Consider the following 144,179-nt stretch of genomic DNA (forward strand, 5'->3'; position numbering starts at 1 on the left):
GTCAAACGCTTTGGAATACTACCCCCCCCCCCGCCAATTCTGGCGGCGGGGGTAGCATTCCACCCTTCTAGAGGGAAAAGACATGTATGTTACTGCTTTACCCGGTTAAAGTTAAACAGAGCCCCAGCATCACAAAATGGATGCTGCTGCCACAGACACAAGCCTGACCTCCTGCTGCTGGATGAAACTCTGGCAGGGGAGCCCTGGACAATAGGTTTCCTGTCCAGGGAGGTACCAGCACCTCCCCAGATAGGCTGATGTGTATTGGGACAGGGAGGGCTGCATCAGCAGATGCTTTTTGAGACACTGCCTGGGGCACACAAGGTGCTCCATGCATAGCCCGGTTCAAACCAGTTGCTGAGGCACTTCAGCCCCACTCTGGCGCGAAACTGGACAAAGGGAAAGGGGTGTAACCACCCCCTTCTCAGGTCTACCCATAGGAGGGACCTAGGCAGGTAATCCAGCCCCTTAGTTTAGAATAAGTATAGGAGCTGTGTCCCCAGGACTTTAGATTATCCTGGAAAGAAACTTTGATACAGAACTCTTGGACCTTCGACGTTCTATTCTGACTAGAAGACGGAAGACATCTCCCTTGTGGTCAAGGAGTGACCACCCTGTGCAAACAGGCACCACCAGTAACTTGCTGATCTGCTTTGTCGACGCTCCCGCCGGAACCCGAAGACTCAGTGACACAGGAACTGGACTCTCAGACTTCTCTAACTCCGACCCCCATTCACAGCAAAGCTGAGACCCGTGGCGGACACGAGAGACGTGGGACTGGACACCCTGGACAATCTGCAGTTTGCTAACTGCTCAACTACCAAGGTACCCTCGCAGTTGTGCATCAGGGTACAAGAAGCCCCAGACCAGAGCACCATTTGCACCAAAGCTCAGCCCTCCACACTCCACGAGTGCCACGTGGGGCCTGCTCTTGCATTTCAGCTTGACGCGTCTTCCCGGTTCCTTGCCCGTTAGCTAGTGAGCCCCCTGAATACTTTTCTTTTGAACTAAACTGCTTTCCTGGTTGCTCCAGGCTTGCTCCACCTTCCCTTCAAAGGAGAAGCGCCACAGACCTTGCTGGTCTGCAACAGAGCCAATCCCGACATCCTGCTTGGGTTGCGGTTGCCAAGGCTTGTTGGGTGAAATCCTGATACCGACACCGTAGTCAACTAGATCCTTTGTGGGCAGCTCGAATCCAGCGCCTAGTCATCGTCGATGCCTCCTGGACCTCGTGGCTGAAGAGACAAACTCACCTTCACCTTCAAGCACGCGAACTCGCCTGGTTCCTTCCTGGTTCCTTCCTGGTCACTGGCTAGTGACCCAGACTCTGTCCCCTCTGCTTTCAGGTTCTTCAGATCTTCGATCCACCCGGACACTTTTCCTCTGGTCGCCTGTAGCACTTCTTTGCAGATCTCCATAAAAAACGACGACGAAACCCGACACGAAAAGCCACCTATGCACCCGGCTTCCCTGGGTGAGGTAACACGAGTACTCCGGTGCTCCCGTGGGTCTTGACTCTCGAAGTGTCCTAGTTTAAAAGGGTTCCATCCTAGTCCATCTGGAAGGGTCCTTAAACAGTAACTTTGTAACTTCTTCGTTTCCCATTATAAGTCAATGGTAACTCACGACTGTGTTTAGACACAGCACGCGTCTCCCGTGGGCCTCCTACTTCTTAACCTGTGGTTGTTTAGTGTAGTCCCAGTGATTCTACAGGCCCTAGGCCTGCTGTCTAACTCCCCTGTGGTTCTTATACTTCTTCCTTAGTATATGGTTTGTGAGGCCCCTAGGGCATAACTGTATTTGTGCAACTTATCGTATGCTAATTGAGTAACTTGTGATGTACTTTGACCTCTGACCTCATAAAGAGTGCAGAGGCTTTGTGTTAGAAATAAATACATATATATTTGATATATACCTTGTGTGGTGTCCTTTCATTTGGTATTCAATGGATTATAATTGGTAAAACAGCTTGCTTCACATGCTCTCTGAAGTCTTAGCCTATGACTGCTGGTCCATGCTACCACTAGAATAGCTTGTCTATAAGGTTGACTTTACAACCACCATCAATAAGGGTCGATAAGACTGATGCAAGGTGCCCACTAGAATAGTGGACATCATATGCCAGGCTAACTTCTCACAATTATTGTCCCCAAAAGAAGTTGCGCTCACATCTTCCCGTGAAACATTCGTCCTTCACGTGGCCAAAACCCACACAGAGGTGCAAGCTCTTCTTAATACTGACCTCCCACTTCAATTCAGTGCCTTGATCCATACCATTTTCAATGCCTCTATTACTACAGGCTTGGCCCACTTTGTTAAACTTGTGGGCTCTGGCCTTGTGACTTCATTCCAAACTAAGGGCCCTATTAGGATGGCGGACGGACCTGCGTCCGTCCGCCACCCCAGAGGTGGAGGGACCGTCTGCTGGGGTATCGGCGGTCCCTCCGTGCAAATTAGAATGTGACCGCCACCCTGGCGGTCACATCCTGTATGTTTAACATTGCGGCGGGTGCTGCTTGAAGCAGCACCCGCCGCAATGTTAAAAATGTAAGCAGTGCATTTTGCATGCACAAAGCGGCAGGCACCGCGCAGTGCCTGCTTCGTGCATGCAAATGCAGGGAGGTACCATAGGTACCCCCCATGTGCACCCCTACCCCCCCTTCACCCTGGGGACCCGCAACGGGCCCCCAAAGAAAAGACCGTATGCCTTTTCGTGGCGGCATTGCTGCCGCGGAAAGGCATATCAAAATGCAAATCCTAATATGGCTGGCGGTGTCTGATAGACACCGCCACCATATTAGAGGTTTTCCGCCGCGGTCTCGCGGCGGAAAAGCGGTGGACAGTCTTGCCGTCCGCAGATGACCCCCCTGCCATCCTAATTCGGCGGGGGGGTCATTTCTCTGCACGCAGCGGTGAATCCGCATCCTCCGGGCCGGCGGTGGCATCTGCCGGCCCGCAGGATGCGGATTCGCCGCAATCGTAATCGGGCCCTAAATTTGGTGTGATACCGTCATTTTTTCATTCTATTTTTTCCAGCATCTTCTGCGGCTTTCCACTAATACTTGCCTTGGCTGCGGGGGTGCTGCTTGTGATTTGCCTGCTTAGGAACGGCTGCTCTCACTGTGGCTCAAAACAGCCGAGACCGGCTGCTGCAGCTCTGTAGGTGTATGCTTGAATGCTACGGTACTCTGCCCCTGGCCACTCTAAGTGTGGCTTATGGATTATCCTTTCGTTTGCATACTTCTCTTGCGTGCGACCTGTCTTACAATGCCTGGAATGCTCCTTTGAATGGGCATTGGATCTTTGCCTCTCCAACACGGTGTCTCCTGCCCCGGATTATGAACTGCTAATGAGTCCTCTTGTGGCGCATGAGCTGGAATGTTCCAGTGTTGGAATCATGGCCTGCGCAACTGCGCTTGGAGTTTTGGCAGAATGGGATGTCTGTGCAGATGCACATGATTTCCTACAACAAAGTTTTCTTGTGGAGCACGCAAGTTGTCCTCAGATGGTGCTAGAGGCTCCCATTGTTGATGAACATTAATGTTCATTCTCTGTGCTAAAATGGATGGCAACTCTCTTTTCTGACAATAACAATGACTTCCTCATGGAGGCCATTGCAACTTATTGCTCGTACACATTGATGGATTGACTTGGCTGACTTCCATCGGTCGGAAACTTTTGCTGAATTATTTTGCTGGCTTTTTGCCCCCTTTTTTTTCTCTTCCTTCCAATCTTCCTATCGATAAGGATGAACTTAATTCTTGCTCACTCTGACTTGAACTCTGTATTCTATTGAGTCAATTGTCCATTGGCCCGACCAAGGGGAGGGTGTAGTGAGGATATGGGGTTAACTGCAGACATTGCTAAGTTAGTAGAAGTGAAATATATGCTTAGATACCATTTTGCCACTTTTGCACACAACACTACATGGCTCTGTTCTCGTAAATACACTGCTTGGGCATCTTCATATAAGAACAGTCTGCTTTTCACATATCTAGCCATACACTGTGCTCTCTGTCTGCACAGCATGTTCAAGGCTGAATAACAATGTATGCTGTTGATTCATGTTGGTCAGTCCCACGCACATAAACATAACAGGAGGCACAGCTGCCCAACTGAAACTCAGGTGCTTTTTAATATGGCAGTACATGCATGAGAAGGCACTTGGAGAAAACTTTTCCAACTAAGAAGAGCTGTGATTGTCCTGGTATGTGATTCATTGCATCTGATCTTGGAGGTATGGGGTCCCCCTGACAAAGCCTAGAGGTTTTCTATTATTATAATAAACTAGCTCTCAGCACGGGGAGGGTGGTAAAGGCGCTATAGTCCTATTTCTACTGTCATTATAATCTTATTTCCCATTTTGTGCTTTATGGAATTGTAACAATGATGATTGTATTATTCATATGCATTTTTCTGCTATTGTTGGTGCGTATACGGCATTATAGAGCACTTAAGTTAAAATAAACATTTTAAACTATATTGTGTCTCTGTAGAGCGAAAGAGTGTTCTTGTTTCCCACTATTCCTGAGAGTTTAGTAAGTCGCATGTTCTAGGTTGTCTAATCATTGGTAGCTTCGCTGTAGTACGGAGAATGAATGAGACACTATTTCTAGTCGGATTGGGGTTCTGGACACCGAGGTGGGTTTTTGGTACACTACTACACACCAAGGTCTTGGATTCCTGCACATAGTTATGTGCATGAGCACAATCCCTGCAACAGTCTAAACATCCAGTCACTATCTGTTCACTCAACCAAAAAGAAATGGGCAGCAGCATCCAATCGCTGAAACACTATTCATCCACTCATCCAACAGGCTGGGAGCTATGCATTGGCCTAAACAATTATGTATGCACTATCCATGCACTGCATAAATCACCTATATACTATGTATGTACTCCTGAAATCAACCAGGCACTAGAATTGCACTTATTTAATCACCCCAACAGTATCTATGCAAGCATTAAATTATTGAAGCATTAGTCAATCATTTGTCTAATCATTCAAGCTCTACTCATGCACTCATCCAAACACCCAGATACTAGTGGTATACTCATGTAAACACACAGGCAATAAGTATGCAGATATAGAATGACCCATGGAGTTATGTCATTGTCAGGGAATCATCTAGGCACTACTTGTATCCTCACTGAATCACCCAGGCACCACCTATGCACTCATTCAATCATCCAGGGAGTATTGATGTATTCAACCACAAACTTATGTATTTACACATTTTACTGAGGAATATTAGTATTTAAACAATATGGGTGATAGGTTTACCGCAATGGTACTCTCTATGTAATTAGATGAGTGCATGAGTAGAGCCTGAGTGTTTCATTACTGCATGTGTGCTTCAGTATTTTAATGACTGCATGAGTTGTAAGTGGGTGTTTAGATGGCTGCATAGGTTCTTCGCAAATGTCATAATGATTGTATAGTTACAGCCTTGTAAATTTTGTGATAGATTTAAAAAAGTGTAGAAGAAGGAGAGAAACTGAAAGAACAAGTTGAGAGATAGTTGATTCAGCCTTTGCTATGAAGAGGAAGTTTTTCATTTTGATTCTAAATACAATGAAGACTCTTGACAAAATAGGGGTGTGCACGAGGAGACAAAACCTGAAGAAAAGATTAGTGAATTGATGTAATTGTTGTACAGTTTTTGTGGAGAATTAATACATACTTCTTGTACAGAGGCTTTCTTTAATGAAGAAAGGTATCTCTAGGATAATAGATTAGTTCATGCTATTGAGTAAAGAGGATGATGTTATGAAAAGCAGAATGGTAGTCCTATAGCAAAAGAGCTGATAGTACCTAGAAATGTAGATGAAGTTATTTCAGAAGAGGTACAAGGAAGGCGTAGTCAGGATACTGTATACGAATGGAATTGTAGTAGTATTTTTAGTATTAGAGAGCAATGCTTTGATATATTAAGAAAATGTCTGAGTATCTTTCCGAAGCAAAGTTTAGAACACAAAATAAGTTATACCAATCAACAATGCAAACTTTAGGTAGGAGGCTGTATTATGTAAAAACTCTTGCTTTATGTTTATATGAAATGAATCAAGCACTTTTGCCTGGTAGAGTGGCAGACGTTGAAAAGGTTTGTGATGATGTGCAGTTTGTTTCTTTCGTCCTGAGCAGGATTCTAGTGAAAATGAAGAGTTGTTGAGAGGAGGAGTTGCAGAACAAGACACATATATTACAGATGATAGTTTTAAAGAAGAGATTACAAAATTTAACGCAGTGATGCCTAAAAAAAAGAGTATGTTTGTAAATGTTGTCGATGCTCTTACTATAAGATTAAAACACAGACTGGTGACATATATTTAAAAAGTGAAAAAGTAGATAATGATAACTGGCAAAAGTTACCTGTGTATGTATTTGTAGAGGGACGGTTTAACTTGTCCATATAACAAGTTATGGTTAAGGAGTGTTACAATAAATTAGAAGATAATAAAATGAACAACACCTAGATACCCATTTTGTAAGATAATAAAATGCCTGCTAATGTAGAAAAACTATGAAGGTCCAAAAATAAAAAATAAACAGCAACATATATTATTCTTTGCAGCATGGCAAAGGGCCGTTATGGACTGCTCTCCAGCACTCACTGCAACTCCACAATCCATGCAGTATGATGCAATTGGGGAAAACTGTGAAGCCAAATCTTGAAGTTGAGATTGGACTTTTGAATGGACTCTCTGCTTCAGTGTTGTTGTGCTGCTATTAAAGTTGAGTGTCCTTCAGCTTTACATTGCCTTCTTGCTGCTCACTACGAACTAGTCATCTGAAATGTGCAAAAATTATAAAAGGGGGAAAAAATTACCATGCATGGTTTTTGGCAGCATTGTGAATAGCTGTAACACACTGCTCACCAGCTCTTATAACAATACTATAGCCCATGCAATACTTGGCCATTCTTGAAAACTCTGGAGCCATATCTTTGGTAGTAGTCTGTACCTCTGAAAGGACTTTCTGGCCAGGAATTATTGCTGCGGCCACTGATGTAGGTGATCCTCCAGCTTCCTTCTACTTCATCAGCAGTTGGTAACGTTTTTTATGATAAGTTTTAAGATGGTATAACATGTTAATCGTCTCACATAAGTCCCAAAAAAGTCTTAAGCCAAAATCTACCACCTGCTCACAATAAACTTCGGTAAGTATTGGTGAGTGTTGGAGTATATCAGTTACTGTGTGAGTGAGGGATTGAGATAGTGGCTGTATGGGTTAGTGAGTGCGTGTGTGAGGGTCTGTTGGGTGAGTGATTATATGTTTGTATCTGTATGAATAAGTGAGTGGGTATGTGTATAACTTTATAGGTGAGTAAATGGCTGTCACATTGACTCTATAGGTGAGTGAGTAGGTGTGTAGGTAGCTCTATGAGTGACTGACAGTGTGTGAGTAGCTGTATGGCTGTATGAGTGGATATATCAGTGGCTGTATTAGTTTGTGAGTTGGTGTATGAGTGTCTGTGTGGGTGACTGAGTGGATGTGTGTGTAGACCTATAAATCAGTGAGTGTGTATGTAATTCCTGGTATGGGTGTGTCAATGGCTTGGAGAATGGTTGTTTGGAAGTTACAGTGGGTGTATGAAAGGTTACATGGGGGTGTGAGTGGCAGCATCAGAGATTCTGTGGATGGTATCATCAGTGATGTAATTTGAGATTTCATCCATGATGTGACTGACCATGTCATGAGTGATGTAATATGTGAGGTCATAAGCAGTGCATTATGGGGGTGTGAGTTATAGTTAACTCAGCTAACTACAACTGCTGAATTTCTCTGGTTTTGTACGAGTGAAATATCACCCTAATTATAACGTCCCTATAACCTTTGGGTTTTTTTAGTGACTATCTACAGTTTTTTTTAATTATATTTCCTAACTATAACAGCCCTATAACCTTTGTTTTTTTCAGTGAATATATATATATATATATATATATATATATATATTCAAAAAAAAGTTGCTCTCGCATTGAAGCGCCCACACAGCGTTATATTATTCACCTTTATTTTCGTCAATTTGGCAGCAAGGAGTCCAGCACACAGGTAAGAGCAAGTATTTCAAAAGCCCAATTGCCGACGCGTTTCTGGAGACAGTGCTCCCTTCCTCATGGCAGGCTCAGGAGGCAGAAACCAGCTGCTTCGTATTTCGTTTTTTAAGGTGTTGCTCAGTTACGCCTACTAGGGCGTGTACACAAGTAGCATTGTGGTTCTTACAGTTCCTTGACAGTAAAATCCATTGTGATTCATGCAGCAGTTTGTACACCTTCCCAAAATTATTTCTCTTCGGATTGCTTTTCACCACATCGTGCCATACGCACTTGCTTTCTTCCACCAAAGAGACAGGTAGCGCTGTTCCTGTACGATATTCTTCAAGTAGAACATCAGGACCTGTTCCATAGTGGGGGGGCTACTTCGTGACCTGAGCAGGCCGCTTAATATTTAAAAAAAAGTTGCTCTCGCATTGAAGCGCCCACACAGCGTTATATTATTCACCTTTATTTTCGTCAATTTGGCAGCAAGGAGTCCGGCACACAGGTAAGAGCAAGTATTTCAAAAGCCCAATTGCCGACGCGTTTCTGGAGACAGTGCTCCCTTCCTCATGGCAGGCTCAGGAGGCAGAAACCAGCTGCTTCGTATTTCGTTTTTTAAGGTGTTGCTCAGTTACGCCTACTAGGGCGTGTACACAAGTAGCATTGTGGTTCTTGCAGTTCCTTGACAGTAAAATCCATCGTGATTCATGCAGCAGTTTGTACACCTTCCCAAAATTATTTCTCTTCGGATTGCTTTTCACCACATCATGCCATACGCACTTGCTTTCTTCCACCAAAGAGACAGGTAGCGCTGTTCCTTTACGATATTCTTCAAGTAGAACATCAGGACCTGTTCCATAGCGGGGGGGCTACTTCGTGACCTGAGCAGGCCACTTAATATTCAAAAAAAAGTTGCTCTCGCATTGAAGCGCCCACACAGCGTTATATTATTCACCTTTATTTTCGTCAATTTGGCAGCAAGGAGTCCAGCACACAGGTAAGAGCAAGTATTTCAAAAGCCCAATTGCCGACGCGTTTCTGGAGACAGTGCTCCCTTCCTCATGGCAGGCTCAGGAGGCAGAAACCAGCTGCTTCGTATTTTGTTTTTTAAGGTGTTGCTCAGTTACGCCTACTAGGGCGTGTACACAAGTAGCATTGTGGTTCTTGCAGTTCCTTGACAGTTTGCTTACCGTGAGGTGCCACAGAAGTCTCTAGGGTTCAGCCCCTTTGAGCTTTTGTATGGACACCCGGTAAGAGGACCTTTGAGTCTGGTCAAAGAAGGCTGGGAGCAATCTCCCAGGAAACCTCCCCAGGATGTATACAGTTACATGCTGGCCTTTAGGAACCAGACTAGGCGCTTCAGAGATCTTGCTCAGGCAAATCTGGAGGCCAGCCAGGACGAGATGAAGCAGTGGTACGACTAGAAGGCCACTCTGGTAGAGCTTCAGCCTGGACAGAAAGTTTGGGTCATGTCCCCCGTGGAACCTTGTGCGCTCAAGGACAGGTGGACTGGACCATTTGAGGTTGTGGAGAAAAAGAGCGATGTAACCTACATGGTGGACTTAAAGTCTCCCAGGAACCCCTTGCGGGTCCTGCATGTCAACCGTTTGAAGCCCCACTTAGAAAGGTCCGAAGTGGGCATGCTCCTAGCTACAGATGCTGGAATGGAGGAGGAGAGTGAGCCTCTTCCTGACCTCCTGTATGCAAAAGAGCAAGATGGGTCAGTGGATGGTGTGGTCCTCTCTGACACACTGACCCCTGAACAGCAGCAGGATTGTCGCCAATTGTTGGGACAATTCCCTGATCTGTTTTCCTTGATTCCTGGTGTTACTCAGTGGTGTGTCCATGATGTGGACACCGGGGACAGCACTCCTGTGAAGCACAAGGCTTACAGAGTGACTGACAAGGTCAGAGCATACATCAAGGAGGAGGTCTCCAAAATGTTTGCCTTAGGGGTGGTTGAGTCCTCTAGCAGTCCTTGGGCCAGCCCAGTGATCTTGGTCCCAAAGGCTGCAGCGCCTGGTGCTTCACCAGAACTTCGGTTCTGTGTGGATTACCGAGGACTCAATTCAGTCACCAAGACTGGCGCGCACCCCATCCCCAGAGCTGATGAGCTCATAGATCGGTTGGGGGCTGCCCGGTACCTTAGTACGTTTGATCTGACGTCTGGGTACTGGCAGATCGCCTTGACTGATGGGGCAAAAGAGAGGTCAGCATTCTCCACACCAGATGGGCACTACCAGTTCCGGGTTATGCGCTTTGGGATGAAGAATGCCCCTGCCACCTTCCAGAGGTTGGTCAACCAGGTCTTGGCTGGACTGGAGGATTTCAGTGCTGCCTACCTGGACGACATCGCAGTGCTCAGCGCCAGCTGGGAGGAACACTTGCGCCACCTCCAGGAAGTGTTGTTGGCCCTGCGCAGAGCAGGCCTCACAATCAAAGCCAGTAAGTGCCAGATTGGGCAGGGTTCAGTGGTGTACTTGGGGCACCAAGTAGGGAGCGGCAAGGTGGCCCCCTGCAACCCAAGATTGATACCATCCTGGCATGGGCACCGCCCAAAACCCAGACTCAGGTGAGAGCCTTCTTGGGTCTCACGGGTTATTACAGGAGGTTCGTCAAGGATTATGGCAACATTGTGCACCCCTTGACTTCGCTGACTTCCAGGAAGCAGCCACGACTTGTGATCTGGACTGACGCCTGTCAGACGGCCTTTGACACCCTGAAAACTGCAATGTGCACAGCACCCATACTCCAGGCACCCGACTTTTCTAAATAATTTGTTGTCCAGACGGACGCTTCAGAGCATCGCGTGGGGGCTGTTCTAGCTCAGGTGAATGAAGAGGGCCGACACTTACCTGTAGCCTTCATCAGTAGGAGGTTACTTCCCAGGGAACAGAGGTGGAGTGCGATAGAGAGAGAAGCATTTGCTGTGGTCTGGGCGCTGAAGAAGCTAAGACCCTACCTGTTTAGGACTCACTTCCGGGTTCAGACAGACCACAGGCCCCTCAGATGGTTGATGCAGATGAGGGGTGAGAATCCAAAGCTGTTGAGGTGGTCCATTTCCCTACAGGGGATGGACTTCACGGTGGAAAACCGCCCTGGCACAGATCACGCCAATGCTGATGGTCTGTCAAGATTTTTCCGCCTTAGTGATGAGGACTCCCTAGGGTAAGGGTAGTTCTCCCCACATTTCAGCTGGAGGGGACACGTGTTAGACCTGACATCATTGGCATGAGTCTCTCCTCCATTTTTTCTGTTTGCCTCCTCTGTTTACGATGTTTTTGCTGGTATATTGCTTTGGGCACTGTGCCACTGCTGATCAGTGCCACAGTGCTCCCTATGTGAAATTGCTGTATTGATTGAAATTCCATGTTTGGCTTATTTGGTTTACTGTCAGTCCCTAGTAGAGTGCACCAGGAGTGCCAGGGCTTGTAAATACAAATGCTGCTAGTGGGCTTGCAGCACATGTTGTGCCACCCACAGAAGCGGCCTAGTAAAAGTATGTCTGAAGGTCTGCCATTGCTAGACCACGTGCAGTCTGGTACTGTCACGCAGACTGCGCAAGTACACCTACTTGCCAGTCCCTAAACCTTCCCTTAACTTCATGTTAGTCACCCCTATGGTAGGCCCAAGGGCAGGGTGCATTGTAAGCATAAGGTAGGACAAGCCTGACAAGGTTGGCATGTCCTAATAGTGAATTACAGCCATATTAGTTTTTCACTATTGTAAGGTAACCTGCTCTCCATAAGTTAGAATGGGCTGCCAGGATTATTAATGCTATATTCCTAGCGGGCTCGGGGAGCATGGTGCAATGTCGAGTTTGGTATCCCTGAACTCAGGGTTTAATAACGCATCCGTTTGGGTGGATGGTTTTTGGACTCTGTGTTTGAAAATAGCACTTTTAGAAAGTAGCTATTTTCTTGTCTAACTGTCTACCGGTCTCTGCTGGTTCTGGTGTGCGTGTGACAGGATCTGGGTGGCTCCAGAGGTCTGAATGAGTCAGTGTGGGGTGAGTGGGGCATTTGCATTGAGAGTAGGGGAAGAGTAGCTCCTGATAGCCTGCCCTGCCTGATACAATGCTGGCTCAGCCCCCCTGCCAAGCGACTGATGACTCTGAGCCTGCGAGGGACTTTCCTGGCCCCACCTCCTGCTGGGCAACTGATGGCCCTGCCCCTGCCAGTGACAATGCTGGCTCCGCTCCTGCTGGGCGGCTGAAGACTCTGCCCTGCACAGTGAATAGGCCAGGTGCCTCGGCCTGGCAACACCCACAACAAACCCGAGATGGGGGGAAATTCCCCTGCATGGACAAAGGGATCAAAGCCAAAAAGGGGTATAAGAGAAGGACCCCTGAACCAAGAATTTAGATCACTTCTGACAAGGATACCTGAACCAAGGACAAGAAGCCTGCTGATCCAAGGACTGCCTACCCCTTCTGCCAGAGTGCTGTTTGTTGGGGGAATCCTGCAGTTGCTTCTTTATTTTTGCCAAGGAACCAGGAGAGAGGAACTGAGTGTGTACTCTCAAACTTGCTATAGAAAATCTCCAAGGGTTGGAAGAGTGCCAGCCTCCTGTTGAAGTCACAGGGCCAAAGGACTTCATTTATTTGCTAAAAAGTGCTTGTTGCTGGAACCTGAAATCCAGCACCTCTGAAGAATCCAGCAATCTCGACGCCGACGGACGCCGCCGAATCCAGCTCGACATCGTGAGTAACGGCTCCAGTGTCCCGCACCTTCGACACCGGCCGCCGGGCCCGATCGACGCCAGTAGCGACGCCAGTGAGTAGCGAGTTCGGCTCCAGCTCCAAGTGACCCTGTGTCGACGCCGCCGCTGATCGCATCGACCCCGAGCCCTCTCGACGCCGTGAGCTCTGCTCACTCTTGCAACATCGACGACGACGCCGTATCCTGCTTCGCCTCGTGAGCGCTGCTCCTGCCTGACATCTGTCGACGCCGCTGCAGATCGCCCCGACTCCGAGGCCCGATCGACGCCGAAGACGCGACGCCGGACATCTCGACGCCGCTGATCATCAAGTGCTTCACTTTTCCAAGGTACTGTGTTGTGGGGGTCTGTGCGACTCCAGGCTCGACGTAGCACTCCTCGCGGTCGACGCCGAACCTTTGGATTAACTTTGCCTCGACGTCGTGTGACTCCCGTGTGGGTTACATTGTTGCCAAGAACTGTGTTTTAAAGAAGAAGAAGAGTTGCTTTTGTTACTAAAGACTTTGTGCTAAGAAGAAACCGTGCTTGAACTATTATTTTTCCTTCCAAGAGTATTTATTAAGATTGTGGTATATTTTTGTCGGTATTTGGTCTTGTGCTAAGCCTTATATAAACATTCTCATTTTTATAATACTACTGTGTCGTGTCCATTTGTAGTGTATTCACTTTATTACTGTATGTGGTCATAAATGCTTAACGCACTGCCTCTGAGATAAGCCTGTCTGCTTTGCCAAGCTACCAAGGGGGTGAGCAGGGGTTATCTAAGTGTGTGATCCCCTTGCCCTGACTAGAAAAGGTGTGTCCCTATTTGTCAGAAGTGTATACCTCTGCCAACTAGAGACAGCCGCTTCTAACACATACATATACATATATATATATATGTATATACACACACGCACATATATATATATATACACACACACACACACATACATATGCGCCCTGAGTGTACCCTATGTGCTTTTTGGAATTCCGTAGTGGTATAAAAGTTAGACATAATAAATGAAAAAGAAATGTTCCCAAGAAGGGCATCATGTTATCTTGTTCTTTGTTCTCAGATAGTCCTAAAATACCCTATCTTCCAATTCCACAACTTTTTTTATGTAGAAACCAAAAACACTGGCCCTGATCTGGTTTTCAAGATATATGTATTTCTGTCGGACGTTGGCTGCAACAAGGCTACGTCTGTGCTTTCAAGGCAAGCCTAGAAAGATGTGACATCTGTGGTTATAGATCTAATCTCCGTATTTGTCTCTGGGAGCTATTTTTGCACCGTTACAATGGAATGATTCCAACTTGATTTGTACAATTTCGTTATTTGTTTAATTTTGTTATTCGTTTCAGGATTCTGGGTTTACTTTGTGTTCCCTAAAGGAGCTTCTGTGAAGACTAGTTGTCTCTGCAGTTTTGACCAGGACATTAAAGTTTGGTACTGTGATTAGCAGCTCACTCAGCATGGTGGCCATGATAGGATCATACGGATATTGCATGTACTCAAACTATAAGTAAATGCAGCCTTTCACCTATTTAGTCACAGAAAAAAAATGGATTTTGCACGGCACACCTCTCGTTATAGTAGTAATGTCCTATTGTACTCAATGTAGTTACATTTAGACTGAAACATATAAAGTAATTACAATCTAATTTTATATACAAGGATCCAAGACATGCGTTGATCTTGATATTCTTTTATTCACAATATTTCATTAAAAGTTCCCAGGTCGTCGACACGTGTTTCGTCTTACAAAGACTTTTTCAAGGCCGCTAAACTAAATATCGTGTGCGTCCAGATGTTTGATTCATTCTCCAATATCACTTAGTGCGTATAGTGGCAACATCCAGTCTCAGTTGGTAAATCAATCAATGTATTATCTTTAGATGTGTAGACCAGTCGGTAGTCTCACAATATTAATGAAGGATGTTTCACAAATGGTGCCCGGGTTCGATATCACCTTAAATATGTAGGTGTCCGTAAACTAATGAGATCTCCGTAGTCAAAGAGTGTATATAGTAGAAAAAAATCCCCGGTATATAGTGAGTTCCTATAGTATGCCTTTAATTAAGTCGCCTGTTATGAACAGCTACCCGACGTGAGTAATGTACCCCACATCTCAAATAGATCTTGACCATAATACGTCCCGATCTGATTAGTAATGATTGCAGAGACGTGATACCCTCCTTCTCACTCAGAACGCCGAATCATACGGATATTGTATTTACTCAAACTATAAGTAAATGCAGCCTTTCACCTATTTAGTATTCAGCGTGTCTGGTACTGTAAGTTGGCTCTTGCACTTGTTGGTTTAAGTGTCTCAAAGTATTATTGTCTCTGGATTTTGCAGACTCAAAGTGCATATTATGTTTACAGAATATTGGTTGGGGTCTATATTGTCAATCAATAAGTGTAATATATTTGGAACTGGAGGATGATGGGAGAATTTCAGCTAGCCAGTACGGGGTTATGATTTAGCTTCAAAAGAGAGGCGCTGGGCATCTCCCTTCTGATGTTTATAATAGTGAGAAAATTTGGTACAGTCTAATATTGCCTTCTTTATCGTCCGTGTATTACATAACTTGACCCAGTGGGGATGAGAGAGGGGAGTCATTGTGGCTCCTCAGAGGAAGTCTTCACCTTTTTTGTAGTGCTCCAACTAATTTGGGAAGTGTATTAAAATGGTCCAGAGCACACAGTAATAGTTAATTTACCACACACACCAGATATGAGGTTTAGTCTTTTTATTCCAATCTCAATATGAACAAAGCATTTCTAAAATCGTACAATGTCCACATGATATCCAACTGTGATAACACTAAAGAAAGTAAACAAACAATGGCAGAAATAGTGATACTGGTTGAGGGGGTGAAACCCTACTCAAGCAGCAACTACAATCCTTGTCGGGGTGAGGCACAGCAAACCCCAAATTAACTTGTGTTCAGCCCTCAGATAGCTTGACACAGAGTAGCCAGGCTTAACTTAGAGGCAATATGGAAAAATCTTACACCAATTTAGAAAAATAGAGCAAAATGTAATAAATAAATCAAGAACAAAATGTCAAAAATCAAATCACTAGAACCTGAGACATGCAATTTTAAAGATTTAAGTGAAAATAGAACTTAAAAGCCCAAAGCACCACTTGTGGCTATCATGTAATGCAAGACCGGGAGAAAGTCACAAGTTCAGACCAACCGCGATGGAGCGCGGGTCGGATACAGTGGCCAGGTTAGCCATGCTGAAAAGTTACCTACTCAGCCAAGCGCAAAGACTCACGTTTGTGATGGAGGGGGCTGGTGAGGAGCAATGAAGTGTTGCAGATGCTCATCGCTGTAGCGCAAAGTGCAGGTCTGTTATCGCAAATGGTTGTCACTGTAGTACAACGATCCTGTTGTCATCATGAGCGGGTGGGCTGGAGCTTAGTGGTGGCATTCTTTACAAGCGGTCAATGTTGTAGCGCTGTTGGAGGATTGACGGAACTTCACATTGGTGGACAGTGCGAGCGACACAGTTTTGGCCCTAACAGGCCCGCTCACTTTCACAAAGAGCACAAAAACTTCAATTTAGCCTCTCAGAGACGGCACCAAGGGTCAGGGACCTGAGGGGCACTACTTAAGGGTCAGGGTCTTGCTCCAGCTGGACCTGGGTGCCCGAGATCCGACTCCACTGTGAGATTTGACTTTTCTTTACAAATCAGGAGACACCAATCATAATCTCATTACCTGCTCCCATGTGGAAATTGTCACCTATTAAATGTGATAAGGTATCCCCAATGTTATCCTGTAGGAGAGGCAGGCCTTCCAGTAGTAAAAAAACAATTTTAAGAGAAAACCACGCAAAGGATGCCGGATCTAACACTTGCATATAAAATTACTGATCACTTGCTTAAGAATTTAATTGGGTACATCAAGGATAGTAAGAGTAAACAACATTATGAGTCTAATACTATCTTGGATCAATTTTAGGTACTTTATTATGAGCTTTATGGCCTTGACTCTGCTATACCACAGGCTCACATTGACGTTTATCTACATATTGCTAATATATCTTGCTTATCTCAGACTCAGACGTTAAAATTAGAGAATTACATCACATTAGCAATCAATCAATCAAGCTGTATTTATATAGCACAGCTTGTCACCCGAGAGGGTATCCAGACGCTGTGCGGCAGGTATCATTCAAAGAGCCTGGTCTGGAGTCCTTTCCTGAAGTGGGTCAGCAAGGGTGAAGTGCCGAGATGTAGGGGAGTTCCAGGACTTGGTGGCAAGGTGGGAGAAGGAGCATCCTCCTGAGTGGCAACAGTGGATGCGTGGTATCTGAGCGTGATGTGGGAGGGAAGGTTCCTGGGAGATCGGTGGAAAAGCAGGCGGTGGTTCATTAAAGTTGGTCCTTGGTCGTGGAGGGCTTTGTAGGCGTAGGTCAGAAGATTGAATTGGCATCGCTTCTGGATAGGGAGCCAGTGTAGGTCCTTCAGGTGCTGGGTGATGTGGGTCCTCTTGGGTAGGTTGAGGATCAGTCTGGCTGCTGTGTTCTGGAGTGTCTGGAGTCTTTTCACGAGTTTGGTGGTGGTGCCTGCATTGAGTGTGTTGCCGTAGTCCAGCCGACTGATTATGAGGGCCTGCGACACACTCCTCCTGGTGCTGATGGGTAACCACTTGAAGATTTTGCAGAGCACAAGGAGCATGTGAAAGCAGGCTGGGGAGATGGCGTTGACCTGACGTTTTATGGAGAGTTCTCTGTCCAGGATGATGCCAAGGTTGCTGGTGTGTTCTTTCGGTGTAGGTCTGAGTTCCGATGCCCACCAGTAGTTATTCCAGAGGACGGAATGTCTGCCCAAGATAAGGACTTCAGTTTTGTCCGTTTTGAGCTTGAGGCAGTTGTTCTTCATCCAGGCTGAGACATTCTTCATACCATTGTGAAAGTTGGTCTTCGTCGTGGTGGGGTCTGTTGAGAGCGAGAGGACGAGCATAGGAGATGAGGTTGATGTTGTGCGATCTGACAATGTCTGTGAGTGGTGTCATGGAGATGTTGAAGAGGGTAGGACTGAGGGATGAGCCTTGAGGGACACCACAGATGTGCCTGGGTTGTGAGGTGAAGGGAGGGAGGCGGACTCTTTGGGTGCAGCCTGTGAGAAAGGATGCCATCCATCTGAGCACCTTGTCTGCGATTCCGACCTGGTGCAGTCAATCAATGAGTGTGTGGTGGGAGAGGGTGTCGGAGGCTGCCAAGAGGTCGACCAGGATCACAGTGACTGATTCTCCTCTGTCGAGTAGGGTGCAGATGTCATCTGTTGTGGCGTTTAGAGCTGTTTTGGTGCTGTGGTTGACCCTGAAACCTGATGGCGATGGGTCCTGCAGGTTGTTTCTCTCCAGGTGTTCGGTGAGTTGGAGGTTGATGGCTTTCTTTAGGACTTTGGCAGGAAGCTAGAGCAGTGAGATGGGATGGAGGTGCTGGAGCTCGCTAGGGTCTGAGAGTGTTTCTTGAGGAGGGTCTGACCTCTGAGTGTTTCCAGGCATCAGGAAAGGTGGCTTCGGTGATGGAGGCATTGAGGATGGTGGTAAGCTGGTGGTTGATCTCATCTCTTTTGACGTTCAAAAGTCTGTGGGGCCATGAGTTGATGAGTGCTCCTGAGTGGATGGAGTTCATTAGAGTGGTTGTGTTCTGTGTGCTGAGTTTTTCCCATCCAGTGAGTGGGTTGTCGGTGGTAGTGGTCAATCGGATGCTGAGGAGGTTGGTGGGTTGGGGATCAAAATTTATTTTAAGGCGGCTATAATGGCCCTGTTCTCAGACAAAGCTGTTGGAGAAGACACCATAGCCCTTGACTTTTGTAAAGCATTTGCTGATCTACTCACACTGGTGATACTACAGGTTATTCTAGACATAGATCAAGGTGGAGATATTCCAAATTCAAGAAACATCACAAATATTGCTATTTTACTTAAGAATGGCAAACCTGCCAAAGAAAGAGGATCATTCCGCCCCATCTCATTAACTTAATGTTGATACTAAGATCTATGCAAAAATATTGACCCGCGGTTTGTCTCTTATATAAAAGAATTAGTGAGCCCACAACAATAATGGTTTATACCTTGGTAATAAGCTGTCATTTTATTTAATTTTATTAGGAAGGAGGTTGATTGGCAAACATTGGATTTACTCAACACTACGATAGAATAGCTTGATTCAGTCCATTATGTATATGAGATGGGGATAAACCGATCTGCATAAAAAAAATGACTAAGCTATGGTACCCTTTGACATGTTCGCTGGAAAGAAAGGGTGTTATTGACTGAGGACCGGATTAGGGTGATGCTATGAATTCTGCTGGAGTCCCATGATTGTGGCCACATGGGGTAATGACGTGGTAGTCAATAAATCCCCTTGCTATGACCAGAATGCTGTCATCTCCGTCTCTTCCAGACAGGGCAGGAGATCGTTCAAATGAGAAGGAAGTTCGGAGGTCTCAGTAGGAACAAAGAAGGCATAAGAGGATAAAAAAACGACAATAATGGTTTATACCTGTGAGAGAACCACTAACCACACAAACACTGCAATCTCACTCTTCCATGCCGCCACAATATTAAATCAGCCGGTATGATCGTCTTAGATGCTGAAAAGGCATAAGACAGGGTGTTCTGAGCATTCTTTTGGACAATAATGAGGAGTATGGGAGCTTCTGAAAATAGTGTGAGCAATTTACAAATTCTTTATAAAAACCTCTTTGCTAACTTGGTCTTAGCAGGCCAGATTTCCAGAATATTTAGCATTCGTCCAGGTCACCAGGCAGAGATGCCCCATCCCCTTTTCTCTGAGCTCTGTACATAATACCTTAATTACGACATATAATTAGTAAAACGAGGATACCATCTGTAAAATCAATGGAGTGACAGTAAATTATAGTGCGTATGTGGATGTGGTGGCAATATACTTGACTGAAATAATTGGGGCCATGCACTGTATTGCTCAGAAGACTGAACATTTCAGAAAAATGTCAGGATACAACTGAATTTACTTAAGACACAAATAATTCTTAAACTGACACATTAAAAATTGGTTTAAACAAATGATTTAGTTGGCTCAAAAATGTTAGAAGCTTTTCTAGTTCTTTAGTAATATCTGTTAATCTAAAGCTACAGCAGTTTAAAACAGTATGCATGGTGATACTCAAGAGAAAATAACAAAGTAATGTCCTACTAATTTGAATATTAAGAAAATATATCCAAGATGGGTTGTTTTCACTGATATATTGCATATGTTTGTGACTTGCCCACCTCTCTAAAGATATTGGTCTGATATTACCCGGTTTTTGTCTGGACATCTTCACAATGACCTAGAATTGACAACAACCAGGGATATAATGTTGGGCTTGAAATTAGATGTTGAAATGAATATGTCTGTGATAATGCCTCTTGCTCTTATTGCGGTATGATTGTGCATTGCACAAGAATGGATTAATAAGAAATCTCCGTCATTAATAAACTGGCGGAAACTCACTTGTCAAATTTACAAAACTGATCCGCAATCTTAAAAACAAAGGACGGAAGGGTCTCAAACGTTTAACCTAGACATGGTCGTTTTTGTTTTGAAACTAGTATTGGCAGAGGACATTATTACGATTATCTTCAAGGAACAATGACCTAGAATACCTGAGGAAGAAAAAATCAGCCCAATGTATAATAAACTCCTGGATAAATGATGCATGGTATCCATACCTAGAAACCTTACCAAACTATGGGCTTCGGTGCGAAATCCTAAAGATACGGATTGGCATTAACCCGTGTTTAATGGATGGGAAAATAAAGGCAGAAATGTTACATCCAGATGGAACATGCAAATGTGGCCTTGGGACCAAATCTGAAACCCAGCATATATTGCCAGATTGCCTTGCAGTTGTAGAATTAAGAAAATTATTTTTACGCCCAGTATTTTTAAAATACGGAATAAGGTCACGAGCCCAAGCCATTACTGACAGAAATGCTAAACCTTGACTTTGCAATTGCACTAGGAAGCTTCATGAAAGGCTTAAATCGGCTTGTATGGGACAAACTTAGGCAAGGATAGTAATGTTACCTAGTCCTAAAATCCCATACCCTGAGTATATAAATATTGAAGCTTATGGTACAGTCATAGATCCAATGGTTTTAATTAACTGCTGCTAAAAAGGAAGGATGTGGACAACGAATTCCCTTTTAACGAGAGTTGAACAATACCGCCGATTAAATATTTTAATGTTATTTTAATTATTTATCTGTATATAGAATACTTAAATGTTGATGTCACCAGGGGAGAAGGTGGTTACCGGTCTCTTTTTATAATGTATAAGCTAAATTAACTCTGATGAATTAGTGGTTTTAACTGTGTATGTGATATTTTTATGTATGGTTTTATTGTGTATATGAGATTTCCGTGTGTTTAAAGACAATGGTCTAAATAAACAGAAATAAACCAACCCAACCATTATCTTCGAGTATGTTCTTATTACTCATCTTTTTTCTCTTTTCATCGATCCAACTCAAATGCTGTTGAGCTTATGTAGTTTTATATATTTCTATATTGCTTGAATCTTAAATGGAAGGTAGTATTGTATAATTCAAGACCACTCTTATAAAAATACTAAATACAACAAAATGCTACATTACAATACAATACAACCCAGCCCATCATTGGCATTGAGTGGTGCACAGTGATGGTTCTTGAAATTATGAAAGCTGCAAGCATGTAGTCACTGTTGTGGGTGTTGTGCCTGTATCACCAGTGATTTATATGTGCAGTGATTGCAGTGGTGAAGGTGGAGAATTCAGTCCTGCTCACTAACCATCCAAATAGGTTAGGTTCTTCCATAAGCATCTTCTAACTACTTATGCAAGTGCTTCACCTTCTGTTGCCATCTACTGATATTCTCCTCTCTTCACTTTTTTTATGCAAGATCACAAAACCTTAACCACCTTCACTTTTGCTGGCACACTTATAAGTTTTGTTGTTCTATAATCCTATTTCTCAAACTATAATGCTCTCAATCAGACACACATGGAATTCCAAGCCATTTCATTCATCAAGCTGTGAGATGGCATGTATTTGTTTTCATGAGCAGGATTGCTTTCATCCTCTGTACGGTCAGGTAGACAGTACCGTTGTGTAATGTGATTAGGGCTGTATTATGCGTACCCTAGTAATTCCTATCGGGGTGGCCTAGGAATTTACTGCCTCTCAAGAATTACAAGTTCCAGGATAACTCAGCGGGTCTTGGTGTCTTTCACCAGGAGACCCCCCTGCTGGAAGTAGGAGGTGTCTCCAGGTGACATTTTCTGGGGAAATAAGGAAAAACAAGTGGGAACAGGAAGGGAATACCCAGTTCCTCTGGTCTAATTTATAATCACTGTGTATTCCACACCCCTACCCTGAGTCACCAGAATCTCCAATATCAGTCATTCTGGGAAGGGAAGGGATAATATGAATAGGACACTAGTAACGAGGCCCTTAGTGTAGGCAGACATAAAGGCAGACTGTAAACACTGCCATATTTATACAAATGTGCTTAGAGTAGGCAGAGATGGACAAAGGCTGTAAATATACCACAAGTATTTTGTGTTCAGTACTTTTTGATTGGCCTGATCCATCTCACTACCACTTTCTGGCTTCTCTTCCAATTCCAAACTCATCTCTCAGAATTTTATTCTGGAGAATGTACGAACAGATATTGTATTTAAGTGGGATACGGTTACAAGGAGCGAAAATAAATCGCCATAGGATAAACTGCCTCTGTTATTCAATGTCCCCTTTAATGTTGCAGGACACTCCCACACCTCTTCTTTGTCCTTTATAGTTATACCTCATTCCAGATAGCTCACCACGTCCCTGGTTACATAAATTCCATGACAGAGGATGTAGACTTCGCCCCAGAGCACCCGTTTATTTTGTCATTCAACCACATAAAGTCTACAAGAAACTCTGTACATAACAGAAAACAGTTCATAAGAACACAAACAGCTTGGGTGAGTATTGTGAATTGCGAGTGAAAGATGTACACAAGACCATACAAACCTTAAGATGGCACCTATCTTGCATGTAGTATATAGATATTGGTGTTAAAAACTATAGGCTGGCTGGAGAGGGTTGGTATGGGGAGGGTGGTGATGGTATGGGAGCGAGAAACTATTGAAAGTGTGACTCACCACTGAGGAGACGAGATCACCTTTAAAGGCTTGTGTAGAAGGAATGATACTGACGGGAAGCCGGAGAGCATTCTGAACGAGTGGGGCATTGAGTGGCGCTATAAGAAAATTGGGCACAGTGGGGTCTAGGAAAAGTGAGGAGTGGATGAGAACAATGGTTGGAAGGACAAGTGTCTGGAGAGAGCAAAGAGTGTCGCAAAAGACATGGAGGCACCCTCTGGAGAGCATCTCTTGTAACCAGGTCTGGGAGTTTGGACGCACTCATGTCTGATAACTTGGTGTGCTCGGCTTTGGGGAAGCTCTGTCCAAAAGGAAGATCAGAAAGAGTCTATACCATCGGCCAGGAGGCATGATTCACAAGACAAGATTCAAGTACTACTGTATAATGATATGCTCTTCAGTAAAATCACTTGCAGACAGGGGGCATATGATTTCAGAGCCAATGGTCAGTTCGATCACTGGTGCGCTATATATTTGTGAGATTTTGTGCATGCCCTTGGAAGGTGTTGAATTGTGCGGTCTGAGAATTGTTGGACTGTCTATCCAGGAGAGAAAGGGCTAACTTGATCCCCCCAACACCAGTCTTTTTCATCTTTTTTATTGAGAATCAAGGCAATTTATTTTCTGTATGTGCCACATTAATGGAATTGTTTATATTCTGATGCGAGGTTTGCATTAATATCCAGAAAGGGATAGTTCAACCACCAGGAGCCAAGTTGAGAATAGTAACTTCATATCATATTCATAGTTGGCCCCATGTAATGCGGTTTGCATTCATGCAGTTCTGTTTTTCGAACCATTGCCACCACGCATGTCGAGACTTGTAGGCCCATTCTTATAATGGCAAAGCACAAGCTACTAGATTTTGCATTTTTAAGTCTTCTAGTGGAAAATCCAGGACAAGTTAAAAGTCACCATCAAAGCACTGGCGTAACGAAAAGTGAGGGGGCCTCCCTGCACGGTACTTAGGGGGGCCCCCTCCGGGATCAATCAGGAGCTCTCCCGGCCAGAGTTCAGTGCCGAGGGGGCCCCTTTGACATAGGGCCCCCCCCCCGCACCACGTGGACTGCGGGGGGGCTGTGTTACGAGACGCTGGCCCAGTTAACAGCATGGTACAGTTTACTGTTCTCTTCAATAAAAGTATTGGTGGTTCTACTCTGCAATTTCAACTCCACAAAATATTTTTCAAGTAAAAAAAATATTGTCTGGTGTCTTGTCATGACTATTGTAAAGAGAGGGGCCCCTTTGAACACCCAGTGGGACTGGGGCACTATAACAGTGTAAAAAAGTAAAATCCTAATGGGTAGGTCCCTAGTCAATTGTCCACAGGCACTCAATGGATCTCAAAATTTCATTTATTCCATTCACTCACCAGAAATGTACTTTAACCTCTTACTAAATGTACCTCAAAGACCACTGAACTCGATGATTTGTGATTATGAATTGTGTATAATGTTTTTTTATTAAAATTGTACTATTACATTTTAGCTTTTAATGTGAGATTTTAAACGAATTTGTAACAAAATAAATTTCATAATCATCGAGTTCAGTGGTCTTTGAGGTACATTTAGTAAGAGGTTAAAGTACATTTCTGGTGAGTGAATGGAATAAATGAAATTTTGAGATCCATTGAGTGCCTGTGGACAATTGACTAGTGACCTACCCATTGGGATTTTACTTTTGACACTGTCTTGTCATGACTTCCAGTTGAAATCACATTTTATTGCTATATTTTCTGTATCAACCCCAATTATTGCACTCAAGGAAGAATAAAATATCCTTTCTGTAGATCATTGGGCAATTGCGCCCTTCTCTTTTGGACTAATCCATAAGCAACAATTTACAGATTTACTCTGCTTGAACTCTTAATGCATGGTGGTTCACCCACTTAATTGTGAGTTAAACGTATCCATACATAAATTTATTACAGGTACTGTGCTGCAGGAAGTATGCGCCAAGCACAATACCCTAACAAAAGTATATTTAAAATAATGAAATCTCTTTTTTAGGGTGAATTGAAGTAATCACTTTTGATAGTGCCTATCTGAGCAGTATGGTTCTACTTTTTTATTACAAGGTCGCCACGGACTGGGAAAAGTGTGAATGTTATCCACCCTCAGCACCCAACTCCTTGCGCCTAAATTCAGATTTGGTGCTCACATTTTGGGGTACTTTACTATAAATTGTTAATTCTTCTATTCCAATCTCTTCCGTTTGTCCCCACCAGTCTGAGCGAATAAGCTCGACAAATCTTGGGGTCGATTATGATGGCGGACGGACCTGGGTCCGTCCGCCACCCCGAGGTGGAGGAATCCGTCCGCAGGGGCAGCGGCGTTCCCTCCGTTGCAATTAGGATGTGACCGCCACCCTGGCAGTCACATCTCGTTTCTTTAACATTGCGGCGGGTGCTGCTTTAAGCAGCACCCGCCGCAAAGTTGAAAATGCATGCTGTGCATTTGCATGCACGAAGCGGCAGGCACCGTGCGGTGCCTGCCGCATTGTGCATGCAACTGCAGGGGGGTACCATAAGTACCCCCCATGTGCACCCCCACCCCCCCCTTTATCCTGGGGGCCCGCAACGGGCCCCCAAAGCAAAGAACGTATGCCTTTTCGTGGCGGCATTGCTGCCACGGAAATGCATAGCTCCCACCACGTCCTAATATGGCTGGCGGTGTCTGATAGACACTGCCACTATATTAGAGCTTTTCCGCCGCGGTCGCCTTGCGGCGGACGGTCTTCACGTCCGCCGTGGTCCCCCCTGCCATTGTAATATGGCGGGGTGGAAATAGGTGGCGGACGGGCAAGGATGGTGGACGGATCACCACCGCCTGTATGGCGGTGGTGATCCGTCCGCCATCCTAATTGACCCCCTTGTTTTTTAACCACGTCAACATATGTTGAGAACTCACAGAGTGGAGCTTGTATTATGTTGGTTTGGTACTACTCTCGTAGTTAAATTAATTCTGATGTAAAACATCAGCATGAATAAGGAGGAAACATCTTCTAAGTATTGCATTGGTTTTTAATATTTCCCTCAGAATTGTACACGCTAGTAGCACTTCCTCGGTTGATAAATATTATATATGGTTTAATGTTCATTATGTTAATCCTGCATTAATTTACTTGTGGTCCGCAGTAAGCTTCAAATTATAGATTTGTTATCTTCATGTTTTTTGGATTAATTAGGTTTTGTATGTTACCAAGTATGCTTTATTTGGATAAAAATGTAATGTGATTGTTTCTCAGTATTTTCTAGAGCACCGTGTATCTCAGTATTTTCTAGAGCACCGTGTAAGTGTTCATTTATTTCTTGGCTAAGCCCAGAAAAAACACAGCTATTAGCGAATGAGAAAATGAATACTCGAGAATGTTATCCCCGATAATGGGGAGAAATCCTAATGTCTCGGTGCTAATACTTCTAAATATTACTATTGTTTTCAAAAGATAGGGGTTGCAGGGGCGCTTTCCATCTTTTTTTTCCAGTTGATAATTTCTCCCTATTTATTCACTCACCAGAAAATTGCAATTATTTCAGGTTGACTACTCCTTCAGTTTCATTACTTCGGACGTGTGGCAACTACAGCGACCTAATGAGCCTCAAAAAGGTCAGCATGTTCTCCTACAGTTACACCGTCAATTCGTCCAGAATCTAATGCACCAATTGTAGATATATTTTTGAACTATGTATGCTTTGACCCGCAAAAAACCTAAATAGTTTCATCTGAGCAACAGTTGCGTAGTTCATAAAACAAATATTGAAAATGGAGAAATCTTCTAAACAAAGTTGAATTTTTTCATGCATGGGATTACACAGATATGTTAACAAAAATCAGCCCTTCTGCTGTTCCTGCCCAAGGGAAAACTAGTTTGCATGACTGCACTTTCAGATCCAATAACCATCCACGTATTGGTGTTTAGTTAATCCATTACAGTGTCAGATCATTTAATGTCAGGCGGGCTGGGAAAGAACTCAGCCTTGTTTTGTGACGTCCATGGGGATGAAAGCCAGAAGGATGGAACTGCTGTCTGTAGCGCAGCGCTGGGCTGACAGCCAAGTATGAGTGGTTTTGCAATCCATCGAAATTCATACCAGAACGCTCAGGTGAAAGCTGGGCGTTTCTCTCCTGTGCTCTGGGAGAACCTGGACGGAAGCAATTTGCCAGCAGGGAAACGTGAGGTGATGGAGAAGTTCTTTACGCCTCTTCGCCAGGAAAGACCCGCGAAGGAGGACAAGAAGAGTATCTCGCCCTCGCAGGAACGCCGCTGGGCCAGGTCTGAGCTCTTCACTACAGCATCCTCCTCACCTTCTTCTTCCTCTGCCTGGTCTTCCTCTCCTTGGTCTTCAGAAGCCAGCATCGAACGAGAGGCCTTCCTGGTGCCTCGCTCCCTTCTTCCAGCCCAGCACTCGAAGTCCTGTGTCGACCTTAGTGGCCAAGGGCTCGCCTTCCACAAGGATGGCCAAAGGTTTCAGGAGAGCCCTGGACTCAGCCGAAGGCACAGCAAAAGTGTGGATCGGCTGGCCCACAGAAGTCAAAGATTGAAAGATGAGCTGCTGTTGCACAAAGCAACTAGCAGGGAAAGTAGCTTAGCCAGCAACAAGCAAGCTGAGGTCTTGGTACCTCAGAGGCATCACAGGCACCTTACAGTGCGTTCAACAGGGAAAGGAATCCTGAAGAGTGGGCAAAGCCCAAGGACGGATATGATCCGGAAAGCAAAGTCAATGGAAGCCATCACAGCAAAGTCAGTGGGCAAAGTTGCACCTCTCACAAGAAAGACACAAGAAGAAGGCCAGGGAAGTCGTAAAGATGCCTGGAAGGAGGCGGTCAGAGGAAAGGAGGGGAAGCCCCCGGATCAAGCAGGAATGAAGAAGAGATACGTGGAACAGAAGCAGAGGTTTTCTATGTTCTTAAACGAGATCACCAGGCAAGTGCTGAGCCCATCAAGCCTTAGTTCTCTGGGTCCGAAACAGCAACAACTAAGTCCCAGCTCGCACAGGAAAAAGCACCAGAGCTCAAGCACTGACAGCTCTGGATCTAAAGACTCCAAGAGCAGAGGGAGCTCTACTGGTTCCATCCCTGACAACCTGCAGGCCATACAAAAGGAGGGTACAAGTCACTTCAGGCCATCAAGAAAAACGTGCACCTCTCCAGACAGCTGCTCTGTGTCCAGTGCACCTTCCCTGTCATGGTATAGCGGTGGTAGCCGTCAGCGCACCGCCAATTCTGGCTCCAGGTCGCCTCGGCAGCAGGCAAGCCCAGGGCCAGTTAGGCGCAGAGAGGAAAGCACCAGTCCTGTACGCGACTCACTGCCGACCTGGCAGCGTGGGCGTCCAGATCACGCCAAGACTGCTGAGCTGGGGCAAACACTGGACAAGAACAAAAGCAGGTATTACAACAGGGACATATCAGAGGCTGATATACTCAGTCACCATTCTCTGCGGCAGAACAGCCAGTTTGGCATACAGAGGAAGACTACCTCCTCTGAGGATGTTTCGGTTTGTAAGCTGCCACAGCGTGTAATCCAGCATGGCCGTCAAATGAAGACAGACTTTAGCAAAGATATGTCCACAGGTAATCAACAACCGCAGGAGACAGGTTGCAGGAGGATGGTAGCTCCAGTGGGACAAAGTAGATCAAGCCCCGCCATGGAACGGGAAGCACTGAACCCAGTTGATGGGCTGACCATGTCCAGGAAAACTGCTACTTCGCAAAAGGTAGGTTACAGATTTTTTATATGATGAATTCATAATGGCTCTGATTTGAGATAACGTATGTGAACTTTGAGGTAAAAATCTGAACAGGTATAAGAATGCAATATATAGCACAAAGCAGTGCACCACAGCTGATAGACCTTGCTTTTAAGCCACCTTTAAATCAGTGGTCACAAACCTGACCCACTCCCTGTTAGTCCAGTCTTTGGCTGCTGGACCGGATTTTCAGAGCACAAGTTTTGAGTTTTTAGCAGGTCAACTCACCATGGCGCTGGCGGTGTGGCAAAAGTGATAGAGAAGTGCTCATTCAACAGGGATGTCACTAGTTCTTTCCCACGGTAGAGAAGCTGCTAATTTCAGTTTCAAGTAGGCCTCAAAAGTTCCAAAAAGGTTCCAAACTGGAGTGACTGTGGGAAGGGGAACCTCAAGGTGAAGGTTGAAAAGGCCAGTCGCAGCCTTCTGTGAGACCACATGGATAGCTAGTGGGGAGTGATCATTTGAAGGACACATTGACACAGTTATTGCCATAATCACAGCCTAAAGCAGAGCCTCAAGTGAAGGAGGAGTTCATGCAGCACAGTGGAGCAGCCTCTGCTAGAGGTTCTACCTAGCTGGCTTGTTGAACCAGTTTCCTCCATGTCCTTCCCTGGTTCCTGTCTCTTTTCTGCCACAGTTCAGTCCCTTGAGGTCCTATTTCTGGAGCTTCCACGCACTTTCCTTCCCAAAAATAGCACACCCTGCCGAGTGTTAAAGATCTTGTAGAAATGTTTTGGCAGTCTGGCAGTAAAGCAAGAAACCGTGGCAAAGAAAATGTCAGCAGCAAGGGCCACTATGCGGTTCACCATTTCTCTGACTCCTTCTACTGCCCATCCCCACCAGTCATTAAACACAGCACCGGAGGACAATTAATCAGATGCTACCTAGGGGCCCAGCGAGCCGGTCACCTCAGATAGGGTCTCATGGGTCATATGGAAGGGGGAACATCCTTTACAACGCAACTTTTACCTCGCAGTACCTTTACGACACAACTATTACAACGCATGTCATTACAACGCATAGCGCTGGGGAGCGCTCTAGGATAGGGAATAGATTTAATTTACTATCCAACACCTTCCCTACTATCCACGGGGACTGGAGTTGGAATAGTAAATTAAACTATTCACTATCCAGCACCACTAAGCGCTATGCGTTGTAAAGGCATGCGTTGTAAAACCATGCGTTGTAATGTCATACATCCTATGGAAGTCCCCTGAAGTGTAAATCCCCAAACGGAAACTAACATTCCTCACAGGGAAAAGTTACTGTCAGTGAAAAACAAGAGCATATTTTCCAACTTTGAGTTCGTCCGTTATAACAACTTATGAATTCTCAAGGCACCCGTTGCACTGCTGCATGCGCTGTACTTGTTCTGTGTGTCTGTAGAAGAGTACATAGCTACACAAGGAAGGTATGCACTGATGCTGTCTGTGTATTACCCGTTCCTGTGAAAGAGAAATTTGGTGTGCTGCTTACCATGGGCTGTTTATGAAGCATGATGAAAACTTTTCACTCTACAAAATTGAAATGATTGCTGGCTGATTCAGTTACCATGGTCACACGTCTTACTCTTTTTTTTCTTTGCATCATCCCCTCTAGGAGTCGCTTGTGGACCGAGATACCAGGTAATGTTCTTTTCAGTGGCGTAGAGGTTTCGTTCTGTATTGTCCTAATATTAGTGCTGCAACATGCATGATTTAGACAGTTCAAAGGAATGTTTGCCTTCTACACAATAATGCCAGGTTTTCTGTCCTTTATTTAGAAGGTGTCCCTTGAAGTCTATTCATTTCCTTTTCTTCTCTGGGTACAAAGTGATTTTATGTTTGCAAGTGCAAAATCTCTTTGGAGATATATACGTGTAAAGGCCATGGGTATGGCCGACCGAAGAAAGGATTGCAAGGGTCATGCTTCAGGAAGTAGTAGCTTCTGCACTTTCTAATTTTGCATCGGCAGTTTTTACATTTGCGTATAGAAAGCTTCTAGCCAGCCTCATAAAATAAAACGAATCATAAATGAAACAATATAGACACATATACAAAGTTCTGGGTCAGTCATCTCATCTATTAGTTAGTTCACCCGGCATTCACATTGTGCTTCACCCCACCACAGCATACAACATTGGACTAAGGGTCACCCCACTTTAACCACTGCCTTTCCTACAATTTGAGTGATAACATTTAGCCAGCTCACACGTGCATATATGCCTAAAAATGCTTTATTTTCTTTCTACTCTTTTTCCTTTGAAAGAAACAATAAGTATCTATGTTTCTTTAAACTATGTCCTCATTTTACAGTATTTCAATGCCAATAGTACCATTCATTTGCACCAAAAAAGAATCATATTTTCCTGTAATGTGCATTAAAACTAAAATGTAAACTATTTGTAAGTCCACAAGTCTACAATAAGTACCTGTATTGTTTTATATGCATTCATTATTTTTTATGTCGAAATATAAAAAGATTCTTGTAAACATAAAGCCACCATGCATAAGCAGCTACAAGGCTTCTTTACATGTTTTATTCTTTTAGTTTTATAACTTATGCTTCCAATAAGAAATTAAAAAAATAAAGAAAACGTTGTAGCAGCTTCCCATAGCATTACCTACTTGCACGGGTAATGCTTGTGATTGGTGATGCTTGTTTTACAGACATACCTTCCGAATAAGAAAGCATTTACACAGGCAAAATGTAACACACAACGTTATGTTTGAGTTTCAGAATTCGCCTTCTGACTGGCTCTCCAAACCTCTTAAAATCCAAATGGACAGACTAATTGAAGGAACCGTTCTACTCTATGCTGACTGTAGGATAGCGTTTTGATGGCAAGACTCAGAAGAAAGAAAACGATTTAATTGTTTTGTACAAAAATACAAAGTGTCACGCTAGTGGAAACACTATTTGAAGGGAAACAAAATTGAAAATAGCTATTTTTTGTTTAGTGTACAGAGTTGGACTTTTGACAGTTATTTCATGTAAAGTCCATGATGCATCTATACATCACTCTACATATACGACAAGGTTGGTTTTCGTTAAGATTGCTATTAATTCATTTTAACCCACATGTCATGGCCACATTCTCTTCGGTGTTGGTTATGTGTACTAGTGCCCACAAGCTACGATGATAATTGCACTTAAGCAATACCTTTAACAAAACATAACAATATGTTTTCGTCCTAGGCTTTTTTTTCACAAATCAGTGCACTTTGAGAGTTGTACTGAGGGATACGAACTCTTTGGAGCATCCAGACGCCCCCTTCGTCTCCAAACACCAGCTAAGAAACTGGAAGCTTCTGTCGATTGAAAAAAACCTCCCTGATAAATATCATCCACTCAGAAGCCCCCTCACACCCATGCCCCCACTTCACATACAATTTTGGAAGAACCATCATCTCCCTCGTGCTCACCGCTATCATTAACACCTCCATAACCACTGCCACCTCCCCATCTTGCTGGAAAAATTCAGAAGTCAACGCTTTACTGAAGAAACCAACAGCGAACCCCAACACCCTCAGCAACTACTCAATGAAGTCGTTCCTGCCTTTTCCAGCTAAAAGTCATTGAGAAAGCCATCAATACCCAACTCGCATACCACCTAGAACTCCATCAACTCCTAGACTGCTCTCAATCAGGCTTTTGCACCAACCACAGCACAGAGACAGCCCTTACTGCGGACACCGATGACATCAGAAGGATGTTAGGCCGAGGACAAACAGCCGCAATCATCCTACTCAACCTTTCTGCAGACATTGAAATGGTCTCCCATAAGTCACTCATCAGAAAGCTTCAGCACTTGGTTATCTGCAGAGCTGCCCCTCAAGTGGATATCTTTCATCCTCACGGACAGAGCTCAATAAGTTAGACTTTCCCCCTACTCGTCAGAAATCAAGAAACTCACCTGTTGGCTCCCTCAAGGATCGTTGCACAGCCCAACACCCTTCAACGTCTTCATAACGCCTTTCATAGACATCGTCAGAGCCCACAGCATCAACATAGTATCCTCCGCCGACAACACACAGTCCATTCTCCCCCTTACCAACTCAGCCAGCACTGCCAAAGCAAACTACGCCGACTGAATAAGAAACATTGCTGCTTGGATGAAAAACAACTACCTCCAGATCAACACAGGAAAAACCGATGTCCTAATCTTTGGCAAAAACCACAACCTCTGCTACACCTCTAGGTGGCCCTCCAAACTCGGGACTGCTCACCCACCCCTGCAGACCATACCAAGAACCTCTGGATCATCCTGTATACCATACCTCTTCTTGAGCAGACAGATCTATGCAGTCTCCCCATCCTGCTTCCACATCCTGTAAATGCTATGCAAGATTTTCAAGTGAATCCCACTGGACACCAGATGATCGGTCACCCAGGCTCTTATCACAAGTAGACTTGATTAAGACAATGCCCTCTACATCGGAATCCCAGACAATGTCCCATGCCATCTCCAAACCACTCAGAACGCCACCGCCAGATTTATCCTGAACATCCTGAGAAATAACCACATCTCTCCATACCTCAACAAGCTCCAATGGCTCCCAGTCCAGGAAATATATGTTTAAGATACTCATCCATGCATTCAAAGCTCTCCACAATACTTGTCCAGTTTACCTCAACCACTGCCTTAGCTACTCCCAACCCACCAGGCAAGAGCACACCAAGCGTCCCACGCAAAAGCACTCCTCCCTCGCATCATGAAGACCAGAAGCGAAGGATGCTCCTTCTCATAGTTTGCATCCAAGGCATAAAACGACCTCCTGAAAAACCTCAGAACCTCTTCCTCCCTGATGGATTTCCAAAAGAACCTCAAGGCATGGCTGTTCCAGACTAAAAAGTCATGATCTACTCTTCACTTCTCATGCCTGCGCCACTCAGCACTTGAATACCCTCTAGGATGATTAGCCTCGCTCTGCAAATTCAAATAACAGAACACACTCAGGGTAGGTTTGCGGTCTGTGGTCGGCGTCCTATCTACAAGTGCCTTATTTTGGTTTTGGCGATGTCTGTGTTGTAGTTGGAGGTGCTGTAGACTTTACTGGGAGTGTCCATCGTACCCAGTAAATTCATATTTGTAATTGATAACTCATGTGGAGGCTTCGCTGACTGAGACCGCTTTACTCATGGACCACAGACCGCAAATAGAATCCAGTGCTTACACCGTAACCTTACATTTAGATGCGTAGACTACATTAATCTTAAAAATACTAGGAGCATTGCAGTGAAAAAGGTTAATGGGCAAAGCGAAACACTGAGTTGTCCTTAGCTCACATTAAAAAAATAGAAACCCCCCGTTTGAGGTCCAATTTGAATGCATTACCTTTAGTCATCTTCCGTTTGACTTTTGGAATTCAGAGAACGACCTGCCCTTCCTGTCTACACAGTCTGGGCACTGTATGCTTTGTTGGCTCTATTAGGCCTAATGGAAAAACACTCATGATATCAATAATTTGCCAACCAAAAAGCTAGGACTGGATACATGTGCACTGTGAATGGAGTAGTCTGGCAACTTAAACTATGACATATGTTTGTCCTAGAGAGAGACATACTGAATTACACTGCTGTATTTATATGACTATATACAAAGACCATAAGGATAGAGTGGAAGATGGCACTGCATTGTTACATACAGGTGTATATTGCAAAGAAGGCAAGGATTGGATGGGTATGGAAACGAAAGTCTTACATCTCCCTGTAGCAGTGATTTATCCAAGGGCAGATTACGGATTTAGTGTGTGTCGACTCTTCACTACATTCTCCATCTCAAATATGACTTATTTTGCAGATGGTTTAAATGTAGGTGAACATTGAGCATGAATCTCCTCAGTCCCAATTCAGCACTCATCCATCTGTTTGCTTGCCTCCGTTTCTCAGTCGGTTCGACACTTTTGTCTATGTCTGCCTGCTAGTGTATTTTGTAGCACTTTATTTACGTCGCTATGAGTGGTATTTGTGTTATCCTTTGCATGTTGGTCTGTGTGCTTTAGGTACTTGTAAATCTGTTCATCTGTGTACTGTGGTGGCTGAATTCTTCATAGTGTGTGTATATGAGTTCCTTTACATTGTTGTCTGTTCGCATGAACGACTGTATACCTTTTGTCTGTTTGTGGTGGCTGTATGGATGTTGGTATGTTTGCCTGGGTGCCGCGAATCTGGTGTTGTACCCGCAGATGAGTTAGACTTTACATGTGCATTGGTATTTGCAGGTGTTTTGCTCTGTCTCCGTATGTACATTTCTTTGTGATGTATGTAAATTGGTGCCTGAATGTTGTATGTCCAGCTGATTGGCGCTGTCAGTGTTTGTCTGTTTCCATCTCCATCAAGTCCCTACTTTGCAAGGATGAATGAATATGATAAAAAGTAATGAGGCAAGGAAAAACGACAGCTGTCTTAAACCAGAGAGATGTTCTATAGAGGATCTAGACCCAAACTGTGGTCCTGAATCACCCAGTTATCTCTGTAGGGCGGCACTTAGGATTTGCCCTCATTTAGAGACCTACAGGCTGGCATTACAGCATCTTCCATGGCTCGTTCGGCTTCCCAGTCCTGTTCGAGCCTTCCTTCCAAGGGTAGTGGCAGGAGCTACCGTGAACTCATTCTACAAATGCCTGTAGCAGACAGAAGGGTGTCATACTAGAGGGGGGAAGCTGTTGGCAAAATAACACCTCCATGATTAGATTTTCACTGAGTAAATCTGGTGACTCTTGCATGCCTTCAGCGTGTGATCCGCAGAAACCTTCTTTATAGCAGCAGAACATTAGAATGTTGGTAATGGAAGGCCATGAAATGATTGTTCTCTATTTGTGAAACATACATATCCTAGGTCAGCAAAAGATCCGGAGCAAACCAGAGACCAGCAGATGATCTTGCCGGAGACAACTCATGACCAGGTTTCATGTGCACTGGACGCATTGGAGGCAGCGGACTCAGGTTTCTCACCCAGCCATGGCCATTGTCCTCCTGGACAGGTAGAGCTACGGGGCGAGCTGGACTATCTCAAGGAGCGATTCAGCCGGTAAGCGATGGAAACCACGAGCATGGTTTGTTTGCCCTACATTGGGATCCAACTGTGAGTTAGAGCGATCCACTGTGAACAACAACATGCATATCTTACTGTGATCTACCTAGGATCTGAGGATACGGGGCAGGTTCCAGTTTGAGGCAACTATGCCATTTTCATTTTAGACAAATCTAGAAATTTCAATACTGGCCTATAAAATCAGCATGCTGACGCTACAGAATAAATATATATATATATATATATATATGTGTATATTTTGTAAAACAAAAGAGGCGGCACAACCGGATACTTTACTGAAGCCTTTTAATTAGCGCTTCACCCCACCAACGCGTTTCAGCCAAACAAGGCTTTGGTCACGGTCAGTAAGTCCTTCTACAGTTTCCATTTAAATACTAGCCCATATTAGCCCTAAAGTGGCATTATGGGATACGTAGTTTGGAACAAATTTATAAAAAATGAAATTAAGGAAAAGAAAGACTGGTGTGCTTTTTCTCCATTGTATAGTACATTGCGTCGCATGTTGGTTCGCATGGGCAAGGTTGTTGATTCATGATTAAGTAAAGGATTAGTTCCATTTTACATAATTTCTTTAGTGTCGGGTTTAGTACCCTATTATTCATCATATTTTTCAGATTACTGATGGTCTTTAGCACAGTCACTCAAGATGTATATGAAGGTCTTCTCCAAAGTTCATGCCTCTCGGGTTTTTAGTTCGAAGTCTGATGATGAGGCGGGACTCCATTTGATGTAGTTACCCCCCCTCTTTCCATTTTTGGCAGCATTTTCAATCCATAGAACTTCATCGCTCTCCAGTCTAAATTCTGACATGCACTTATATGTTTGGCAGTGGCGTATAGCATATTCGAGTTTTCACTGCTTGGATATGCTCCAGGATTCTTTTTTCAGCATGCAATTGTGCTGCCGATGTATCTCATACCACATCTGAATTCTATCACGTACACTACATTTTTAGAAGTGCAGGTGATGTGTTGATCAATTTGCATGACTTTACCATCAGGTTCTTCAATGCTTTTCATACTTTTTCCGATCTTACATGCTTTGCAGGATGTGCATGGTTGGAATCCCTTACGTTGGTCCATCCGTTTTTTGTTTAGTTTGAAAGTGACTTTTCACAAGGAGATCTTGGAGAGAGGTGTTCTTTCTATAAGTTATTGAGGGTTGTTTGCCAACGAGTTCTCCTATATCAGGATCACCTGATATCAGATGCCAATATTTTCTCATTTTTTTCGAGATATTTCCACTTTCTTTACTGTATGTGGTTATGAATCTTGGAGGGTCATTGTTCTGAGTTGTTTTAGGTTTTTCCATAAGGGTTTGAGCCCTTGTTTTCTGGTCCGCTTTCTATTTGCAATTATTTAGGACACGGTCTTTGTATCCTCTTGATGCAAATCTTGCTTTACTCTCCATAATTTTGATTTCAGCATCCTCTGTTTTTGAGCAGTTTCTCTTTAATCATATGAATTCTCCATGCGGTATGCTGTTCAGCAGGGCTTCCGGGTGAAAACTTGTGCCATGGAGCACACTGTTGGTAGATGTTTTCTTCCGGAACGTGGTCTGAGGATCTTTACAATGCCGACGCATCCTGAAACAAAGGAAGAGTTACTGGATGAATGGATAGAAAATAATACAGAATGCTCACTGAACATGATGCGCATCCTAATTAAACATGCCAGGATTGACATTGATGACATAACAGTACAAATTAAAGAATTGGAGGAAACATTATCAAAAGAGACAAATCAAGAGGAAATTGCTAAACTCCGGCTAGAAATGGAAGCCAGATTGGATCATTATGAGAAGGAGATAGAAGAACGAAAGGAGCGCAAATTTAAGCGCGATGAACAAGACTATTTACATGGTAGAATTTTAACATTTGCAAGATGTTATGATAATTTGAAGAAAAATTATTCAATGCATAAACCTGCATCAAGCGCCAGCGAATCAGATGTGAGCGAGAATGAATCAACACGGAATGTACACCAGACAAAAAAAGTTGTCTTTTTTAGAGGAAGTAAGACTGATGAATCTGGAGAAGAACATCACAAGGGGCGGAGGAAGGGGAAGAAGACCATATCAAAACAGAGGGAGGGGAAGAAAAAAACAAAGTAAACAAACTCCCTCGCCAGAACCCGAAAAACCCGCAGATCCAAACAGCGAAAGAAGGCAATATCCTCTCCGCAACAGGAAGTAACTAATCTTATCATCAACCTTTCTAACTATCAACTAACAGAAAAAGAACAGACTGTATTGAATAAGGGACTGTCATTCTGTCCAGACTCACATTTTGATTATACTCAAGTAAGAATAGACTTGTACAAATTTGTCAGGAAACTTAAACTGGCAAAAATACATGCCAACAAGGGAACCGATCTGAATGTCACAAACATTAGAGAGACAATTGAAGAGGAAGAGACATTCACCAGCATTGAACAACTACCTGATCTGAGACGGACCTTCGAAACTCTGTTTGATCAAGATGGCACAGCAATGTCAGATATACAAATATTGGAACAAATGAATATCCAAACAAACACAAGATCAGACACAGGACTAAAAAGAAAGTCCCGATACTATCCCATTTTGTCACCAGGAAATAAGATTGATTTATTCTCAGATGCAATGACTGAGGAGTTGGACAAACTGATGAAAGTAAGAAATAAAACAAGGGAAAACTTAACAACAGAGGAACGAAAAGCAATCAAAACTCTCATGGACAATGAAAAGATTACAATCAAACCCGCCGACAAAGGGGGAAATATTGTAATAATGGAAACAACTGACTATATTAATGAAGCCAGGAGACAATTGAGTATAGAACAAAACTACTCCAAGCTTAAAAACAACCTAATGGCCAAAATGACAAATGAATTAAAGGTGCACCTAAATAATTGGCACACAAAAGGACTACTCAATGATGATGAGAGGAAGTTCTTGATCACTGACTTTCCAACTACACCTTGTATATATTTTCTGCCAAAAATACATAAGACTCTAATTAACCCTCCAGGCAGACCAATTGTCTCCTCATGTAGCTCTATATGAAAATGTCTCTAGATATGTAGATACATTTCTTGCCCCGATTGCTCAAAGCATGCCCTCCTACCTGAAGGACACAGGTGATTTTTTGCGGATCCTCATGGATGTAACTTGGAACCCGGAATATCTCCTAGCAACGATAGATGTAGTATCGTTGTACACATCTATGAGACACGACATAGGTCTGGAGGCATGCCAATACTTTCTAAGACAACGGAGCATCACAAAATTGGAACATACGACGATGTTGTTGAAAATGATTGTGTAACCTTCCTAACGTGTCGGGGTTGTGTAAAGACACTATCAAGGTACGAAAATGGAGATACACAGGTAATCTGAGAATACTGTTTTATTAAGTCTGAGGATTGTAAACAACTGCAAAAAGAACACAATAGAAATCCGCTAAGTCACGGCAGTATCTCAGTCTTGAACACAAACAAAAGGAAAATACCCATAAGCAGCCAGCTACGCAAGTCTTGTGCGTTCCAACCGTCCTCCGCATGAATACCGGTCCCGGTATCCGCCAACGGAGGGCACCGTGCTGAGTAACGGCCGAAAATGCCGTTCGAAAGCTGTATCTGCTATGGTGCTTTGTATTGTTTAAGGTGTATCTCCTAACGCAAAAGCGGACTCTGGAATGCCCAGCCGGGCACTCTACAGGAGGTAAGGCTGTTTGCCTAGGGAGCAGCCGCTCTACCCAGGACAAAGGAACCTCAGGATACTGCTCCTCTTGCGTTTATATTGTGCCCAAGAAACAAAGGGTGTAGGGCAGAGACGATGCAGACACCCCCTTGGTGTGCGTCTAAACTTCTGACCAAATGCCCAAAGTGTCTCTACAGACGCGGAAACACCTCCTCGGTGTGCGTCGGTACTTCGCGGGAAACCGCTTCCGCGATACAGGACCAAGAAGCACAAAAAATCTCCTCCTGAAACCGCGAAGATTCCGGAAGGAAAAAACTTATAAACGATCCTTCTCCGGAATGGCATCCAGGATCTGGAATGCACTTCCTCCCGAAACAAGGCTTATCTCTTCCACTGCATTTTTTAAGAAAGAAGTAAAAGCCATCCTTATGGCTAAATTCACTTGAACTCTTTTTTTGGATATATCAAGTACATTGCACCAACTTTGTATTTTTTGTTTTATCTGACTGTCTAATTGTACTTTCGTTTTATCTGATTGCTATCCTACTTTTGCTACTCACATACTACCTACTACTATTTTGTACCCAATAGTTTGTTTAATCGCTCCCTTGTTTCCCTTACCCCTTGTTCTGTAAAGCGCTCTGATATCTGCAAAGATCTTGTTCGCGCTATATAAAACTTTGAAAATAAAATAAATGAAAATAAAGACGCTGCTTTCACCTCCGTGGTGGGCGTCGAAGCAATACAGGGTTTCAGCGTAGAGAGAGCAGCCGCTCTACTTCTACCAGGATCCGAACAAGGATTACAGGGAACACAAATCTCAACGGCCGGCGTGGAGTCAAAATATCCGACGCCTTTCCTCCATCGGCCATCTTCTTTATGGGCGGGTCTGTGAGCGTCCTGGCGCTATGCATGCTGGTACATGTGGTCCAGTGCGCCGCTTGTGCTTTCTTCGCGGTGCTCCCCCGCACTCCGGGAGGCGAGGAGATCAGCTCCGGGAGGCGAGGAGATCATGACAGTACATCCTCCTTCCCTCAACCTCTCCCCGCAGGACCAGCACAAGATAGAAACTTCTTGTGGAAAGCGGACACCAGATGAGGTGCATGCACCCCGGACGCGGGTTCCCAGGACTGCTCCTCCGGCCCGTACCCCTTCCAAGCCACCAGGTACCACAGTTTGCCAACCCTCCACTTGGAGCTCCGGATGCCCGCCACCTCGTATTCCATGTCGGAAGACACTGCGACCAGAGCCGGCCGCCCACGCGCCCCCGCCGCTGATGGTTTGAGCAAGGAGACGTGGAACACCGGGTGAATCTGCATCTGCTTAGGTAGGCCGAGTTTCATGTTCACCAGACTGATGCACTTGGCAATACGGTATGGACCCATAAATTGCGGGTGAAACATGCTGTGTTTACGGAACCGCAGGTTTCGTGTTGAGACCCATACGTAGTCGCCCACCTTATACACCGGACCAGGCATTCTCCGTCGGTCCGCCGAGACCTTGTACTTCGCTTTGGCGGAGTCCAGCCACTTCCGTGAAGACTCGAGCGTTTCGTTGATGCGGGCGACTCTTCTGGCGGTCTCTGGCACCCTGTGATCCATGACGGGGTGTATAAAGGGCAGGAACCTGGGGTGATGACCATAATTGCAATAGAAAGGTGACGCCTTGGTGGAGCTATGTGTGGCGTTGTTGTAGGCGATCTCCGCTAACCATAAGAGATCCACCCATTACTCCTTTCCCTGATCAACAAAGCAATGTAGATATTGCTTGAGGGTCTGATTCAGGCGTTCCGTCTGGCCGTCCGTTTGGGGATGGTAGCTTGTTGACATGGCCGAAGAGACGTGCAACGCAGAACACCACTTCTTCCAGAACTGGGTGGTGAATTGTGAGCCCCTGTCCGATACGATCACGCTGGGCAATCCATGGAGTCTCACCACATTCTTTAATAACAAAACCGCCAGTTGCCCTGCGGAAGGCACCCGTTTACATGCTATGAAGTGCCCCATCTTCGTAAGGTAGTCTACCACCACCAGTATTGCTGTATAGCCCTCATCTACTGGTAGTCCCACCAAAAAGTCCAGGGAAATGTTCTCCCAGGGCCGACAAGGGGTAGGAAGGGGTCTAAGCAAACCCTGCAGACGACCGTGATCCGTCTTCATGGTCGCACATGTTGCGCAAGTCGCCACCCAGCGCCGAACATCCACTCTCATGGACGGCCACCAAAACTGCCTCTCCAGACACGCCACCCTCTTCTCCACCCCTAGATGGCCAGCACAAGGCGAAACGTGACACTACGTATAAGCCTGTTTCCGAAGGAGGGCCGTGGGTAACAGCAAGCGACGACCTTTGACAGGTATCCCGTCCTTTATCTGCCATTCCTGGTGACGTTGGAGCCAACTTCTCCATGGAAAGGAGCGGATTCCATTCTGGACTCCCTTGAGGAACGCGTCCGGCTGTATCGCTCCCAACACCACGTCCGGGTGAATGATGGAATGAACCGGCTGTGAATCCTGCTCCGAAACGGCGGACTGACGAGACAACGCATCCGCCTTTCTGTTGTCTTTGCCAGGCCTATAGGTGATGTGGAAATGGAAGCCGGAGAAGAAGAGCATCCACCGCAACTGCCGAGGCGAGAGGTGTATGGTTGCCGTCATGAATTGCAGGTTACAGTGGTCAGTGAATACGGTTACTGCATGTCTGGCACCCATCAACAGATGACGCCACTCCGAGAATGCATCGTTGATGGCCAGCAGCTCCTTTTCAGCTATATGGTAGTTCCGCTCTGCTTTGTTCAGTTTCCTGGACATGAAGGCCACAGGATGCAAGACACCCGTATGGCAATGTCGCTGTGACAGGATGGCTCCTATGGCCACCTCAGATGCGTCTGCCTCCACCACTTATGGGAGCTCAGGGTTGGGATGCGCCAAGACAGGGGCCATGATGAAAGCCTTCTTCAATGCCACAAAGGCCGCCTGCGCTTCCGGATTCCACCAAAATCTCTGGTTTTTCCTCAACAGCTGGGTGATGGGGGCAACCAGTCCGGAGAAGCCATCTATGAATCGCCGGTAAAAGTTAGCGAACCCAATAAAGCACTGCACGTCTTTTACGCTTTGTGGTGTGGGCCACTCCTCCACCGCTCTCACCTTGCGTTCTGCCATTTCCTGACCATCGGGGCTGAGCATCACTCCGAGAAATTCAACAGAAGTGACGTGAAAGTCGAACTTGCTGAGCTTGCAAAACAGCATATGTTCTCGGAGCTTCTGGAGAACAGTGGATACGTGTTGCACATGTTCTTCCTCAGTGTTGGAATAGATGAGGATATCGTCATTGTACACTACCACGTACAGGTCCAAGATGTCACGGAAGACCTTGTTCAAGAAGTACTGGAAGGCCGCAGGGGCGTTGCAGAGCCCGAACGGCATGACGAGGTACTCGAAAAGACCGAACCTGGTCTTGAAGGCCGTCTTCACTTGTCGCCTCTCCGCATGCGGACCAGATGGTATGCCCCCTTCAAGTCCAATTTGGTGTATATATGGGCTTTCTTTACCTGTTCCAGTAGGACACTGATGAGCGGCAAAGGGTATCGGTTTTTGACCGTGAGTGCGTTCAAGGCCCTAAAGTCCACACACGCCCTCAATTCCCCATTGGCTTTCGGGATGAAGAAGAGGGGCGATGCTGCAGGGGACTTGGACGGTCGTATGAACCCTAGCCCTAGAAGCTTGTCTAGGTAGGACCGCAAATGTAGGTTCTCCAGCTCGGTTAGGGCGTACAGCCTCCCACAGGGTACGCATGCACCAGGAACCAGATCGATACGACAATCGTACATCCTGTGTGGGGGGAGTGCTTCGGCTCGGACTTCGTAAAACACGTCCTGGTATTCATGGTATACTTCGGGAAGGGAGACTGCTTTCTCAGCTGCCGTGGCGACCATGTGAACAGGGTCTGGCTTCTCGGTAACTTGCTTCACCTTACAATGCTGAAGGCAGTGCGCAGGGTTAAGCTTTTGGAGCCATGGTAGACCTAGTATGATCCCATACTGCGGTGCTCGAATGACACTGAAGTCAATCGTTTCTTTGTGATGTTCCCCATACTTCACAGGGACTTCTCCCGTGTGATGCCCTATAGGGCCTGTGATAAGCCGTCTCCCGTCCACTGCATAAACATCCTCGGGGAACTCCTTGGGTATGAGGTTTATGCCCAGTCTCTGTGCCTCGTTTTGATCCATGAAGAGACCGGTGGCTCCTGAATCGACCATGGCCACCACTGGAATCCATTGCACGAGGCTCCCCACATATACCGTAATGAACAGGCGCGTTAAGGAAGGGATGCTTGTGCGACTCCGAGAGGCCCCTTCACTAGTCTTGGAGTCCACTAGTTTTCCGCCTGCACTTCTACTGCAGCGGATACTGTTCTGTTGGGCCGAAAGCGACTGGTCTTTGGCTTGGCCGGGCACTCTCGCACATAGTGCCCCATTTTACCGCAATACAAGCATAGGCCTTGTTTGCGGCGGGACTCTTTTTCAGCTTCGGTCAGACCGGCTCGGACGGCACCAATATCCATTAGCTCTGCTTTCGCTGCCGTGCTGGTTTCGGGTGCTCCCATCGACACATAGGAGGGCAGTGGCTTTCCTTTCCTTTTGTGCTCGCCTTTGCGCTCACCCATCCGATGGTCCAACCGTAGTACTAAATTAATGAGTCCCTCGCATGTCTTGGGCTGGGGGTCTATCTGTGCCACCACGTCTTTGAGTTCTTCGCTCAGTCCTTGGTGGAAGAGCGCTGTTTGTTTTGCGATTGGCCACTTTGTTTCCGCCACTAGACGTCTAAAGGCGTTCAAATACTGCAAGAGGTCATTATTCCCCTGACGGAGTTCCAACATTTCCCTGTCAGCGGTGTACGAATCAGCTCGACGGTCAAACACTTTTAGGAATTCCTCACGGAAAGCTCCCCAGTCGCACAGAAGCGGGTCGTCTCTGTTTACCAAAGGAACAGCCCATTGCGCGGCGTTCCCAGCCAGATACGAGATAAGGAAGGCCACTCTTGCCTGACTGGTGGAGAATGCTTTGGGCTTGCATGAAAGATGTAAGGCCACCTGCGTCAGGAACACTTGGACAGTGTTGGGGTCCCCGCTGTATCTCTCGGGCGTGGCCAGTGGAATTGCCACAGGTAATTCCACTGTTACCAAAGGAGAGGGTGTCCCCGTCGGTGTGGCTGCATCAAAGGGATGCCTTTGCATATTGTCCAACCGGGCCTTTAAGTCCGTGGTTTCCTGTCGGGATGCCGCGAGTTCGTTCTGTACCATCGCTAAGGCGGCCAGGACATCATCCAGGGTAGCCATGGTGTCTTTCCTAACCAGGAGAAAGTTTGTTGTAAAGGTCGGATATTGTGTAACCTTCCTAACGTCTTGGGGTTGTGTAAAGACACTATCAAGGTACGAAAATGGAGATACACAGGTAATCTGAGAATACTGTTTTATTAAGTCTGAGGATTGTAAACAATACTGCAAAAAGAACAAAATAGTTCGCTAAGTCACGGCAGTATCTCAGTCTTGAACACAAACAAAAGGAAAATTATAACGATACCCATAAGCAGCCAGCTACGCAAGTCTTGTGCGTTCCAACCGTCCTCCGCATGAATACCGGTCCCGGTATCCGCCAACGGAGGGCACCGTGCTGAGTAACGGCCGAAAATGCCGTTCGAAAGCTGTATCTGCTATGGTGCTTTGTATTGTTTAAGGCGTATCTCCTAACGCAAAAGCGGACTCTGGAATGCCCAGCCGGGCACTCTACAGGAGGTAAGGCTGTTTGCCTAGGGAGCAGCCGCTCCACCCAGGACAAAGGAACCTCAGGATACTGCTCCTCTTGCATTTGTATTGCACCCAAGAAACAAAGGGTGTACGGCAGAGACGATGCAGACACCCCCTTGGTGTGCGTCTAAACTTCTGACCAAATGCCCAAAGTGTCTCTACAGACACGGAAACACCTCCTCTGTGTGCGTACTTCGCGGGAAACCGCTTCCACAATACAGGACCAAGAAGCACAAAATATCTCCTCCTGAAACCGCGAAGATTCCGGAAGGAAAAAACGTATAAACGATCCTTCTCCGGAATGGCACCCAGGATCTGGAATGCACTTCCTCCCGAAACAAGGCTTATCTCTTCCACTGCATTTTTTAAGAAAGAAGTAAAAGCCATCCTTATGGCTAAATTCACTTGAACTCTTTTTTTGGATATATCAAGTACATTGCACCAACTTTGTATTTTTTGTTTTATCTGACTGTCTAATTGTACTTTTGTTTTATCTGATTGCTATCCTACTTTTGCTACTCACATACTACCTACTACTATTTTGTACCCAATAGTTTGTTTAATCGCTCCCTTGTTTCCCTTACCCCTTGTTCTGTAAAGCGCTCTGATATCTGCAAAGATCTTGTTTGCGCTATATAAAACTTTGAAAATAAAATAAATGAAAATAAAGACGCTGCTTTCACCTCCGTGGTGGGCGTCGAAGCAATGCAGGGTTTCAGCGTAGAGAGAGCAGCCGCTCTACTTCTACCAGGATCCGAACAAGGATTACAGGGAACACAAATCTCAACAGCTGACGTGGAGTCAAAATATCCGACGCCTTTCCTCCATCGGCCATACTCTTTATGGGCGGGTCTGTGAGCGTCCTGGCGCTATGCATGCTGGTACATGTGGTCCAGCGCGCCGCTTGTGCTTTCTTCGCGGTGCTCCCCCGCGCTCCGGGAGGCGAGGAGATCATGACAGATTGACATGTGCTTGACGAACAATGTTTTTCTCTTTAACAAAGAACTTTACAAACAAGAATGCGGAACTGCAATGGGGATTTCATTTTCCCCTAATTACGCAAATATCACCATGGGCTGGTGGGAAAAGACAATTGCATGGGACATCAACAATCAATTGGATCTGGATCGTATTATTTTATGGGTACGTTATATAGATGACCTATTCATAATCTGGAATGGAACAGATTCGCAATTTCAAGATTATTTTGCCAGATTGAACAGCAATGAAATTGGTCTACAGTTTACATGTTCAACAAGTAAAAAACTGATTGACTTTTTGGACACTAAAATTTATATATCCGAAGGCAAAATTGAATCCACCCTGTTCCGGAAGAAAACATCTACCAACAGTGTGCTCCATGGCACAAGTTTTCACCCGAAAGCCCTGCTGAACAGCATACCGTATGGAGAATTCATATGATTAAAGAGAAACTGCTCAAAAACAGAGGATGCTGAAATCAAAATTATGGAGAGTAAAGCAAGATTTGCATCAAGAGGATACAAAGACCGTTTCCTAAATAATTGCAAAAAGAAAGCGGACCAGAAACAAGGGCTCAAACCCTTATGGAAAACCTAAAGCAACTCAGAACAATGACCCTCCAAGAATCATAACCACATACAGTAAAGAAAGTGAAAATATCTCGAAAAAAATGAGAAAATATTAGCATCTGATATCAGGTGATCCTGATATAGGAGAACTCGTTGGCAAACAACCCTCAATAACTTATAGAAAGAACACCTCTCTCCAAGATCTCCTTGTGAAAAGTCACTTTCAAACTAAACAAAAAACTGACTGGCTAATGGACCAACGTAAGGGATTCCAACCATGCACATCCTGCAAAGCGTGTAAGATCGGAAAAAGTATGAAAAGCATTGAAGAACCTGATGGTAAAATCATGCAAATTGATCAACACATCACCTGCGCTTCTAAAAATGTAGTGTACGTGATAGAATGCAGATGTGGTATGAGATACATCGGCAGCACAACTTGCATGCTGAAAAAAAGAATCCTGGAGCATATCCGAGCAGTGAAAAACTCGAATATGCTATACGCCACTGCCAAACATATAAGTGCATGTCAGAATGGAGACTGGAGAGCGATGAAGTTCTCTGGATTGAAAATGCTGCCAAAAATGGAAAGAGGGGGCGGATTCTGTCCAGAAACTACGTCAAATGGAGTCCCGCCTCATTATCAGACTTCGAACTAAAAACCCGAGAGGCATGAACTTTGGAGAAGACCTTCATATACATCTTGAGTGACTGTGCAAAAGACCATCAGTAATCTGAAAAATATGATGAATAATAGGGTACTAAACCCGACACTAAAGAAATTATGTCAAATGGAACTAGTCCTTTACTTAATCATGAATCAACAATCTTGCCCATGCGAACCAACATGAGACACAATGTACTATACAATGGAGAAAAAGCACACCAGTCTTTCTTTTCCTTAATTTCATTTTTTATAAATTTGTTCCAAACTACGTATCCCATAATGCTACTTTATGGCAAATATGGGCTAGTATTTAAATGGAAACTGTAGAAGGACTTACTGACCGTGAACAAAGCCTTGTTTGGCTAAAACGCGTCGGTGGGCTGAAGCGCTAATTAAAAGGCTTCTATAAAGTATCCGGTTGTGCCGCCTCTTTTGTTTTACAAAATTTCCACTGGGTCAGGATCCGATCCCCGGGCTGAGCACACACTGTGGAGCGCTCTCGATAGCTGTAGGATCACATTGTGGCAAAATATATATATAAAACACGTATAGATTTGTATAAATTTGTACGTAAGTTGAAACTAAGAAAACATTTTTCTGGCAGCAAAACGCGCAAGGGGCATGAGAGACCTAGTAACACATCAGTTGGAATGGGAGTTTCTGTTAATGATGCACCTCTGTTACAAGACTTGGAGGAACTGAGGTTAGAACAAACAATTTCTCAAAGTACACAAGACATTCCCATTACCAATTTATCTTGCCAATCTAAATTCAAACCACGGTCAACTTTCACACCACTTATGGCTTTTGACAACATTGACATTTTTCACGAAGCTGCGATTAAGGAGATTAAAGATTTACATGTTGAAACACTTAAAATCAACAAGTACAAAAACAGGCAGAATCAAATATACTCTGACCTCGTGAGGAAAATCCAGAAAGATGGCAACATGATTGTCCGTCAATCAGACAAGGGTGGGAATGTCGTGTTGTGGCCAAGGAGTTTATACCTGGAGGAAGCACTCCAGCAACTTAATGATGATAATTGCTACAAACACTGTGATGTGGGGATGGTCAGGAAAGCTCAGGGTGAGTTTTATTCCATGCTGATGGGATGGCGTTCATCAGGTCTCATCAGCATGGATGAACTGAAATTCTTGAAAAATGCCCACCCGGTCACCCCAGTCCTGTATCTGGTCCACAAAGACGCTACCAAGCATCCAGGGAGACCCATAATATCAGCTTGCGGGGGTTTGTTAGAAAACACTACAATTTATGTGGATTCCTTCCTTCAGGAATATGTCTGTGGGCTCCCATCCTACATTCAGGACTCGAGTGACTTCTTAAGAAAAATCAAAGAGGTAGAATGGAGTTCTGAATATTTGCTGGTAACATTAGATGTTACATCACTATATACCAGCATAGTTCATGTGGATGGAATACGGGCGATTCAATTTTACCTGGGGCAGAGACCGATTGAATTGTTAGAACATAACAAAATGCTTGTTTCTATGATTAGTTTCTGTCTTCACAATAATTACTTTATGTTCCACAAACAGCATTATCAACAAGTGAGAGGTGTCGCCATGGGGGCCTGTTTTTCTCCCAGTAATGCCTGTCTGCACATGGGCTACTGGGAGAGACAGGTCCTCTTTGGTGAACATCATGATATCTGCATGAAAAATATCATACGATGGTACAGATACATCGATGATGTTTTTTTAATTTGGCAGGGAACAGAGACAGAAGCTATTCAGTTCATCGAGGAACTTAATTGTAACAATTACAATCTGGCTTTTACCTCAGAAGTAAGTTGCAGCAAAGCCCACTTTCTGGATGTCACAATTGAAGTGATTGATGGTCAGTTGGAAACAACATTGTAAAGGAAGCCTACTGCAGGTAATACTGTACTGCACGCTAAGAGCCATCATCCTCCCCACCTGATTAGGAGCATCCCCTACGGGATGTATGACGTTATAACGCATACTATTACTCCGCATACCATTACAACGCGACTTTTACTCCGCATACCGTTACAACGCATAGCGCCTTGGGGCGCTGGATAGTGGTAAGTATAATTTACTATTCTAACTCCAGTCCCCGTGGACCCTAGGGAAGGTGTTGGATAGTAAATTATACTTATTCCCTATCCTAGAGCGCCCCCCAGCGCAATGCGTTGTAATGGTATGCGGAGTAAAAGTCGCGTTGTAATGGTAGTGCGGAGTAAAAGATGCGTTGTAACGGGTGTATACCTCCCCTACGGGTAAATGCTCAGAAGCAGGCGGGTTTGCAGTACAGAAAACCAATGCAAACAGGTTCAAGAGGCTAGCAAGCACAGGTTCCTGGCTAGGGGATATAGTGATAGCATTATCAATGCTGCTATTACTAAAGCAAATGCTATATCCAGAGATACTGCCCTCATTCACAAGAAAACCTTGAAACCCACCATTGGTGGTGATAAACAACCCACCAGATTAATTTGGACCTACAACAGGCAGCATGGGGCCTTAAGAAAAATTGTCAACAAACACTGGGATCTCATAAGATTTGATCTGGTGATTGGAGAACACATGCCATGGAAACCCGCTATCACTTATAGGAAAGCACACTCCTTACAGGACGCGTTAGTTAAATCCAGTCCTGAGGTGATATCGACGACAAATTGGCTGTCTGGCAGCAAGGGCTTTAGGAAATGCTCCGGCTGTAAAGCTTGCTTGCATGGTGTAAGTAAAACAGAATACACCGTTCCGTTCTCAGACACGCCCCGGAAAATCTTAAAGCAGCTAACTTGTGTATGTGCTGGAGTGCCCATGTGGCCTGCAATATGTGGGGAGCACTAAGCTGCAGGTCCACAAGAGGGTGCTCCAGCACATCAGAGCTATCAACACGAATGATACCACGTACCCAGTTGCAAGGCAATTTAAAGAGAGTCACAATAACAACAGTGCACTCCTTAGGTACTTTGCAATTGATGCAGTAGGCCCACTGAGAAGAGGTGGTGATAGAGAGGGCATCCTCAGAGCGCTAGAGACTAAATACATCATTGAGTTGAATAGTAAATCCCCTTGGGGTTTAAATTCGACTGAAGATTTGTATACGTGTCTGTAAAAACTAGTGACACACAGAAATAGAGATGCTCTGAGTTAACACTCTATTTCTGTAAACATTGTAGTGTACTTGTTCATGTGTCAACATGTTAACTCCCTTATAGATCCGATGCACCGGAGATATATAATTGCTCAGTAGGCCTGTGTCAGTATTCGGTTCTGGAAGGAAAGCTAATGAACATCATCTTTGCATAGGTTGGGATCAGCCTATGTAACAACTGAAAATTCAATTTTAATGCATACATATATACAATTCTTGTTATATATGTTCACATATTCACTGTTTTGTTATTTACATCTGTACACGAGTAGTGGGACATTGTATTTGTGACCTTCTTTTGGGGTACTCTTGTCCTTTTAGTGAACAGTTGTTTAATTAATTAATTTTTTCACTTATCGTATTGTATTTATACAGTAATTAATATGTCAATTGATCTATGTGAAATCAACTATGGCAATAGTACCAACAGTATTTTCTGTTCTTGGTTTGCATCGCAATGTGGATTATCCAGCTAAAAGCAATTATTGTGACACCAAGCAACAGGTTTTTAAAATCATACTATGTTACGGATAATTTGTTGCAAAACATATACGCATAAGTCACTTTGACAAATTATTCTTTTGGGATTACCCTGTGATTTATAATGCTGTTGTAGTCTGTCTTCGATAATATTCTTGACGACTAGTCAATGTCCAATGAAATGTGTTTGATGTGGAGCACTAGCACTTTAAATTCTGATCGCGCTCTCTGTGTGTCATGTGACCAAGGCCTTTCGGAGGCCGAAACGTTATGTTTGACGAAGGTGCTGATTAAAGAATTTTTCTCACCTGAACTTCTGGGTCTCGTGTTCCTCGCTGCAGCGGCGCTTAGGATTCTGTGGAAGCGCCCTCCAGCTTTGAGCGTGTTGGTAATATATATATATATATATATACACATATATATATATATATATATATATATATATATATATATATATATATATATATATATATATATATATATATATATATATATATATATATATATATATATATATATACAAAAAAAGGAGAGAACTCTGGGTAGTTCCCAAGTTTAGGTGGAAGGCAGCTCCTGCAGAGCACTCTCAACACCAGCGACACTCTAAATTTGCTCACCTCAAATGTCTGCTTTTCTATCAAAGTTTTTAAGTATAAGATTAGCACAGTGCTATCCACACCGAGATAGAAATGGACAAAGTCTTTTGCCATTTGTACAGCAAAGTCTTTAAGCATAGGATTAGCACAGTGCTATCCACGCCGAGCTGTAAAATTACAAAAGCCATTTACCACTCCAGGCACAATATTACACTTTTGGATTGGTAAAATACCATCCAGGCAAACCTGAAATGAATAAAAGCAACCCCTGTCACGTGTTTTGCTGTCATTACAGCTTTTCAGAGAGGTTTAGCTTTGTCCAGACACAAAGGAGCACCCAGTATAAAGTCAAAACAATTCCCTTTCAGGCTTAGAGTGACGCATAAATTATGTAAAAAAGAAGGAGAGAACTCTGGGTAGTTCCCAAGTTTAGGTGGAAGGCAGCTCCTGTATAGAGCACCCTCAACACCAGTGACACTCTAAATTTGCTCACCTCAGTTTTCTATATATATATCTTTTCTGACTCCATAAAATCAACTTCATGATACCACTGTTTTTAAACTGTAAATCTGTGTTATAGATCTGTTCCCAACTTTCTTCCAGTCTCATGGAATATCGTTCACGGTAAAAATTGCAAAAGGAGCACTCATGCACAAAGCTAAGAATTTACAAATAAAAATGAAAAGCCACACAACATGCATGTATTGACCAGTCCAACGAGCCTGCTAGCTTCCAGGTGCTCAATCCCACTTGCTTCACTGCTGGTAGTCTAATATGTTAGCAAACACGGATAAGTCACTTGTAGCATTTTTCACCAGTACTGAATTTTTTTCGTGGCGCACAAGGTTTTTTTCTGCCTGTTGTCTTCCCTTCTCAGCTCTCTGTTTCTCACTTACGACGCAGGACACATCGTATAAGCAGTGCAGGTCCTGCTTGGTACTTAAGAGTGTAGTGTGTATGAGTTGTGTTAACATTTTCCCAATTTGAATGCTCCAAATTTGTTAATTGTACTTGGAAAAGGCCTACAACTGCGGTAATGAGAAAAATGCTTTATATCGGATTTGCTCATTTACACTTTATTTTGTAGTGGAGCTTGCAACTTAGTTGTGAATAACATTCTACCGCACTGTGTTAAGCTCATGTATAGTTTTTATGTTCATTCAGTTTTTAATTTCTTATTGTTGAAGATAAAAGTAGTGTACCTGGATCACTTGTTTGGATGCAGTTCTTGAAAGGCTTATTCAGGAGTAGAAAGGAATGCTTTTCAATTTTTCTTCTTAATAATATGGTGAAAAGTCCAGCACATCAGCAGCTCCTGGTTACAGTCAGCGAGAACTGGGTTAGAAGCCTGTGCCATCTATGTCCCAAGAGTGCTTACTCCATTACCCCTTGTCAGACCATCTCATCCGATTCTGGGATGTTTTCTGATGCAGTTCCACAAAGATTTGGTCTTACCATGTATTTACAATGTCTCATATCCTTTTAGTTTCTCGCAAAGGCCTGCGCCATTAAATGCAGTGTGACGTAATTACTGTCCCTTCTGTCCTTCCAATGGTGCCTCTATTCGTGAAGAGGAGGCTCTGATGTGCCTTGGAGATGGGTGGCCACCCTCTTTAAATGATGTGGCCCTTTACAGGTTTTCTGGTGCTTTAGGCCATGCCTGAAAGTGCTGGCATCGACATCATAGGTTTTGAAATGCTCACTATAGTTAAGAACCGGCAGAAGCTGGCTGCTTTCCCAAGCATGTGGTCACCAGAACTCTCCCAAATGTAACTTTCCATGTCAATGGATTTCTTGCCTTGTCAATTGTTATTTTGCAGGGTCGTGGGGGGTTCACTGTTTGCTGGGGTTTCTCCCTGTCTGGAGTTTCCACCTTACTGTGCTCATGTGCTGCCTTTCTGTTTCTCTCCACCTCCGATGTTCTGGGTTCCCATTATCGAGGAGCTTGCCATCGTTGCTCTCACTTTTGTGGCAGGCCTTAGTCTTGTCTTTAGAGGGTAATGGTGGTATTCCTCTGACTGCACCTCTCACTCATCTTTGGGCTCCTTTGGATCTGCTGCACTCTGTTCCTGTTCGCTTTCTGCCATGGGTGTGTCCTTCGGAGCCAGACTGCACACATCCCTTCCAGGGGCCAGTGCTTCTCCTTGCCACTTGCTCTTCTCTGCTCACTCTAGTCTGTGCTGATGCTTTCCCTGGCTCCGGCCTCATTCGCTTGGAGGGGTGGACCAAGGCCGAATATACTCTCCTTGCTGCGCTCCTGCCTTCATCCATCCTCCGATCGTGTGTCATTGATCCCGGTTCTTCACACCTCTCTTTCACCATTATCCTGCCTGGCTTCTTTCACTTGTGATTCCAAAAAAGGGGGACAATGGGGCAAGTTTAACGAGGTCCAACATACGTGCCCCAACTCATGCAGTGTGCAAAAAGGAGTACGAAGTTCCTCTATGTGATGACAAGGAACGTAAAGATATTGCAAAGAGTATGGGTTTGGAAGTGGACCCACACTGAAGATAAAGGGGAATTCCCTTAGTTGGAACTAGGGCTCTCACACACCTAGCAAGCTAGGCGTCATGCTTCATCATATGAGCCTGCCCCTCGTCAGGTTGGCGCTGCAATACCTGACGGGCACCTAGTACGGGGCTCTTTGGCTGGGTTCTCTTGTTCCTGCCGGTGGTTGTCACTTGTCCCATCAGCTTCCAGTTCTGCTTTTCTGTTGATTCAGGAGTTCCGGTATTTTGCCCTCTTCTTCCTCATTTGTCTACTCATGGTTCTCATTCTAGTTGTTTTCAATATTGAAATAACCCCTTTCTTCTGCCCTATTCAACCAGTGCAGGTTGCCACCTTGCTGTCACCCCTGTCAGGCTTATATTGAAATACAGACATTTCAGTTGGCCTCAGAAGGCTCAGTAGTGGCTGTGTGCGTGTTCAGAGTCACACTATTGTCCAAATGTATATCCAAAACAGAATGATGTTGTTTTCCATCAGGTGCCCCAAATTTGCACTGCCACAACAGGAAACTTCTCCAGGAAATGTATGTTCTTGCCAAATAGGCATGAACATGAATGTGCATGGTGCACCATTTCTTCCTCATCAAAGCCCCAAAACCTAGAATACCCTACAGCTCTTCGTGAAACTCCAACTCTCCATGGTGTCCCTTAGTCCCCAGTGAAACCAAACTGCAGTCTTACCTTGCAGTTCCAGGTCTTATTTCATGCCCTAGGAGAGCTGTGTCTAATGGGAGCCATGTGGCAGTCTAACTGTCTCTCTAGCTCAGAGCCTAGAGACGGTCCTTCCCAAGCGTATCACCTAGGTTGCAAAGTTAAGTCGCCTATTGAAGGACTGCAGCTGTTCAGCGCTTTATTTGTGCTGGTGGCTGCAGGTGGTGGTTACGGCACTAATTTTTGGAAATCATCCTTTATTTTTCCTCAAGAGTGAGAACAGGGAGAAAAACATGTAAGATAAAGATAGGAAAACAGTGATGAAAGGGAGCAAGTAGGGATGAATAGGAACTTGCAAAAGTGAGATCAAGAGACAGGAAGTGAAGGATGGTGAAAAAGAGGCTTGCGGGACTGCCAGTGGCTCCTGAAAAAAACGCGGGGCCTGTGCCTTTATTTATTGCTTTAAAAAAAAGAAGCATGGATATCATGCAACATTTCACCCCTACCCCGAAAGCAGTCACTTTCTAGGTGCTTAAAGTTTTTAGAGTAAATGATTAACTTATATGACAATATTTGATATAGGCATGTAATTTAATATATATTGTCTCTTGAATTATTTAACCCCTTTTTATACAATGGTCAAATAAACAGAAGGACTGGGAGCAAAAAGTAGCCCTGGAAAAATGTCTTAATATCTGCCCCACATTGCGCTGATTACGTTAGTTCAAAGGTTGGTTGAAAGGATTTGCTGAAAGGATTGGCAGCTCTGATTTTTGATGAAAGGCTCAAACTTATGGACAGGAAGCACTTATAGAAATTTACCTGAAGGGGATTTATTTTCCGAGTTTACATGTGTAGGTGGGTCATTTTGAGAGTTGACATTGGAACCACGGTGGAATAACAGTGATCTTTGAAGCCTCATTCCAGTTTTTGAAACCTAGATTGGACGGGCTCTTAGAGAGGCATTGCAGTGGTGTTACTACAATTTTAGATGAACTATGAGTAAAGGATGCTTCCCTGATTTTTGTGATCCATATAAGCGAGAATTGAAAAGGAATGTTTTTATCTCCATCCTTGAAGCAAGATTTATTAAACTGAGATCATTGTTTACTGTGCCTTCCTTTATGTTGCTTTAGGAAATTACCAAACACTGGTGACTGGAAAAAAAGCTGAACCTCTCCGGCTAGTGTCATCTTTCAGCGCTAATAATCCCGCTTTGTACTAATGCTAGTGCAACCTCCCACTTCACCAAACGGACTTATCCATGATCTAGTAATGATCACCATCCAACACAATAGTGTTTTAACATTATAGTGGGCTAACTGTGATGCGGTACACAAGAGATAAGTCACCTTTAAGATGTGCACCTTATACAGTAACTCACAGACACCGGTGTCATCTTCTCTTTCTTGCAGGCTGCAAGAGGAGTATTCCAGCACGCAGCTCACCAACCACTTCCTGGAGGAGAAACTGGAGATAATTGTGAGTGGAGTAATGTCTAAACATTATTTATGTGCATTTATTTACACTCACACACATATATATTGCAAATCCTTGCTTCCAGTAGAAGGCCAGTGTAAATTGATTTATTCCAAAGTGCACCCAGTAACCATCCACGCGTTTCAAACACTGCTCATGATGACCCACCATATTGAAAACACAACTTTACATAACCCCAAAAGCAATACATCACGACTATCATAGATACGGAGATAATGCTTAAACCGCAGACACAATTTGTTTAAATGTAAGAATAACATTCATGTTTTACAGTGTATATGATCAGTTGTGCTTCATATTACGCCTCATAAATAATCATTTAATGGTTCTGAATTATTTGTCATCTCATGAACATAGAAAAAATACTGCTCTCATCTCATTGCAGAGGCGTCCTCAGTCACGTTTTAAGCATTTTACTAGATATTACTGTAGTGCAATAATGTATTTCTAAATAGCACATCATTTGGTGTGATAACATTCTCAATCTGGATATATTCCCACTAAGGAAATGGTTTATTAATATCTATGGTATTGATCCCACCTGTGACTGAATCAAAGACAGTCTCAACAAAAATGCCCTGCCTTGGTGGGCTTACTACAGTTAAATGTATTTGATATAAGCTTATCATGTATAATCACATTTCCTCATACTTTTTTCAGATTTATACCAATAATACAGTCAACTTTCCACCCAAGTGGGCATTATTCGTCCCATCATAAATATTTTTATTAATTCATCTTTTAACATAAACTGGGGTCACAATTCAGTTTCTGTACGTACAGCTGTGATTATAAATTCATCCAATTAGGATAACATATCAGCCATCACCTTGTAATATTAAAACAGCTTGGATTAAAAACATGCAAAACGGGTTCACAAGAGGGGATACCTACATTTACAAATGTGTGAACAGTTCCTCATCACAATTAAGATCAAATAGTTCTTTAGTATGTAGCTCCAAAATGTACTTGGGCTCGAATCTTCTTAGGGTCATCTCCTTTTCTGTCCTCTTGGAGATTTTGGGACACTGTCTATAATGAGAGAATTTGAGCTTTTCCATTTTATTCTCATGTACTCTTTCAAAATGTCTTGCCACAGGGTAAGTAACTTCTGATTTTTTAATCATTCTGACATGTTGCAAAAATCCTTTTGTGTACTGGGAGAGTCATACTCCCTACATATGGTTTAGGACCAGGGCACTGTATTATATACACAGCATGATCAGTTTTGCATTTTAAACCTATGTTAATTTTCCTACTATATATGTGTGAGTAAGAATTTACAGCTTTAATATCCAAACAGTATTCACGTTGCTATTTCTTACAACCCCTAAAACCTTGCCATGTTTCTAGCCAGGCTGATCGTTTCTTAGCGCAGCTCCATATTTTTTTAAGATCTTAAAGAAACATTGGACTGTGCTAAAAAAAATATAGCAGGATAATGGTAGCCGACTTCCCAAAAACCCAGTTGTTTAGAAGCTACGAGCCCCAGCCTTAATCCACCTCACTGGAATCATGGCAAGGATTTAAGGGCTGTAAGAAATGTAAAGCATGTAAATCCTTGCACAAGGATATTGATTCACTAAAGGTTTAGGATTCCAGGAAACAGCACACCTTAATCCTTGAAATTGTTTTTAGTTAAAAAAGCTTGTAATAAGGGCAAGACAAATAAATCAAATAAAACGATTTGTAAATCAGATAAAAGTCTATTTCAGTTACCATCAATATACTAACTAAGCTGCAGTTACATGCTAGGGGTACATCAAACATTATAGGCTCTATACAGTCAGCATATCTGCAAGTCAATTTCATATTTCATTTAAAGTATCAAATGCAGATCCAAGTGCAAAGACACAGCTCAAAATGCACAGACTATACCATTATAGGTTTGTGGCACACTTACGCTGAACTGTTAGAACATGGTCAGGAGCTGTGCAAGCTTTGTCCATACTCCTAGAACAGATGCAGCATGGGCAGAGCAATATGAGTACTTATACTGGCACTTGGGCACATATATCTTACAGGGCCTGCCTGGCTTTCACTTCGATAGAAACCACTATGAACCCCAGGTTCATGTTGAAAATCATAAAAAGAATTACAGAACACAACCATTTATATATCTTTTGTCTGACTTAGTAGTCAGTATGGTTTTAATAAACCCAAATTCAGATATAATGTACGTAATCAATTTGTAAAAAAACTAATATCAATAGAAATTTTGACAGAATGTTTGAAAGTCCTTATGAGTCTAGATGTGGTTGACTTGAAGAGCGGACAGCCGGCACGTGTTTCGTCATTTGATACAACTTTTTCAAGGCTCATGAATAATTCTACAACAGTGGCTGGAAATATTCGGAATCCTTAGTACTCTCAGATCGTGCGTTTGGATCGCAATCCTACGCTTACCAAAAATAAGGCGCTAAATCTATGAAAGTACACGTTTTTTTGTTATCCTTAGTTCTACGTAACTTACCCAAAAAACAAAGCTTTACTCAGAATGACTCAGAGATTGGTGCCTAAAATGTCATTACCTCTTGATGTGATAGACAGGCGTGCAACACCCATTGGGTTCAAATTGCTTCAACCCCCCACCCCCAGTCGTGTTTGTCAGCCGACTGAGAGAGCTTCCCGGGCACGCTCACAGCCCCACCAGAGTACTTCACAGGTCTTTAAAAGACCATTTGCTTGTTAATGAGGCTTTGCTGTTTTTTCACCCCATCTTAGAGTCCCTGCATCTCCACTCTGTCTCTTGCTGGAAGAATTAGCCCCCTGAAATTTGGCTTTAGTTGCGCCTCTGGTGATAAAGGTCCCATTCACCATCAGAAATAACTCTGCTTGTGATGCTGGCCCTTTCCCCTGTCACGATAGACTCTGGGTGTGATGGCGACCCCCTTTCCGTATTCGAAGTAGGTTAGACATGATTGTTCTTATCGGGAGTGACCGTGATGGGTGGCTACGTGGCAGGCACGACAGCCTCACAGTGACTCCACTGCATGTGATGTTCCCGTCACTGACAGCAGCAGCAGTGCTGAAAGCTGCCACTTGGGTGGGACAGAGGCCAGTAACTCCCTCGTCTCCTCCTCGCAGTGGAAGAGGGCAGGGAGCACCGTTGGCCTCCCGGAGCGGTAGCACTGCAGGGAGCATGGTAAAGGGCCCTCACGCTGGAATTTCCTGTCTCCTGAGCGCTCCCGGCTCGGAGCGGTGTGCTCGGAGGAGCTGTGCATGAGAGGCGTCTGGGGCAAGGGTTATCCAGAGGCTACCGGGAAACACGCAGTGGAGTATGAGAGAAAACAAACAGCGCCACCCAGCAGCGGCGAGGGGTAGCCACCACCCCACCTTCTGCCAGGCAGGCCGTGGCCAGGCCAGTGAGTGCAAGGACCTGGGAAGCACGTGCAACAGTAGACTGTCATTCCAGCGTGAGCGCCCAAGTGTAAAGAGCAAAGAGGGAGGGATGTGGTGACATGTGGAGGTGAATGAGCGAGAGAGCTAGGCACTAACTTACAGAAAGATGGGGCGGTGGGGGTGGAACCAGTGAATGAAGGGTACACATTAGACAAACAGGGAGAGATAAACAAGGGGACGGAGAAGAGGAAAATAAGAGAAGGGAAACAGTATGGGAGAGAAACAGAAGCAGAAGGTGACAGATAGAAAGGGGGTGGAGGGTCATGATTAAAATAAGTTTGGTGCAAGAAAAAAAAAGAAAACGGACTACCTCTGCGAGGCCCGAAAATAAAGCCTGATAGAGACCCGTTTCGAGCCCCCCTGAAAATAATTGCCAGTGCTCAGACCCGGACAGACCCTGCCCACTTAAAGCTCTGGGAAGGGCTCATCATGATGGTCTCCCTAGTTCTAGGGTCTGTGAGATTAGGAAGATCTTGTTGTCCTCATCTTCAGTTGCAGCACAGATGGGTGTGGAGGTTGCAGCAGATCCTTCTGGGGCCGATGTTTGCTTTTGTGTGATCACTCTCACTCCTTAGTGCTTGGGTGCGCCACGCCCACAGACTGCTTGTGGCCAGCGTCCACTATGTCAGACTTTCAGGATGTGGTTGGGGCTTTGGCATATCAAGCAGGGTTTCCTCTGCACAGGGCCACCAAACCCCAGGGGCCACCACGCCAATATATATCCTTAATATAATAATCCTCTGAGGATGGATACATATTTGCGTGGTGGCCTCTGGCCGGGATTTGATGGTCTCCGGCTCTGTTCCACTTCCAAACACCCTGACCCCCCTCCTCTTCACTGACCTCCACACTCCTCCTCGCCCGGACCCCCTTTTTCGGGGCTCCCTACCAACGCTCTGTGCCCAGGGCCGCCATGAGCCTAGAGCCGCCCCTGTCTCTGTCTGGGTATTCAAGGAGCAGGTGCTTGGAAAACCCACAGTAGCTGTAAAGGTTTTCGGCCTGGACAGGCTTGAGTGTGCTCCGGTGAGGGGGCCTTTGGAAATTGCCTTAGCCATTTCTGTCTTAATAGACTGTGATGTAGGTCTAGGGGTGGCAGATAGTTTATAGAATACCATTTCGATCTGGTTCGTCCGGCAAATTGATGAATTAAAAGCCGGAGCAGTGCTCTGTGGGAACCGGTGGCTGTCACGTGTAGTGAACGCTTCAAAAACAGCAAACTACATTTTCCCGCTGTTTGTTAAAACCATGCTGTAACTTATGATAACTTATTGAACTATCTCAGTTTAGAAATACAGCAAAGTGATGGCTGGAGTGTTTGCTATAGTCTCAGCCACTGATGTGAACTTTGGGCACATTCAGCTTAACTTGTGTACTGAGTTAACTGTCTGTCTAGGCGTCCATGCTCGCTCAACAGCACCTTACCACAATACCTTGGGAGTATGTTAGCCATCACATCTGCCATTGTGCTACTAGGTACCGAAACTCTCCTTTTGTACAGCATATCCATACAAAGTTCACCACATGATCCATACAAAGTTCATTCAGTCAGGGTTCGAGTGCCGCGGGGAAACCAATCATCTTCAGATACCTTCTTGTCTGTGCACTGCTGAGGAAAGAGGATGTGAGGTAACGCCCAGAGCTGCAGTCTTTGGATCGTGGGAACCACATTCGTGTATCGGCGTGGGCTCAACATCTTGTGAATCTGGCCACATTTCTTAATCTCCTCATGCTTAAAAAAAAAAAGAATGTGTTCTTGTGTAATATAACTGGTGCTCATGTAAACCGCTCCAATACCTTTGCGTTGAGTTCTCACTTTATAAAACTGCAAAAAGACAATCTATTCAAGATTGTATGACTTCTAAATAAGACATACTTGCTCACAAGGAACAACCGAATGAAAATTAACCTTAGCCCTTTCCAAAAGCAATAGTGTAGTCCACTAATTAATAGCCCACTTAATTAGCTAGACCTTTGCATTGAATGATACTAAGAAATAGGAGCATTTGGACCCCTGTGCCATCCGATACTAGGGGCGAAAGCACAAACCATTGTTAGCATCTAATTGTATTATTAAAAATAATAATAATAATAAAATAAATAAAAATACCTAGTTGGAATTTAAGACGTTTGTTAGATCTTTTGTGTATTTTTTTCGTTTAGTGATCCACCACAGGGTTAGTAGCTTATCTGTGAAAAAGTCTTACATTTCAGGGCCATAAAGGTAACTCATTACTCAATGCTGATTAGGAAAATGAGTTATCCATTACTTGTTACTGTTACGTGAAAGGAAATGTGTTGTGACTATTTCTTCTATCTCTCCCTCCCCTCTCTTTTTCCTTCATTTCTGCCGTGCTCTCTCGTCCACCCCTCCATCTCTCTCCTTTTCCCTGTGACTCCCTCTTGCCCTCTCCAGGCTCAAACCATGGCCAACGAGAGGCTGTCTCGGAACCAGAGGATCGCTGAGCTTTTGGAGAGGCTCATCGCGTCTCAGGACCCTGCCTCTGGCCTTGGGACCCCTAATGTAAGGACCAAAGACAGTCAATTGCCCGGCTGTCATAAAGACCCTTTTAAAGATGAGGACCAGAGTTCGTCCACTTGTCCTTGAAGAAATATGGGGCATATTAGCAAGAACCTCATTAAAATTATCGCCGTTTTAGTGGCAGGAAACTGCCGCTAAAATGGCGATAATGGGCTTGCTAATGTGCGTTATAGAATTCCAATAGAATCCCAGGTTAGATGTCCTGAAAATCTAACCTGGGCTTCTATTGGAATTCTATAACGCGTATTAGAAAGGCCATTATCGCCGTTTTAACAGCAGTTTCATGCCGCTAAAACAGCGATAATCTTAACGAGGTTCTTGCTAATATGCCCCTATGTCTCTTCTCCATTCTCCATCATTAGTACAGTTCTAAAATTTAAGAGATACTCAACTTTGGAAGTTTAAAAAACGGAAGAGTAAAAACACATAAAGGTATAAAAAGTAAAAACAGTTTAGAACCAGCTTTTCAGTCCCAAACCCTAAATAGAAAGAGGCCAGATGAAATAGACAACAATCAGTGGCAACTTACGTTTTCTTATAGGTATTGAACAGCTCACTTTTGAATTTCAATAAAGTTCAATACATCAAAATTGTCAATAATAATTAAGAAAATCATAGGACACATATAATTAACAAAAATAAAAGCATTAAGTGTACTTTCAAAGATCAAGAAATGTACGCTCAAACAGATGTATTGAGCCATCAATGGTGCAGTCATGTCCAATTCCATTAAAGGGCAGAAACCCTCTTCTTCATTGAAGCTTGATGCTACTCTTATTTCAGTCTCCTTGAGGAGAGTCTTGATGTCATGTCGGCTCACACCGGTCTCACATTTTCTAAACCGTATTTTAGAAAGAACAGGCAGAGGATCCACTTTTTTTCCTTTGCATTATTTCTACATGTTAAATTTAATGCAACGGCTTTCATTATTTTCTACATATTACCCCTTGGTCATGTGTTTAGTTTTTTACGTTTAAAGTATGAAGTAGAGACAATGGAATGTGTAATTGTAGTACAAGATAGTACAAACAGGGCCTTCTCAATCTTCAGAATCATGTTGGACCATTAAAAAGAAATCACCACGTTTTACCGAGCCGTGGCGCAATACAAAAAAGTGTAAGATATATCTGTAAAGATTTATCTTGCGTTCCTTTTTTTGCCTAACACATATTTGTCGTAACAGCTATCGATTTCAGCTGCTCACAGTGAAAAGCTAAGGAATAGTCAAGCTTCCGAAGCTTTCTTGGTTGCTTATTCTGTTTTAAGCATTCCAGGTAGTGTGTTACTTGGGCATACTACCTGATTCCTGAACCAGTTCCTCACTGCTCCTAAAAGATCTTCGTAAAAAGCTGAAGATATATACGGAAAGCAAGGAAACTATTTCACATTAATCATCAGCTATGGGTATTGCTTATTCTTGAGCATGCCGCAAACCCTCCAGCCATCTCTCAGGAGCAGAAAAATATAGAAGTAAACGTTGAATATCTGCTGCATTCTTTGTACTACATTTTACAGCATAAAGTTCATCATATGATCTATACAAAGTTCCTCCAGTCAGGGTTCGAGTGGCTTGGCGAAACCACTCGCGATCAGATAACTTCTTGTCTTTGCACTGCTGACAAGTGCCCAGATTAAGTCTTCTCATGATTGCAGCGGGTTAAGATAGAGTTCTAGCTTTGAATATCTCAATCAATGGTGGCTGTGATGCCACAGGAATGGTGAGTCTATTAATGAAATAGTCTGGGCCAGCTTTTGTTTCCATTCAGAGGGGTTGTGGCCTGGCAGTTTGGCTCTTGCTACGTACGGTTGCAGATGACACGTGGTTGAGTTGCGTAAAGTCTGTCCCGCTCTATAGTAACACAGTAAGAAAAAGAAATGGTGGACCCAAATACTGCCCAAAGTAATTAATATTGGTTGAGATTCATTCAAGCATTCCACACATGACTTTTCTTGTTTTTCTTGACCTATTCCCATGGCACCTGTGTAAGACTGATAATTACATAGAATACCCTTTAAATGTCCCTGATGGTAGGGAAGTAAAATCCATGCCAGTCAATGATATTTTTCATGTACTTCTGGAAATAGATTCCAGATGTTTGGGTACTTTTCCAGCACCTAATTTGGGATGCCAGGTGCACTGTGACACAATGCCATGATGGGCCTGCTGAAACCTACATTTTTTCGCCGAACCTGCGCCCTGTCATATAATGCACATTCTCAAGCAATATGCAACTTCTTTTATTCCAACCTTATATTGTTGTAAACGTCAGAGAACATTGGCAATGATTAAACCTCCTTGTGGATCCGTAAATGTTCAGGTTCCAACTTGCTATGTTGTGTGCTTCAATATAATTTTGATACAAAACGATTCATGACCTCATCACAATTTAGTTTTCAATTGTCTAAAAACATATAAGGGGTTGCACAAAGGAATTGTGAAACATCGGGCAAGTCCATTCAAAGTTTCAGAATTAAGGTATCATGAAAACAGTTTAGCTTACTCTGACAGGATTGAAGGTGCACAAAGCAGAAAGGGAAATCATACAGAGAGCAGTAAATGCAAATGCTTGGTTAGAGCACAACAGTATCGGTCACTTTTCCACTGGGCCCTTGGTTCAGAATGTTGGCCAAGGCCCAGTCTGCGTGTCGGCAGGGGCATTTTTACCTGGGTATTTCTTCGTTTAACCAGAGGCAATAATGTAGATGACGTAAGTTATAGGTGTATGTGAGATTGTCCTAATTAAGGGGTGTCAGGAATAATGTTGTCAACTCTCTAGTACAGGCATGGCTCCATAACACCAGAAGGAGGAAACAGAGAGCGAAATTGGTGAACAGAATTATTGTCCAGAATTGGTATATTTAAGTGGCAAGCAAAGATTCATAAAGTGAGGAGAGATGGATGGCAATACTATAATCTGAAGGCAAATACAGAGTCGGGCAAACATTTCATATTCACTCCTAGATAGTTTTTCGATAGTTTCTGTGCTCCGGCTCCTATTTGTGACAAGGCTTCCCATTATTTTTCAGAGTTCATGGTTAAACAAGAGACATTGCATCTTGCTTCTTGAACTTTCTTTTGCAGGAGACTCTTTCTAGCAAGTGTCCACTAGTTGACTTTGCCTTGTTTCACTTGCGGTTGCTTCTCTCTTTCGGTCTCTTTCCTCCTCAATGAATGAACGCCAAGAGTACACTCTGTGGCGTGGGTGTGATTACGACAGTTGGACCGGCACCGGTCAGGAAGGCTGGGCTAAGGATGGGCACAAAGAATAGTACTCCAAGTCCATGCTGGTGTCCACAGACGCACCATTTTTGCCTATCTTGCCTCCTCCGTCGCCACCTATTGCTCCATTGCAGGGGTGTAACTCATGCCCCTGCAGCCCCTACAGTGAAAAGGGGGCCCAACTCTTCAGATGTGTGACAGTCCTTCACTGGGCCCACAATCCACCCACGTCCGTCGAATATCTATGACATATGGGAGACTCAGGTGCTCCAAATCACATTTTGCAGGTAGGCCTCATTATTTAGCGTTACTCCGCTGCTCCAATGTCATCCCCCAGGCTTCACCAGTTTGTCCACTGAACACCACATTTTGATTGGCACGTTGCTTTTGCCTTTTTTGTTTGCCTTACATCTGTCTAAATGATGTGACTCACTGATGCGCAGTGGCATTTTCCCCACATTAAAGCTTTGTGGGGTCTGCTTGGCCACACTGCACTACACTACTCTTGATCATTGCATTTTATCATAGTGCACTAGGTGTAGTAAGGCTGATGAGCATGATGAAACACTTGGGTCACTGATACAAGACAGAGGGTTCAGTGTGGGTAGCTATGTAAATATGAAACCAGGGTTAGGGAGCAACAACTTTCACATATCCGTAGCAAGAGGAAGACGCCAACTCCAGCATAAACCTAGAGGGCAGCATTTTAGCGACACCTTTGACTATGTACTGGACTACGTGCAAAGCAAAAGCCAGGGCATACTGCTATGCCCATACAGGGGACTGAAATGTAAACACTTCAACTATTTAACACCTGCGGCCTAACCCATCCTCCTGCTGAAGGAGGGGTTTGGCCTAGCAGGCTCCCACGCGCCAGCAGTATGCCTCTTCTTTCTTACTTTCAGGAGCCAGCTGCTGAGGCCTTGTTGTAGTCCACATCCAACACCACATCATGAAGATCTAAGGCAGTAGAGCTCACACTGGTGACTTGCACTCAGACAGAAGTGCAGGGGAGAAGTGCCATAGACTGCCTCTTTGACACTCTCACTACTCATGAATTTGACCACATTAAGACACACACTTTACAATGGTTAGGTGTTTGAAGGGACCCATTTCTACTGGCAACTCCAGTACCATAGAAACAGAAAAGCATGAATCTACAACGGTGGGCTTCAAACTTTTTAATACTGCACACACCCCGTTGAAATAAAAATCACCTGGGGCCCTCCTAGATTTTTTTTAATTAGTCTATTAAATAGGCAATGTTTGAATATGACTATGCCCATTTAAAAATGGCAGATAAGTTGTGTTATCGTTTTTAAAATGCAATCAAATACATGTTTGCCAAACATACTATTCTGGTCAGGCAGGCCGTACTAACATGTACAAGTATCCACAGTGTGATTATAAGAAATGGGTGTGGGGTTTTGAAGACTATTTGGAGCCCTTTACCTTTTGACCCATACTCCAAGCTAGGATTTAAATGAGCAAAGATGTTAGTGATGGCCCATTATAGAGCGGCTTACTGCAGCTAATTATTTTCCCCTTAAAACAAAGCACTGTTATCACCATAATGCTTCTTTTTGCCAGAGCCTGGCACCCCCGGGAGCTCCTGAGTCCTCCTTAGGGGGGCCTGCACCCCAGTTTGAAAACCCTTGGTCTATATTCTTTCACATTTGGCAACATCATTCTTCTTTGTCCCCACATCTGTAGTTTAGACTTATGAAATGGCTGTGTTCTTAATAATTATATGCTCCTCTCTCCCTTTCAGACTTCAGGCTCACTGGCTTCCTTCAAGCAGCACCTCTCTCTTGAAAACAAGGACACAATGAGCCAGGCAAGCTCCTCTGATCTGCATCATGTGGCACCACCTCTTCCATTCATGGATATAGCCGAGGAAACTTCAAGGCCCTTGGATATGGAGTCCTCACACAATATGAACAAATTTGTTTGTGCTGCTAGTGCAGTTTCAAGTGGTGTTTCAACAACAGTGAGAACAGACTGGTTGGATATACAAGAGCATGACCCATTTATGTTGTTGGAAAGGGAGACAAATATGGAAGCATTGAAAGGCTCGCCCAAAGCTAGCAGCCGAAGCACTGCATTCACTCCATGGAAGCAGCGTGCAGGTCTGCCCTCTCCATCACTGGAGCAGTTTAACATCTCAACGGAAAGTGAAAGCATTCCAGAGGGTATGTCTCAAGCAGACGCCCTCCAGATCCCGCAGCCAATGGATTGCAGGGCCGAAGCACTGGACGAACAAGCAAGGAGGCATGTTCCTTCTCAGGGAGGGAGCACTCCTCCTGGAAGTGTTGGGGACAAAAGGTCACATGATAGTGGAGTGACATTTCCCTATTTTACAGACTCTGGGGCCACTTCCCACTCACAACTCTCTTTCTTGAAGACCCCTCTTAAGATGTCGGCAGGTATTAGCAGTACAGAGAGCTCTGGAGATGAACTTCAAGAAGATTGGCTGAAGATCTTCATGGAGAAGCAGCCAAACAAAAAGGAAAGAAAGTCACCAATTGATTACCAGTCTGCCCAGAAGATCCTAAACAGTCTTGTCAGCAGCCCACTTGCAGAGAAGGGTCCTTATCGAACACTTGAGGCACTTAGTTCAGGCATTCGGCTGCCCAGAATTGAGTCTGTTGAGGAATACGAGCCATATACGATTTCAGGTAGTGAATATGAACCCAGTATTGGCACAGACATTGAACATCAGGCACAAAAGTCTTCCCTTCACAATAGACCTTTGCTAGATGCTGTCTACCAAGCCAGTAACGTTTCAGAAGTAAACTATAAGCACAGTGTTACCACAGATGGTAAAACAGAAAGTGATCATAGTGTTTCATACCCATTCAGAAGCGCGTATAAATCTGGCTATCCATCTAGTGGGCTGTCGGATTCAGTCCATCATGCCAAACGCTCATCAGATGCTCAACATCAACACAAAGATTTATGTGTTACTCCCCACAAGCTTAGAAATGCATCCATGCCACTATATCAAGAAGCTGGACCCAAAGTCATGAGCTGTCAAACTGGAGGTGTAGAGCGGGAGTTCAAATCCAGCGGCTCTCCAGATCATGTACAGCATCCGGGAAGACCAAAGACCCACCAGAAGAGAACCAGGCCCTGTGAGGGTCGAGAAAGTGGCCTCCAACCTCTGTCTAATGGTCCAGGCCAGGGGAGGAATGATACCCATTGCTACAACTCTTTGCTGCAGGTGAAGGCAGCCCCTATTTCGAGCAAGGATCCAGAATTTGGAAGTGGACATATAGCAGGCTCCACTCTTCTCTGATGCTGGCAATACTGACATTTCCAGAGCTTGGCTAGAGGACGCTTAACTAGAAAAGCCCGCTGGCAGTCAAACATTGTGTGGCTCAAGGCAAAAATATTCACCTTGTACATGGACGATTTTGTTTGACTTCTATCTGAATGCAATAAGTAGTGTATATACAGTATTCTGAAACTAGCGAAAGCATTGTACAGTATGCCATCGTTATGCCACGCTGTAGGAATTCTAAAATATTAGTGCCAAATACCATACTTTTATCAGAGGATAGCTGTTGTTTTCACAATAAGACAAATCTACCATCTCCACTGTTCTTATTTTATAGAAACTCCACAGGAAATGCTGTGTAAAGATTAACAAGCAGTACATGCAATGCTAACATTGGTAGAATAATATATACATCTTGAATTTTGGGTTGTAAATTGAGGTGAGACTTTGGGGAGTAGACACATATATCCCTTAACAGACAACTGGCCATACTCATAGAGCATATAGATGGTGAGTGAAAACGTACACGCTTGTACATATTTAGTGGACAGTCAGGAACATGAGGAGGCCATGAGTCAATTGTGCATGTTTAGAAAACAATCAACCCTGAGCCAAAATCTATATCCTTACTTCTTCTAGGGAGTCTTGACATCAGCACTGCGTGTACTGCTAAGCAGGACAAGGTCACGTTTTGTTGAGCCTGATCTTGTTAATGCTTCTGAAAGGAGGCTTGGAGGTGGCTGACTTTAAGCACAGAGGCAAGTCATTCTAGTAAATGAGTGTTAGGAGAGATACAACTGTAATCTTGAGGACAGAAACCCTGCAGAGTTCAACGGAGATAAGGTGGTCTGGTAGATTTGTTTCCAGATTGGGAAGTTTGGATTGTAGATGCAGATGGTTTAACTGTGGAATGAAGAACCAGGTTCTGCACCGTTTACAAGTTCGTGGTGAAAAATCTGGAGAGGGTCCTATTGTGAATGCGGATCCTAGCGGCATGATCATGAATAAAGGAAGCAGGTGGAATATTGAAAGCTGAACAGAATGCAGGTGGCAAAGTTGAGAACTTTCTTAGCTGCGTGCAGTAGGAAGCTGATGTGGCGGTTGTTGCAATAATCTGGTTTGTTCAGTATGAGAAAACTGATCTGGATTCTAGGAAAATAGAATAAGTGGTGGGCCCGGATCCTATGCAAATGAAAGTGGACAGATGAGATAATTAGACACAGGCGCATGTAGCTGTGGAAATCGGCCATTGACGGAAAGGGTTTGTGGTGTCATAATGAATTATGAATGAATTTGGACACATTCACTGCATACACTGTGCTGTGCGGAGAGGAAAATAGATAATTTCTGTTGTGAATATGTCGAGATCATGGTATTCCGAGGCCAGTCAATGCTGAATATTGGCAAAACAGCCAGTCACTTGTACAGGACGGATAGGAGAATAAACTGAAAATGTGGCTGCCCATGAAAAATTTGGTGGTAAACCACACGAAAAACTGAAGTCATACAGAGTTGGTGTATATTGAGAATCGCAGGTTCCCGTTGAATCTTGTGGAGCACCCTTCTGTTGGAAGAGGAGGTTGATGAGCATCTGAACTGTTAGAGGGGGAGAGATATAGCTGAAATAAGCAGAAGATATTGGTTTGTGGTGTTGTGGAGGAGGGTTTTAGGATGGAAAAGGTCACCATGGACGGGGAGAGAGAATGAGGTAGGTGATTTTGAAAGAGGAGAAGGAAGCAAAATTATTGGCCAAATGCTTGGGTTGTAGGAGCATTAAGTGTGAGTGTGCAGTGAGAAAATGGATGACCCTGGAACATTGGTTCGGCTTAGAGACCACAGAGAAGACAAGTGCAGCAATTGAGATGACTTTGTAGACGAGATGGTGTCAAGGGACAGCGTGTAGATTATTAAGTACAAAGGGCCCTCACTGTAGGGGTAATTTAAGGCTACGGGCCAGGTTTGTGGTTTTGAAAATGAACAGGAGATGGAATTTCGAATGTAAATGAGGGTCTTATCAAATGATTTCACAGAGCCAGTTAGTGGTCTATCCACAGAAGCACAAAAGGCTAAATTCATATTGAGCTCTGTAAAAGAATCCAAAGAATGTGGTTGTAAAGGGACAACTCCGGGGCACACGTGTGTACTGTGGGTTGGATTGAGGGAACAGTCAATGGGGAGAGTGATGGACATGTGGACAAGCGAGTAGTCAGTGGGCGAACAGGTAACAGATTGGGGCGTAGAGGAGCGAGCTGTAGAAGAAGATGTGGTAAAATGGTTGCTGTTGATTATGGAGAGCAAGAGGTAGGCGTTGGTGTGAGAGTGATAAAAAGGCAGGTGGATGAGTTTGAGCTTAAAGCAGAGCGTAAGGTCACCTAGCACTAGAATAGGGTGGAAGACAGCATGGTATCAAAAACTAAGTCGAATTCTTAAAATTACCAGTAGTAACAGTTATCGTAGAAGATGGTCATTAAAGTGGTGGGGCATGGAGGCTGATGCACAAATTAATTGCCTTACTCCACATTTTTGTTAATGTAATAAGTGCAGAGAAGAGAATTTAAAGTTTGTCATCAATTGCTTTATTACAAATAGATCTGTATCCCATACGCAAAAGACTTGGAGTTGGAACTGTGTGCTCTTGCAAGTGTTGATTTTATAAGCAGAATATGTAGCCTTTGGTAATGGTGAGTTTTTATGGTTTTCCTCCCAAACATGGTTGGATGTCCCTTGTACCATAAGTGGATCAGGTGCTGCTGCTAGTTTATTTACAGAAGATGTCCATGTTAGACAAAGAAATGGTTTTGGAGTTGCTTTGTTTTAACTTTCACTTCACATTCCATGATTCAAAGTGAAAATCAAACGTAGCTATTCTATAGCTGAGAGTGGATCAAAGTGAACATTGTGTTTTGATCTTAGTCCTCTCTCTGTGATATAAAGACCAGGCCCGTGATTTGTGTTTTGTAGTTTTTCACGATAAGGAGAGTGGACTGTGCTCTGCCCTGGATTTGTGGTTGTCCATGAGCATAAGAGTGGTCTGTGTGCCGCCTTTTTGTTTGGCCATTGTTTGCCACTCCGAAGGACAGAACAATTCAGATTGTGCTTTAGTATCTTTGTTTTTTGTTGAATGTCCATGAAAACGAGAGTATATTTAGGTCTGTACTGTTGTTGAGTTAAGTATCCATCCAAGAAACGAAGAATGGTTTAGTCTTAAGTTGTATTTCGGTCATAGTTAATCATGGTTGAGATGAGGAATGTCTTGGGCGCTGCCTTTGGTTTAAGATTTGAGCAGATGTCCTTTACAAGAGAGGTTCATACTCTGTATTGTGTCTGGTAATGGCAGAACAAGAGTAAAATACAAATTACCAGATGAAAACAGTGAGACAGAAAAGGTGTATATATAAGTGCAAGGTAAAATCCGTAATAGAGTAGTAAAGGGCACGTTTGAAAACATACTTTGTCCCTGAAGCTTTTGTTAACTTTAGTACATATTTTAAGACAACACAAATGTGATGAACTGCTTGAACCTTGTTGTACCAATGCTCAACGTGTAATGAATTTGGCAGAATATTGTAAACGAGATGATCCTCATATATGCTTTAGTTTGTAAAATGATTGTGCCCACCAACATCCTCATCGTTCGTGAAGTGAACAAAAAGTACAAAAAATAATGCTAAACCAAAAGCAGGTTTTTTGTTTTTTTTTAAATTCACGTTTGATTAATTTTCAGAAAAACACCTCTCTTGCTAGTCTTTGAGGAAGGACCTGATGCAAACTGGAGGATCATATGACCGATAATATAAGTATAATATCTTTACTCCAGAACAACCCCAAAGTTTTGCTATTCTTAACTTTCACATTTTTGTCAGAAGAGATATACATAGCACAATAATAAAATGAAAGAAGCAGACCTGCCTCCAACAGCAGGCCAAGAGTATTGTTAACGTATCAGGGCCGGCTTTAGCACTGGTGGCACCCAGTGCGACAATATTTTGGGGCTCCCCCCCCCCCCAAATGACCACCTCCACAACAGCTCCCGCTCTTCCACCTCTTACCAGTCTCCATAACCCTTCCCACTCAGATGCATTTAATTCGTTTTATAGTGTCACTCATAAAAGTGAAAGGTGTCTGAGCACTTTACATTGCACACACATTACAGAGAAAATAAATCATATATGTGTAAATCAATGAATAGGAAACGTTACAGTTACCTAAGACAGAGGGGTAGGATTTAAATCAAAACACACAAGATGATGGACGGAATGTTGCACATTGGCAAAACATTCACCCCCAGTCACAGGTCTGGGTTTAATCCACCGTTATTTTGCCCACCACACCACCTCAGTTCAGACATGGCCATATGCAAATCAGTCTTGACCCTGTGGCTCATGGGAACAGTCCAGCCTGAACTCCAAGCCATGTCTTCCCTGGACCGGAATCAAGCATCCTAGGACCAGTTTCTGGCTATCAGCCGTCATCAGCCAGGATAGCTTGACTCCAGTGGCGTAGTGAGAACGGGACCCACATCTGGGCATACCCATCCCACATAGGGCGAACAGCAAAACACACAAGATGATGGACGGAATGTTCCACATTGGCAAAACATTCACCCCCAGTCACAGATCTGGGTTTAATCCATCATTAATCGGCTCACCACATCACCCCAGTTCAGACATGGCCATATGCAAATCAGTCTTGACCCTGTGCCTCATGGGAACAGTCCACCCCGAACTGCCAAGTCATGTCTTCCCTGGACCGGAATCAAGCATCCTAGGACCGGTTTCTGGCAATCAGCCGTCATCAGCCAGGATAGGTTGACTCCAGTGGCGTAGTGAGCACGGGACCGACGTCTGGGCATACCCTTCCCACATAGGTTGAACAGCAAAACACACAAGATGATGGACGGAATGTTGCACATTGGCAAAACATTCACCCCCCAGTCACAGATCTGGGTTTAATTCATCGTTATTTTGCTCACCACACCACCCCAGTTCAGACATGGCCATATGCAAATCAGTCTTGACCCTGTGCCTCATGGGAACAGTCCAGCCCGAACTTCCAAACCATGTCTTCCCTGGACCGGAATCAAGCATCCTAGGACCGGTTTCTGGCTATCAGCCGTCATCAGCCAGGATAGCTTGACTCCAGTGGCGTAGTGAGCACGGGACCCACGTCTGGGCATACCCTTCCCACATTAGTTGAACAGCAAAACACACAAGATGATGGACGGAATGTTGCACATTGGCAAAACATTCACCCCCAGTCACAGATCTGGGTTTAATCCATTGTTATTTTGCTCACCACACCACCCCAGTTCAGACATTGCCATATGCAAATCAGTCTTGACCCTGTGGCTCATGGGAACAGTCCAGCCTGAACTCCAAGCCATGTCTTCCCTGGACCGGAATCAAGCATCCTAGGACCAGTTTCTGGCTATCAGCCGTCATCAGCCAGGATAGCTTGACTCCAGTGGCGTAGTGAGAACGGGACCCACATCTGGGCATACCCTTCCCACATAGGGCGAACAGCAAAACACACAAGATGATGGACGGAATGTTCCACATTGGCAAAACATTCACCCCCAGTCACAGATCTGGGTTTAATCCATCATTATTCTGCTCACCACATCACCCCAGTTCAGACATGGCCATATGCAAATCAGTCTTGACCCTGTGCCTCATGGGAACAGTCCAGCCCGAACTGCCAAGCCATGTCTTCCCTGGACCGGAATCAAGCATCCTAGGACCGGTTTCTGGCAATCAGCCGTCATCAGCCAGGGTAGATTGACTCCAGTGGCGTAGTGAGCACGGGACCGACGTCTGGGCATACCCTTCCCACATAGGTTGAACAGCAAAACACACAAGATGATGGACGGAATGTTGCACATTGGCAAAACATTCACCCCCCAGTCACAGATCTGGGTTTAATTCATCGTTATTTTGCTCACGACACCACCCCAGTTCAGACATGGCCATATGCAAATCAGTCTTGACCCTGTGCCTCATGGGAACAGTCCAGCCCGAACTTCCAAGCCATGTCTTCCCTGGACCGGAATCAAGCATCCTAGGACCGGTTTCTGGCTATCAGCCGTCATCAGCCAGGATAGCTTGACTCCAGTGGCGTAGTGAGCACGGGACCCACGTCTGGGCATACCCTTCCCACATTAGTTGAACAGCAAAACACACAAGATGATGGACGGAATGTTGCACATTGGCAAAACATTCACCCCCAGTCACAGGTCTGGGTTTAATCCACCGTTATTTTGCCCACCACACCACCCCAGTTCAGACATGGCCATATCCAAATCAGTCTTGACCCTGTGGCTCATGGGAACAGTCCAGCCCGAACTGCCAAGCCATGTCTTCCCTGGACCGGAATCAAGCATCCTAGGACCAGTTTCTGGCTATCAGCCGTCATCAGCCAGGATAGCTTGACTCCAGTGGCGTAGTGAGCACGGGACCCACATCTGGGCATACCCTTCCCACATAGGGCGAACAGAAAAACACACAAGCTGATGGACGGAATGTTGCACATTGGCAAAACATTCACCCCAGTCACAGATCTGGGTTTAATCCATCATTATTTTGCTCACCACACCACTCCAGTTCAGACATGGCCATATGCAAATCAGTCTTGACCCTGTGCCTCATGGGAACAGTCCAGCCCGAACTGCCAAGCCATGTCTTCCCTGGACTGGAATCAAGCATCCTAGGACCGGTTTCTGGCAATCAGCCGTCATCAGCCAGGATAGCTTGACTCCAGTGGCGTAGTGAGCATGGGACCGACGTCTGGGCATACCCTTCCCACATAGGTTGTACAGCAAAACACACAAGATGATGGACGGAATGTTGTACATTGGCAAAACATTCACCCCCAGTCACAGATCTGGGTTTAATCCATTGTTATTTTGCTCACCACACCACCCCAGTTCAGACATGGCCATATGCAAATCAGTCTTGACCCTGTACCTCATGGGAACAGTCCCGCCTGAACTGCCAAGCCATGACTTCCCTGGACCGGAATCAAGCATCCTAGGACCGGTTTCTGGCAATCAGCCGTCATCAGCCAGGATAGCTTGACTCCAGTGGGGTAGTGAGCACGGGACCCATATCTGGGCATACCCTTCCCACATAGGGCGAACAGCAAAATACACAAGATGATGGACGGAATGTTGCACATTGGCAAAACATTCACCCCCAGTCACAGATCTGGGTTTAATCCATTGTTATTTTGCTCACCACACCACCCCAGTTCAGACATGGCCATATGCAAATCAGTCTTGACCCTGTGCCTCATGGAAACAGTCCAGTCCGAACTGCCAAGCCATGTCTTCTCTGGACTGGAATCAAGCATCCTAGGACCGGTTTCTGGCTATCAGCTGTCATCAGCCAGGATAGCTTGACTCCAGTGGCGTAGGGAGTACGGGACCCACGTCTGGGCATACCCTTCCCACATAGGGCGAACAGCAAAACATACAAGATCATGGATGGAATGTTGCACATTGGCAAAACATTCACCCCCTGTCACAGATCTGGGTTTGATCCATCATTTTGCTCACCACACCACCCCAGTTCAGACATGGCCATATGCAAATCAGCCTTGACCCTGTGCCTCATGGGAACAGTCCAGCCTGAACTGCCAAGCCATGTCTTCCCTGGACTGGAATCAAGCAGCCTAGGACCGGTTTCTGGCTATCAGCTGTCATCAGCCAGGATAGCTTGACTCCAGTGGCGTAGGGAGCACAGGACCCACGTCTGGGCATACCCTTCCCACATAGGGCGAACAGCAAAACACACAAGATGATGGACGGAATGTTGCACATTGGCAAAACTTTCACCCCAGTCACAGATCTGGGTTTATTCCATTGTTTTTTTGCTCACCACACCACCCCAGTTCAGACATGGCCATATGCAAATCAGTCTTGACCCTATGCCTCATGGGAACAGTCCAGCCCGAACTGCCAAGCCATGTCTTCCCTGGACCGAATCAAGCATCCTAGTACCGGTTTCTGGCTATCAGCCGTCATCAGCCAGGATAGCTTGACTCCAGTGGCGTAGTGAGCACGGGACCCACGTCTGGACATACCCTTCCCAAATAGGGCGAACAGCAAAACACACAAGATGATGGACGGAATGTTGCACATTGGCAAAACATTCACCCCCAGTCACAGACCTGGGTTTAATCCATTGTTATTTTGCTCACCACACCACCCCAGGTCAGACATGGCCATATTCAAATCAGTCTTAACCCTGTGCCTCATGGGAACATTCCAGCCCGAACTGTGCAACATTCGTCCATAATCTTGTGCGTTTTGCGGGTAGGATTTACATGTCATCCATACTGGTATGCAGTATAGTATAGGGGGTCTTAGTCTGGAGAAGCACAAACTTAGAATTGAAAACGTAAAACCATGGTTGGGGATTATCCTTGATAATCGGAATTGATTTCAACTCAAATAAACACTTTGTACAACATTAGGATATTGGAAGTCTGGGGAAAAAATCAATACCCTCTAATCTATTCCTGAAATCTGCATTTCATTTCTTTGATGACTGCTAATAGCTCACAGTTTTTTATTAGAATTTTAACTTATAAACTGCAAGTAACAAAAGGAAGTCTCTGATTAAAGCAGTAACCCCCTGACCTATTTATGTTATGTTCACTTTATGATTTGTATGGTACACATTCTGCACAGAAGGCGTATTAACCCTCTGCACTACCTTATGATGAATCAAAACTTCCACTAGACAAAACTTTGGTCTCTCTCCAGGAAGAACATCAGCCACCAGAGTTCGCTTGACACTTTTATTATTGGCTGAAAATTGCTGGAGGCCAGGAACGCTGCAGCGGGTGCTTTTAAAAACAATATAAACTAGCAAACAGGCGCCCCCACGCAAAGTCAGCACCCGGTGCAGTGGCACTGGTCGCACCGCTCTAGATCGGTCCCTGTAACATATTTCTCATGGGGACAGACACCTCTTTCCTTGAATATTTTGACATTTGTCCATATAAACTCAGTGGAAAACAACATCCCTGTCCTATTTTGCCATTAAAATATATTCAGGGCAACTTTCTTGGTGCCTGTTGGATTTGAGGTTCTTCAGAAATGCATAACTATGTTGGATTTTTGTTATCCAAATCAATGGGGGAGAACATTGTTTTGCTTAGATAACATAACCAGGTTTGCCTTTTGAGATACAGTATTGTCCTGTATGTTTTCCATCCATTACAAGCTGCTAAGACTTGTTAAAACTACATAGTTCTACAGATTTTGCCTCCTATATTAATTGCAACATCACTAAATAGTTCTCTACTGAGTCCTGCAAAATGAGGTTGCCTTCCATTCAGTTTCCATTGTCAGTTTTGTAGAAAACATCTGAATTAATAGGTCCGCGCCATTTCTAGTGCTCACTTAAACATCTTCCTTATGGAGACCTAGTGTGTCCACATGGGTAGGCAAACAGGTTTCCCAACATTGCCTTAAACTCACTCCGTACTTCTTGACAGACAACAGATGCTTTTTGGCATTCTAGCCGTGTGTGATTACATTCCTCTTTGACTCCCATCCCCTCCAATATGTACTCGGTGTTCCTACTAACATCGGATGCATTTGCTACCAGCCATACATTAGGTTAAAGGGTATCTATACATATGGGTGTATAACGGATTCACGCATGCTTTTACAAGGCATGCTTTTACAACGCTGGCAATACAATGAACACGTGATTACCACGCGTTCCATTATAACGCAAGTCATTAAACGACTTGCCTTAGGGAAGCGCTGGACTTTTGAATAATATATTTTAATATTCCAACTCCAGCCTGTGCAACAGTAGGGAAGATGTTAGATTTAGAATCCAATAATGCATTCTCTAAAGCAAGTCGTTGTAACCACTTGTGTTGTAATGGAACGCGTGGTAACAGCGCACTCATTGTAGTGCCTGTGTTGTAATGGCACTCCATAGTTCTGTCTGCGTTGTAAATGTGTTTCCCCCACGTACTGTGCATATGATGCTCCGGGTGTGTTCCTGCCACAGCATTTCACATTTTGCTGCATGATTTTATATAAAAATGTTAAGTTCAAATATATCATTACTGTAGCCAGAATATCGATTACCGGAATATTGTGAAGGTAAATATGTATAGTAAGTGTAGATTTACTCTTCTAAAGTCCACATCAATGTGCCTTAAAATTGTACATATTGTCAAGGGTCATGAATAAGGCGTTGAAAGTACACCTACACTTTTGTATATATACTTAACTTCACACTATATCCTCTCCTTGAATATTTACAAACCTCTCAGCTCACCATCACTTGAAGGGTGTCACTCTTCTTGGTTTCGCCTTCACCCTCCATATTGATGAATACTTCTTAGTAACGTCAGTTAAATCACCCACTTTAAAAAAAAACTCCTAAGCCTTCAAAAATTCTATTGTTTAAAATTGGATCGCTCTTTAACCACTCAGTCTCACCCACTTTGGAGAATATACATAAGAAATTATATTCAAAATGTGAAATGTATAAAATAGCACACTGTTACTATAGCAGATTCTTGCATTACACTTGCACAGAATGAGTGCTATATACTGGTGGCCAGAGCAAATGTTGGCCTTATATTTTCTCCATTTGTTGGAGAACCTCGGAGGTATATGGCTTCTCCCATGAACAGCGGGATCTTTTGGTGAGGGTCCCATGTTATGGGAGGGAAACTTCCAGAAGCTGTTTTGCAGGTTGCTGAATGTTGAATGTGCTTTTGTAAGTGGAGTCCGAGCCCTTCTTATCCATTTTGGCAATGGGCCTGTTGTGAATGAGAGCTCAATTCAACCTCCAAATGTGTGTGTCTCACTTGTAATGAATGAAACTTAAGGTGTTAGCATGGACAGAGAGGAGAGCTAGGAGAGCTTGGATGGTTAGGATTCCGGATATGTGTGTGGGGGGGTTCTTCTCGCTTTGTTTTTTCACGTGCCCTGCAGATTCCAATTGAAAACCCTACCCAGAGTGAAGACTAGAGCGGCCATTTTTTTTCAGCCACCGGTTAGAAGTCTGAAGCAGCTTCTTTTCCAGGTGAGCGTCAAAGGCATATTAGAAGGGAGGAAGTGGGAGGAAGACACTTGTGCATTAGTCAGACGCTCCAGGATTTTGCGATTTGCCGTGAAATCTGCACTTTTATAAAAAGCCAGCGCTTTTTACAAAAGTGCCTGCAAAATTGAAGGAATCCTGGAAATGCCTATGATGAGCTCTCTCTGTCCTCCACTCCAAAGTTCATCACTCTTTGCTGCCTGCTGGTGGTGGTGTCCACTCACCTCACTGGTGTATTTCCCTCTCACCAGCCATATAAAGTTGCCAGTGGGGGTGGGCGCCTTCTGGTAAAGAGCCCCCCTGCATGTGTAAATGAATGTGCACTTGCTCTTGATTTGTTTCAATTAGCCTGATTCAACCTACATCCGTTTTGTCAGATTAAGGACAGAGAATGCTTTCCCCAAGATCAAACATTTTGGTAAAGCAGCAGAGCTGAGACTGCAGAGCAGTCCTGCTTGCTTGAAAGGATTTAACTTTAGCAGACATTACACCTGGGTAAATAGACCATGACCCCTGGTGCGATGACACACACAGCGCAAACACCACATCACCTGCACAGGCACAGCACACAGTGTCAGTTCTCCCGGTGCAGCAGGAAGTAATAACAAAAAAATTCTTCCCGGGTAAAACATTTTTCCCAGTGGAGAAAAACCTTCCACCTTCCACAGACCAGCAAAAAACACACAAAAAGCATGCGGAATCCCTCCGCAGTCAACAGACTGCTGCAAAATTATCAGCTTGCATGGGGCTAGTTTGAGGTTTTTCCAGGGCTATTCTGACTGCCTGACAGCAGCCAATCAGAATGGGTCTAACTCACAAACATATCCTGATTTTTTGGAAGACTTGCCAGTTAGATTGCTGAAATAGAACTGTGACTGGCCAGCCTTTAGACCATGGGTACTCACAAACATCTTCCCAAGGGCCAAAATGTTTGGTCTGTAGTGTCATAGAGAGCCACATTGATGTCAGCAAGGAGGTGGTCAGAGTAGGAGGGTTGGCAGAGTGAAGTTTGCGGTACAGTGGGTTTAGGGGAAGCGAAGCATATATATCTAGTGACTGAACTGCAAAATGTGAAACCAGAAAACCTGGTATTAACCCTGGGTTCCCATCTTTACCAAATTGTGCGATCCTAGGCAATGGTTTTGACTTCCCCTCCTTTTTGGTTCTCGGCTAGAAACGCGCGAAGCGCGTTCTCGCAGAGAACTATTGTGATCAATTCAGCCGACAAAAGCCGACAAGAATTGGGGAAAGGAGCTGGCCACGCGCACCATGCACAGCATTCAAACAGCATGGCAGAGTCGGATTACGACGCGCGCTTTAGGATTTGGTCGCGCGCGTCGCGCGTGAGCTTCTTAAGTTTCGTTTTTAGGTTTCGCCTGTCGAAATGTGCGCACCGCGCAGCTTTTCGGCGCAGGCAAAATCTTATGTCAACAGTATGTGGCTTGGTCACCGCCCCTCTGTTCCATTGGCTAGCTCCATAAATGGAGGCTAGCCATTGGAACTGAGATCTGTCCGTCATAGCCGGAGCAGATTCGTGAGCGTTCCGGCGATTTTTAGGCTTTTAGCAACGTCATGAAGACGTGTCCACTGTGTGCTTGTACTTATTTTTTTTTACATGGCTGTTTTTCATCATTTTTACGATCGTCCTGGTCCCGCATGGATGTATCCCGCTGTCCGTCCCCCCTCCCGCTGTCCGTGTCTTTGTTCGCCCCCTTCCCCTCGTGACTCCCGTGAACCGTAGAAAGTGCCGCCCCGAGGGCGCAGCCCGGGGCAAACAAACTAGGAATCGCACTCTGTGTATGCTGTAGTGGGGGTAAATAAGAGCATTCATTTATAATCCGGACTTGGATTGCGTGAAATGAAGTCCTGTTCAACAGAGGACTGTTTGATAGGGAATGTAGTGTTTTCATCACAATCGCGCATTTTAAGTAAGGAAAAAGGGCGTTGGACGGGATTAGCTGGCTCGACTGCTACATGTCTGTCAAGCTCCGCTGTGACTTGTAGTCCGAGGGTGCTGTGCTTTCAGTTCTACTAGTAATGCTTATACACACTGTAGGGTCTAGTATCCCAGCCTGAGAAATGCTCGTGAATTGAACTCAGACTACAACTCCCAAGAGGCATTAGTTTCTGAAGGGCCAGCCCAAGGCTGGAATATTGCTACATTACTCCATCTAGCATGGGAGATAAGTGGGGATGCCTGGGACTGTGGTGGGCGCTGTATGGACGGTCAGGGTTGTTGTCACCACTGTTGCCCTTTACAGAATCTACTCTCTGGGCAGAAATAGCAGCGGGGCAGAACAACCCGGCTCCATGCAGACCCGGCGGTTCTGTCCGCTTCGAGGCAATGAACAATTCTAGCGCCGAGAGCACGGCTGGGGAGGGATGGCGGGCTGTGCTATCTCGCTGGACAGCTACGGCTGGGACGCTGTCTTTAGGGGAGGGGTGCTGGGGGAAGATGGGGAGAGAAAGGAAGATTTGTTTAGGGTGTGGCAGCGCCAAAATAGATACCTTCCAGGTTACAGTGAATACTGTTACAGTAGACTCCATCAAAGCGCTACGATGTCATGCAAATTGGCAGAAGGTGCTATACACATTGGGATAACATATCCAAAATCCTATGATCCTTATTGTGGTGACGCAGAGTATTGATGCAGAATCTAATAGAAACTTTTTCCCCCTTATTTTCAAAGGATACCCCTTCTCTCCCTAAAAAAACAAAGCCTGTCCGCAGTGGTTCATTTTACCACTGTAGGTGTTTTTTTTAATTTTAATCTCTGACCTGCAGCTGTACATAAAGAGTTCGTCTCTTTTGCCTGAAGTGGCAGTGACCGTTCTCCCCGCCCTCCAGTTCCAGCTGAAGGGCATAAGCCCCCGGTCTTGCCGCAGCACTGAAAAAACGAGGAGATACACTGCCGCCCTTCAGCACCTCTGATGGGTCCCAGTATGATAAAACAGCCGGTATTTCAAATTGGATGCTGCGCCGAAAAGATGAAAGGCTGAGCTCTAAGCACGTGCAGCAGGCTCTCTTCACACTGAGCTGTCCCTCCATGTGGACTTGTGCCTTAATATCATTAGACTCGCTGGTTCGTGTGTTGTCGACCTCAGATGGAAACATGTCACTACAAATTCGAAATCAATCGTGTGGGTTACATTAGAGCGGTACAGAGCGGGCATTAACCCACCGAGCTTTCTGGCAGCACTGCGGGCTTCCTTACATCTGAAACACTGGAGCTGCCCGATCCTGCGGCCGGCAGCGCAGATAATACCCCCTCCTCGTAGCCGAATATGGTAGCATTGTGAGTAAGGCACAGCAAGGATGAGTGCTATAGTATAGAGCCCCTGACGTCTATTATTCAAACAAGGCAGGAAGTGATTCTTGCAAAGTCAGAGGGCACAAATAGCTCAGTGGGTTCATGCTAAGCTAGTAGACGACCCTGGCACTGGTAGGATTTTTATGTTCCTAGTTTTAGTCTTCGATTGGACCGAAACCTGCAACAGTAAACTGTAATCCCAAAGGGAGCATAGCCGCGGGCGCTTTTCATTGTTAACAACATCGTCTCCTAAAGTCTGGGAAGGGTGCCTCGAAGCACTTCAAACTGTAATGAACTAAAGCACCAAACCACGCTCGCTTTCAAAGCGAGGTCTGGCGCTAGAAAACTAGGCACCCGGGGACAGCGTGTCCCTCCATTCTCCCTATTTAATATGTTTACGGTTTCTAGCCCCTGACTCGGCATTTAATCTCTACGAGATTGCCAAAATGAGCACCTTCTGTTGATATCAGTGACGTCTACTGTCATTGGCACGCTGCATTTAATTCTCAAGTTGCCAGCGGTATTAGGCTCGAAGGAGGGGTTACGCAGTATACTTCGGGGGAAACAGCGCCGCTTCAGTCTCAGCGCCAAGATGCCTCGGTATTCGTGTGTTTAACACAGAGACGTTTTAATGCATGGGAAAAGTAGGCTCTGGCCTAGGGCCCCAGCCTTTCAGGGGGCCCCCTGACAGAGTCAGCTCCGTTCTCCAAAGTTTTGCCCTAATGACCTTGAATATTGCTTTAACAGATTGTTTTAAATACTGTTTTCCTTTAATTTATTTTTGATGTACCTAATGTGTGAGAGTCTAGTACAGTCATATTGCAGAGAAATGTTGTGTTTATGTTTCATGCAATATACATAAAAAACTTGCTTTTAGATAAAAAAAAGGCCTAATATATAAGAAATGGGAGAGTATTACAGAGCTTATTTGCAGTTTATTGGTGAGCTGCTGCTGTGTTGCAATATTGAAAACACACATAACTATCCCTGAATATTAGATGCAACCACATTTAGGGCCTTATTTATGAGAAGTGATGCACGGTTTGTGAAAACAGGGATGCGTTACTTCTAAGTGCGGCCTCCTTGCAACATGATGCCTAGATGCGTCACTTTGTAAATAGGGCGCAACATGGCACATTTTTTACGCTGCCAGTGCGTCACAAAAAGTGACGCACTGGCGGCATAAAAGTGAAGCAAGGCCTCATAAATAAGGCCCTTAGAATTTGGACAAGTGTTTCTTTGCACTGTCAGGGACCTAATGAAATGAAATGAAATGAAATAGTGTATTCAATAAAGCACACAGCTACTCAGACTAGAGTGTCCTGGTGTGTGACAGCAGGAGGAAAACATGCGTTAAAGAACCATCGGTTATTAAAAAAAAGCCAAGTTTTTAAGTTCTTCCTGAAAGACTGTAGGTCGGTGGTTAGTCTCAGAGACTCAGGGAGTCTATTCCACAATTTTGCGCCTAGAAACCCGAGGGATCTGCCTCCAGTGCAGGCACGGCATATTTTAGGCACAATGACCAGGTTGGCATTGGAAGATCTTAGGGGGCTAGATGTTGTGTAGCGATTAATGCGCTTATTTAGGTAGCCGGCTCCTAAGCAGTGAAAAGCTTTAAAGAAGATGGTCATCGCTTTGAAGTCAAGCCTTTCTTTTATGCAGAGCCAGTGTAGAGACTTAAGAATAGGGGACATACTAGATCTGGCTCTAGGTCTCAGGATGGCTCTGGCCGCCGCATTTTGTACCACTTGTAGGGCACTGGATAAGGGATTTGGGAAGACCGAGGTATAAACTGTTGACATAGTCAAGCTTTGATGTCACCAGAGCCTGCAGCACGGTCTTTCTGCTCATAAGCGGTAACAGTGGCAAGAATCTTTTTTGCATCTGGAGTATGCCAAAGCAAGTGCAAGTTAGATTTTGGATTTGAAAGCGCATAAAGAGTGTCTTGTCTATGATAATTCCTAAGTATATGACTTTCTCCTTTTCCACGGGCGGGGGCGGCAGATCTTTTTGCCATCTAGAGCTCCAGTCAGACGTTTCTGGATTACCAAAGAAAGCAACTTCAGTTTTATCAGAATTGCACTTCAGCTGAATGTCTTGAGCCAGTTAAAAACCTTTGAGAGGCAAGACCTAATGATTGCCCCGTCAAAGTTGGTTTCTTTTTCACATGTAAAAATCAGCTGAGTGCCATCAGCATAGGAACAAATGTTGGCGCCGTCTTCCTCTACCATAAATGCAAGGGGGGATTAGATATATATTAAAAAGGGTAGGCCTGAAAATGGAGCCCTGAGGGACACCTACATTCATGGCCGGACCGAGGATGAGAAAGGGGGGGGGATCAGATGTCCTGAAATATATTTACCAAGATCCATGTTAAGACGGTTCCCCCCCAGGCTGATGTTAGAAAGTCCCTCCAGGAGCTTCTCATGTGGGACCATATTGAAGCCCACTGACAGATCGAGCAGTGTCAGAGCAGCCTTGCCCCCCTGGTTCAGCTTACTCTTGAGAAATTCAGTCAATTCCAGCAGAGCAGACTCCATACTGTAGTTAGCCCTAAAATGAGATTGGGACACATGAAGGAGCTTCCCATCTTCAATGTGTTTTGGAGGGCCTTGTTTACATGCTTCTCTAATACTTTGGAGAAGGCCAGAAGAAGGGAGATTGGCCTGTAGTTGTCAGGGTCCATCGGTTTGGTGTTAGCCTTTTTTATCAGTGGAAGAATCTTAGCATTTCTACATAGTTTCAGCATGTTGCCTGCGGAAAGGGAAGCATTAAAGATTAGGTTTACTGTGGGGTTTCTGGTGGGAGCTAATAGGTTCAGGATATTCGCTGCACATGGGACGGTAGAAGAGCCAGACTTAATGCTTTGGAGAAGGGTCTGTGACTGTTCAAGCTGAAACTCAGGGAAAGCTAGTAAAGATGGAGGATCCAAGACGTGAAATTTGCTATTAGAACTAAGGTAGAAGGTCCGTTCTTCCTCTGAGATGTTAGTGAAGGCTTGTTGGATCACAAAGATCTTTTTGTGGAAGAATTGAGCTATTTGCTTAGATAATTCTTCTGTGAATGGCCCTGCCTTTGTGCTGGTTTTCGGGTGGTAAAGGATTTAACTATGCTAAAGATTTCCTTACTTTTATTTTGGGTATTTTCTATCTTGGATTGAAAGAGATTTTTCCTGGCTGCCTGCACGAGAATGTAATGAGCATTTAAGGTGTCTTTATACACCTTCCTGTCCTCAGGTAGATAGGATTCACACCATTTCCATTCAATTTTTCTACAATTTCTTTTGCTAGATCTGATGGAATTGCTAAACCATGGAGGTGGTGGGGCTGACCTATTTGAGGAGCTGGAAACAACCAGTACTGCTGCACCAATGTTGGTTAGGAGCCATGAATCTATTGAGAGGGCGTCCGACTCAGGGAAGCCAAACAGCTCTAGTGAGGAATGACTAGGGGCGCCTGTTAACATTGGATGGATATTTTATGGAACGCCCTGTAATTAGAGACCCTCTGCGCTGCGTTAGCCTGAGGGGCTGTGGCAGAGTTGAGAATGACGAATTTTATTAGGAGTTTGTCAGATCAGGTAATGGGAAGAGGTAGGTTTGCTCATATGTCAAAGATGTGAAAGATTTGGGCCTTCTCATGGGTGGCAGTAGAAATAGATGGAAACATGTTGCAGGCCTGCAGCGTCTCCAACAAGGAAATTGTTTGAGAGTTTTTCCATTGACCATATGTTTATTGAAATCCCCCAGAATAAGGCAGTTGTTGTATTTTAAGTCCAGGGATGTGGTGGCTGTATTAACCTCTTGGATGCTATGGGAATTCCCCTGCTGTGCTGGGATTTCGCGATCCTCGCACATTCATGACGAGCTGGGCTCGTCATGAGCGTAGCAGGAGGCTACTGCATGACGAGCCCAGCTCGTCATGAGCGTCGAAGGGGTTAAGCATAGTAATAAAATTTCCAATTGCACCGGGAGGTCTGTAAATCAGAAAAACAACTATTCCATGATGGGGGGCTAAGGTACAGCGGTGGTCTAAGGACTCTGCGCCCTCGATGTTTTCCTTCAGGATGGGAGAGCAGTCTTAGTTTTTGATTGTAAATTATGGCAACATCCCCCCCCCCCTCCCACTCGGTCAGTCCCTCCTAAGGATTTTACAACCTGTAGGGATGGCCGAGATGATAGTAGGGTTGGAGGCTTCAGACAGCCAGGTCTCAGTGAAAAATAAAAGATCAGGCTGTTCGTCTAAAAGTTGGTCATAAATGTGTGGTTCATGCTTTTGAATAGAGCGACAATTTAAAAGGGTGGCCTATAAGTCCTCTGTTTTCTTATTGTTTGTACACTTATTGTTGCGTGGGAGGGTCTTGGATGCGAGTTTCCTGGGCTGGAGGAGAGACAAGTTGCACTTTTTGCATCGAAAGTCTACCTCCAAGCTCGGATCAGCCGCTGTACACTGAATGCCTATGATGCAAACTGTATCGCTAACGCAGCTGAGGAAGCGGAAACTGCGTGGGTGAAAGTGAGAAGCCCAGTAGTAGCCCCAGCCCTCCGCACAATCGATGTATCACCCGTGGCAGACCAGGACTGAAGGAAAAGCGAGATGCGACTCGGAGCAGCTAAGGAGGTGTAGGCAAACAGAATCATGTAAAGTGCAAGTGCGCATAGGTAGGAGAAATTGTTAAAAAGCACAGAGTAATTCAGTCACACATATACAATTTAAAAAGTATTAAAAACCTAGTAGCAGGGCAGGAAACACTAAATCCTACCGTTGTCAGCTGCATGCGTCCGTTTGCATCAGGAATGTATAGGCTAATGCCTATGATGCAAACTGGATCGCTAACACAGCTGTGGAAGAGGAAACTGCGTAGGCGGAAATGAGGAGCCCGATAGTAGCCCCAGCCCTCTGCACAATCAGGGTATCAGCCGCGGCGGACCAGGACTGGAGGAAAAGCGAGATGTGAATCAGAGCAGCTAAGGAGGCGAAGGCAAGCAGAATCAAGTAAAGTGGAAGTGTGCCTAGGTAGGAGAAATTGTTAAAAAGCATAGAGTATATAATGCAAGTCACGCACGCTGAAAGAGGGATCTAGGATGCGAACTTAGTAGCAAAGAATGGGACGGTGTATATTATAGGGCATGGCACACGGCAAGCTATATGGCAGACAGAAACAATCACCAAAGTAGCCACCTACTGGTACTACACTCGAGAACGCATACACCAAGCCGACCCCGCACAAAGCTCAGAGTAATGGAGAGGATGAGGGACAACCGGAACGTTGGCCCACCTCCTGTGGGAATGTGAGCATATACAAAAGTATTATTCTCAGATCCTAGACGAAATTGATAAACACCTTGACACGGAGCTTCCCAGATTCCCTGCCTAAATTCTCTTGGGGTTGCTGAATGCCCTAACATATCCTCTCAAGTCCAGAAGAGGGCGCCAGATAGCGATAGCGCTAGGTATAGCCTCTCAAAACATTTTACTTCACTGGAAGACTCCTCAGATGCCCTCTCACATGGGTTGGCTCCAGCTCTTGTGGCAAATCTTGGAATGGAGAAGATATCTCTCACGCTAGCAGGTAAAGACTTGACATTTGGTGAGCTCTGGTAACCATTCTTAGCCATACTGGTTGCAGAATTGTGGGAACTTACGTTCCCCAGGTACCTATGCCTCTTGCGTCTCACCGCACTCAACAGTACCACCCAACGAGACTCGACGCAACAGTGAACACTCTGTAGCCAATCATGATTCCTAACTCGCAGTGGATGGGGGGATGTTGAGCGTGGGGGAATTGTTCGCCTTCTTTGTTCTTCCCTTTGTCTTTTACACCTTCAGTTTGCAATGTGTGTCATTTCACTTGCATAGGCTCTGTGTAGCCCACAATTTGATGTTTCTTGCATGGCACATTGATCACTGGCTTTTAACTCAATAAAAAGATTTAAACCTAAAAAGCACAGAGTAATTCAGCCACACCTATACAATTTAAAAAGTATTAAAAACCTAGTAGCAGGGCAGGAAACACTAAACCTAAAAAGCACAGAGTAACTCAGCCATACAGATACAATTTAAAAAGTATTAAAAACCTAGTAGCAGGGCAGGAAACACTAATCCTACCGCTGTCAGCTGCGTGCGTCCGTTTACATCGGGAATATATAGGCTAATGCCTATGATGCAAACTGGATCGCTAACGCAGCTGAGGAAGCAGAAACAGCGTGGTAAACAGGCTCAAATTGGATAATAAATTTAAAGACGTTCTGAACAGGGGCCCCCAAAATATGTTCGGCCCAGGGCCCCCAAAACCCTTAAAATGTCCCTGGTTTAACACATACCACTCTATATTTGAGGCGTGCACCACGCTTTGCTTGCCTTATTGCCGCTCTATGCTTCGGGAATGTAAAGTGCAGCAGTGACTACTGCAAACTCCAGTTTTCCTTCTAGACATGCACATTCTGGCACAATTGTGTCTGGATGATTGCCCAAGGCACCCAGAGGACTCCTACACCAAGGATGTGTTACTTTAATCCTAGGCTTTCAGTTAAGAATTTGGTGAACTCTGGGAGCTGTAGTCCTAGTTCCTTTCAGTTTTTTTTCATTTAATTAAACTAAAACATCTCAAAACAAGGACCTGTAATAGAAAAGCCTGGGATTGGAACACAGTGTCCTTGGTCACACAGGGCCTTCTGCAAACATTAAGCTTGACTCAACACTTTTGGTATTCTAAAGCTGCTTTAGGGTGCTATGGGGTAACAGAAGAGCAAGGTGAATTAGCATGAAGTAGGGGACAATAAAAAGTGCTGGGAATAAATGTCCTCGTTTGTGGAGGACACTTTGATGAAAAAAACGCAAATACAATTAGACAAGATTGTCACATTTCGAGTCCAGAGGGTGTACTTTCCTTTTTCCTGGATCTAGTGCTCTAAAAGAGGGCCGAGACTGTCCTTTTTTTGCACCAGGGTCCCAGTAGTTTGTGTTTTTACCAACGCCTTTGACCCTGCACCCACCCCCCCCCACACTTCCCGTACTTTTTAATGCACTTCGACCTTTGATTGCATGGTAGGCGCATCCTTCGTCACATGGCTTCTCAGCGCTAGCACATCCCGCTGGTCTGCTCTCCCACGAAGCAGGCGCGTCCCTGCATGTTTATCAATCTCCGGAGGCGGTGCTTGTGAGAGCCGGGATGGGCTGGAAACAACCCACACCTGCAGTGTGAGAGACAGTGTGTATGAGAGACAACAGTGTGTGTAAGAAAGACAGCAGTGTGTGAGAAACAGCAGTGTGTGAGAAACAGCAGTGTGTGTGAGAGAGACAGCAGTGGGTGTGTTCAAGGCAGAGTCAGCAGTGTGAGAGAGACAGCAGTGTGAGACTTTTATTTATGTTTTGGTTTTTGAAATATAAATAAAACGAATTATTTGCAATGTCAATAGCACAAACTTGCGTAAATACATGACCTATTGCAATGAAAATGCAATAGGTCTCGCATTTGCGAGAGATTAAGCTATTGCCATTGTAAATGACAATGCCATTTATTTATCTGTTTTCAAAACCAGCACATAAATAAAAAGTTTGTCATTTACAATGCCAATAGCTCAAACTTTTGCAAAGGCGAAACCGTTGCATTGTAAATGCTTGTTCTTTTCGCCTCGGAAACCCGGTGGTGTTGGGGACGAGCGTCGGTGCCCCCGAATGATGCAGAGGCAGATGAAACTAGCTGCAGATTGAGGCAGGGGAGCACGGTAGCCCTCGCCGTCCTGACTCCTGAGGAGCAGACGCGTCGCTTCTTCACCTAGGAGTGCCCGTCCTTCGAGGTCAGGATCTGAACTGTGGAGCTATGCGGGGCAGCGCGCCTGGGGCACCTGGTTCGGCTGTGCGGATGCGGCAGCTGGAGAGGTCTGTGTGTATGTGTGGGCAGAGAAGCCCGTCATTGCGCCGTCACCTCGCTCCATTCATCCTTTCTCCTCAGTCGCGCCCATTCACAAAGCGCGGTACAAAAGGGGGTTGTGATGGACGGAGCATCAGAACCAATCAAACACTCACACCCAGTCAAAAGATCTGGGTTTGATCCATCACCGTTCTTTAGCCCACTCTGCCACCCCAGTTCAGACATGGCTATATGCAAATCAGTCTGACCCTGTGCCTCATGGGAACAGTCCAGCCCGAACTGCCAAGCCATGCCTTCCCTGGACCGGAAACAAGCTTCCGAGGACCGGTTTCTGGCATTCCAGCCGTCTTCAGCCCGGCTTGCTTGAATCCAGTGGCAAAGTGAGCAAGGAACTCACGTCTGAGCATACCCTGCCACACTTATGGCGGCCAAAAGAGGTACAAAAGGGGGTGGTGATGGACGGAGGATCAGAACCAATCAAACACTCACACCCAGTCAAAAGATCTGGGTTTGATCCATCACCGTTCTTTTGCCCACTCTGCCACCCCAGTTCAGACATGGCTATATGCAAATCAGTCTGACCCTGTGCCTCATGGGAACAGTCCAGCCCGAACTGCCAAGCCATGCCTTCCCTGGACCGGAAACAAGCTTCCGAGGACCGGTTTCTGGCATTCCAGCCGTCTTCAGCCCGGCTTGCTTGAATCCAGTGGCAAAGTGAGCAAGGGACTCACGTCTGAGCATACCCTGCCACACTTATGACGGCCAAAAGCGGTACAAAAGGGGGTGGTGATGGACGGAGCATCAGAACCAATCAAACACTCACACCCAGTCAAAAGATCTGGGTTTGATCCATCACCGTTCTTTAGCCCACTCTGCCACCCCAGTTCAGACATGGCTATATGCAAATCAGTCTGACCCTGTGCCTCATGGGAACAGTCCAGCCCGAACTGCCAAGCCATGCCTTCCCTGGACCGGAAACAAGCTTCCGAGGACCGGTTTTTGGCATTCCAGCTGTCTTCAGCCCGGCTTGCTTGAATCCAGTGGCAAAGTGAGCAAGGGACTCACGTCTGAGCATACCCTGCCACCCTTATGGCGGCCAAAAGTGGTACAAAAAGGCGTGGTGATGGACGGAGCATCAGAACCAATCAAACACTCACACCCAGTTAAAAGATCTGGGTTTGATCCATCACCGTTCTTTAGCCCACTCTGCCACCCCAGTTCAGACATGGCTATATGCAAATCAGTCTGACCCTGTGCCTCATGGGAACAGTCCAGCCCGAACTGCCAAGCCATGCCTTCCCTGGACCGGAAACAAGCTTCCGAGGACCGGTTTCTGGCATTCCAGCCGTCTTCAGCCCGGCTTGCTTGAATCCAGTGGCAAAGTGAGCAAGGGACTCACGTCTGAGCATACCCTGCCACACTTATGGCAGCCAAAAGCGGTACAAAAGGGGGTGGTGATGGACGGAGCATAAGAACCAATCAAACACTCACACCCAGTCAAAAGATCTGGGTTAGATCCATCACCGTTCTTTAGCCCACTCTGCCACCCAAGTTCAGACATGGCTATATGCAAATCAGTCTGACCCTGTGCCCGGCTTGCTTGAATCCAGCAATCCAGAATCCAATAAATATGCTCAGACGTGAGTCCCTTGCTCACTATGCCACTGGATTCAAGCAAACAGGGTCAGACTGTGAGTGTTTGATTGACTCAGATGCTCCGTCCATCACCACCCCCTTTTGTACCATTCACAAAGCGCAGCACGCGGCTCTTCGACGCTGCAGATGCAGTGCTCTTGTCTCTTCCTTCCATCCTTGGCTCCTGTCAGCTGCCACGGTGCTCCATCTTGCCAGCTGTCTTCGGTTACTCATAGAGGCTTGTTGTTTATCACTTTTATGTGTATTGGTTAAGTATTCGCTGTCGTTCTTATTCTATTTAAAATCAATATTTTCCTGTTGCGTGGAGGGGGCATGCCCCTCTTCTGCCTCTTGGTTTGATGGGGTAGACTGGTCCCTTTTTTACTCTGATCTAATTTGTGTATATAAGACTGCTTCGCTTTTGTCTTTTTTAGTTTTCTAAGTCATACATTCTGTTCAGTGTGACGTGGTCGCCGATGAACTTCTTCAAGCTCCCACTCCCTGCTTGCACTTGTTCGTCGTAATTTTTCTGGGGAAAATACATGTTGGGTTGTGCTGTCCTTTAGAAGGACAGTACGGCAATAAGGCCCCACACGCTTGTTGTCATGCGGTCTCTTGTAGAGCGCATGTTGTATGTAGTGTTGAATGTAGTTTTGAATGATCCGGCAGGGCTTCACTAAGGACCCTGTAGCTCTTAGTAAGGAGTTTAATCCTGTTTGGTTGTAGGCTAATTTAAACCTCCAAGTAATACCCTAAGGGGTTATATGGTGGTAATGAGGCTGCATCTGGCTGTTTGAAATCTTTACTTTTCCCCTCATGCAGCTGGTCTTTGGCATGGGCTACAGTGGTTTGGCAGTTCCTCTGTTATGTACCTTCAGACAACACCCTGACAGCACTGTTCGAAGCTGCTTTAAGCTAACATCTCTCAAATACACTGCAGTCTCCTTTACAGCTCCTTGAAGCACAGATCACTCTGGGCACCTTAACAAATGCCCTGATTTCTTATTTCCCGCATCTCTTTAGAAGCTCTATGGAGACTCAAGTTTATTCTCAGAATATTCTAGCATAAATTTACTATTTTATTTTTTTCTTTGTTTCAGAGTTTCGGTGGCACTTTCTTAAAGCTCATTTATTAATTTTCATGTTATTCACAGTTTTAAAATATGTAAACTTAGTAGTATGCCCCTAAACTTAAAATGTACCTAAGATACATATGTGTTAAATTGGGGTGTTGCAAGTAAACAGTCGCTGATTTTATTATGCATCCTAATTTGTTGACGTTTTAAAACACCCAGGTCATTCTGAATTCAAAAGAGTTAGTGCTTGTCCTCACCCACAGCAGCAAACCTAAACAACCGGCGTGCACCCTTTTCCATACTCTTCACGGAGGGCATTACCTAGTGTCCTGCCACCTACATCCTGCCACAGCAAAACCTCTGTGTCAGGTTGCACACCCCTAAAGACCAAAGTATTTTTACTCAATCATGCCTGCCTAAACTGTTCCATACCCAGTTATCCATCCACACATCCACCCCAAACACTGTGGTATCTAGCTGTATGTCCTATGACCCCAACCACAAAACATCCCTCACAGTTTGTGATGGCAGCTCACACCACCAAATCATCCCTTATCTTCGTCATCAGTTGGGAAATCTCAATAAGGTTTAATTCTGCCCGAATCCAAAACACCATAGCCCCAAACCTAGAGCCATGATCTAGTCCACAACCACCAGAGTCCCATACCTAGCATGGGAAGCGCGATGTTCCTTACTTGACATCCTTTCACCCCTCCCCCCCCAATGGAACACATCCACACCTGACATCAATACCCCCTGGACGCAGGAACCCCCACTTTATAAGTAGGTGTGCCGCTGAGAGAATCAGCATTTACTTTTTCATTTTTTACTGTACCTTTCTTTTATATAGCACATCATGTCATCCTTTTGCTACCTACACCCATTGAAATACTATGTGTTTTTACCCATTTCAGATGAATTGATGGGTGGGTCGGTATAGTTAGGGATCTAACATATGAATTACAGCTGACACATCTGTCAAGGGTACATTTGGGGTTTATTCACAATAGTTGCCTCACAGGATTAACCTCTTGTTTTTTGCTTGGGATCACCTGCATCACATTGCCATTTGCTTGGCTGGGCGATGTAAAGGATGACATCCAAAAGGTTACCGTATTTTTAAAAGGTAAACCTGGATCACACAAAGTCTCAAGGATCGTTTGGCATTTCATCACTTTCATATGTGTGATATCCATTTGTGGGACCAAGTCTGAGATTTTAATGATACAAAATAGAACATTGATTACTTTAACTTTTTTTAACATAACACTGTGGTTGGAGATAGAGTCCTCAGAATTGACTGCTGAATGAATTGTGTAATTCCACTCCATTCTATCATTCAAGCACCTGTTAATTGTTTCTTCTTTTCACATAACCATGTAAAAGAATGTGAGCATAGTGGGACAGCAGAGAGATGTGATCTAATGACTGAGTTGAAAACTTAAGTCAGGTGAGTCTTGCAGCTGAATTCCATATTTCCCACTTGAACAACTGTGTAATAGTTGGCAAATATCTTTGTCTTCCTGTGTAGAGCTCATCTCGAAAACATGTTTTGTGGACAACACCAAAACCTAGTCTGGGCTTTGGGCCAGCCCATTATTTTCCATTGATTGGCTTGCATGATAATCCTATTTGCTTGCTTATATTCAATTGCTTACTTCCTACTTTTTGTCTTTTACCCTCCCTAGCATAGTTTCTTTACCATCCTTTTGAGTGAATGACTTGTATCCTTTTAGTATTCCCATTCTGGGAGCTGCCTCAAGAACAGACAATGGACGGAACGCTGAACAAATGAAACATTTACCCCCCAGTCACAGATCTGGGTCAAATCCATCGATTTCTTGCTTGCCATGCCATGCCATTCCAGTTTGGACCCATCCATTCCAGTTTGGAACCAACCATATGCAATTTAGTCTCCACCCTGCTACCCATGGGAATAGCCCAGCCCAAACTGCCATGCCAGGTCCTCCCTGGACCAAAAACAAGCATCCTGGGACCAGTTTCGGAGTGTTTCCACTCATCAGCCAGGCTAACTTAAATTAGGAGGCAAGCGAGCATGGGAGAGATGTCTGGGCATACCCTTTCCACTTAGTGCGACAAAAACAAAAAGAACAGATGATGGATGGAATGCAGAATAAGTCAAAAATTCACTCAGTCACCGATCTGGGTTTAATCCATCGTTTTTTGGCCACCATCCCACCCAGTTTGGACCCAGCCATATGCAAATCAGTCTTGACCTTGCTCCCTAGGGGAACAGTCCAGCCCAAACTCAACCTAACCATCTTCAGTGTTTCAGGTACAATAAACTTTCCTCTTTAATTACCTCACTTGATTTTTCTTCAGCTTTTGGCCCAGTGGACTGTCCACTTTTCATTCCATTTTTCATTCCATTTCCACTCCTTGCGTCTTTTTCCTACGGTACTTCGTTCTGTTTATATCTCACTGTCCACTGCTCTCTTTCTCTCCTTCTTATCTGTGGTGTACCTCAGGGATTTGTCCTAGGCGCACCTTTCAGATCTTTTGCAAAAAGAGAACATGCCAATGAGCCTTCTCTGGCGCTGCACCAAAAATTTGGAACTCTCTTCCACTGGAAATTCGTAGAATCTCCTCCAAGGTTGCCTTCAAAGTGGAAGCAAAAAGATTCCTCATGAATAAGTTCTTACCTTAACACGATGGACCCCAATCGCTCTGTAAATACTACAGCATTGGCTAATAATTCTGTTTGTTACAACTGTATTCGCCCCCTTACATCATTATGTATCATCACTCCCTTGATGTGATCTTATCATTGACTAGCCCACTTTGCGTTAATCCTTAATTAGATAGGATCTGTCCTGTTTACACCATATGTTTCTATGCATATTGTTTCACCATTTTAGTCTTGTTGTGATCTTTTTCCTTCCTCTCCCTCTAACTGTAAAGTGCTCTTTTATCCTTCGGGATCAAGTTCGCACTATATAATACTTTATAAATAGATAGATAAACGTGTCTTTTCTCTTGGCTATTACTTTTTCGTACAACTTCTATGCTGATGATTCACAACTTATTTCCTTTTTTTCACTGTATCCCTTAACAGAACTGTTGTAATTGTCTGCCCACCATCAACTACTAAATACCTTTTTCACTCTTTTTTTTTTTTTTTTTTTTTGGGTTTAAATCTTTTTATTGTTGCAGTAGAAGGATTGCAAGGCAAAGAATCTGCATACGGTAGAGCGTCAACATTCCGCTTTGGCCGCCAAATACGCAACATTTTTGGTGTCATGAGACAGAGTGCCCCTCAATAGAACTCTTGCATTCAAACCAGCAACATGGAAAAAGGAAAACATTGAAAAGCCCCCCCCCCATAGGTCCATTAAGCAGCAGGCCTCCACCCCTTCCCCTCCAACACCCACCTCCTGGTCTCCCCCACCCCCTCCCCAGTGGCCCCACCGTCCCCCGAGTGGGAACCGGGCAGTAGAGTACACCTTTACAATATTTACAATCAGGGCATCTCCACATTCAGACTATCTCACATCAGGTCCCACGGGCCCCGAGGCATGACTTCTCACTCTAGGCCGTGGTAGTGCCTCCATTTAGCCCACACCCTCCGAAGTTTTTTGGGACAGCCCCGGGCTTTGTAGGTCACCCTCTCCGCCGCCATGTACAAGTCCAGCCCTCTTCTCCACTCCTCCAAGTCCGGTTTTTCAGGTGCCCCCCAGCGCCGCGCGATATATATATACCTTTTTCACTCTTGACTGCTTGACCGTTTTTGTTCCTTCTTTCATCTTTTTTTCCCACCTAAACACCTTGCCTTGTCTCCTTATGTTTTATCTTTGACTGCAATGTTTACTTTTCCCACCACACCTACCCACCGCTCCTGCCTGGTCTTTTGTACCGGTTCCTTTCAGATTTATTCAGCTTTTCTGCTGCTGAAGTCTTAATTATAATTTTAGTCTTTTCTCATGTGGAAGATTGCTTTTATTTCCTTACTGCTGTTCCCATATATTATCGTGCATTGTCTACGTTGGTCTTTAAATTTGAAATGTTATTAATCACTGTATAATATTCCCCTCCAGCTCCATGTGTTCCGCTCAGTTACTGTGCAATCTTCCTATCTCCAACTTTCCAGTTCTCACCCCCTGACGGTGCTTCCACTCAGCCTATGCTTTCATTTTCTGTCTGATATTTAAAATGTATCCATGGTCTTCCCCCAACTGGTTATCATCTATCCTTATGCTTTAGCTCACACCCTGCACTCTGTAAGTATGCTTTGTGCAACATCCACCCGCCCTCACATTATCAGAACTGCCAACTAAACAAATATTTTAAAGTGGTAGTGAGTGGGGAGGGCGGGAGGGGGAGGCCTTGCATGCGGCAGTGCCTCATGCCGAGAAGTACCTAAGAGGCACTTTTGCCACCTGGCCCGCCCCCAAGCCCCCTCCTTCCAAAAAATAAAATAGCTTTCTGAGGCTGGTGCCGATGTTGTGGAGTGTTATCACACACCTTAAAGGACGTCAGCAGTTGAAAGCCTCCGAAAACGAGCTGTAAATCTACTTTTTACAGTGGTTTTCAGCTTGTTTTCCCTGCCAGCGTGTCACTGGCTACTCACGCGGTAACTTGTGAAGGAAGCCAATATTGTGTGTCACACAGTGGCACCGTGTGAGATGATAGGTCTGCATTATGTATTGTCCTCTTCATATAATTTTCCCTGTTGGATTCTAAATTGTGGAAGTGTTTGCCTTCTGATTGTTCCTCCGTGTTCTTTCTATTTTTAAATTTGTTTTAATCTCCTTCAGGAAGCTTGGCTTTACTTGGCTGTTTCCATCACTCTAAACATTGAGTCATGTGTCACCGTTTATTTTATTGTCATTTGTGATGTCTCACCTTTTGACTAAGAATGCCTGCTATGTGTGCACAACCAATGTGTAAATCTTAAAACATTTATCAACTAAATCTGTTCACCTAGTATCTGCAAGTCAAACTCCATCTTATCAGTTCAATCCAAAACACCAGCATTTGTTCGTGGGGTTCTGACCACAAATTCCTTCCACCCCAAACACCTTTCTCTCTCTCTTTCAGTAAGTTATCAGGATTTGTAAAATGAAGGCATTTTTCACCTGAGGCCACTAGGTTACTCTTCTCGGACAATCAGTGTATGGTATTCTGAACAATAGGCAATAGCCCAGTATGCGGCTGACCCCATACCCTTAAGTTAACTATAGACTATTCACAGGAATTATCAACTTTAGCTAAAGCATGAAATATCGCACAAAGAGAGACGTTTGTTGTTATTATAGAAATTACTGTTGCTTCATTTAGTTGTGCTTTCCTTTTACTCGCATTCAAGAGCTGTGGCATGTAAAGCTCAGCAGCATGAGACGTCCCTTTGAATTTAGGGATGTGATTTTCCATTATCTTCATACTATGGTTCGGACCATAACATTTTTGTTGGTGAAGATATGGAACAGATCCGTTTATCCATTTTTGCACTGCGTGTTCAAGGAGGTTTTAACAGTGTTGATAGTTGTTTGTTGTTTTGCATCCCTTTTCTTCTTTTATTCCTTTTGTTACTTTTGTACAGCTTTGATAGACAGCATTGTGCCAGTGGGTCTTGAAGATTAGACTTATTGACTTTGCCAGTGTTTGTTGAATTGGGAATTGAAACACCCCCAAACTAGTAAGTCAGCATTGTCAAAAGGGGGCAAATGGGTGCTCACACCTGGTTTATCATTCCAACATATGTAATGTTTGCGCCCTTACAAGATTTTTTCTTGTGGTCGTTTTACTCCTTTCACTTGGAATTCGGCCGAAGTTGTGGGCCAGTAATTGTGTCCAACTCTTAACTAGGTGTTCTATCAGATCTGTGAGTGTGTATTCTCGCACGGTTGTAGAAGATATTGCAAGGCGTGTGCATATGGAAATTATGTGCAGAGAATGTCTTTGTATGAGCATAATTCACTTGGTCATGCAGAACATGCTATTGTCCACAGAGTGAGTTGCATGAGAGGGGCCTGTCTAGGACATGAAGATGTGCAAGTGTAATGGTAACAGTGGCCTGTTGTCAATGGATATAGCTTTAGAATTATGGTGATTGTATGCATGCTGGAACGTTTTGTTGGATGAAAAAAGACACATGCGTGGTTCAGGCAGGAGTGTAGTGAGTTTTGTGTTGAGGGCAACATGTCAGAGGTTTGGCTTTTCGCACAGTGCTGGTTGCGAATAAAATGTAAGGTAGTGGGAACATATCTGTAGATGCTGAGGAGGTACATGGAACTTGTACAAATAAATAATATAAAATAAATACAAATAAAAACAAGTAAACGTTGAATATCTGCTGCATTCTTTGTACTACATTTTACAGCATAAAGTTCATCATATGATCTATACAAAGTTCCTCCAGTCAGGGTTCGAGTGGCTTGGCGAAACCACTCGCGATCAGATAACTTCTTGTCTTTGCACTGCTGACAAGTGCCCAGATTAAGTTTTCTCATGATTGCAGCGGGTTAAGATAGAGTTCTAGCTTTGAATATCTCAATCAATGGTGGCTGTGATGCCACAGGAATGGTGAGTCTATTAATGAAATAGTCTGGGCCAGCTTTTGTTTCCATTCAGAGGGGTTGTGGCCTGGCAGTTTGGCTCTTGCTACGTACGGTTGCAGATGACACGTGGTTGAGTTGCGTAAAGTCTGTCCCGCTCTATAGTAACACAGTAAGAAAAAGAAATGGTGGACCCAAATACTGCCCAAAGTAATTAATATTGGTTGAGATTCATTCAAGCATTCCACACATGACTTTTCTTGTTTTTCTTGACCTATTCCCATGGCACCTGTGTAAGACTGATAATTACATAGAATACCCTTTAAATGTCCCTGATGGTAGGGAAGTAAAATCCATGCCAGTCAATGATATTTTTCATGTACTTCTGGAAATAGATTCCAGATGTTTGGGTACTTTTCCAGCACCTAATTTGGGATGCCAGGTGCACTGTGACACAATGCCATGATGGGCCTGCTGAAACCTACATTTTTTCGCCGAACCTGCGCCCTGTCATATAATGCACATTCTCAAGCAATATGCAACTTCTTTTATTCCAACCTTATATTGTTGTAAACGTCAGAGAACATTGGCAATGATTAAACCTCCTTGTGGATCCGTAAATGTTCAGGTTCCAACTTGCTATGTTGTGTGCTTCAATATAATTTTGATACAAAACGATTCATGACCTCATCACAATTTAGTTTTCAATTGTCTAAAAACATATAAGGGGTTGCACAAAGGAATTGTGAAACATCGGGCAAGTCCATTCAAAGTTTCAGAATTAAGGTATCATGAAAACAGTTTAGCTTACTCTGACAGGATTGAAGGTGCACAAAGCAGAAAGGGAAATCATACAGAGAGCAGTAAATGCAAATGCTTGGTTAGAGCACAACAGTATCGGTCACTTTTCCACTGGGCCCTTGGTTCAGAATGTTGGCCAAGGCCCAGTCTGCGTGTCGGCAGGGGCATTTTTACCTGGGTATTTCTTCGTTTAACCAGAGGCAATAATGTAGATGACGTAAGTTATAGGTGTATGTGAGATTGTCCTAATTAAGGGGTGTCAGGAATAATGTTGTCAACTCTCTAGTACAGGCATGGCTCCATAACACCAGAAGGAGGAAACAGAGAGCGAAATTGGTGAACAGAATTATTGTCCAGAATTGGTATATTTAAGTGGCAAGCAAAGATTCATAAAGTGAGGAGAGATGGATGGCAATACTATAATCTGAAGGCAAATACAGAGTCGGGCAAACATTTCATATTCACTCCTAGATAGTTTTTCGATAGTTTCTGTGCTCCGGCTCCTATTTGTGACAAGGCTTCCCATTATTTTTCAGAGTTCATGGTTAAACAAGAGACATTGCATCTTGCTTCTTGAACTTTCTTTTGCAGGAGACTCTTTCTAGCAAGTGTCCACTAGTTGACTTTGCCTTGTTTCACTTGCGGTTGCTTCTCTCTTTCGGTCTCTTTCCTCCTCAATGAATGAACGCCAAGAGTACACTCTGTGGCGTGGGTGTGATTACGACAAATGGACCGGCACCGGTCAGGAAGGCTGGGCTAAGGATGGGCACAAAGAATAGTACTCCAAGTCCATGCTGGTGTCCACAGACGCACCATTTTTGCCTATCTTGCCTCCTCCGTCGCCACCTATTGCTCCATTGCAGGGGTGTAACTCATGCCCCTGCAGCCCCTACAGTGAAAAGGGGGCCCAACTCTTCAGATGTGTGACAGTCCTTCACTGGGCCCACAATCCACCCACGTCCGTCGAATATCTATGACATATGGGAGACTCAGGTGCTCCAAATCACATTTTGCAGGTAGGCCTCATTATTTAGCGTTACTCCACTGCTCCAATGTCATCCCCCAGGCTTCACCAGTTTGTCCACTGAACACCACATTTTGATTGGCACGTTGCTTTTGCCTTTTTTGTTTGCCTTACATCTGTCTAAATGATGTGACTCACTGATGCGCAGTGGCATTTTCCCCACATTAAAGCTTTGTGGGGTCTGCTTGGCCACACTGCACTACACTACTCTTGATCATTGCATTTTATCATAGTGCACTAGGTGTAGTAAGGCTGATGAGCATGATGAAACACTTGGGTCACTGATACAAGACAGAGGGTTCAGTGTGGGTAGCTATGTAAATATGAAACCAGGGTTAGGGAGCAACAACTTTCACATATCCGTAGCAAGAGGAAGACGCCAACTCCAGCATAAACCTAGAGGGCAGCATTTTAGCGACACCTTTGACTATGTACTGGACTACGTGCAAAGCAAAAGCCAGGGCATACTGCTATGCCCATACAGGGGACTGAAATGTAAACACTTCAACTATTTAACACCTGCGGCCTAACCCATCCTCCTGCTGAAGGAGGGGTTTGGCCTAGCAGGCTCCCACGCGCCAGCAGTATGCCTCTTCTTTCTTACTTTCAGGAGCCAGCTGCTGAGGCCTTGTTGTAGTCCACATCCAACACCACATCATGAAGATCTAAGGCAGTAGAGCTCACACTGGTGACTTGCACTCAGACAGAAGTGCAGGGGAGAAGTGCCATAGACTGCCTCTTTGACACTCTCACTACTCATGAATTTGACCACATTAAGACACACACTTTACAATGGTTAGGTGTTTGAAGGGACCCATTTCTACTGGCAACTCCAGTACCATAGAAACAGAAAAGCATGAATCTACAACGGTGGGCTTCAAACTTTTTAATACTGCACACACCCCGTTGAAATAAAAATCACCTGGGGCCCTCCTAGATTTTTTTTAATTAGTCTATTAAATAGGCAATGTTTGAATATGACTATGCCCATTTAAAAATGGCAGATAAGTTGTGTTATCGTTTTTAAAATGCAATCAAATACATGTTTGCCAAACATACTATTCTGGTCAGGCAGGCCGTACTAACATGTACAAGTATCCACAGTGTGATTATAAGAAATGGGTGTGGGGTTTTGAAGACTATTTGGAGCCCTTTACCTTTTGACCCATACTCCAAGCTAGGATTTAAATGAGCAAAGATGTTAGTGATGGCCCATTATAGAGCGGCTTACTGCAGCTAATTATTTTCCCCTTAAAACAAAGCACTGTTATCACCATAATGCTTCTTTTTGCCAGAGCCTGGCACCCCCGGGAGCTCCTGAGTCCTCCTTAGGGGGGCCTGCACCCCAGTTTGAAAACCCTTGGTCTATATTCTTTCACATTTGGCAACATCATTCTTCTTTGTCCCCACATCTGTAGTTTAGACTTATGAAATGGCTGTGTTCTTAATAATTATATGCTCCTCTCTCCCTTTCAGACTTCAGGCTCACTGGCTTCCTTCAAGCAGCACCTCTCTCTTGAAAACAAGGACACAATGAGCCAGGCAAGCTCCTCTGATCTGCATCATGTGGCACCACCTCTTCCATTCATGGATATAGCCGAGGAAACTTCAAGGCCCTTGGATATGGAGTCCTCACACAATATGAACAAATTTGTTTGTGCTGCTAGTGCAGTTTCAAGTGGTGTTTCAACAACAGTGAGAACAGACTGGTTGGATATACAAGAGCATGACCCATTTATGTTGTTGGAAAGGGAGACAAATATGGAAGCATTGAAAGGCTCGCCCAAAGCTAGCAGCCGAAGCACTGCATTCACTCCATGGAAGCAGCGTGCAGGTCTGCCCTCTCCATCACTGGAGCAGTTTAACATCTCAACGGAAAGTGAAAGCATTCCAGAGGGTATGTCTCAAGCAGACGCCCTCCAGATCCCGCAGCCAATGGATTGCAGGGCCGAAGCACTGGACGAACAAGCAAGGAGGCATGTTCCTTCTCAGGGAGGGAGCACTCCTCCTGGAAGTGTTGGGGACAAAAGGTCACATGATAGTGGAGTGACATTTCCCTATTTTACAGACTCTGGGGCCACTTCCCACTCACAACTCTCTTTCTTGAAGACCCCTCTTAAGATGTCGGCAGGTATTAGCAGTACAGAGAGCTCTGGAGATGAACTTCAAGAAGATTGGCTGAAGATCTTCATGGAGAAGCAGCCAAACAAAAAGGAAAGAAAGTCACCAATTGATTACCAGTCTGCCCAGAAGATCCTAAACAGTCTTGTCAGCAGCCCACTTGCAGAGAAGGGTCCTTATCGAACACTTGAGGCACTTAGTTCAGGCATTCGGCTGCCCAGAATTGAGTCTGTTGAGGAATACGAGCCATATACGATTTCAGGTAGTGAATATGAACCCAGTATTGGCACAGACATTGAACATCAGGCACAAAAGTCTTCCCTTCACAATAGACCTTTGCTAGATGCTGTCTACCAAGCCAGTAACGTTTCAGAAGTAAACTATAAGCACAGTGTTACCACAGATGGTAAAACAGAAAGTGATCATAGTGTTTCATACCCATTCAGAAGCGCGTATAAATCTGGCTATCCATCTAGTGGGCTGTCGGATTCAGTCCATCATGCCAAACGCTCATCAGATGCTCAACATCAACACAAAGATTTATGTGTTACTCCCCACAAGCTTAGAAATGCATCCATGCCACTATATCAAGAAGCTGGACCCAAAGTCATGAGCTGTCAAACTGGAGGTGTAGAGCGGGAGTTCAAATCCAGCGGCTCTCCAGATCATGTACAGCATCCGTGAAGACCAAAGACCCACCAGAAGAGAACCAGGCCCTGTGAGGGTCGAGAAAGTGGCCTCCAACCTCTGTCTAATGGTCCAGGCCAGGGGAGGAATGATACCCATTGCTACAACTCTTTGCTGCAGGTGAAGGCAGCCCCTATTTCGAGCAAGGATCCAGAATTTGGAAGTGGACATATAGCAGGCTCCACTCTTCTCTGATGCTGGCAATACTGACATTTCCAGAGCTTGGCTAGAGGACGCTTAACTAGAAAAGCCCGCTGGCAGTCAAACATTGTGTGGCTCAAGGCAAAAATATTCACCTTGTACATGGACGATTTTGTTTGACTTCTATCTGAATGCAATAAGTAGTGTATATACAGTATTCTGAAACTAGCGAAAGCATTGTACAGTATGCCATCGTTATGCCACGCTGTAGGAATTCTAAAATATTAGTGCCAAATACCATACTTTTATCAGAGGATAGCTGTTGTTTTCACAATAAGACAAATCTACCATCTCCACTGTTCTTATTTTATAGAAACTCCACAGGAAATGCTGTGTAAAGATTAACAAGCAGTACATGCAATGCTAACATTGGTAGAATAATATATACATCTTGAATTTTGGGTTGTAAATTGAGGTGAGACTTTGGGGAGTAGACACATATATCCCTTAACAGACAACTGGCCATACTCATAGAGCATATAGATGGTGAGTGAAAACGTACACGCTTGTACATATTTAGTGGACAGTCAGGAACATGAGGAGGCCATGAGTCAATTGTGCATGTTTAGAAAACAATCAACCCTGAGCCAAAATCTATATCCTTACTTCTTCTAGGGAGTCTTGACATCAGCACTGCGTGTACTGCTAAGCAGGACAAGGTCACGTTTTGTTGAGCCTGATCTTGTTAATGCTTCTGAAAGGAGGCTTGGAGGTGGCTGACTTTAAGCACAGAGGCAAGTCATTCTAGTAAATGAGTGTTAGGAGAGATACAACTGTAATCTTGAGGACAGAAACCCTGCAGAGTTCAACGGAGATAAGGTGGTCTGGTAGATTTGTTTCCAGATTGGGAAGTTTGGATTGTAGATGCAGATGGTTTAACTGTGGAATGAAGAACCAGGTTCTGCACCGTTTACAAGTTCATGGTGAAAAATCTGGAGAGGGTCCTATTGTGAATGCGGATCCTAGCGGCATGATCATGAATAAAGGAAGCAGGTGGAATATTGAAAGCTGAACAGAATGCAGGTGGCAAAGTTGAGAACTTTCTTAGCTGCGTGCAGTAGGAAGCTGATGTGGCGGTTGTTGCAATAATCTGGTTTGTTCAGTATGAGAAAACTGATCTGGATTCTAGGAAAATAGAATAAGGGGTGGGCCCGGATCCTATGCAAATGAAAGTGGACAGATGAGATAATTAGACACAGGCGCATGTAGCTGTGGAAATCGGCCATTGCCGGAAAGGGTTTGTGGTGTCATAATGAATTATGAATGAATTTGGACACATTCACTGCATACACTGTGCTGTGCGGAGAGGAAAATAGATAATTTCTGTTGTGAATATGTCGAGATCATGGTATTCCGAGGCCAGTCAATGCTGAATATTGGCAAAACAGCCAGTCACTTGTACAGGACGGATAGGAGAATAAACTGAAAATGTGGCTGCCCATGAAAAATTTGGTGGTAAACCACACGAAAAACTGAAGTCATACAGAGTTGGTGTATATTGAGAATCGCAGGTTCCCGTTGAATCTTGTGGAGCACCCTTCTGTTGGAAGAGGAGGTTGATGAGCATCTGAACTGTTAGAGGGGGAGAGATATAGCTGAAATAAGCAGAAGATATTGGTTTGTGGTGTTGTGGAGGAGGGTTTTAGGATGGAAAAGGTCACCATGGACGGGGAGAGAGAATGAGGTAGGTGATTTTGAAAGAGGAGAAGGAAGCAAAATTATTGGCCAAATGCTTGGGTTGTAAGAGCATTAAGTGTGAGTGTGCAGTGAGAAAATGGATGACCCTGGAACATTGGTTCGGCTTAGAGACCACAGAGAAGACAAGTGCAGCAATTGAGATGACTTTGTAGACGAGATGGTGTCAAGGGACAGCGTGTAGATTATTAAGTACAAAGGGCCCTCACTGTAGGGGTAATTTAAGGCTACGGGCCAGGTTTGTGGTTTTGAAAATGAACAGGAGATGGAATTTCGAATGTAAATGAGGGTCTTATCAAATGATTTCACAGAGCCAGTTAGTGGTCTATCCAGAGAAGCACAAAAGGCTGAATTCATATTGAGCTCTGTAAAAGAATCCAAAGAATGTGGTTGTAAAGGGACAACTCCGGGGTACACATGTGTACTGTGGGTTGGATTGAGGGAACAGTCACTGGGAAGAGTGATGGACATGTAGACGAGCGAGTAGTCAGTGGGCGAACAGGTAACAGATTGGGGCGTAGAGAAGGGAGCTGTAGAAGAAGATTTGGTCAAATGGTTGCTGTTGATTATGGAGAGCAAGAGGTAGGCGTTGGTGTGAGAGTGATAAAAAGGCTGGTGGATGAGTTTGAGCTTAAAGCAGAGCGTAAGGTCACCTAGCACTAGAATAGGGTGGAAGACAGCATGGTATCAAAAACTAAGTAGAATTCTTGAAATTACCAGTAGTAACAGTTATGGTCATTAAAGCGGTGGGGCATGGAGGCTGATGCACAATGAATTGCCTTACTCCACATTTTTGTTAATGTAATAAGTGCAGAGAAGAGAATTTAAAGTTTATCATTAATTGCTTTATTACAAATAGATCTGTATCCCATACGCAAAAGACTTGGAGTTGGAACTGTGTGCTCTTGCAAGTGTTGATTTTATAAGCAGAATATGTAGCCTTTGGTAATGGTGAGTTTTTATGGTTTTCCTCCCAAACATGGTTGGATGTCCCTTGTACCATAAGTGGATCAGGTGCTGCTGCTAGTTTATTTACAGAAGATGTCCATGTTAGACAAAGAAATGGTTTTGGAGTTGCTTTGTTTTAACTTTCACTTCACATTCCATGATTCAAAGTGAAAATCAAAAGTAGCTATTCTATAGCTGAGACTGGATCAAAGTGAACATTGTGTTTTGATCTTAGTCCTCTCTCTGTGATATAAAGATCAGGCCCGTGCTTTGTGTTTTGTAGTTTTTCACGATAAGGAGAGTGGACTGTGCTCTGCCCTGGATTTGTGGTTGTCCATTAGCATAAGAGTTGTCTGTGTGCCGCCTTTTTGTTTGGCCATTGTTTGCCACTCTAAAGGACAGAACAATTCAGATTGTGCTTTAGTATCTTTGTTTTTTGTTGAATGTCCATGAAAACGAGAGTATATTTAGGTCTGTACTGTTGTTGAGTTAAGTATCCATCCAAGAAACGCAGAATGGTTTAGTCTTAAGTTGTATTTCGGTCATAGTTAATCATGGTTGAGATGAGGAATGTCTTGGGCGCTGCCTTTGGTTTAAGATTTGAGCAGATATCCTTTACAAGAGAGGTTCATACTCTGTATTGTGTCTGGTAATGGCAGAACAAGAGTAAAATACAAATTACCAGATGAAAACAGTGAGACAGAAAAGGTGTATATATAAGTGCAAGGTAAAATCCGTAATAGAGTAGTAAAGGGCACGTTTGAAAACATACTTTGTCCCTGAAGCTTTTGTTAACTTTAGTACATATTTTAAGACAACACAAATGTGATGAACTGCTTGAACCTTGTTGTACCAATGCTCAACGTGTAATGAATTTGGCAGAATATTGTAAACGAGATGATCCTCATATATGCTTTAGTTTGTAAAATGATTGTGCCCACCAACATCCTCATCGTTCGTGAAGTGAACAAAAAGTACAAAAAATAATGCTAAACCAAAAGCAGGTTTTTTGTTTTTTTTTAAATTCACGTTTGATTAATTTTCAGAAAAACACCTCTCTTGCTAGTCTTTGAGGAAGGACCTGATGCAAACTGGAGGATCATATGACCGATAATATAAGTATAATATCTTTACTCCAGAACAACCCCAAAGTTTTGCTATTCTTAACTTTCACATTTTTGTCAGAAGAGATATACATAGCACAATAATAAAATGAAAGAAGCAGACCTGCCTCCAACAGCAGGCCAAGAGTATTGTTAACGTATCAGGGCCGGCTTTAGCACTGGTGGCACCCAGTGCGACAATATTTTGGGGCTCCCCCCCCCCCAAATGACCACCTCCACAACAGCTCCCGCTCTTCCACCTCTTACCAGTCTCCATAACCCTTCCCACTCAGATGCATTTAATTCGTTTTATAGTGTCACTCATAAAAGTGAAAGGTGTCTGAGCACTTTACATTGCACACACATTACAGAGAAAATAAATCATATATGTGTAAATCAATGAATAGGAAACGTTACAGTTACCTAAGACAGAGGGGTAGGATTTAAATCAAAACACACAAGATGATGGACGGAATGTTGCACATTGGCAAAACATTCACCCCCAGTCACAGGTCTGGGTTTAATTCACCGTTATTTTGCCCACCACACCACCTCAGTTCAGACATGGCCATATGCAAATCAGTCTTGACCCTGTGGCTCATGGGAACAGTCCAGCCTGAACTCCAAGCCATGTCTTCCCTGGACCGGAATCAAGCATCCTAGGACCTGTTTCTGGCTATCAGCCGTCATCAGCCAGGATAGCTTGACTCCAGTGGCGTAGTGAGAACGGGACCCACATCTGGGCATACCCTTCCCACATAGGGCGAACAGCAAAACACACAAGATGATGGACGGAATGTTCCACATTGGCAAAACATTCACCCCCAGTCACAGATCTGGGTTTAATCCATCATTATTCTGCTCACCACATCACCCCAGTTCAGACATGGCCATATGCAAATCAGTCTTGACCCTGTGCCTCATGGGAACAGTCCACCCCGAACTGCCAAGTCATGTCTTCCCTGGACCGGAATCAAGCATCCTAGGACCGGTTTCTGGCAATCAGCCGTCATCAGCCAGGATAGGTTGACTCCAGTGGCGTAGTGAGCACGGGACCGACGTCTGGGCATACCCTTCCCACATAGGTTGAACAGCAAAACACACAAGATGATGGACGGAATGTTGCACATTGGCAAAACATTCACCCCCCAGTCACAGATCTGGGTTTAATTCATCGTTATTTTGCTCACCACACCACCCCAGTTCAGACATGGCCATATGCAAATCAGTCTTGACCCTGTGCCTCATGGGAACAGTCCAGCCCGAACTTCCAAACCATGTCTTCCCTGGACCGGAATCAAGCATCCTAGGACCGGTTTCTGGCTATCAGCCGTCATCAGCCAGGATAGCTTGACTCCAGTGGCGTAGTGAGCACGGGACCCACGTCTGGGCATACCCTTCCCACATTAGTTGAACAGCAAAACACACAAGATGATGGACGGAATGTTGCACATTGGCAAAACATTCACCCCCAGTCACAGATCTGGGTTTAATCCATTGTTATTTTGCTCACCACACCACCCCAGTTCAGACATTGCCATATGCAAATCAGTCTTGACCCTGTGGCTCATGGGAACAGTCCAGCCTGAACTCCAAGCCATGTCTTCCCTGGACCGGAATCAAGCATCCTAGGACCAGTTTCTGGCTATCAGCCGTCATCAGCCAGGATAGCTTGACTCCAGTGGCGTAGTGAGAACGGGACCCACATCTGGGCATACCCTTCCCACATAGGGCGAACAGCAAAACACACAAGATGATGGACGGAATGTTCCACATTGGCAAAACATTCACCCCCAGTCACAGATCTGGGTTTAATCCATCATTATTCTGCTCACCACATCACCCCAGTTCAGACATGGCCATATGCAAATCAGTCTTGACCCTGTGCCTCATGGGAACAGTCCAGCCCGAACTGCCAAGCCATGTCTTCCCTGGACCGCAATCAAGCATCCTAGGACCGGTTTCTGGCAATCAGCCGTCATCAGCCAGGGTAGGTTGACTCCAGTGGCGTAGTGAGCACGGGACCGACGTCTGGGCATACCCTTCCCACATAGGTTGAACAGCAAAACACACAAGATGATGGACGGAATGTTGCACATTGGCAAAACATTCACCCCCCAGTCACAGATCTGGGTTGAATTCATCGTTATTTTGCTCACGACACCACCCCAGTTCAGACATGGCCATATGCAAATCAGTCTTGACCCTGTGCCTCATGGGAACAGTCCAGCCCGAACTTCCAAGCCATGTCTTCCCTGGACCGGAATCAAGCATCCTAGGACCGGTTTCTGGCTATCAGCCGTCATCAGCCAGGATAGCTTGACTCCAGTGGCGTAGTGAGCACGGGACCCACGTCTGGGCATACCCTTCCCACATTAGTTGAACAGCAAAACACACAAGATGATGGACGGAATGTTGCACATTGGCAAAACATTCACCCCCAGTCACAGGTCTGGGTTTAATCCACCGTTATTTTGCCCACCACACCACCCCAGTTCAGACATGGCCATATCCAAATCAGTCTTGACCCTGTGGCTCATGGGAACAGTCCAGCCCGAACTGCCAAGCCATGTCTTCCCTGGACCGGAATCAAGCATCCTAGGACCAGTTTCTGGCTATCAGCCGTCATCAGCCAGGATAGCTTGACTCCAGTGGCGTAGTGAGCACGGGACCCACATCTGGGCATACCCTTCCCACATAGGGCGAACAGAAAAACACACAAGCTGATGGACGGAATGTTGCACATTGGCAAAACATTCACCCCCAGTCACAGATCTGGGTTTAATCCATCATTATTTTGCTCACCACACCACTCCAGTTCAGACATGGCCATATGCAAATCAGTCTTGACCCTGTGCCTCATGGGAACAGTCCAGCCCGAACTGCCAAGCCATGTCTTCCCTGGACTGGAATCAAGCATCCTAGGACCGGTTTCTGGCAATCAGCCGTCATCAGCCAGGATAGCTTGACTCCAATGGCGTAGTGAGCATGGGACCGACGTCTGGGCATACCCTTCCCACATAGGTTGTACAGCAAAACACACAAGATTATGGACGGAATGTTGTACATTGGCAAAACATTCACCCCCAGTCACAGATCTGGGTTTAATCCATTGTTATTTTGCTCACCACACCACCCCAGTTCAGACATGGCCATATGCAAATCAGTCTTGACCCTGTACCTCATGGGAACAGTCCCGCCTGAACTGCCAAGCCATGACTTCCCTGAACCGGAATCAAGCATCCTAGGACCGGTTTCTGGCAATCAGCCGTCATCAGCCAGGATAGCTTGACTCCAGTGGGGTAGTGAGCACGGGACCCATATCTGGGCATACCCTTCCCACATAAGGCGAACAGCAAAATACACAAGATGATGGACGGAATGTTGCACATTGGCAAAACATTCACCCCCAGTCACAGATCTGGGTTTAATCCATTGTTATTTTGCTCACCACACCACCCCAGTTCAGACATGGCCATATGCAAATCAGTCTTGACCCTGTGCCTCATGGAAACAGTCCAGTCCGAACTGCCAAGCCATGTCTTCCCTGGACTGGAATCAAGCATCCTAGGACCGGTTTCTGGCTATCAGCTGTCATCAGCCAGGATAGCTTGACTCCAGTGGCGTAGGGAGTACGGGACCCACGTCTGGGCATACCCTTCCCACATAGGGCGAACAGCAAAACACACAAGATCATGGATGGAATGTTGCACATTGGCAAAACATTCACCCCCTGTCACAGATCTGGGTTTAATCCATCATTTTGCTCACCACACCACCCCAGTTCAGACATGGCCATATGCAAATCAGCCTTGACCCTGTGCCTCATGGGAACAGTCCAGCCTGAACTGCCAAGCCATGTCTTCCCTGGACTGGAATCAAGCAGCCTAGGACCGGTTTCTGGCTATCAGCTGTCATCAGCCAGGATAGCTTGACTCCAGTGGCGTAGGGAGCACAGGACCCACGTCTGGGCATACCCTTCCCACATAGGGCGAACAGCAAAACACACAAGATGATGGACGGAATGTTGCACATTGGCAAAACTTTCACCCCAGTCACAGATCTGGGTTTATTCCATTGTTTTTTTGCTCACCACACCACCCCAGTTCAGACATGGCCATATGCAAATCAGTCTTAACCCTGTGCCTCAAGGGAACAGTCCAGCCCGAACTGCCAAGCCATGTCTTCCCTGGACCGAATCAAGCATCCTAGTACCGGTTTCTGGCTATCAGCCGTCATCAGCCAGGATAGCTTGACTCCAGTGGCGTAGTGAGCATGGGACCCACGTCTGGACATACCCTTCCCAAATAGGGCGAACAGCAAAACACACAAGATGATGGACGGAATGTTGCACATTGGCAAAACATTCGCCCCCAGTCACAGACCTCGGTTTAATCCATTGTTATTTTGCTCACCACAACACCCCAGGTCAGACATGGCCATATTCAAATCAGTCTTAACCCTGTGCCTCATGGAAACATTCCAGCCCGAACTGTGCAACATTCGTCCATAATCTTGTGCGTTTTGCGGGTAGGATTTACATGTCATCCATACTGGTATGCAGTATAGTATAGGGGGTCTTAGTCTGGAGAAGCACAAACTTAGAATTGAAAACGTAAAACCATGGTTGGGGATTATCCTTGATAATCGGAATTGATTTCAACTCAAATAAACACTTTGTACAACATTAGGATATTGGAAGTCTGGGGAAAAAATCAATACCCTCTAATCTATTCCTGAAATCTGCATTTCATTTCTTTGATGACTGCTAATAGCTCACAGTTTTTTATTAGAATTTTAACTTATAAACTGCAAGTAACAAAAGGAAGTCTCTGATTAAAGCAGTAACCCCCTGACCTATTTATGTTATGTTCACTTTATGATTTGTATGGTACACATTCTGCACAGAAGGCGTATTAACCCTCTGCACTACCTTATGATGAATCAAAACTTCCACTAGACAAAACTTTGGTCTCTCTCCAGGAAGAACATCAGCCACCAGAGTTCGCTTGACACTTTTATTATTGGATGAAAATTGCTGGAGGCCAGGAACGCTGCAGCGGGTGCTTTTAAAAACAATATAAACTAGCAAACAGGCGCCCCCACGCAAAGTCAGCACCCGGTGCAGTGGCACTGGTCGCACCGCTCTAGATCCGTCCCTGTAACATATTTCTCATGGGGACAGACACCTCTTTCCTTGAATATTTTGACATTTGTCCATATAAACTCAGTGGAAAACAACATCCCTGTCCTATTTTGCCATTAAAATATATTCAGGGCAACTTTCTTGGTGCCTGTTGGATTTGAGGTTCTTCAGAAATGCATAACTATGTTGGATTTTTGTTATCCAAATCAATGGGGGAGAACATTGTTTTGCTTAGATAACATAACCAGGTTTGCCTTTTGAGATACAGTATTGTCCTGTATGTTTTCCATCCATTACAAGCTGCTAAGACTTGTTAAAACTACATAGTTCTACAGATTTTTCCTCCTATATTAATTGCAACATCACTAAATAGTTCTCTACTGAGTCCTGCAAAATGAGGTTGCCTTCCATTCAGTTTCCATTGTCAGTTTTGTAGAAAACATCTGAATTAATAGGTCCACGCCATTTCTAGTGCTCACTTAAACATCTTCCTTATGGAGACCTAGTGTGTCCACATGGGTAGGCAAACAGGTTTCCCAACATTGCCTTAAACTCACTCCGTACTTCTTGACAGACAACAGATGCTTTTTGGCATTCTAGCCGTGTGTGATTACATTCCTCTTTGACTCCCATCCCCTCCAATATGTACTCGGTGTTCCTACTAACATCGGATGCATTTGCTACCAGCCATACATTAGGTTAAAGGGTATCTATACATATGGGTGCATGACGGATTCACGCATGCTTTTACAAGGCATGCTTTTACAACGCTGGCAATACAATGAACACGTCATTACCACGCGTTCCATTATAACGCAAGTCATTAAACGACTTGCCTTAGGGAAGCGCTGGACTTTTGAATAATATATTTTACTATTCCAACTCCAGCCTGTGCAACAGTAGGGAAGATGTTAGATTTAGAATCCAATAATGCATTCTCTAAAGCAAGTCGTTGTAACCACTTGTGTTGTAATGGAACGCGTGGTAACAGCGCACTCATTGTAGTGCCTGTGTTGTAATGGCACTCCATAGTTCTGTCTGCGTTGTAAATGTGTTTCCCCCACGTACTGTGCATATGATGCTCCGGGTGTGTTCCTGCCACAGCATTTCACATTTTGCTGCATGATTTTATATAAAAATGTTAAGTTCAAATATATCATTACTGTAGCCAGAATATCGATTACCGGAATATTGTGAAGGTAAATATGTATAGTAAGTGTAGATTTACTCTTCTAAAGTCCACATCAATGTGCCTTAAAATTGTACATATTGTCAAGGGTCATGAATAAGGCGTTGAAAGTACACCTACACTTTTGTATATATACTTAACTTCACACTATATCCTCTCCTTGAATATTTACAAACCTCTCAGCTCACCATCACTTGAAGGGTGTCACTCTTCTTGGTTTCGCCTTCACCCTCCATATTGATGAATACTTCTTAGTAACGTCAGTTAAATCACCCACTTTAAAAAAAAACTCCTAAGCCTTCAAAAATTCTATTGTTTAAAATTGGATCGCTCTTTAACCACTCAGTCTCACCCACTTTGGAGAATATACATAAGAAATTATATTCAAAATGTGAAATGTATAAAATAGCACACTCTTACTATAGCAGATTCTTGCATTACACTTGCACAGAATGAGTGCTATATACTGGTGGCCAGAGCAAATGTTGGCCTTATATTTTCTCCATTTGTTGGAGAACCTCGGAGGTATATGGCTTCTCCCATGAACAGCGGGATCTTTTGGTGAGGGTCCCATGTTATGGGAGGGAAACTTCCAGGAGCTGTTTTGCAGGTTGCTGAATGTTGAATGTGCATTTGTAAGTCGAGCCCGAGCCTTTCTTATCCGTTTTGGCAATGGGCCTGTTGTGAATGAGAGCTCAACTCAACCTCCAAATGGGTGTGTCTCACTGGTAATGAGTGAAACTTAAGGTGTTAGCATGGACAGAGAGGAGAGCTTGGATGGTTAGGATTCCGGATGTGTGTGTGGGGGGGGGGGGGGGGGAGGGGGGTTCTTCTCGCTTTGTTTTTTCACGTGCCCTGCAGATTCCAATTGATGCGAGCCAAAAAACCCCCACCCAGAGTAAAGACTAGAGCGGCCATTTTTTTTAAGGCACCGGTTAGAAGTCTGAAGCAGCTTATTTTCCAGGTGAGCGTCAAAGGCATATTAGAAGGGAGGAAGTGGGAGGAAGACACTTGTGCATTAGTCAGACGCTCCAGGATTTTGCGATTTGCCGTGAAATCTGCACTTTTATAAAAAGCCAGCGCTTTTTACAAAAGTGCCTGCAAAATTGAAGGAATCCTGGAAATGCCTATGATGAGCTCTCTCTGCTCTCCACTCCAAAGTTCATCACTCTTTGCTGCCTGCTGGTGGTGGTGCCCACCTCACCTCACTGGTGTATTTCCCCCTCACCAGCCATATAAAGATGCTAGTGGGGGTGGGCGCCTTCTGGTAAAGAGCCCCCTGCATATGTAAATGAATGTGCCCTTGCTCTTGATTTGTTTCAATTAGCCTGATTCCACCTACATCGGTTTTGTCAGATTAAGGACAGAGAATGCTTTCCCTAAGATCAAACATTTTGGTAAAGCAGCAGAGCTGAGACTGCAGAGCAGTCCTGCTTGCTTGAAAGGATTTAACTTTAGCAGACATTACACCTGGGTAAATAGACCATGACCCCTGGTGCGATGACACACACAGCGCAAACACCACATCACCTGCACAGGCACAGCACACAGTGTCAGTTCTCCCGGTGCAGCAGGAAGTAATAACAAAAAAATTCTTCCCGGGTAAAACATTTTTCCCAGTGGAGAAAAACCTTCCACCTTCCACAGACCAGCAAAAAACACACAAAAAGCATGCGGAATCCCTCCGCAGTCAACAGACTGCTGCAAAATTATCAGCTTGCATGGGGCTAGTTTGAGGTTTTTCCAGGGCTATTCTGACTGCCTGACAGCAGCCAATCAGAATGGGTCTAACTCACAAACATATCCTGATTTTTTGGAAGACTTGCCAGTTAGATTGCTGAAATAGAACTGTGACTGGCCAGCCTTTAGACCATGGGTACTCACAAACATCTTCCCAAGGGCCAAAATGTTTGGTCTGTAGTGTCATAGAGAGCCACATTGATGTCAGCAAGGAGGTGGTCAGAGTAGGAGGGTTGGCAGAGTGAAGTTTGCGGTACAGTGGGTTTAGGGGAAGCGAAGCATATATATCTAGTGACTGAACTGCAAAATGTGAAACCAGAAAACCTGGTATTAACCCTGGGTTCCCATCTTTACCAAATTGTGCGATCCTAGGCAATGGTTTTGACTTCCCCTCCTTTTTGGTTCTCGGCTAGAAACGCGCGAAGCGCGTTCTCGCAGAGAACTATTGTGATCAATTCAGCCGACAAAAGCCGACAAGAATTGGGGAAAGGAGCTGGCCACGCGCACCATGCACAGCATTCAAACAGCATGGCAGAGTCGGATTACGACGCGCGCTTTAGGATTTGGTCGCGCGCGTCGCGCGTGAGCTTCTTAAGTTTCGTTTTTAGGTTTCGCCTGTCGAAATGTGCGCACCGCGCAGCTTTTCGGCGCAGGCAAAATCTTATGTCAACAGTATGTGGCTTGGTCACCGCCCCTCTGTTCCATTGGCTAGCTCCATAAATGGAGGCTAGCCATTGGAACTGAGATCTGTCCGTCATAGCCGGAGCAGATTCGTGAGCGTTCCGGCGATTTTTAGGCTTTTAGCAACGTCATGAAGACGTGTCCACTGTGTGCTTGTACTTATTTTTTTTTACATGGCTGTTTTTCATCATTTTTACGATCGTCCTGGTCCCGCATGGATGTATCCCGCTGTCCGTCCCCCCTCCCGCTGTCCGTGTCTTTGTTCGCCCCCTTCCCCTCGTGACTCCCGTGAACCGTAGAAAGTGCCGCCCCGAGGGCGCAGCCCGGGGCAAACAAACTAGGAATCGCACTCTGTGTATGCTGTAGTGGGGGTAAATAAGAGCATTCATTTATAATCCGGACTTGGATTGCGTGAAATGAAGTCCTGTTCAACAGAGGACTGTTTGATAGGGAATGTAGTGTTTTCATCACAATCGCGCATTTTAAGTAAGGAAAAAGGGCGTTGGACGGGATTAGCTGGCTCGACTGCTACATGTCTGTCAAGCTCCGCTGTGACTTGTAGTCCGAGGGTGCTGTGCTTTCAGTTCTACTAGTAATGCTTATACACACTGTAGGGTCTAGTATCCCAGCCTGAGAAATGCTCGTGAATTGAACTCAGACTACAACTCCCAAGAGGCATTAGTTTCTGAAGGGCCAGCCCAAGGCTGGAATATTGCTACATTACTCCATCTAGCATGGGAGATAAGTGGGGATGCCTGGGACTGTGGTGGGCGCTGTATGGACGGTCAGGGTTGTTGTCACCACTGTTGCCCTTTACAGAATCTACTCTCTGGGCAGAAATAGCAGCGGGGCAGAACAACCCGGCTCCATGCAGACCCGGCGGTTCTGTCCGCTTCGAGGCAATGAACAATTCTAGCGCCGAGAGCACGGCTGGGGAGGGATGGCGGGCTGTGCTATCTCGCTGGACAGCTACGGCTGGGACGCTGTCTTTAGGGGAGGGGTGCTGGGGGAAGATGGGGAGAGAAAGGAAGATTTGTTTAGGGTGTGGCAGCGCCAAAATAGATACCTTTCAGGTTACAGTGAATACTGTTACAGTAGACTCCATCAAAGCGCTACGATGTCATGCAAATTGGCAGAAGGTGCTATACACATTGGGATAACATATCCAAAATCCTATGATCCTTATTGTGGTGACGCAGAGTATTGATGCAGAATCTAATAGAAACTTTTTCCCCCTTATTTTCAAAGGATACCCCTTCTCTCCCTAAAAAAACAAAGCCTGTCCGCAGTGGTTCATTTTACCACTGTAGGTGTTTTTTTTTATTTTAATCTCTGACCTGCAGCTGTACATAAAGAGTTCGTCTCTTTTGCCTGAAGTGGCAGTGACCGTTCTCCCCGCCCTCCAGTTCCAGCTGAAGGGCATAAGCCCCCGGTCTTGCCGCAGCACTGAAAAAACGAGGAGATACACTGCCGCCCTTCAGCACCTCTGATGGGTCCCAGTATGATAAAACAGCCGGTATTTCAAATTGGATGCTGCGCCGAAAAGATGAAAGGCTGAGCTCTAAGCACGTGCAGCAGGCTCTCTTCACACTGAGCTGTCCCTCCATGTGGACTTGTGCCTTAATATCATTAGACTCGCTGGTTCGTGTGTTGTCGACCTCAGATGGAAACATGTCACTACAAATTCGAAATCAATCGTGTGGGTTACATTAGAGCGGTACAGAGCGGGCATTAACCCACCGAGCTTTCTGGCAGCACTGCGGGCTTCCTTACATCTGAAACACTGGAGCTGCCCGATCCTGCGGCCGGCAGCGCAGATAATACCCCCTCCTCGTAGCCGGATATGGTAGCATTGTGAGTAAGGCACAGCAAGGATGAGTGCTATAGTATAGAGCCCCTGACGTCTATTATTCAAACAAGGCAGGAAGTGATTCTTGCAAAGTCAGAGGGCACAAATAGCTCAGTGGGTTCATGCTAAGCTAGTAGACGACCCTGGCACTGGTAGGATTTTTATGTTCCTAGTTTTAGTCTTCGATTGGACCGAAACCTGCAACAGTAAACTGTAATCCCAAAGGGAGCATAGCCGCGGGCGCTTTTCATTGTTAACAACATCGTCTCCTAAAGTCTGGGAAGGGTGCCTCGAAGCACTTCAAACTGTAATGAACTAAAGCACCAAACCACGCTCGCTTTCAAAGCGAGGTCTGGCGCTAGAAAACTAGGCACCCGGGGACAGCGTGTCCCTCCATTCTCCCTATTTAATATAATTTTACGGTTTCTAGCCCCTGACTCGGCATTTAATCTCTACGAGATTGCCAAAATGAGCACCTTCTGTTGATATCAGTGACGTCTACTGTCATTGGCACGCTGCATTTAATTCTCAAGTTGCCAGCGGTATTAGGCTCGAAGGAGGGGTTACGCAGTATACTTCGGGGGAAACAGCGCCGCTTCAGTCTCAGCGCCAAGATGCCTCGGTATTCGTGTGTTTAACACAGAGACGTTTTAATGCATGGGAAAAGTAGGCTCTGGCCTAGGGCCCCAGCCTTTCAGGGGGCCCCCTGACAGAGTCAGCTCCGTTCTCCAAAGTTTTGCCCTAATGACCTTGAATATTGCTTTAACAGATTGTTTTAAATACTGTTTTCCTTTAATTTATTTTTGATGTACCTAATGTGTGAGAGTCTAGTACAGTCATATTGCAGAGAAATGTTGTGTTTATGTTTCATGCAATATACATAAAAAACTTGCTTTTAGATAAAAAAAAGGCCTAATATATAAGAAATGGGAGAGTATTACAGAGCTTATTTGCAGTTTATTGGTGAGCTGCTGCTGTGTTGCAATATTGAAAACACACATAACTATCCCTGAATATTAGATGCAACCACATTTAGGGCCTTATTTATGAGAAGTGATGCACGGTTTGTGAAAACAGGGATGCGTTACTTCTAAGTGCGGCCTCCTTGCAACATGATGCCTAGATGCGTCACTTTGTAAATAGGGCGCAACATGGCACATTTTTTACGCTGCCAGTGCGTCACAAAAAGTGACGCACTGGCGGCATAAAAGTGAAGCAAGGCCTCATAAATAAGGCCCTTAGAATTTGGACAAGTGTTTCTTTGCACTGTCAGGGACCTAATGAAATGAAATGAAATGAAATAGTGTATTCAATAAAGCACACAGCTACTCAGACTAGAGTGTCCTGGTGTGTGACAGCAGGAGGAAAACATGCGTTAAAGAACCATCGGTTATTAAAAAAAAAGCCAAGTTTTTAAGTTCTTCCTGAAAGACTGTAGGTCGGTGGTTAGTCTCAGAGACTCAGGGAGTCTATTCCACAATTTTGCGCCTAGAAACCCGAGGGATCTGCCTCCAGTGCAGGCACGGCATATTTTAGGCACAATGACCAGGTTGGCATTGGAAGATCTTAGGGGGCTAGATGTTGTGTAGCGATTAATGCGCTTATTTAGGTAGCCGGCTCCTAAGCAGTGAAAAGCTTTAAAGAAGATGGTCATCGCTTTGAAGTCAAGCCTTTCTTTTATGCAGAGCCAGTGTAGAGACTTAAGAATAGGGGACATACTAGATCTGGCTCTAGGTCTCAGGATGGCTCTGGCCGCCGCATTTTGTACCACTTGTAGGGCACTGGATAAGGGATTTGGGAAGACCGAGGTATAAACTGTTGACATAGTCAAGCTTTGATGTCACCAGAGCCTGCAGCACGGTCTTTCTGCTCATAAGCGGTAACAGTGGCAAGAATCTTTTTTGCATCTGGAGTATGCCAAAGCAAGTGCAAGTTAGATTTTGGATTTGAAAGCGCATAAAGAGTGTCTTGTCTATGATAATTCCTAAGTATATGACTTTCTCCTTTTCCACGGGCGGGGGCGGCAGATCTTTTTGCCATCTAGAGCTCCAGTCAGACGTTTCTGGATTACCAAAGAAAGCAACTTCAGTTTTATCAGAATTGCACTTCAGCTGAATGTCTTGAGCCAGTTAAAAACCTTTGAGAGGCAAGACCTAATGATTGCCCCGTCAAAGTTGGTTTCTTTTTCACATGTAAAAATCAGCTGAGTGCCATCAGCATAGGAACAAATGTTGGCGCCGTCTTCCTCTACCATAAATGCAAGGGGGGATTAGATATATATTAAAAAGGGTAGGCCTGAAAATGGAGCCCTGAGGGACACCTACATTCATGGCCGGACCGAGGATGAGAAAGGGGGGGGGATCAGATGTCCTGAAATATATTTACCAAGATCCATGTTAAGACGGTTCCCCCCCAGGCTGATGTTAGAAAGTCCCTCCAGGAGCTTCTCATGTGGGACCATATTGAAGCCCACTGACAGATCGAGCAGTGTCAGAGCAGCCTTGCCCCCCTGGTTCAGCTTACTCTTGAGAAATTCAGTCAATTCCAGCAGAGCAGACTCCATACTGTAGTTAGCCCTAAAATGAGATTGGGACACATGAAGGAGCTTCCCATCTTCAATGTGTTTTGGAGGGCCTTGTTTACATGCTTCTCTAATACTTTGGAGAAGGCCAGAAGAAGGGAGATTGGCCTGTAGTTGTCAGGGTCCATCGGTTTGGTGTTAGCCTTTTTTATCAGTGGAAGAATCTTAGCATTTCTACATAGTTTCAGCATGTTGCCTGCGGAAAGGGAAGCATTAAAGATTAGGTTTACTGTGGGGTTTCTGGTGGGAGCTAATAGGTTCAGGATATTCGCTGCACATGGGACGGTAGAAGAGCCAGACTTAATGCTTTGGAGAAGGGTCTGTGACTGTTCAAGCTGAAACTCAGGGAAAGCTAGTAAAGATGGAGGATCCAAGACGTGAAATTTGCTATTAGAACTAAGGTAGAAGGTCCGTTCTTCCTCTGAGATGTTAGTGAAGGCTTGTTGGATCACAAAGATCTTTTTGTGGAAGAATTGAGCTATTTGCTTAGATAATTCTTCTGTGAATGGCCCTGCCTTTGTGCTGGTTTTCGGGTGGTAAAGGATTTAACTATGCTAAAGATTTCCTTACTTTTATTTTGGGTATTTTCTATCTTGGATTGAAAGAGATTTTTCCTGGCTGCCTGCACGAGAATGTAATGAGCATTTAAGGTGTCTTTATACACCTTCCTGTCCTCAGGTAGATAGGATTCACACCATTTCCATTCAATTTTTCTACAATTTCTTTTGCTAGATCTGATGGAATTGCTAAACCATGGAGGTGGTGGGGCTGACCTATTTGAGGAGCTGGAAACAACCAGTACTGCTGCACCAATGTTGGTTAGGAGCCATGAATCTATTGAGAGGGCGTCCGACTCAGGGAAGCCAAACAGCTCTAGTGAGGAATGACTAGGGGCGCCTGTTAACATTGGATGGATATTTTATGGAACGCCCTGTAATTAGAGACCCTCTGCGCTGCGTTAGCCTGAGGGGCTGTGGCAGAGTTGAGAATGACGAATTTTATTAGGAGTTTGTCAGATCAGGTAATGGGAAGAGGTAGGTTTGCTCATATGTCAAAGATGTGAAAGATTTGGGCCTTCTCATGGGTGGCAGTAGAAATAGATGGAAACATGTTGCAGGCCTGCAGCGTCTCCAACAAGGAAATTGTTTGAGAGTTTTTCCATTGACCATATGTTTATTGAAATCCCCCAGAATAAGGCAGTTGTTGTATTTTAAGTCCAGGGATGTGGTGGCTGTATTAAGCATAGTAATAAAATTTCCAATTGCACCGGGAGGTCTGTAAATCAGAAAAACAACTATTCCATGATGGGGGGCTAAGGTACAGCGGTGGTCTAAGGACTCTGCGCCCTCGATGTTTTCCTTCAGGATGGGAGAGCAGTCTTAGTTTTTGATTGTAAATTATGGCAACATCCCCCCCCCCTCCCACTCGGTCAGTCCCTCCTAAGGATTTTACAACCTGTAGGGATGGCCGAGATGATAGTAGGGTTGGAGGCTTCAGACAGCCAGGTCTCAGTGAAAAATAAAAGATCAGGCTGTTCGTCTAAAAGTTGGTCATAAATGTGTGGTTCATGCTTTTGAATAGAGCGACAATTTAAAAGGGTGGCCTATAAGTCCTCTGTTTTCTTATTGTTTGTACACTTATTGTTGCGTGGGAGGGTCTTGGATGCGAGTTTCCTGGGCTGGAGGAGAGACAAGTTGCACTTTTTGCATCGAAAGTCTACCTCCAAGCTCGGATCAGCCGCTGTACACTGAATGCCTATGATGCAAACTGTATCGCTAACGCAGCTGAGGAAGCGGAAACTGCGTGGGTGAAAGTGAGAAGCCCAGTAGTAGCCCCAGCCCTCCGCACAATCGATGTATCACCCGTGGCAGACCAGGACTGAAGGAAAAGCGAGATGCGACTCGGAGCAGCTAAGGAGGTGTAGGCAAACAGAATCATGTAAAGTGCAAGTGCGCATAGGTAGGAGAAATTGTTAAAAAGCACAGAGTAATTCAGTCACACATATACAATTTAAAAAGTATTAAAAACCTAGTAGCAGGGCAGGAAACACTAAATCCTACCGTTGTCAGCTGCATGCGTCCGTTTGCATCAGGAATGTATAGGCTAATGCCTATGATGCAAACTGGATCGCTAACACAGCTGTGGAAGAGGAAACTGCGTAGGCGGAAATGAGGAGCCCGATAGTAGCCCCAGCCCTCTGCACAATCAGGGTATCAGCCGCGGCGGACCAGGACTGGAGGAAAAGCGAGATGTGAATCAGAGCAGCTAAGGAGGCGAAGGCAAGCAGAATCAAGTAAAGTGGAAGTGTGCCTAGGTAGGAGAAATTGTTAAAAAGCATAGAGTATATAATGCAAGTCACGCACGCTGAAAGAGGGATCTAGGATGCGAACTTAGTAGCAAAGAATGGGACGGTGTATATTATAGGGCATGGCACACGGCAAGCTATATGGCAGACAGAAACAATCACCAAAGTAGCCACCTACTGGTACTACACTCGAGAACGCATACACCAAGCCGACCCCGCACAAAGCTCAGAGTAATGGAGAGGATGAGGGACAACCGGAACGTTGGCCCACCTCCTGTGGGAATGTGAGCATATACAAAAGTATTATTCTCAGATCCTAGACGAAATTGATAAACACCTTGACACGGAGCTTCCCAGATTCCCTGCCTAAATTCTCTTGGGGTTGCTGAATGCCCTAACATATCCTCTCAAGTCCAGAAGAGGGCGCCAGATAGCGATAGCGCTAGGTATAGCCTCTCAAAACATTTTACTTCACTGGAAGACTCCTCAGATGCCCTCTCACATGGGTTGGCTCCAGCTCTTGTGGCAAATCTTGGAATGGAGAAGATATCTCTCACGCTAGCAGGTAAAGACTTGACATTTGGTGAGCTCTGGTAACCATTCTTAGCCATACTGGTTGCAGAATTGTGGGAACTTACGTTCCCCAGGTACCTATGCCTCTTGCGTCTCACCGCACTCAACAGTACCACCCAACGAGACTCGACGCAACAGTGAACACTCTGTAGCCAATCATGATTCCTAACTCGCAGTGGATGGGGGGATGTTGAGCGTGGGGGAATTGTTCGCCTTCTTTGTTCTTCCCTTTGTCTTTTACACCTTCAGTTTGCAATGTGTGTCATTTCACTTGCATAGGCTCTGTGTAGCCCACAATTTGATGTTTCTTGCATGGCACATTGATCACTGGCTTTTAACTCAATAAAAAGATTTAAACCTAAAAAGCACAGAGTAATTCAGCCACACCTATACAATTTAAAAAGTATTAAAAACCTAGTAGCAGGGCAGGAAACACTAAACCTAAAAAGCACAGAGTAACTCAGCCATACAGATACAATTTAAAAAGTATTAAAAACCTAGTAGCAGGGCAGGAAACACTAATCCTACCGCTGTCAGCTGCGTGCGTCCGTTTACATCGGGAATATATAGGCTAATGCCTATGATGCAAACTGGATCGCTAACGCAGCTGAGGAAGCAGAAACAGCGTGGTAAACAGGCTCAAATTGGATAATAAATTTAAAGACGTTCTGAACAGGGGCCCCCAAAATATGTTCGGCCCAGGGCCCCCAAAACCCTTAAAATGTCCCTGGTTTAACACATACCACTCTATATTTGAGGCGTGCACCACGCTTTGCTTGCCTTATTGCCGCTCTATGCTTCGGGAATGTAAAGTGCAGCAGTGACTACTGCAAACTCCAGTTTTCCTTCTAGACATGCACATTCTGGCACAATTGTGTCTGGATGATTGCCCAAGGCACCCAGAGGACTCCTACACCAAGGATGTGTTACTTTAATCCTAGGCTTTCAGTTAAGAATTTGGTGAACTCTGGGAGCTGTAGTCCTAGTTCCTTTCAGTTTTTTTTCATTTAATTAAACTAAAACATCTCAAAACAAGGACCTGTAATAGAAAAGCCTGGGATTGGAACACAGTGTCCTTGGTCACACAGGGCCTTCTGCAAACATTAAGCTTGACTCAACACTTTTGGTATTCTAAAGCTGCTTTAGGGTGCTATGGGGTAACAGAAGAGCAAGGTGAATTAGCATGAAGTAGGGGACAATAAAAAGTGCTGGGAATAAATGTCCTCGTTTGTGGAGGACACTTTGATGAAAAAAACGCAAATACAATTAGACAAGATTGTCACATTTCGAGTCCAGAGGGTGTACTTTCCTTTTTCCTGGATCTGGTGCTCTAAAAGAGGGCCGAGACTGTCCTTTTTTTGCACCAGGGTCCCAGTAGTTTGTGTTTTTACCAACGCCTTTGACCCTGCACCCACCCCCCCCACACTTCCCGTACTTTTTAATGCACTTCGACCTTTGATTGCATGGTAGGCGCATCCTTCGTCACATGGCTTCTCAGCGCTAGCACATCCCGCTGGTCTGCTCTCCCACGAAGCAGGCGCGTCCCTGCATGTTTATCAATCTCCGGAGGCGGTGCTTGTGAGAGCCGGGATGGGCTGGAAACAACCCACACCTGCAGTGTGAGAGACAGTGTGTATGAGAGACAACAGTGTGTGTAAGAAAGACAGCAGTGTGTGAGAAACAGCAGTGTGTGAGAAACAGCAGTGTGTGTGAGAGAGACAGCAGTGGGTGTGTTCAAGGCAGAGTCAGCAGTGTGAGAGAGACAGCAGTGTGAGACTTTTATTTATGTTTTGGTTTTTGAAATATAAATAAAACGAATTATTTGCAATGTCAATAGCACAAACTTGCGTAAATACATGACCTATTGCAATGAAAATGCAATAGGTCTCGCATTTGCGAGAGATTAAGCTATTGCCATTGTAAATGACAATGCCATTTATTTATCTGTTTTCAAAACCAGCACATAAATAAAAAGTTTGTCATTTACAATGCCAATAGCTCAAACTTTTGCAAAGGCGAAACCGTTGCATTGTAAATGCTTGTTCTTTTCGCCTCGGAAACCCGGTGGTGTTGGGGACGAGCGTCGGTGCCCCCGAATGATGCAGAGGCAGATGAAACTAGCTGCAGATTGAGGCAGGGGAGCACGGTAGCCCTCGCCGTCCTGACTCCTGAGGAGCAGACGCGTCGCTTCTTCACCTAGGAGTGCCCGTCCTTCGAGGTCAGGATCTGAACTGTGGAGCTATGCGGGGCAGCGCGCCTGGGGCACCTGGTTCGGCTGTGCGGATGCGGCAGCTGGAGAGGTCTGTGTGTATGTGTGGGCAGAGAAGCCCGTCATTGCGCCGTCACCTCGCTCCATTCATCCTTTCTCCTCAGTCGCGCCCATTCACAAAGCGCGGTACAAAAGGGGGTTGTGATGGACGGAGCATCAGAACCAATCAAACACTCACACCCAGTCAAAAGATCTGGGTTTGATCCATCACCGTTCTTTAGCCCACTCTGCCACCCCAGTTCAGACATGGCTATATGCAAATCAGTCTGACCCTGTGCCTCATGGGAACAGTCCAGCCCGAACTGCCAAGCCATGCCTTCCCTGGACCGGAAACAAGCTTCCGAGGACCGGTTTCTGGCATTCCAGCCGTCTTCAGCCCGGCTTGCTTGAATCCAGTGGCAAAGTGAGCAAGGAACTCACGTCTGAGCATACCCTGCCACACTTATGGCGGCCAAAAGAGGTACAAAAGGGGGTGGTGATGGACGGAGCATCAGAACCAATCAAACACTCACACCCAGTCAAAAGATCTGGGTTTGATCCATCACCGTTCTTTTGCCCACTCTGCCACCCCAGTTCAGACATGGCTATATGCAAATCAGTCTGACCCTGTGCCTCATGGGAACAGTCCAGCCCGAACTGCCAAGCCATGCCTTCCCTGGACCGGAAACAAGCTTCCGAGGACCGGTTTCTGGCATTCCAGCCGTCTTCAGCCCGGCTTGCTTGAATCCAGTGGCAAAGTGAGCAAGGGACTCACGTCTGAGCATACCCTGCCACACTTATGACGGCCAAAAGCGGTACAAAAGGGGGTGGTGATGGACGGAGCATCAGAACCAATCAAACACTCACACCCAGTCAAAAGATCTGGGTTTGATCCATCACCGTTCTTTAGCCCACTCTGCCACCCCAGTTCAGACATGGCTATATGCAAATCAGTCTGACCCTGTGCCTCATGGGAACAGTCCAGCCCGAACTGCCAAGCCATGCCTTCCCTGGACCGGAAACAAGCTTCCGAGGACCGGTTTTTGGCATTCCAGCTGTCTTCAGCCCGGCTTGCTTGAATCCAGTGGCAAAGTGAGCAAGGGACTCACGTCTGAGCATACCCTGCCACCCTTATGGCGGCCAAAAGTGGTACAAAAAGGCGTGGTGATGGACGGAGCATCAGAACCAATCAAACACTCACACCCAGTTAAAAGATCTGGGTTTGATCCATCACCGTTCTTTAGCCCACTCTGCCACCCCAGTTCAGACATGGCTATATGCAAATCAGTCTGACCCTGTGCCTCATGGGAACAGTCCAGCCCGAACTGCCAAGCCATGCCTTCCCTGGACCGGAAACAAGCTTCCGAGGACCGGTTTCTGGCATTCCAGCCGTCTTCAGCCCGGCTTGCTTGAATCCAGTGGCAAAGTGAGCAAGGGACTCACGTCTGAGCATACCCTGCCACACTTATGGCAGCCAAAAGCGGTACAAAAGGGGGTGGTGATGGACGGAGCATAAGAACCAATCAAACACTCACACCCAGTCAAAAGATCTGGGTTAGATCCATCACCGTTCTTTAGCCCACTCTGCCACCCAAGTTCAGACATGGCTATATGCAAATCAGTCTGACCCTGTGCCCGGCTTGCTTGAATCCAGCAATCCAGAATCCAATAAATATGCTCAGACGTGAGTCCCTTGCTCACTATGCCACTGGATTCAAGCAAACAGGGTCAGACTGTGAGTGTTTGATTGACTCAGATGCTCCGTCCATCACCACCCCCTTTTGTACCATTCACAAAGCGCAGCACGCGGCTCTTCGACGCTGCAGATGCAGTGCTCTTGTCTCTTCCTTCCATCCTTGGCTCCTGTCAGCTGCCACGGTGCTCCATCTTGCCAGCTGTCTTCGGTTACTCATAGAGGCTTGTTGTTTATCACTTTTATGTGTATTGGTTAAGTATTCGCTGTCGTTCTTATTCTATTTAAAATCAATATTTTCCTGTTGCGTGGAGGGGGCATGCCCCTCTTCTGCCTCTTGGTTTGATGGGGTAGACTGGTCCCTTTTTTACTCTGATCTAATTTGTGTATATAAGACTGCTTCGCTTTTGTCTTTTTTAGTTTTCTAAGTCATACATTCTGTTCAGTGTGACGTGGTCGCCGATGAACTTCTTCAAGCTCCCACTCCCTGCTTGCACTTGTTCGTCGTAATTTTTCTGGGGAAAATACATGTTGGGTTGTGCTGTCCTTTAGAAGGACAGTACGGCAATAAGGCCCCACACGCTTGTTGTCATGCGGTCTCTTGTAGAGCGCATGTTGTATGTAGTGTTGAATGTAGTTTTGAATGATCCGGCAGGGCTTCACTAAGGACCCTGTAGCTCTTAGTAAGGAGTTTAATCCTGTTTGGTTGTAGGCTAATTTAAACCTCCAAGTAATACCCTAAGGGGTTATATGGTGGTAATGAGGCTGCATCTGGCTGTTTGAAATCTTTACTTTTCCCCTCATGCAGCTGGTCTTTGGCATGGGCTACAGTGGTTTGGCAGTTCCTCTGTTATGTACCTTCAGACAACACCCTGACAGCACTGTTCGAAGCTGCTTTAAGCTAACATCTCTCAAATACACTGCAGTCTCCTTTACAGCTCCTTGAAGCACAGATCACTCTGGGCACCTTAACAAATGCCCTGATTTCTTATTTCCCGCATCTCTTTAGAAGCTCTATGGAGACTCAAGTTTATTCTCAGAATATTCTAGCATAAATTTACTATTTTATTTTTTTCTTTGTTTCAGAGTTTCGGTGGCACTTTCTTAAAGCTCATTTATTAATTTTCATGTTATTCACAGTTTTAAAATATGTAAACTTAGTAGTATGCCCCTAAACTTAAAATGTACCTAAGATACATATGTGTTAAATTGGGGTGTTGCAAGTAAACAGTCGCTGATTTTATTATGCATCCTAATTTGTTGACGTTTTAAAACACCCAGGTCATTCTGAATTCAAAAGAGTTAGTGCTTGTCCTCACCCACAGCAGCAAACCTAAACAACCGGCGTGCACCCTTTTCCATACTCTTCACGGAGGGCATTACCTAGTGTCCTGCCACCTACATCCTGCCACAGCAAAACCTCTGTGTCAGGTTGCACACCCCTAAAGACCAAAGTATTTTTACTCAATCATGCCTGCCTAAACTGTTCCATACCCAGTTATCCATCCACACATCCACCCCAAACACTGTGGTATCTAGCTGTATGTCCTATGACCCCAACCACAAAACATCCCTCACAGTTTGTGATGGCAGCTCACACCACCAAATCATCCCTTATCTTCGTCATCAGTTGGGAAATCTCAATAAGGTTTAATTCTGCCCGAATCCAAAACACCATAGCCCCAAACCTAGAGCCATGATCTAGTCCACAACCACCAGAGTCCCATACCTAGCATGGGAAGCGCGATGTTCCTTACTTGACATCCTTTCACCCCTCCCCCCCCCAATGGAACACATCCACACCTGACATCAATACCCCCTGGACGCAGGAACCCCCACTTTATAAGTAGGTGTGCCGCTGAGAGAATCAGCATTTACTTTTTCATTTTTGACTGTACCTTTCTTTTATATAGCACATCATGTCATCCTTTTGCTACCTACACCCATTGAAATACTATGTGTTTTTACCCATTTCAGATGAATTGATGGGTGGGTCGGTATAGTTAGGGATCTAACATATGAATTACAGCTGACACATCTGTCAAGGGTACATTTGGGGTTTATTCACAATAGTTGCCTCACAGGATTAACCTCTTGTTTTTTGCTTGGGATCACCTGCATCACATTGCCATTTGCTTGGCTGGGCGATGTAAAGGATGACATCCAAAAGGTTACCGTATTTTTAAAAGGTAAACCTGGATCACACAAAGTCTCAAGGATCGTTTGGCATTTCATCACTTTCATATGTGTGATATCCATTTGTGGGACCAAGTCTGAGATTTTAATGATACAAAATAGAACATTGATTACTTTAACTTTTTTTAACATAACACTGTGGTTGGAGATAGAGTCCTCAGAATTGACTGCTGAATGAATTGTGTAATTCCACTCCATTCTATCATTCAAGCACCTGTTAATTGTTTCTTCTTTTCACATAACCATGTAAAAGAATGTGAGCATAGTGGGACAGCAGAGAGATGTGATCTAATGACTGAGTTGAAAACTTAAGTCAGGTGAGTCTTGCAGCTGAATTCCATATTTCCCACTTGAACAACTGTGTAATAGTTGGCAAATATCTTTGTCTTCCTGTGTAGAGCTCATCTCGAAAACATGTTTTGTGGACAACACCAAAACCTAGTCTGGGCTTTGGGCCAGCCCATTATTTTCCATTGATTGGCTTGCATGATAATCCTATTTGCTTGCTTATATTCAATTGCTTACTTCCTACTTTTTGTCTTTTACCCTCCCTAGCATAGTTTCTTTACCATCCTTTTGAGTGAATGACTTGTATCCTTTTAGTATTCCCATTCTGGGAGCTGCCTCAAGAACAGACAATGGACGGAACGCTGAACAAATGAAACATTTACCCCCCAGTCACAGATCTGGGTCAAATCCATCGATTTCTTGCTTGCCATGCCATGCCATTCCAGTTTGGACCCTGGCAGTTTGGACCCATCCATTCCAGTTTGGAACCAACCATATGCAATTTAGTCTCCACCCTGCTACCCATGGGAATAGCCCAGCCCAAACTGCCATGCCAGGTCCTCCCTGGACCAAAAACAAGCATCCTGGGACCAGTTTCGGAGTGTTTCCACTCATCAGCCAGGCTAACTTAAATTAGGAGGCAAGCGAGAATGGGAGAGATGTCTGGGCATACCCTTTCCACTTAGTGCGACAAAAACAAAAAGAACAGATGATGGATGGAATGCAGAATAAGTCAAAAATTCACTCAGTCACCGATCTGGGTTTAATCCATCGTTTTTTGGCCACCATCCCACCCAGTTTGGACCCAGCCATATGCAAATCAGTCTTGACCTTGCTCCCTAGGGGAACAGTCCAGCCCAAACTCAACCTAACCATCTTCAGTGTTTCAGGTACAATAAACTTTCCTCTTTAATTACCTCACTTGATTTTTCTTCAGCTTTTGGCCCAGTGGACTGTCCACTTTTCATTCCATTTTTCATTCCATTTCCACTCCTTGCGTCTTTTTCCTACGGTACTTCGTTCTGTTTATATCTCACTGTCCACTGCTCTCTTTCTCTCCTTCTTATCTGTGGTGTACCTCAGGGATTTGTCCTAGGCGCACCTTTCAGATCTTTTGCAAAAAGAGAACATGCCAATGAGCCTTCTCTGGCGCTGCACCAAAAATTTTGAACTCTCTTCCACTGGAAATTCGTAGAATCTCCTCCAAGGTTGCCTTCAAAGTGGAAGCAAAAAGATTCCTCATGAATAAGTTCTTACCTTAACACGATGGACCCCAATCGCTCTGTAAATACTACAGCATTGGCTAATAATTCTGTTTGTTACAACTGTATTCGCCCCCTTACATCATTATGTATCATCACTCCCTTGATGTGATCTTATCATTGACTAGCCCACTTTGCGTTAATCCTTAATTAGATAGGATCTGTCCTGTTTACACCATATGTTTCTATGCATATTGTTTCACCATTTTAGTCTTGTTGTGATCTTTTTCCTTCCTCTCCCTCTAACTGTAAAGTGCTCTTTTATCCTTCGGGATCAAGTTCGCACTATATAATACTTTATAAATAGATAGATAAACGTGTCTTTTCTCTTGGCTATTACTTTTTCGTACAACTTCTATGCTGATGATTCACAACTTATTTCCTTTTTTTCACTGTATCCCTTAACAGAACTGTTGTAATTGTCTGCCCACCATCAACTACTAAATACCTTTTTCACTCTTTTTTTTTTTTTTTTTTTTGGGTTTAAATCTTTTTATTGTTGCAGTAGAAGGATTGCAAGGCAAAGAATCTGCATACGGTAGAGCGTCAACATTCCGCTTTGGCCGCCAAATACGCAACATTTTTGGTGTCATGAGACAGAGTGCCCCTCAATAGAACTCTTGCATTCAAACCAGCAACATGGAAAAAGGAAAACATTGAAAAGCCCCCCCCCATAGGTCCATTAAGCAGCAGGCCTCCACCCCTTCCCCTCCAACACCCACCTCCTGGTCTCCCCCACCCCCTCCCCAGTGGCCCCACCGTCCCCCGAGTGGGAACCGGGCAGTAGAGTACACCTTTACAATATTTACAATCAGGGCATCTCCACATTCAGACTATCTCACATCAGGTCCCACGGGCCCCGAGGCATGACTTCTCACTCTAGGCCGTGGTAGTGCCTCCATTTAGCCCACACCCTCCGAAATTTTTTGGGACAGCCCCGGGCTTTGTAGGTCACCCTCTCCGCCGCCATGTACAAGTCCAGCCCTCTTCTCCACTCCTCCAAGTCCGGTTTTTCAGGTGCCCCCCAGCGCCGCGCGATATATATATACCTTTTTCACTCTTGACTGCTTGACCGTTTTTGTTCCTTCTTTCATCTTTTTTTCCCACCTAAACACCTTGCCTTGTCTCCTTATGTTTTATCTTTGACTGCAATGTTTACTTTTCCCACCACACCTACCCACCGCTCCTGCCTGGTCTTTTGTACCGGTTCCTTTCAGATTTATTCAGCTTTTCTGCTGCTGAAGTCTTAATTATAATTTTAGTCTTTTCTCATGTGGAAGATTGCTTTTATTTCCTTACTGCTGTTCCCATATATTATCGTGCATTGTCTACGTTGGTCTTTAAATTTGAAATGTTATTAATCACTGTATAATACTCCCCTCCAGCTCCATGTGTTCCGCTCAGTTACTGTGCAATCTTCCTATCTCCAACTTTCCAGTTCTCACCCCCTGACGGTGCTTCCACTCAGCCTATGCTTTCATTTTCTGTCTGATATTTAAAATGTATCCATGGTCTTCCCCCAACTGGTTATCATCTATCCTTATGCTTTAGCTCACACCCTGCACTCTGTAAGTATGCTTTGTGCAACATCCACCCGCCCTCACATTATCAGAACTGCCAACTAAACAAATATTTTAAAGTGGTAGTGAGTGGGGAGGGCGGGAGGGGGAGGCCTTGCATGCGGCAGTGCCTCATGCCGAGAAGTACCTAAGAGGCACTTTTGCCACCTGGCCCGCCCCCAAGCCCCCTCCTTCCAAAAAATAAAATAGCTTTCTGAGGCTGGTGCCGATGTTGTGGAGTGTTATCACACACCTTAAAGGACGTCAGCAGTTGAAAGCCTCCGAAAACGAGCTGTAAATCTACTTTTTACAGTGGTTTTCAGCTTGTTTTCCCTGCCAGCGTGTCACTGGCTACTCACGCGGTAACTTGTGAAGGGAGCCAATATTGTGTGTCACACAGTGGCACCGTGTGAGATGATAGGTCTGCATTATGTATTGTCCTCTTCATATAATTTTCCCTGTTGGATTCTAAATTGTGGAAGTGTTTGCCTTCTGATTGTTCCTCCGTGTTCTTTCTATTTTTAAATTTGTTTTAATCTCCTTCAGGAAGCTTGGCTTTACTTGGCTGTTTCCATCACTCTAAACATTGAGTCATGTGTCACCGTTTATTTTATTGTCATTTGTGATGTCTCACCTTTTGACTAAGAATGCCTGCTATGTGTGCACAACCAATGTGTAAATCTTAAAACATTTATCAACTAAATCTGTTCACCTAGTATCTGCAAGTCAAACTCCATCTTATCAGTTCAATCCAAAACACCAGCATTTGTTCGTGGGGTTCTGACCACAAATTCCTTCCACCCCAAACACCTTTCTCTCTCTCTTTCAGTAAGTTATCAGGATTTGTAAAATGAAGGCATTTTTCACCTGAGGCCACTAGGTTACTCTTCTCGGACAATCAGTGTATGGTATTCTGAACAATAGGCAATAGCCCAGTATGCGGCTGACCCCATACCCTTAAGTTAACTATAGACTATTCACAGGAATTATCAACTTTAGCTAAAGCATGAAATATCGCACAAAGAGAGACGTTTGTTGTTATTATAGAAATTACTGTTGCTTCATTTAGTTGTGCTTTCCTTTTACTCGCATTCAAGAGCTGTGGCATGTAAAGCTCAGCAGCATGAGACGTCCCTTTGAATTTAGGGATGTGATTTTCCATTATCTTCATACTATGGTTCGGACCATAACATTTTTGTTGGTGAAGATATGGAACAGATCCGTTTATCCATTTTTGCACTGCGTGTTCAAGGAGGTTTTAACAGTGTTGATAGTTGTTTGTTGTTTTGCATCCCTTTTCTTCTTTTATTCCTTTTGTTACTTTTGTACAGCTTTGATAGACAGCATTGTGCCAGTGGGTCTTGAAGATTAGACTTATTGACTTTGCCAGTGTTTGTTGAATTGGGAATTGAAACACCCCCAAACTAGTAAGTCAGCATTGTCAAAAGGGGGCAAATGGGTGCTCACACCTGGTTTATCATTCCAACATATGTAATGTTTGCGCCCTTACAAGATTTTTTCTTGTGGTCGTTTTACTCCTTTCACTTGGAATTCGGCCGAAGTTGTGGGCCAGTAATTGTGTCCAACTCTTAACTAGGTGTTCTATCAGATCTGTGAGTGTGTATTCTCGCACGGTTGTAGAAGATATTGCAAGGCGTGTGCATATGGAAATTATGTGCAGAGAATGTCTTTGTATGAGCATAATTCACTTGGTCATGCAGAACATGCTATTGTCCACAGAGTGAGTTGCATGAGAGGGGCCTGTCTAGGACATGAAGATGTGCAAGTGTAATGGTAACAGTGGCCTGTTGTCAATGGATATAGCTTTAGAATTATGGTGATTGTATGCATGCTGGAACGTTTTGTTGGATGAAAAAAGACACATGCGTGGTTCAGGCAGGAGTGTAGTGAGTTTTGTGTTGAGGGCAACATGTCAGAGGTTTGGCTTTTCGCACAGTGCTGGTTGCGAATAAAATGTAAGGTAGTGGGAACATATCTGTAGATGCTGAGGAGGTACATGGAACTTGTACAAATAAATAATATAAAATAAATACAAATAAAAACAAGTAAACGTTGAATATCTGCTGCATTCTTTGTACTACATTTTACAGCATAAAGTTCATCATATGATCTATACAAAGTTCCTCCAGTCAGGGTTCGAGTGGCTTGGCGAAACCACTCGCGATCAGATAACTTCTTGTCTTTGCACTGCTGACAAGTGCCCAGATTAAGTCTTCTCATGATTGCAGCGGGTTAAGATAGAGTTCTAGCTTTGAATATCTCAATCAATGGTGGCTGTGATGCCACAGGAATGGTGAGTCTATTAATGAAATAGTCTGGGCCAGCTTTTGTTTCCATTCAGAGGGGTTGTGGCCTGGCAGTTTGGCTCTTGCTACGTACGGTTGCAGATGACACGTGGTTGAGTTGCGTAAAGTCTGTCCCGCTCTATAGTAACACAGTAAGAAAAAGAAATGGTGGACCCAAATACTGCCCAAAGTAATTAATATTGGTTGAGATTCATTCAAGCATTCCACACATGACTTTTCTTGTTTTTCTTGACCTATTCCCATGGCACCTGTGTAAGACTGATAATTACATAGAATACCCTTTAAATGTCCCTGATGGTAGGGAAGTAAAATCCATGCCAGTCAATGATATTTTTCATGTACTTCTGGAAATAGATTCCAGATGTTTGGGTACTTTTCCAGCACCTAATTTGGGATGCCAGGTGCACTGTGACACAATGCCATGATGGGCCTGCTGAAACCTACATTTTTTCGCCGAACCTGCGCCCTGTCATATAATGCACATTCTCAAGCAATATGCAACTTCTTTTATTCCAACCTTATATTGTTGTAAACGTCAGAGAACATTGGCAATGATTAAACCTCCTTGTGGATCCGTAAATGTTCAGGTTCCAACTTGCTATGTTGTGTGCTTCAATATAATTTTGATACAAAACGATTCATGACCTCATCACAATTTAGTTTTCAATTGTCTAAAAACATATAAGGGGTTGCACAAAGGAATTGTGAAACATCGGGCAAGTCCATTCAAAGTTTCAGAATTAAGGTATCATGAAAACAGTTTAGCTTACTCTGACAGGATTGAAGGTGCACAAAGCAGAAAGGGAAATCATACAGAGAGCAGTAAATGCAAATGCTTGGTTAGAGCACAACAGTATCGGTCACTTTTCCACTGGGCCCTTGGTTCAGAATGTTGGCCAAGGCCCAGTCTGCGTGTCGGCAGGGGCATTTTTACCTGGGTATTTCTTCGTTTAACCAGAGGCAATAATGTAGATGACGTAAGTTATAGGTGTATGTGAGATTGTCCTAATTAAGGGGTGTCAGGAATAATGTTGTCAACTCTCTAGTACAGGCATGGCTCCATAACACCAGAAGGAGGAAACAGAGAGCGAAATTGGTGAACAGAATTATTGTCCAGAATTGGTATATTTAAGTGGCAAGCAAAGATTCATAAAGTGAGGAGAGATGGATGGCAATACTATAATCTGAAGGCAAATACAGAGTCGGGCAAACATTTCATATTCACTCCTAGATAGTTTTTCGATAGTTTCTGTGCTCCGGCTCCTATTTGTGACAAGGCTTCCCATTATTTTTCAGAGTTCATGGTTAAACAAGAGACATTGCATCTTGCTTCTTGAACTTTCTTTTGCAGGAGACTCTTTCTAGCAAGTGTCCACTAGTTGACTTTGCCTTGTTTCACTTGCGGTTGCTTCTCTCTTTCGGTCTCTTTCCTCCTCAATGAATGAACGCCAAGAGTACACTCTGTGGCGTGGGTGTGATTACGACAGTTGGACCGGCACCGGTCAGGAAGGCTGGGCTAAGGATGGGCACAAAGAATAGTACTCCAAGTCCATGCTGGTGTCCACAGACGCACCATTTTTGCCTATCTTGCCTCCTCCGTCGCCACCTATTGCTCCATTGCAGGGGTGTAACTCATGCCCCTGCAGCCCCTACAGTGAAAAGGGGGCCCAACTCTTCAGATGTGTGACAGTCCTTCACTGGGCCCACAATCCACCCACGTCCGTCGAATATCTATGACATATGGGAGACTCAGGTGCTCCAAATCACATTTTGCAGGTAGGCCTCATTATTTAGCGTTACTCCACTGCTCCAATGTCATCCCCCAGGCTTCACCAGTTTGTCCACTGAACACCACATTTTGATTGGCACGTTGCTTTTGCCTTTTTTGTTTGCCTTACATCTGTCTAAATGATGTGACTCACTGATGCGCAGTGGCATTTTCCCCACATTAAAGCTTTGTGGGGTCTGCTTGGCCACACTGCACTACACTACTCTTGATCATTGCATTTTATCATAGTGCACTAGGTGTAGTAAGGCTGATGAGCATGATGAAACACTTGGGTCACTGATACAAGACAGAGGGTTCAGTGTGGGTAGCTATGTAAATATGAAACCAGGGTTAGGGAGCAACAACTTTCACATATCCGTAGCAAGAGGAAGACGCCAACTCCAGCATAAACCTAGAGGGCAGCATTTTAGCGACACCTTTGACTATGTACTGGACTACGTGCAAAGCAAAAGCCAGGGCATACTGCTATGCCCATACAGGGGACTGAAATGTAAACACTTCAACTATTTAACACCTGCGGCCTAACCCATCCTCCTGCTGAAGGAGGGGTTTGGCCTAGCAGGCTCCCACGCGCCAGCAGTATGCCTCTTCTTTCTTACTTTCAGGAGCCAGCTGCTGAGGCCTTGTTGTAGTCCACATCCAACACCACATCATGAAGATCTAAGGCAGTAGAGCTCACACTGGTGACTTGCACTCAGACAGAAGTGCAGGGGAGAAGTGCCATAGACTGCCTCTTTGACACTCTCACTACTCATGAATTTGACCACATTAAGACACACACTTTACAATGGTTAGGTGTTTGAAGGGACCCATTTCTACTGGCAACTCCAGTACCATAGAAACAGAAAAGCATGAATCTACAACGGTGGGCTTCAAACTTTTTAATACTGCACACACCCCGTTGAAATAAAAATCACCTGGGGCCCTCCTAGATTTTTTTTAATTAGTCTATTAAATAGGCAATGTTTGAATACGACTATGCCCATTTAAAAATGGCAGATAAGTTGTGTTATCGTTTTTAAAATGCAATCAAATACATGTTTGCCAAACATACTATTCTGGTCAGGCAGGCCGTACTAACATGTACAAGTATCCACAGTGTGATTATAAGAAATGGGTGTGGGGTTTTGAAGACTATTTGGAGCCCTTTACCTTTTGACCCATACTCCAAGCTAGGATTTAAATGAGCAAAGATGTTAGTGATGGCCCATTATAGAGCGGCTTACTGCAGCTAATTATTTTCCCCTTAAAACAAAGCACTGTTATCACCATAATGCTTCTTTTTGCCAGAGCCTGGCACCCCCGGGAGCTCCTGAGTCCTCCTTAGGGGGGCCTGCACCCCAGTTTGAAAACCCTTGGTCTATATTCTTTCACATTTGGCAACATCATTCTTCTTTGTCCCCACATCTGTAGTTTAGACTTATGAAATGGCTGTGTTCTTAATAATTATATGCTCCTCTCTCCCTTTCAGACTTCAGGCTCACTGGCTTCCTTCAAGCAGCACCTCTCTCTTGAAAACAAGGACACAATGAGCCAGGCAAGCTCCTCTGATCTGCATCATGTGGCACCACCTCTTCCATTCATGGATATAGCCGAGGAAACTTCAAGGCCCTTGGATATGGAGTCCTCACACAATATGAACAAATTTGTTTGTGCTGCTAGTGCAGTTTCAAGTGGTGTTTCAACAACAGTGAGAACAGACTGGTTGGATATACAAGAGCATGACCCATTTATGTTGTTGGAAAGGGAGACAAATATGGAAGCATTGAAAGGCTCGCCCAAAGCTAGCAGCCGAAGCACTGCATTCACTCCATGGAAGCAGCGTGCAGGTCTGCCCTCTCCATCACTGGAGCAGTTTAACATCTCAACGGAAAGTGAAAGCATTCCAGAGGGTATGTCTCAAGCAGACGCCCTCCAGATCCCGCAGCCAATGGATTGCAGGGCCGAAGCACTGGACGAACAAGCAAGGAGGCATGTTCCTTCTCAGGGAGGGAGCACTCCTCCTGGAAGTGTTGGGGACAAAAGGTCACATGATAGTGGAGTGACATTTCCCTATTTTACAGACTCTGGGGCCACTTCCCACTCACAACTCTCTTTCTTGAAGACCCCTCTTAAGATGTCGGCAGGTATTAGCAGTACAGAGAGCTCTGGAGATGAACTTCAAGAAGATTGGCTGAAGATCTTCATGGAGAAGCAGCCAAACAAAAAGGAAAGAAAGTCACCAATTGATTACCAGTCTGCCCAGAAGATCCTAAACAGTCTTGTCAGCAGCCCACTTGCAGAGAAGGGTCCTTATCGAACACTTGAGGCACTTAGTTCAGGCATTCGGCTGCCCAGAATTGAGTCTGTTGAGGAATACGAGCCATATACGATTTCAGGTAGTGAATATGAACCCAGTATTGGCACAGACATTGAACATCAGGCACAAAAGTCTTCCCTTCACAATAGACCTTTGCTAGATGCTGTCTACCAAGCCAGTAACGTTTCAGAAGTAAACTATAAGCACAGTGTTACCACAGATGGTAAAACAGAAAGTGATCATAGTGTTTCATACCCATTCAGAAGCGCGTATAAATCTGGCTATCCATCTAGTGGGCTGTCGGATTCAGTCCATCATGCCAAACGCTCATCAGATGCTCAACATCAACACAAAGATTTATGTGTTACTCCCCACAAGCTTAGAAATGCATCCATGCCACTATATCAAGAAGCTGGACCCAAAGTCATGAGCTGTCAAACTGGAGGTGTAGAGCGGGAGTTCAAATCCAGCGGCTCTCCAGATCATGTACAGCATCCGGGAAGACCAAAGACCCACCAGAAGAGAACCAGGCCCTGTGAGGGTCGAGAAAGTGGCCTCCAACCTCTGTCTAATGGTCCAGGCCAGGGGAGGAATGATACCCATTGCTACAACTCTTTGCTGCAGGTGAAGGCAGCCCCTATTTCGAGCAAGGATCCAGAATTTGGAAGTGGACATATAGCAGGCTCCACTCTTCTCTGATGCTGGCAATACTGACATTTCCAGAGCTTGGCTAGAGGACGCTTAACTAGAAAAGCCCGCTGGCAGTCAAACATTGTGTGGCTCAAGGCAAAAATATTCACCTTGTACATGGACGATTTTGTTTGACTTCTATCTGAATGCAATAAGTAGTGTATATACAGTATTCTGAAACTAGCGAAAGCATTGTACAGTATGCCATCGTTATGCCACGCTGTAGGAATTCTAAAATATTAGTGCCAAATACCATACTTTTATCAAAGGATAGCTGTTCTTTTCACAATAAGACAAATCTACCATCTCCACTGTTCTTATTTTATAGAAACTCTATAGGAAATGCTGTGTAAAGATTAACAAACAGTACATGCAATGCTAACATTGGTAGAATAATATATACATCTTGAACTTTGGGTTGTAAATTGAGGTGAGACTTTGGGGAGTAGACACATATATCCCTTAACAGACAACTGGCCATACTCATAGAGCATATAGATGGTGAGTGAAAACGTACACGCTTGTACATATTTAGTGGACAGTCAGGAACATGAGGAGGCCATGAGTCAATTGTGCATGTTTAGAAAACAATCAACCCTGAGCCAAAATCTATATCCTTACTTCTTCTAGGGAGTCTTGACATCAGCACTGCGTGTACTGCTAAGCAGGACAAGGTCACGTTTTGTTGAGCCTGATCTTGTTAATGCTTCTGAAAGGAGGCTTGGAGGTGGCTGACTTTAAGCACAGAGGCAAGTCATTCTAGTAAATGAGTGTTAGGAGAGATACAACTGTAATCTTGAGGACAGAAACCCTGCAGAGTTCAACGGAGATAAGGTGGTCTGGTAGATTTGTTTCCAGATTGGGAAGTTTGGATTGTAGATGCAGATGGTTTAACTGTGGAATGAAGAACCAGGTTCTGCACCGTTTACAAGTTCATGGTGAAAAATCTGGAGAGGGTCCTATTGTGAATGCGGATCCTAGCGGCATGATCATGAATAAAGGAAGCAGGTGGAATATTGAAAGCTGAACAGAATGCAGGTGGCAAAGTTGAGAACTTTCTTAGCTGCGTGCAGTAGGAAGCTGATGTGGCGGTTGTTGCAATAATCTGGTTTGTTCAGTATGAGAAAACTGATCTGGATTCTAGGAAAATAGAATAAGTGGTGGGCCCGGATCCTATGCAAATGAAAGTGGACAGATGAGATAATTAGACACAGGCGCATGTAGCTGTGGAAATCGGCCATTGACGGAAAGGGTTTGTGGTGTCATAATGAATTATGAATGAATTTGGACACATTCACTGCATACACTGTGCTGTGCGGAGAGGAAAATAGATAATTTCTGTTGTGAATATGTCGAGATCATGGTATTCCGAGGCCAGTCAATGCTGAATATTGGCAAAACAGCCAGTCACTTGTACAGGACGGATAGGAGAATAAACTGAAAATGTGGCTGCCCATGAAAAATTTGGTGGTAAACCACACGAAAAACTGAAGTCATACAGAGTTGGTGTATATTGAGAATCGCAGGTTCCCGTTGAATCTTGTGGAGCACCCTTCTGTTGGAAGAGGAGGTTGATGAGCATCTGAACTGTTAGAGGGGGAGAGATATAGCTGAAATAAGCAGAAGATATTGGTTTGTGGTGTTGTGGAGGAGGGTTTTAGGATGGAAAAGGTCACCATGGACGGGGAGAGAGAATGAGGTAGGTGATTTTGAAAGAGGAGAAGGAAGCAAAATTATTGGCCAAATGCTTGGGTTGTAGGAGCATTAAGTGTGAGTGTGCAGTGAGAAAATGGATGACCCTGGAACATTGGTTCGGCTTAGAGACCACAGAGAAGACAAGTGCAGCAATTGAGATGACTTTGTAGACGAGATGGTGTCAAGGGACAGCGTGTAGATTATTAAGTACAAAGGGCCCTCACTGTAGGGGTAATTTAAGGCTACGGGCCAGGTTTGTGGTTTTGAAAATGAACAGGAGATGGAATTTCGAATGTAAATGAGGGTCTTATCAAATGATTTCACAGAGCCAGTTAGTGGTCTATCCACAGAAGCACAAAAGGCTAAATTCATATTGAGCTCTGTAAAAGAATCCAAAGAATGTGGTTGTAAAGGGACAACTCCGGGGCACACGTGTGTACTGTGGGTTGGATTGAGGGAACAGTCAATGGGGAGAGTGATGGACATGTGGACAAGCGAGTAGTCAGTGGGCGAACAGGTAACAGATTGGGGCGTAGAGGAGCGAGCTGTAGAAGAAGATGTGGTAAAATGGTTGCTGTTGATTATGGAGAGCAAGAGGTAGGCGTTGGTGTGAGAGTGATAAAAAGGCAGGTGGATGAGTTTGAGCTTAAAGCAGAGCGTAAGGTCACCTAGCACTAGAATAGGGTGGAAGACAGCATGGTATCAAAAACTAAGTCGAATTCTTAAAATTACCAGTAGTAACAGTTATCGTAGAAGATGGTCATTAAAGTGGTGGGGCATGGAGGCTGATGCACAAATTAATTGCCTTACTCCACATTTTTGTTAATGTAATAAGTGCAGAGAAGAGAATTTAAAGTTTGTCATCAATTGCTTTATTACAAATAGATCTGTATCCCATACGCAAAAGACTTGGAGTTGGAACTGTGTGCTCTTGCAAGTGTTGATTTTATAAGCAGAATATGTAGCCTTTGGTAATGGTGAGTTTTTATGGTTTTCCTCCCAAACATGGTTGGATGTCCCTTGTACCATAAGTGGATCAGGTGCTGCTGCTAGTTTATTTACAGAAGATGTCCATGTTAGACAAAGAAATGGTTTTGGAGTTGCTTTGTTTTAACTTTCACTTCACATTCCATGATTCAAAGTGAAAATCAAACGTAGCTATTCTATAGCTGAGAGTGGATCAAAGTGAACATTGTGTTTTGATCTTAGTCCTCTCTCTGTGATATAAAGACCAGGCCCGTGATTTGTGTTTTGTAGTTTTTCACGATAAGGAGAGTG

General features: G+C 44.7%; 1 protein-coding gene across 1 annotated transcript; it reads left to right on the plus strand.

Moving 5' to 3' along the window:
* Positions 1–26,980: 26,980 nt before the first annotated feature.
* Positions 26,981–72,348, plus strand: LOC144782931 (uncharacterized). The gene is made up of 6 exons (XM_078662165.1): positions 26,981–28,636; positions 30,269–30,294; positions 35,490–35,681; positions 56,202–56,268; positions 62,102–62,209; positions 67,219–72,348. The coding sequence occupies exons 1-6, from the start codon at positions 26,981–26,983 to the stop codon at positions 68,743–68,745; spliced, it is 3,576 nt and encodes a 1,191-aa protein (XP_078518291.1). The 3' UTR covers positions 68,746–72,348.
* The last annotated feature ends 71,831 nt before the right edge of the window (positions 72,349–144,179 follow it).

The sequence above is a fragment of the Lissotriton helveticus genome, chromosome 9, assembly GCF_964261635.1.
Source record: "Lissotriton helveticus chromosome 9, aLisHel1.1, whole genome shotgun sequence".
NCBI classification, from domain to species: domain Eukaryota; kingdom Metazoa; phylum Chordata; class Amphibia; order Caudata; family Salamandridae; genus Lissotriton; species Lissotriton helveticus.

Bases quoted from the DNA above. Each gene is read 5' to 3' on its own strand.
- LOC144782931 (XM_078662165.1), top strand. From the start codon at position 26,981: ATGAGTGGTTTTGCAATCCATCGAAATTCATACCAGAACGCTCAGGTG. The intron at 35,682-56,201 runs GTAAGCGATGGA...TCTTTCTTGCAG, and splicing joins CTCAAGGAGCGATTCAGCCG to GCTGCAAGAGGAGTATTCCA. The intron at 56,269-62,101 runs GTGAGTGGAGTA...TGCCCTCTCCAG, and splicing joins AGGAGAAACTGGAGATAATT to GCTCAAACCATGGCCAACGA.